Below are 144179 nucleotides of genomic sequence, written 5' to 3' on the forward strand. Positions count from 1 at the left end.
GATATGCAGCAATATGGGCATGGAGTCACTATATTTCTTCTGTTATCTTTACTCTACTCTTTGCAATAGACTTCTAACAAATCTTCCTTGCCAGCTTTCTCCTTTCTCGTTCATTTTTACACGGGTGACAAAGAGGTATTCTTAAAGCATAGGTCTGGTCATATCACTTGCTTATTCAAGATACTTCAGTGGATCTTTATAATACTTAAATTATAATATAGACTCTGGGTTAGCATATAAGGTCCTTAATAACTTGGTTAGAGAGATTTAGACTTATTAAACATGCCTGCCCTCCCACATTCTATGATTTGATATGTTCTCATGACATACTGTATTTTTTAATAAAAGAAATATTGTATCTATTTTGAATTTTACATTTTTGCCCTAATCTTCCTTCCCTCCCCACCACGCCCTGCAGAAGACAGTCTGTTAGTCTTTATATTGTTGCCATGGAATACATCTAAGTTGAATGTGATGAGAAAGAAATTATAAACTTAAGGAAGAAAAAGTATAAAAGAGAGCAAAATTACATAAGATAGCATATTTTTCTAAATTAGTCTTTGTTCAAATGCAAATACCCCAAAATTTTGGCAGATTGTTGCACTGATGGAATGAGCAATTACATTAAGTTTGATCATCACCCCCACGTTGTTAGGGTGTACAATGTTTTTCCAGTTCTGCTGATCTTGCTCAGCATCAGTTCATAGTTCATGCAAATCCATCCAAGCTTCTCTGAATTCCTTTCTCTCCTGATTTCTTATAAGTGCTCCATACATTTTATATATACATATATACATATACATACACACACACACACACACACACACACACACACACACACACATATATATATATATATATATATATATATATATATATTATGTCACAGTTTGTTAAGCCATTCCCCAACATTGCCCAATTGAAGAATATTTATTTGTTTTCCAAATCTTTGCCAAAACAAATAGGGCTACTATGAATATTTTTGTACAAGTGATATTATCCTTTTGATTGATATCTTCAGGGAAAAGCCTGGATCAAGGGGTATGCACATTTTTTTTGCCCTTTGGCCATAGATCCAAGGGGCTCTGCAGAAAGGATAGATGAGTTCACAGCTCTACCAACAATGTATTAGTGTCCCAGATTTCCCATGTTCCTTCCAAAACTGATCATTTTTCTTTTTTGTCCTATTGGCTAGTCTGAGATGTGTGAGATGTTGCCTCAGTGATGCTTTAATTTGAATTTATCTAACATGTAGTGATTTAGTGCAATTTTTCATATGACTGGATCACTTTGATTTCTTCATCTGTAAATTGCCTTCACATATACTTTGACAATTTGTCAATTGGGGAATTGCTTGCTTTTATTTTATAGTCAAATTTCTTTATTAGCTGTATTCCTCCCCCCCAAAAAAGAAAACAATTTCAGAATATGTTTTTTCCTGCACTGAATTCATCAATTTTTAGACTGGAAGTGAATTGCACATTTTATTATGAATCCTTTGAAATTGTGATCATTTTCTTGATTAGCACCCCAAGTATTTCAAAGTTGATTATTTTTTACATGGGTATTACTGCATAAACTGTTGTTTTGACTTTACACACCTCATCCTGCATTAGTTTGTATATGTCTTTAAAAGTTTTTCTAGTAACATCTCCTTCATCATTTCTTACTGTTATTAATAACAGTAAATTTTACCTTTCAGCAGAGATGTTGGTTGGGAGAATAAGAGAATATATAAAACTAAGAGATGATGCTTTTTTTAAGCTGACTTGATCAGTTATAAACTATTTACAAGCCAGCTGGATATAAGCAATATGATCCCAATGATTAATGCTTGAAATTACTATTCATAGTTGACTGCATTTTTATAGTTGTTGTAATCCTTGTATTGGAACACAGAGGCTTGGTAGTTGTGAAGGAATCTCATGATGTGTGTTGTCACAATTTAAATTATCTTAATTTAACTAGATTCAAGATGATTAGCAGGGCTGAATCACCTAAATAATTGTAGGAAAGTGCCACTTCTGAACATGCTAGTACTATTTGTCATGACTCATAGGATTCCAGTTATCTAGCCTGCATACCATAATCTTTCTTTCCCCCCCGCTACAATGCTGCAGTTTTCACTTCTAATAAAATGAAATAGAAGTTATTCCTCTTTAAGTGAATACTGTATATATTAAAATAGCTCACTTTGAGCCTCACAGGATCACTACTACTGAAGTAAAATTGTAATCTGTCATTATTAAGTTCTAGTAGGGTATTTTTTAAGGTTTTAAATTTATTTTTATTAAAGATATTATTTGAGTTTTACAATTTTCCCCCAATCTTGCTTCGCTCCCCCCACCCCCCCACAGAAAGCACTCTGTCAGTCTTTTTTTTTTTTCTTTGTTCCAACACCAATAACTCTGTCATGGGTGGATCTCATTCTTTATGATAAGTCCACCACAAAATTTATTTCCATATTTTTCCACCATTGCCATTGCTGATCACAACTCCCTCCTTTCTTATTTCTCCACTACCATGTACTCTATTTTTTCTCTCCTTTCACTCTGACTCTGCTGTAGGGTAGCTGCATGCTGCAGCAGACAGATCCCTGGTCCCGGGGCCAAGAAGCCCTGAGCCCCCATACCAACCCTTAGGCCCAGAATCCACCTGGCCCTGTGGTCCTGGGCAAGCCTTCCATTCCCAGACCCTTGCAAGAAGTAAGAAAGAAAATGTGTTATATCTGGCCATTCTCCCCCCATGGTCCATCCTCTCCTTCTTTATTCACATCGGCACCCCTTCCCTCTGCTCCCCCCTCCTTCTAACTCCAGATGTCTATACCCCATTGAGTATATTTGCTGTTTCCTCTCCTAGCCATCTCTGATGAGAGCAAAGTTTCCCTCATTCCCCCTTGCCTCCCCCCTTCCATATCATTGCAATAGCTCATTGTAATAAAAAAATCTTATGTGAAATATCTTGGACTATTCCCCCCCTCTCCTTTTTCTTTCTCCCATTCCATTTCCCTTTTTTTCTATTGACTCCATTTTTACACCATATTTTATCTTCGAATTCAGCTTTCTCCTGTGCTTCAACTATAAAAGCTCTCTCTACCTGCTCTATTAACTGAGAAGGTTCTCAGTGTGTGCAGCTCTGTCCTCCCTCCTGGTCTGTGAATGACCATAAGCGCTCCCCCTCTGCCAAGGGGCTGAGGTGGGGGGGGGCTGCTGTTCTATTGGGGGGGGGGCTAGACTGCAATCAGGATCTGAATGTGGTCAGAGCCCCGGAGTCCTGTTCCAGGGGCAGAGGACAGAGCTCTGCAGTCTCTCTCTCTGTTCACTCCCCTCCCTCAGCTCAATGGGCTCATGCCCTGGGGGCTCCTGCTTACTGGCTCCCCCTGCTTCTGTTTCCTTGATCTGGGCTGGGGAAAGAGGATGCTGCTTGCTGTATTCCCTGAGGGCTGGGCTCCATGTGCTCGCTCTGGCAGAGGTCCCCAGCTGTTCCCCCACTTTGTGCCTGGTGCTCCTCGAGGTGCAGCTCTGGAGACTCCCCCGCTGCTGTGAGCTGAGGCTCCCAGTGCCCTGGGGCTGTCTCCTGGAGGCTGAAGTTCTTTCACTCTGGTGGGACACCCATCTGGTGGGCCACCCCTCCGACCCGGGTAGCAGAGCCCTTATGCTCTTTTCCAGGTTACCTTGAGTAGGAGAACTGCCTCACTGGGTCCCTTTGTGGGTTTTGTTTCTCAAAAGTTTAGTTAGAGTCCTTAGCTGATGAATTTTATCAGAGAGCTCCTAAGACTTGATCCCTTCTTGTTGGCATCTTGGCTCCACCCCGCTTGCTTTTTGTTAATGAGTCAATTCTCTGTATATTTTAGAAATGAGTTCTTTGTAAGAAATACTGTAAAAATTATTTCCCAATTTACTACATTTCTTTTGATCTTGGTTACAGTGATTTTGTCTGTGCAAAAGCTTTTTAATTTAAAATAATCAGAATTCTCTACTTTGTTTTTAATGATGTTCTCCATCTCTTCCTTGGTCATAAACTGGTTTCCGTTGAATGGATCTAACAGGTAATAAATTCATTGATCTCCTACTTTGCTTAATAATATTGCTTTTTATGTCTAAATCATGTATGAATTTTGATCTTATCTTGGAATAGGGTGTTAGGTGTTGGTCTAATCCAAGTTTCTGCCATACTAACTTCCCATTTTCCCAACAATTTTTATTGAAGAAAGAGTTTTTAGCCCAATAGCTGCACTCTTTGGTTTGATCAAACAGCAGGTTATTATTATTATTATCATTTCCTGCTATCATACCTAGTCTGTTCCACTGATCCACAACTCTGTTTCTTAGCCAATACCAGGCAGTTTTGATGACTGATGCTTTAATAATATAATTTTAGATCTAGTTAGGCTAAGCCATCTTCTTCTGTACTTTTTTCCCCTTAAATCCCTGGAAATCCTAGACTCTTTATTTCTCCATATGAATTTAGTTACAATTTTTTCTAATTCATTAAAGCAATTTATTGCTATTTTGATTGATAGGGCACTAAACAAGTAGTTTAATTTGGTAGTATTATATTAGCTCAGCCTCTCAATGGGCAGTTGGTGTTTACCCAGTTATTTAAATCTGATTTTATTTGTAAGAAGTGTTTTGTAATTTTTTTCAAATAGTTTCTGAGTCTAGCAGTAGGACTCCCATTTATTTTTTATTGCCTGAAGTTACTCTGAATGGGATTTCTCTTTCTAGCTCTTTCTGCTACATCTTTCTAGTCATATATAGAAATGTAGAAGATTTATGAGGATTTATTTTATATTCTGCATACTTTGCTATAGTTGCTAATTATTTCTACTAGTTTTTTAGATGACTTTTTGGGATTCTTAGGTATACCATCATGTCATCTTCAAAGACAGAGAGTTGTGTGTCCTCCCAATTCTAATTCTTTCAATTTCTTTTTTCTACTCTTATTGCTGAAGCTAACATTTCTAATACAATATTGAATAGTAGTGTTGATAATGGGCATCCTTGTTTCACCCTGATCTTATTGTGAATGCCTCTAGCCTATCCATGTTGAATATAATGTTTGTTAATAGTTTCAGATAGATACTGCTTATTATTCTAAGGAACAATCCAATTATTCCTATACTCTCTATTGTTTTTAATAGGAATGGGTGCTGTATTTTGTCAAAAGCTTTTTCAGCATCTAGTGATATAATCATATGATTTATGATACGTTTGATAGTGGTAATTTCCTTTAATCACTTCACTAAAATTTTATTTAAGATTTTTGCATCTATATTCATTAGTGAGATGTGTCAATAATTTTCTTTCTCTGTTTGGACTGTTCCTTGTTTAGGTCTCAGCATCGTATTGGTGCAATAGAAATAGTTAGGCATAGTTCTGTCTTCACCTATTGTTCCAAAGAGTTTATATAGAATTTGGAACAATTTTTGCTTACATGTTTAATGGAATTAATGTGTGAATCCATCTAACCCTGGAGATTTTTTTTCTTAGGGAGTTCAATAATGTCTTTTTGAATTTCTTTTTCTGAGATAGGGTTATTCAAGTAATTAAATTCCTCTTAATTTAGCCCAGACAACTTATATTTTTGTAAATATTCATCAATTTCACTTAGATTATCAAATCTATTGGCATAGGGTTGTGCAAAATAATTCCAAATTATTTATTTCCTTCCTCATTGGGGGTGAGTTCAGCTTTTTCATTTATGATAGTAGCAATTTGATTTTCTTCTTTCTTTTTTTAAATTAAATTGACCAGATGTTTATTAATCTTACTGTTTTTTAATAAAACCAAACTCTTGCTTTTATTAGTTTAATGGTTTTCTTGATTTCAATTTTATTAATCTCCTTTAATTGATAGAATTTCTAATTTGGTATTTAATTGGAGGGGTTAATTTGTTCTTTCTCTACTTTTTCTAAGTTACATATTAAGTTCTTTGATTTCTTCTTTCTCTAATTTATTCATTTAAGCATTTAAAGATATGTTATAACTCCTGACAGCTGACTTGATTGTATCACATAGATTTTGTTACATTGTTTCATTATTGTAGTCATCTTGAATGAAATAATTAATTCTTTCTGCAGGTTGTTGTTTGATCCACTCATCCTTTCTTTCTGAATACTACCACCTTCAGTGTGTTTGTTTTCCTATATCCAAACCCCTCCCATTTCTTTTTCCTTTATCTTTGGGTCTTCTTCTTTCCCTTGCTTCAGTTAGTTCCCCTTTTCCTTACCCCATATTTTCTATCACTTTGGTACAGATACCTGGGTTGGCAACTTTGGAGGTAGAGGGCCAAAAAACTTTTAGAATAATTACGTAAGCACGCATTTACATGTATAGTACTCTAATGTCTTTCTCCACTCTGAATTTAATTTTTTTAAAAAATCAACTTGGTCAATAAGATTAGTAAGAAATTGATTTTCAAGTTACTTTAATTTAAATTTGTTTGAGTATTAGTGATTTTGAATATATTTTCATCTGGTTCTTAACCTGGATTTTTCTATTGAAAACTGCTTGCTATTTTTTTATTCTTTGATCATTTAACAATTGGGAAATACTACTTCTTATTATAAATTTGAATCAGTTTAAAACTTTAGTTGGATATGAGATTTTTATCACTGAAAATTACTACAAAATATTTTTTGTCCAGTGTCTTATTTTTCTTCTCATTTAAGTTGTTTTGGTCTTTTGGGTAAATTCTTTCATCATGTAAAGTAATTCAAAATTATTGATATTGATGTTTTGTAAGATGTTTTTTCCTCCTTCTTCCATCAAGAAATCATCATTTATTTATAGATCTGAAAAGTTATTTCTTTCATGTTTCAATAATTTGACTATGTTTTAACCCTTTATAACCCAGTCATTTGAATCTTGATTTGGTGTGCATTGCAAAATATTGTTCAATTGCTAATTTTGTCCAAAATGCTTTGCAATTTTCACAACAAAATTTAGGGACTATTTTGGGAGCTATTTTGGACAAATAATAAGTTATTACCTAGTGACATTAGGCCATTGCTTTTAGCAAATAATGTGACCTATTACCTCTGAGTGCTGTATATCTAATTTGTTTTGCTGATTGATATTTTCATTGCATGATAATTCCCAAAATTGTTGAATGACTTTTTATATACTATAATTTGAGACCCGATAGGAATTAAGCATCTTAGTTCTCTCTCTCTCTCTCTCTCTCTCTCTCTCTCTCTCTCTCTCTCTCTCTCATTTTTTGACAAGATCTACTTTTCAATCAAGCACTCCTCTGAATTTCCGTGGTTTTTTTTTTAGGTTTTTGCAACGCAAATGGGATTAAGTGGCTTGCCCAAGGCCATTCAGCTAGGTAATTATCAAGTGTCTGAGACCAGATTTGAACCCAGGTACTACTGACTCCAGGGCCGGTGCTTTATCCACTACACCACCTAGCCACCCAATTTCCGTTTTCTTTTAAAAAAAATTATTTATTTTCACCCATATGCACATTTAAATTTCCAAATTACAAAATTTCCCTCCACCCTCCCTTCCCATCCCCCTCCCCTCATCAGGGAGAAGCCAGGTTAGAATTCTACATACAAATTTTAATAAACATGTTTACAAATTTGCAAATTTTAGCATGAAAAATTAGGAATAAGGGAAAGAGTTACTTGAGAGTTAATATTTATAAACTGTTCATCAGATTCAGAAGGGGTTTTTTTCTGTGTATTTTGGTTTGTTTTATTTTTCTTCCTAGCTCTCTGGACTGCTGAAAGAAGCTGCAGCCATTAAGGTTTTTCATCTCATAAAGCTGTTGATGTGTACATTGTTTTCTTGGTTTTACTCACTTTGCTCAACATCAGATCACATATCTCTAGAATCTGACCCTTTATAGTTTCTTATATAACAATAGTATTCCATAGTATTCACGTACCATATCTTGCTTAACCATTCCCCAATGGATGGACATTCCATCAGTTTCCAGTTATATGCCACTACAAAAAGAGATGCTAAGAATATTTTTTGAACATGTAGGACTTCTCCCATTTTTTATAATTTCTTTTGGCTATAGAACTAGAATTGGAATTACTGGGTCAAAGGCTATGAACAGTTTTATGGCTCCCTCGGTGTAGTTCCATATTGTTCTCCAGGAAGTTTGGGTCTGTTTACAACTCCACCAGCAATACATCAATGTCCCAATCTTCTCATAATGTCTCCAACACTGATCATCTTGCCTTTTTCTCATCTAGACTTATGTAATATCTGTGAAATGATTTCTCATTCAGATGATTATATATAGCTTCAGTTTCTTCATTTGAAAACTATTCATATCCTTTGACCATTTATCAATTGAGGAAATACTTGTGATCTTATAAATTTAATGCAATTTTGTATATATTTTAGAAATGAGTCCTTTATCAGAACTCCTAGTTGAGAATATCATTTTCTGTCTTTCTGCTTTCCTTCTAATTTTGGCAGCATTGACTTTATGAGTGTAAAACCTTTTTTACTTAATGTAGTCAAAATCATTCATTTGCAGTTTATAATGTGTTCTAATTCTTTTTTAGTCTTCAATTTATCCCTTTTCCATAGGTCAGATAGATATAGTTTTTTTTGTTCTATTAATTTGTCTATGGTATTGTTCTTTATGTATAGATACTGTACCCATTTAGACATTACTTTGGTATAGGGTGTGAGATGTGGATCTATGCCTACTTTTTTGCCATAATACTTTCCAATTTTCCCAGCAATTTTGGCAGATAATGAGTTCTTATCTCAAAAACTGATGTCTTTTGGTTTGTCAAATATTAGATTGCTGTAGTCTTTTACTGCAGTTGCTTTTGAACCTATAGTAATCTACTGACCCACTTCTCTGTTTCTTAACCAGTACCAGGGAGTATTGATGAATGCCGCTTTATAATATAGTTTTAGATCTGGTAGGGCTAGGCCACCTTCCTGAACATTTTTTGCATCAGTTTCCTTACTATTCTTGCCCTTTTGTTACTCCAGATGAATTTTGTTACTATTTTTTCTAGCTCAGTAAATTTGTTATTTGATAGTTTTATTGGTTTGTCATGGAATAAGTAATTTAAATTTGGGTATAATTATCATTTTTATTATATTATCTAAACCTCATTCTTCTGGATTACTAATACATTAGGCAACTATCTGCCTCAGGATGAGAATTCTCTTTTAATTTCTTTTATTTTCCTGATTGTCAATCTGAGCTTTCTTCAAGCATACTTCTGATTTTCCTCAAAAAAAATACTGAAAATATCCTAATGGATAGGATTCCTCAACCTTCTACTAGCTTTTAATTTGTGTTGATTTACTTCAGAATGGGCTTTATTTTCAAATTAAATTCATCTGTGGAGATATCAGAAGAATTCATAAAAGAATTAGAAGATATTTCTTACTTTTTATAAGATAGCATGGATGTTGACTTAACATGTTATGTTTATACTGAATAGCAAGGAAGTTTAAGGGTATTTTAAAATATCATTTCATGAAAACAACTGACTTGGAAAACATATCTGGAAAGACAACTTAAAAATTATTGGTCTACCTGCAAGTCATGACTAGGAAATGAGCCTAGATTTTATTTTTTAAAGGAAAAAATTCAGCAAAATTTCCCTGAGACTCTATAAGCAGAGGGTAAAATGGAAATTGAGGGAATTCACCAATACTCCCAAAATACTTCCAGGAATATCACAGCCCAATTCCAAAAGTCCCACATCAAAGAGAAAATGCTAACAACCACCAGAAACAAAACATCAAAGAGAAAATGCTAAAAATCACCAGAAACAAACAAGACCAGCATCTGACAGTATCTACATTAAGGTCCCATTGGGCTTGGAATATGATATTCTGGAAGGCAAAAGATTTTGATTTACAACTGAGAATCAAATACCCAGCAAAACTGAACATCTTCTTCTAGGGAAAAATGAACTTTCAAGGAAACAGAGGACTTTCAAACTTTCCTATTGAAACAACCAGAGTTGAACAAATAGTTTGATCTCCAAGTACAGGATTCAGGTGAACTATAGAGGGAGTGAACAAGAAGGACTAATTGTGAGGAACTTAATGATGTTGAACTGCTTGTATTCATTCATGGGAAGAAGATATTGATAACTCAAATGAACTTTCTCATTTATAAAAACAGTTAGAAGGAGAATATATAGACAAGGCACAAGAAGGGGCTGAATATAATGATATAAGATAGTCAAAATATGGAGCCAATGGGTGATAAAGGAATGTACTGGGAGGAAGAGAAAGGAGAGGAATAAAGGGTTAAGTTATTTCACTTTGGAGTCAAGAAAAGCTTTTTCAAAGGAGTGGAATGGGGGGAGATGAGGAGGAATGACTGAGACTTCATTGTCATCAGAAATAGCTCAAAGAGGAAATAACATACACACTTCAAAGGATATAGAAATATATCTTACCCTAGAGAAAAATGGGAATAAAGGGCTGGGATAAGGGGGGATGGGGGGGGGGGAGTGGGGAGTAGGTGATATAAGAGAGGGATGATCATGGGAGAGGGTACTCATATATAACACATTTTTGAACAGGGACAGCATTATAGGAGAAAGAGAATAGAATAAATGAGAATGGGAAGGAAAAGAGTGGAGGGAAAGACAGCTAGTAATAGCGACTGTGGGAAAATATTTCAAAGCAACTTCTTTGGTGGACTTATGATAAAGAAGGTAATTCATCCCAGAATCAAAGCCATTCGAATCTGAACACATTCTGAAGTACATTTTTTCTCTCTCTCTCACTATTCTTGAGGCTTCCCATCTTCTTGGGGAGAAGGGGGATTGTGTTTACACTCATAACAAGATTAGTGCAATAATATAAAATAAATAAACTAAAAAAAGAAGAAAAATATCATTTCATGGTGGAGATTAATTGAAGATGTGGGGTGGGGACTTTCAGAACAAAGGACAGATCCAGGGTGATGGTAGATAGAAGCTAAATATTGGCGGGAAGAGAAAGGGTAAAAGGAGAGAGAGAGTTTAAACAGGAGGAAGAATAAAGTGTAAATAAATATAGAGGTAGTAATCATACTTGTAAATGTGAATGGGATGAACTCTCTCATAAAATGTAGAGTGCAAGAGGAGTGGCAATAAGGAAATAAAACCACTACTCTTTACAGATTATATGATGGTATATCTAGACTACCTTATAAAATCGACTAAAAATTATTTGAAATGATAAACAACTTTAGCAAAGTTGCAGGACATAAGACAAAACCATATAAATCATCAGTGTTTCTATATACAATCAACAAATAATAGTAGCAAGTGATAGAAAGAGAAATAAATCACTTTTAAAATGCAAATTAAAGCTTCTCTGAGGTACCACCTCACACCTCTCAGATTGGCCAGTATGACCAGGAAGGATAATGATCATTGTTGGAAGGGATGTGGGAAATTTGGGACACTATTACACTGTTGGTGGAGCTGTGAATTCATCCAACCCTTCTGGAGAGCTATCTGGAACTATGCCCAAAGGGTAACAAAAATGTGTATACCCTTTGACCCAGCAATACCACTACTGGGTCTATACCCTGAAGAGATGAGGAAAAAGGGTAAAAACATTACTTGTACAAAAATATTTATAGCAGTCCTGTTTGTGGTGGCAAAGAATTGGAAATCCAGTGAATGTCCTTCAATTGGGGAATGGCTTTGCAAACTGTGGTATATGTATGTCATGGAACACTATTGTTCTATTAGAAACCAGGAGGGATGGGATTTCAGGGAAACCTGGAGGGATTTGCATGAACTGACGCTGAGTGAGATGAGCAGAACCAGAAAAACAGTGTACACCCTAACAGCCACATGGCAGTGATGTTCAACCTTGAAGGACTTGCTCATTCCATCAGTGCAACAGTTTTGGGCTGTCTGCAAAGGAGAGTCCCATCTGTATCCAGGTAAGGAGCTGTGGAGTATGAACAAAGTATAAGGACTATTCCCTTTAAGTTAGAAAAAAAAAACAGACATCTTATTGTCTGATCTTGTTACCTCTTAGACGTCTCTTCTCATTAAGGATATGATTTCTCTCTCATCACACCCAATTTGGATCAAGGTACAACATGGAAACAAAGTAAAGACTGACAGAGTGCTTTCTGTTGCGAGGGGGTGGGGAGAGGGAAGCAAGATTGGGGGAAGATTGTAAAACTCAAATAATATCTTTAATAAAAATAAATTAAAAAAAGAAAAAATCACTTTTAAAATAATTGTAGGGGGGTAGAGAAAAGGTGATGGGGTAACGGCAAGGGTTCTTGAGAGCTTTTCCCCAAGCCACTCCAAATAACTTAAAATAATTAGTCAAATTAAATTCTAGCTTGACAGAACACACTTAGAATCTGAATGAAAGAATTTTTCAGTCAATGAAAACTTGGAAAATTGGGCAGGAAGGGTGTGCAGAGGTGAGAGAAGAATGCAGAGCAGCACAGGACACTGCAGGAATGAACTGTGCCTAGGCATTCAGAAAAAGTCAGACAGATGCTAGGATCTGTTGCAGAGGTGACAGTTTCCAGACCTTCCAGTCCTGAGATTGTCAAGAACAACTTGCAAGGTCTGGAGAAAATATCTGTTCTACTGGACTATGAGTGGAAATCTCTCCATTGCATGTGTCAGCAGTGCAGACTCGAACCTTAGAAAACCACGAGGAGTACCCAGGGAGCCACTGAATCAGCAGTAGTAACTGTTTCCAGGGTTTTCAGGCCCCATATGGGTAAACAGGTTGGAAGGAGATTACAGGGGTCTGCTTGCTATCACTGAGGCAGGACTCTGTTGCTTTGTTCATACTCAGATCTGGGTCATAGTCTGGGGTCCCTGTCCCAGGAAGAATAACAGTATTTACTATCACAGCACAGCATGGACCCTCTTCAGAATTCCAGGGCAGAAAGAAGTATTTGTGTTCAACCTAAGATCAAAACAAAGGCCATGATAGTAGTCAAAAACCTAGAAGATATCTTGGAAAACCATATCAAAAACCTGAAAGAGTTTGGCTTCAATTGTCCTCTACTTTGAAAGCAGATCCCCTCCTTAATAAACAGTTAAAATCTAGTCACAGGCTGGGTAATTGAGTAAATAAGAGAAAAAAAATATGACTATTGACAGTTACTATGATCATGAGAAATGGCAAAATATACACTGAGGGTAATATTACAAATTCCAAGTTTCTGCATGAACCTTTTCCACTCCATTGAAAAAGCTTTTTCTTGACTCTTATGTGAAATTTCTTAGCTACTTCATTTCCTTTCCCTTCCTCCCTTTATCACCCACTGATTCCATCTTTTTACTATATTATACCATTATATTCCTCTCCTTCCTATGTCCTGTCTATATATGCTCCTTCTAACAATTCTCAAAAATGAGAACGTTCATATGAGTTATCAAAATCTTCTTCCCATGAGGGAATATAAACAGTTCAATATCATTAAGTTTCTCATAGTTAGTCCTTTTCTTCCACCCCCTCTGTGGTTAACCAGAGTTCTGTTCTAGGAGATCAATTTTCTGTTCAGCTCTAGTTGTTTCAAAAGGATACTTGCTGGTGGTTAACCAATGTTGTTATCCAGAAATTTGGTATCTTGGCGATCAAGTCTGACCTCTTCTGGAAGAAGGGTTGGCGGAGTTTGTTATATTTCTGTTCCACTTTCAAAATTTCCTCACTGGCTTGTTCATTCAGTCTCTCCATTTCATTCTGTACTTCATCAATATAATATGTTCAATTGCTTCCTGTTGCTCTTTTTCTGAGGTCTCATTGGCTCCATAGTGGTTGGAGTTGAAATCCTTTTTACTGACTTTGGCCGCTGGCAACGACATGGTGGTGCTCTCTCCAAGCTCATGCGCTCCGGGGAGGAGAGAAGGAAGATGGGCGGGCGTCTGCCTTTCACCTCACACACCACATGGGGCAGGCGGCTTCTCTGGGTCCACACTTGGGGGGCCTCGGCCACTTTCTCCTGGGGCTTTGGGCGCTCTCTCCTCGGGGTCTGGTGGGGAGGGGAAGGGGGCAAAGCCTAAGGTGGGGAAGGGGAGCCGTGGCAGTGTCTTCTCTGGCCTGAAGTTCCTGCTCCTGTCTCAGAGGCCTGAAGACTGCGCTCCTTCACTCATGTGCTCTCCCTCTCTTCCCAGAGCCACCTCCTCCACTGCACCACTACCAGCACCTCCCTTAATTGCTTTTCAAAGTTTTTTTTGAGATCATTCATAGACTGAGCCCATTTTCTATTTCTCTTTGAGGTTTTGGCTATGGAAGTTTCGATTTTATCATCATCTGAGTATGTGTTTTGATCTTCCATGGGACTAAAGCAATTCTCCATTGTCAGCTTCTTCTTTTTCTGTTGTTGACTCATTTCCTCAGCCCAAGTCAACACTTCCAAGGCTTTGGTGTCTTTTTTTGGGGGGGGCACCCCACTGGGACATTTATTCCTCCAAGGACTTATGCTCTCTTGGCTGTGTTTTGATATGTAGATGACCACCTCACTTCCCTGAGCCCTAGAGCTGTAAGGAATATTCTGCTTGGCTACTTTGTATGGAAGCCCAAGCTGCAACCTGGATCTGAGTGTAGGCAAACAGCAATGCCCTATCCCAAGGGAGAGCAGAGAAATTTCTGCAATCTTCCCTGACCCCATTACTGTCTCTGGGGGTGCATACAGATTTCCTCAGATTCTGCATCTGTTGTTCCTCATTCCACACTCATTCTAGCCTAGCAGAGTTCTCTCACAGCCCCTTGTAAAATTATATTTTTTAAAGCATCAATCATAAAAACTGACAGCTATTGCCTAAGAAATGGAGGATCAGTTAGGTGGTATAATGTATAGAGCTCTGTCCCTGGCTTCAGAAAAGCTTGAGTTCAAATCCAGCTTTAAATAGCAATTACCTGCTGTGTTACCTTGGGCAAGTCACTTTACCTCAAAGTCTTAGAAAAAGTCTAATATAATGGTAGATCATTGGAATAGATTCGGGACAAAAGAAAAAAAGTAGGAAATGCCAAAAAGTAATCTATTTTCTTGATATCTTAATGTCTTGATATGTCCAAATATTCCAAGTTCTGTGTTTAAAAATTCACTCTTGCATAAAAACTTCTGGGACAACTGGAACAAAGTATGACAGAAACTAGGAATAGACCAATATATCACACTCTATACCAAGATAAAACCAAAATGGGTGCAGGATTTAGTTATAAAAGATAATATTATAATACAATTAGGAAAACAAAGAATAGTTTACCTCTGCTGCAGAAAGGGAAGCAGTTCATGACCAAAGAAGTGTTAAGGAACATTATAAAAAATAAACTAGATAATTTTGATTAGATTACATAAAAAAGTCTTTGTACAAACAAAACCTCTGTTACCAAGACTAAAAACAATGTAGTATATCCGGAAATCAAAAAATTTGCAACTAGCATTTCTGACAAAGCACTCATTTCTAAAATATATAAAGAAGTGAATCCATCGTATTAAAACAATTAGTCATCCTCCAACTGATAAATGGTCAAAGAATAAGAAAAGAGAATTCTCAGAATTATCATATGAAAAATTTCTCTAAATCATTATTGCATAGAGAAGTGCAAATTAAAACATCTCTGAGGTATCCACCCCACACCTATTACAATAATCACTATGACTAGAAAGTATAATGATCAATGTTGGTGGGGATGTGGGAAATCTGAGACACTAATATATTGCTGGCAGAGTTGAACTGATCCATGCTTTCTGGAGAGCAACTTAGAATCATGACGAATGGATAATAAAAATGTGCATACTTTTTGATCTAGAAATTCCAATACTGGGTCTGTAACCTGAAGAGATCATGAAAAAATATTAAAAGTTCCACATGTACAAAAACAGTCATCACAGTAGTTTTTGAAGTTACAAAGAAATGGAAATTGAGGGAAATGTCCTATCAATAGGAGAATGGCTAGAAATGTGTGGTATATGTATGTAATGGAACACTATATTTCTTTTTGGTTTATTTGTTTTTGCAAGGCAGTGGTGTTAAATGACTTGCCCAAGGTCACACAGGTAATTATTAAGTGTCTGGATCCTCTATCCACTGAGCCACCTAGCTGCCATAACGCTATTGCTCTAAAAGAAATCATGAACGATGGGTTTTCAGAAAAGCTTTGGAAGTCTTGCATGAATTGATGTTCAATGAAATTTGCAGAACCAGAAGAACACTCTGTATACTGACAGCAACATAGGGAAATGATCAACCATGATGAACTTGGTCATTCCATCCATGCAATAATCAGGGACAATTTTAGGGGACTTGTGATATAGAATAATATCCATATCCAGAGAAGGAACCATGGAGTTTAAATGAACAACAAAGTTTATTATCTTTATTTAAAATTGTCTCATATTTTATGTAATTTTGTTATCTCTAACATTTTCTTTCTTACTTTTGGATTTGATTCTTCCCTCACAAAAATGTTCAATTTCAATCCACGTATAGCATGGTTACAAATATATTAGACTACTTTCTTTCAAGGTGGGGGCAGAGAGTGAAGTGATGGAGGAAGGAAAACTGGAAAGCTTAAAACCTTGCCAAAAAAGGTTGGTAGAAACTTCCATTTCATGTAGTTTTAAAAACAAATAAAATATTTATATAATTAAAATAGTGAAACCATAAGCAAAATATACAACCAGTGAAGCTTTTACCTGTCAGATCAATGAAGAAGGAGAAAATTTAGAATCAAACAGAAGAAAGAAACAATTATAAAATGCAAATGATGTTGATTACAGTCATTTAAAAAAATTTGCACTAACAAAACAAATGCAACCAAGATTAGAAGGCAAACAGAAAGTTCGGAAACAATTTTTATAGCTAAGGTTTTTAATTTTAAAATATATAGAGAACTGAGTCCAATTTATAAGAACACAATTCATTCCCCAGTTGATAAATGGTCAAAAGATTATGTACAGGTGGTTTTAAGATGAAGAAATTAATAGGTCCTATATATAGTGAAGTGATTTCAATATTAAACATGCATGCACCAAGTGGTATAGCATCTAAATTATTAGAGGAGAGGCTAAAAGAGTTACAGGAAGAATGAGACAGCAAAACTCTACTGGTGGGAAAATTTAACCTCCCTCTTTTAGAATTAGATAAAGCTAACCATAAAACAAACAAGAAGGAAACAAAGGAGTTGAATAGAAGGTTTGACATGATATGATAGACTTCTGGAGAAAACTGAAAGGGGATAGAAAAGAAAATACATTGCATTTTTTCCTGTGACATATGGAACCTATACAACAATTGGCCATGTATTGGTGCTAAAAACTTCATAACGAAATGCAGAAAGATTAAATGCATCCTTTTTCACATAATGAAAACCACCATCAATAAAGAGAAATGGAGAGGTAGATCTAATTTTAAAGAATGACGTCAAGCAAAAAATACTAGAAATATTTAATAATTTCATCCAAGACAATGTTAATAAGGAGAAAGCATACCAAAATGTATTGGCTACAGCCAAGGCAATTATTGGGGTTAAATTTCATATCTCTTAATACTTAGATGATTTAAATACAAAAGAGGACATCAATGAATTGGACATAATACCCTCCAAAAAAAAAAAAAAACTAGAGGAAAAACAAATGAAAATCCCTGATAGAATACCAAATTAGAAATTCTGAAACCAAAGGATAAATTAATAAAATTAAAAGCAATAAAATTATTGGAACAATAAAAAAATAAGTGTGAGTTTTATGGAAAAGGGATATAAATTAAATAAATATTTTTGTTAATTTGATTAAAAATAGAAGACAATCAAATTAATAGTATCAAAAATAAAAAGGTTAATTCACTACCAATGAAGAAGAAATTAAAGAAATAATTCAGAGCTATTTTCCTAATTGTATGTTAATAAATTTGACATTCTAATTGAAATGGGTGAATCTTTACAAAAATATGGATTTCCCAGATTAAAAGCAAAGGAAATTGAAATACAATGATTAATACTTTAAAAAAACTACATCTCAGGAAAAGAAATTGAACAAGTCAACAATGAATTCCCTGAGAAACAATCTCCAGGCCCAGAAGGATTCAGAAATGAATTTACCAAGCATTCAAGGAGCAATGATTTCCAATTATATGCAAACTAGATTTGAAAATAGAGAGAAGAAAGAGCTTTGCCAAAATCCTTCTATATCAACAATATGGTGCTGATAAATAAACCAGAAAGATTCATTACAGAGGAATGAACTGATATTCCAAATTCCATAATGAATATGGATGCAAACATTTTAAATAAAATATTAGAAAACTGATTAAAGCCACCTATTACTAGGATAATGCACTATGATGTAGTAGAATTTTTACCAGCAATGCTAGGTTGGTTCAATAATATGAAATCTATCTGCATAATTGCCCATATCAATAACAAACAACAGAAATAATGTTATTATTTCAATAGATATCAAAAAAGCTTTTGACAACATACAGCACCCATTCCTATTAAAAATACTAGAGAGTGTAGGAATAAATGGTGTGTTCCTTAAAATGATAAACAGTATATATATATATCTAAAACTATCAACAACAGTACATGTAATGAGGAAATTCTAGAGGAATTCCCATTAAGATCAGGAGAGAAACAAAGATACTCATTATAACCACTATTATACAAAATCGTATTAGAAGAGTTTGCTATAACAATAAGAAGGTTAAGAAATGGAAGGGAGTAGAATAAGCAATGAAGAAACAAATCTCTCACTCTTTCCAGATGATTTTGATGGTATACTTAGACCTAGAAAATCTTCTTTAAAAACTATCCAAAACAATTAGTAACTTTAGAAAATGATATTAAGCAGTAGCAGGATATGAAATAAACTCACATAAATCAACAGCATTTATATATATATATATATATATATATATATATATATATATATATATATTACCAACAGACACAGCGATAAGAGAGAAAAAGAGAAATTCCATTCAAAATAACTCCCTACAACAAAAAATTCTTGTGAGTCTATCTTCCAAAGCAAATTCAGAAACTTTACAGAAACATCTATAAAACTCTTTTCACACAAATAAAATAAGATTTAAATAACTAGTCAAATGTCAATTGCTCATGGATAGACCTAGTAAATACAATAAAAATGATAATCCTAAGTGAATTAAATCACTTATTTAATGCAATACCAATCATACTTTCAAAAAGCTTTAGTGAGTTAGGAAAATATAATAAATGAAGTCATATAGAGGAAGAAAAAGTTAAGAATATCAAGGGATTATATGAAAAATTGCAAAGGAAGGACACTTAGCCATACCAGATCTAAAATTGTATTATAAAGCATCAGCCTTTAGAACTGTTTTGTACTGGCTAATGCAGAATAGTAGAATGGATTAAGTGTAAAAGAACAGCAATAAATGAGTATAGAAATCAGATGTTTGGGGCAGCTAGGTGGCACAGTGGATAGAGCACAGGCCCTGGGGTCTGGAGTACCTGGGTTCAAATCTGGCCTCAGACACTTAATAATTATCTAGCTGTGTAGCCTTGGGCAAGCCCCTTATCCCCATTGTCTTGCAAAAACCTAAAAAAATAAAGAAATCTGATGTTTGATAAACCCAGATTCCAGTTTTTAGGATAAGAACTCACTTTTTGTTAAAACATCCTGGGAAAACTTGATCACAATATGACAGAAACTAGGCATTGACCAACATCTCACATACTTTATAATGATAAGGTTGAAATGGGTACAGGACTTGTAAAATGTGATAAGACAAGTAAATTAGTATCAAAGATTAATTTACTTGCTTGATCAATGGAAAAGGGAGCAGTTTATGACCAAAGAAGAAATAGAAAACATTATAAAATGCAAAATGAATAATTTTGTTTACATTAAATTTGTAAAGTTTTGCACAAATAATACCAATGCAGCCAAGATTAAAAGGAAGGCAGTAAGATTTATAACTAGTACTTCTAGCAAATGACTCATTTCTAAAATATATAGAGAACTGAATCAAATTTATAATTATTTAAATCATTCCTGAATTGATAAATTGTCAAAATATATGAAAGGCCACTCTCAGATAAAGAAATTATAGTTATTTATAGACATGAAGAAATGCTCTAAATCATATCGATTTGAGAAATGCAAATTAAAACAACTCAGCAACTGGCCTCTCAGACTCATCAATATAGTTTGAAAGGAAAATGATAAATGTTGGAGGGAATGTGGGACACTAATGCATTTTTGGTGGAATTGTGAACTGATCAAACCTTTCTGATGAGGAAGTTGGAATAATGCCCAAAGAGCAATAAACTCAGCATGTCCTTTGATCGACCATTACCACTGCTAAGTCTGTATCCTAATGAGATCACAAGAAAGAATAAAAAATAATACAAGTACAATATTTATAAAAAACATTTCATAAAGGTAAAGAATTGGAAATTGAGGGGATGCCCATCAATTGGGGAATGAATGAATAAACAGATTGTGGTAAATGAATGTGATGGAACACCATTGTTTTGTAAGAAAGCATGAGGGAGACGACATCAAAAGACTTACGTGAACTGATGATGAGTGAAGTACCAGAACCTGAAGAAAATTGTACACACCAATGGCAAGATTGAGTGATGATCAATTATGATCAACTATGTTCATTTCAACAGTACACTAATCAAAAACAATTTTAAAAGACTTGTGATAGAAAACATTATGCAAATTCAAAGAAGGAACTGTGGAGTTTAGATGCAGAATGTTACTATCTTCAATTATTAAAAAACTGTTCATTGTATAGACTTTTAAAATTTATAATGATTTTCTCCAGTTTGATTCTCCTTTCACAATATAATTAATATGGATCTTTATCATGATTATACCTATACATGTGTAACCTATATGAGATTGCTTTCTGTCAGGAGGAGGAAGACAGGAAGAGAGGGAAGCAGAGAGGGATGGAAGGAGAAAAAATTTGATTAAGGGATTAAGTAATATGAATCCATATTAGAAGTAAAATATCATGAACTTAAGTGAATGAGTCATTAAATTTAGTAAGTATTTACTGAGTTCCAACTAATGTGCAAAGTAACACACTGTGGAAGTGCTTGGTACTCATTATATAGTATTGTTGGATGTTAAGGAGACAAAGACAAAATTAAAAATGTTTGATGAAAGCAACATATACAAAGGCAAATAAATACAAAGTATTTCCAGAATAAGAAGATGACATTACAAACTAACCACTTTACAAATATCTCCTTTGATTCTCATAATATATATTTTTCTAGTTGATGAAACTACAAGCAAAAACAGTTTTAGAAGATTCAACTATAGCCAAAGAGCCAAAGCAGACTCTAGACCCACTGCTCTATCTCGTGTCCCATTTAGTTGTCACAATTGAAGGATCAAGAAAGATCCCAAGTAGAAGCTCTTAACAGAAAAGTGGAAAAACCAAAACAAATAGGCAAAAATGGGAATGGTGAATTTTCAAGTCACCAATTAGAGCACAATGTACAAATGAAAGGGCTTCATTAGGAAAATGGTGAGAAAGAAAATTGGGCAAAATTTGCGACTGGCCATTTCAATTTTCTTTTGGGGGGAAAGAATACTTGATATTAAAATCATTATCATTATTCTTATCTTTATCTTCCTCTGTATTATAGTTTGCTTGTATAGAATTCTTCCTTATCTGATTCACATCCCATGTCCATTGTGATTGCTTTTATTATATTTCCAGTTTTAACAAAATAGGCAGAGTCAAATTAATTTACAGCATCTCTATGGGTTCAAACTCTGTGTTTTATTTCCTTTCTCAGTACTGTTTCTTTCTGATGCAGACCTTTACTGCATTTTTGATGGTTGACCTGTGAATAACTAAGGCCGTCAGTTGAATTTTTGTTTTTCAAAATGCTTGCCTGCAATAGATATTTTCTAATGTTCTTGCCAGAGCACAGGCAGATGGATGAATCTATTCTTCTGGCAATGTGTTTTATAATGGATATAGCAGCATTACTAGACAGAGAAGAGAACAGCAATAGTAACAGTCCTTGCTCTACTGAGAGTAATTGCATAAGTCCAAGTTAGAGATGCTCCTCTCCTTCCAGGGCCAAGTATGCATATATATTTTTTTCTTGTTCAGAATCCAGGTTTTTTTGTCTTATCAGGAGGACTCTGGATTCATTGGAGGAGGATTTCCTAAGCACACACAAATGACAATTTACTTCTAACCCTATCCACATCTACTCAGCAAGAATAGCAAAAGTCTTTTTCCTCAGTTAAATCAAGTACACTTCTTTCTGGTAGGACTGAATGAGTGAGTGAAAAATGAAGATCAGAAAGAATGTGTGTGTGTGTGTGTGTGTGTGTGTGTGTGTGTGTGTGTGTGTGTGTGTGTGTACTTATTTTTCAGTCTGTAACTTAACTTCTTAAATCCTTTTATGTTTCCTTGATGGAAGTACCAGACATTTAATTGTTGACATTTAATTAATAGATTTAGGTATTTATACCTTTCATCCTTAATTTTTCATCATACTACTGACTTCCAGTGCTGCACACTAATGTTTAAAAAGGAAATATACTTATACACAGATCTAAAGATTATCTCAAGGAAATCAGAAGTTCTAACAATGAACTTAACTCTCTGATTGTTACTGTGATTAATGACTCTTATTCAGTATTTCCTCCCATACTCCCCTCCTCAGATAATTAGGTGCTGTATCTATCCTCTTTATATCAGGTTTACTGACTCAGAACAATGTTGATATCAATATTGATTACATTGGTATTTTGACCCCACTTTTATCTTTCTAAAATTTCATCTATTATTTCTTTTCACCTTAGTTGATAGCAGTACACCCTTCCCACAACTTACTTCTCATTGATTTCTTGTCTGTAAAATCCCAAATGCACATCAGCACTCCACTCAATAGATGTTTTACTATTTGTTAACACAAGGGAGTACTTATTTTGGGGAACTGGATTAGATTGTAATGACATTAGAGGAACCTAGATGACACAGTAAAAAAGGGCTAAACTTGGAGTCAGGAAGATTTAACTTTATTTCAAATATTAACCAGCTATGAGACTCTATACCAATCACTTAATCTGTTTTTTTGATTTAGAGTCTTCATCTATAAAATGAGGAAAATAATATAAATATATTGTGATGTAATAATAATAACACCATTCTCCCAAGTTGGTGGTGGGGATAACAATGGGACTATGTATGTAAAGTATTGTGAAAATCTTAAATCACTATCTAATGGTTAAGATAAAAAAATATAATGTCTAAAAAGATAACACAATATCTATGATATTTTAAATGTACAGAAAATAACTAAAAAGAATGTAATTCTCTTACTCTCTTTTCAAATTTATAAACAAATATGTATACACATATAAATAATTGATATGCATTGTGTATCATTCCTTGAGTGTGTGAAATTGTATATCATTTACCAGTCTTTTCTATTCATGGTTGCTATTAGATAACTGCTTTCTTAACTAAAATAAGTCAATATAGTTTGATGCTACTACCTCTTCAACATTTCTTCCATCTTTCCCCTTCCTTCCACATATGCAATCACTTCCCTAGTCAAGATCCTTATGACTCCTCACTTAGTTTTAACAGGCCCTTAACTGGATCTATGTCTAGCATCTTCTCCCATCAGTCTCTCTATTTTCACATTCTCTTGACCTACTCAAGGTTTGAAGGAAAGACAATACTTAATAAATGTTGATAAATTTGTTATTTCCATGCTTCACAACTTGTTTTTGTTATTTTATGCTTTTTTAATTTTAATACATTTTCTCCTTAGTTTGTATCCTAATTAGAAAGATGTGTTGCTAGTTTTATCCATATACTCATAATGAGACCCAGTAAATTAATATAATATTATTTATGTTCCCTAAAGAAAAGCAGTAGGGATTGGATTACTAAAGCAATTCTATAATGTGCAAAATTCAGTATATTCTGACTGCAGCTTTTCTTGAAAAATTTGTTTCCTGGAGGCAAGAAGTTACTTTTATCTATTACTAGAAAAGTTGTTTATGCTAGTTAGTAATTTGCATTACATAGTCTTCAGAAAGACATTAAGAAAAGAAAATCAACAATATTATTTTATAATCTCACATGAAATACATTTTCCAGTGCACATGAAAGGAAATGTCATTGCTACAACAGGAAAAATATTCATAATATTCTGTGACTTTTTTTGTTAAAATTACATTGTATCTGCCTTGTTTATTATCTCTACCCTCAAAGTCAACAATATCTATTGAACTAGCTACCAATCCTCCTATAACACAGTTTGGCAATGTAGGTAGACATAAAATAAATCAGTTCAGTCAATCAAGAATTAATTGTTGCCTTCTTGTGTTTATAGCTTACCCACCCCTTGTTAAATAAAAGAGTTTATTCCTGCTCTGATAGTAAAACTGTTCAGTACTCATTTATGTAGAAACTATTTTTTTTTAGATTTTTTACATTGCAATGGGGTTAAGTGGCTTGCCCATGCCCAAAACCACAGAACTTAAATACAAGATTATGGGAGACAAGTTGTTTCCTCCATTAACTGAGACCACATCATTTGCAGTGATGCTGAGTCAATCTTACCCCAAGAACTTTGGAAACAATGACTCTGGATCCCATTGGGAATTCACATGCTATTGAGTAAATTGGTATGGTCAACCAAGCTAAGAACCAGAGGTTGGGAAGTTTGAAGAAGCCCAGTTTGAGAAATCTCAGTATTTTGAGCCAACATTAGTAGAGGTATTGAATAATGGAGAACTTTACCTAAGTAAGATTGATATTGGGAATCTTGAATCTGAGCCCAAGCATATGTAACAGTCAAATGCATCAATTTGAACTTTAATTTTGCTTCACTAATTTTGGCTCCGTTTTACTCAATCACCAGTATTAAGGCCCACTCTGAGGAAGCTTGAAAATTCTTATGTCCGTAACTTTTTTTCATTCAAACTTCTTTCTTTATTTAAAAAAAATCTTTTTTTTTTTTTTGCATAGATTTTTGAAATGCAATGGGGTTAAGTGGTTTGCTCAAGGCCACACAGCTAGGTAATTATTAAGTGTCCGAGGCCACATTTGAAATCAGGTACTCCTGGGGCAGCTAGGTGGCACAGTGGATAAAGCACTAACCCTGGAGTCAGGAGTACCTGAGTTCAAATCTGGTCTCTGACACTTAATAATTACCTAACTGTGTGGCCTGTGGCAATCTACTTAACCCCATTTGCCTTGCAAAAACCTAAAAAAAAAAAAAAAAGAAAGAAATCAGGTACTCCTGACTCCAGGGCTGTTGCTCTATCCACTGCGCCACCTAGCTGCCCCTACCTTGTATCATACCCTCAAGATATTTCTTCTAGATTTTTGAAAGTGTATCATAAATGAACATCCTTACTCAAATATGGGTACCCAAGTGGAACTCTAAATATAGTGTTGGCTTCATGTCAGAAAGAACCATCTTCCAGAATTCAAATCTGGCCTCAGAGACTTACTGCTCTGTGGTCATGGGCTAGTCACTTAATCCTGTTAGTCTTGTTTTATCATAAATTGAAGTGGAGAAGGAAATGGAAAGCTACTACATTATCTTTACCAAGAAAACCTCAACTGGGGTCAAAAGGAGTCAGACACTACTAAGAAAACAAAAACAAAACTTTTCAAGTATCCTGTCTTCAATTCATCTTCCCTTCAGCTCCCAATGTAATTTTCTTAAGGACAAGCATTATCTGTCTCCTGTGCACAATAAATGTCAAATATTCTCTATTGTCTTTAGTATAAAATATAAACATCTCTGTTATGAATGTAAAGTTTGTAAATAACTCAACCTATCATTCTCACCTTTTTATACATAATTTTTCTGGCCACACTCTTCAGTCTTTCTTCATCTTTCTCATCCACAACACTCTATATATTATGTCCATAGTTTTGCACTGATTGCCTCTCCTTCCTTGCCTAAAATGTACTCTTCCTCCTTTCAACCATTTAAAATTTCATTTTCCTTCAATATTCATCTCAAAATACCATTCTATAAAAATTGTTTTCATCATGGTACATTTTATCTCTGCTCTGAAATTTGACCACCTTCAGTTGAATCTGGTTACTGCTATTACATATGTTATGTCAGGCAAGTCACTTTATCTCACTAATAAACATGAGATGTGTAAAATGACTTCTGCGTTCCAATGATTCCCCTGCTAGTTTCTTCAGTTTCCCATTAGTTATTTTTTATATGTAAATATGAAAATATTATCTACAATTCTAAAAATCTATACTCATTGAGGATAGGAGATATTTTTTATGTGCTCCTTTTTTTGATATATGGCATTCCTTACCAAGAACACAAAAGATCCATGTAAATAAACACAACTTCCAGATATTTCTTGCCATCTCATTTTTCATTTCATATTTGTCTTACATCTTCACTATGTCAATAACTTCTATCTTCCCCCATAGTGATGTAAGTGATAGAAGAAAATCTCTAAAAGATAATAAATGTCGATGGTGGAGTAGGCATTAGAGAACAGACATAAAAAATTTAAAAAAATTTGGATCTATAGACAATACAGTACCAGAAGGGACAAATAAAATGAATCTATGTATGTGTAGTAGGGTTTGTGTGTGTATGTGTGTATGTGTGCGTGTGTGTCTGTGTGTGTGTGTGTATGTAAAGAAGGCAAGTAGTAGATTAAGCATAATTGAATCCCATACCATCTAACTTCAAATCCAAAGTTTTTTTCTATCATGTACCTTTAATTATCAGCAACAGAGACCTATATAATCTTATAGATGAGCATTATGTTTCTGTGGGTCCAGCATGGTTTAACTATTCTTTCCCATTTTGAATTACCCCATGATACAGTCTTCTTGCAATTTGCAATCTTTTGTATTTATTATATCTGAATACAGATAATGGAGGAAATAACTAAACAGCAAATTGCTATGGATTAATTTTTGATTTGTATGGACTTATCCAGCAGTGGTCATCAGATTCTTTGCATTCACCAGTTACATTTCCAGCATTTGGTGGTTTCACTGACAATTTTAACTTTGATATAGGAGAAATATTTTACAAAAATGTAGAAGTCCAACTCATTTAATTTCTACACTTCCTTTTAGAAGACAATTTTGCTGATCAACCTGATCTGTTTCTGCCCCCTTGAGAGTAATGTATGGTGGCAGTCCATTTTTCACTTTGATTTGTATTTCTGGAAAGATCAGCAGAAATTGGTGAGTTAGGGAGGAGAGTCTTTTGTTCAAAAGCCTATGAACATACAGTAAAAGGAGAATTGCCAAGGCTAAAGCAGCCATGTGGATTCAGGTTGGTATACGTGTTAAAGAATGCAATTTTGAGATGCTTCCAACATCAATGCCTTACATTTGTAATAAAGAAAGCCTGCACAGCCCCTAGCCTTTGTCCTTTGTCCATTAACCTTTCTAAATATAATAACAGTAATCATTTGTAAAAATAAATACCCCAAAGTAGTTATATTAGTACAATTATATGTAAAATAATAATAGCATAAAAATAGAAATCCGATGAAAGAATTTTCATTTTTCAATTTCTGACATTCCCCCTGACCCTTTGATAGCATATTGAAGTAAATGGATGCAATTCTGAATTATAAATGGAATTAGAAAAGAAAAATAAAACCCCAACAATCTTTTAAGTAATCACATGATTATACATTTAGATCTAGGGAAGTACTTGTAAGATGTGAAACAGAGGACTCAAATATTACACAGATAGTCATAGAATTAGAAATCTAGAGGAAGAAGGCCAGTTAAAGTATAACTTGCTCACACGGTGTGAATAGAGTTTAAATTAATTTTACCTATATCAGATTATCCAACTGTCATGGGAATAAGGACAGGAATGGAGGAAAGCCAAAAAAATGTAGAATTCAAAAGGTTACCAAAAAAGAAGAATGTTAAAATCTATTTTTTTCCAATTAAAAAATACCATTAAAAAACAAAAAAGATGTCTATTTTGACTGCTATGTGACATTGGGTAATTAACTAGACCTTTCTGAGTCTCAGTTTCTTTATCTATGAAATTACTGTAATAATAGCACAAATCTTAAAATTTTATTGTGACTATTAAGGTAGAAAATATGTAAAAATTAAAGTACTGAAGAAATACCATCTTGCTTTATAAACATTAATTGTAATATAGAAATTGGCTAATCAAAGTTTCATGGATATAGACCTGAAAGTTTCCTCAGAGATCACCTAATCTAAATCCTTTATTTGATGATCAAAAAACATAATCATTAGAAGCAGATTTGGAGCTCAAATCATCTAAATCCAGAGCATGTGATAGATAATCTTTCCCTTGTACCATTCTTATTCAGCTTTGTTAGAATCACCTATTTCTGACTCATTGATTTGTAATCTAAGCCCTGGAAAATTAGTCAAGTAAGCTTATGGAGGAAAATGTCCATGATTTGAACATATTTAATAGAACTCAATATAAAAAATAAAGGACTCAAGATGACAGTGTGAACCTAGAAAGCGCCTAGAGCTTTACCAGCAATAACTTTAAATGAAGGCTCTACACAGACCTTAAGAACTATAGATCACAAAAACAACAACAACAAAAAATATTGAAGCAAGGAAAAGTCTTTCTCTTCTGGTTAAAAGAGAAGGATTTTCCAACATAACCAGAAGAGTGCAAGAGCTAAAATGACAATGGGAGGTTCTTAGCCACTATGTAGCTTACTTAGGTCAAGGCTCAGCAAGTCAGTGTGGCAGCAGATAAGCAGTAAGGATCCTAACCCCCACTTGGAAGATAAAGCAGTAGCTAGATTATCTCCATTAGTCCTATTTCCTAAAAATCCAGTTCTGGGATGTTTCTGGTTTAGGCAAGTGAGAAGGATGTCTTACACAGCATACCCCTCACTAAAATAAACACAATTGTGTAGTTCATGCCTCCAATCATTTGACTGATTGGTATTGTCTTCATTGTTTGTTGAAGGAATAGTAAAACGGCTCAGAAAATGCAGTGTCTATAAAGAGTTTCGTAAACTTTAGAATTATCTATGAATATTTGGTTTTGATATTATGTTGCTTGGAAAATATTTAAGATGTTATAGGTAATAACAGTGAATAAAGTGTGGTGGAACACATGGGATATGATTGGATCAGGAGCAGGCTGTGTGTTCATCACGTCAGTACAAAGGCAGAGATTTTGCTGTAGGGCAAAACGAAATCACAGACCCAATCTACTGTACCAATAGACCCCAAACAGGGAACAGTGACAGGAAGAGATGTCAACTGACTCTTATCACCAATATTTAGTTCTTCATAACAGATCCTGTATAAACTGAGAAAGGAAATAACTCCCTGGCTGGTGTTCCCTCCCTGCCTGTGAGGACACAGAGATGCCTGGGTAGTGAATTAAAGAGAAATTCAGAATCAAGCACCAGTATTGTGTTTCAGACCACAGTGTCAATGTAAGGTCTTAGTTACAGCATCAAACTCAGCTGACAGATGAATAATTAGGATCAATAATTAGCAAAACAAAGAAGTCTACAATTCCAACCCTTTTAATAAGCAGAGCATTTGGCTGATAGGTTCTGAGTTCAATATTGCCTACTATTTCTATGTCAGAAATACAGGTAAGGAACTTAAAGTTTTTAGACCAGGGACAAGATATTAGACTTTACTTTGGATCATAACACTTTGTAAAATTTGCAGCCATCTAAACTGATGCCTGAGAAATTGAAATCATATGGCACTCAATACACCAAAGACAGCATCATTGGATACAGATCTAATCTTCAGAAGTGGGACATAACACAGTCCTAAGGTCAAGTTCAAAGTCAGAAAGTAGATTAATATAATTAATAAACAAAGAAACAAAAAAATCACCACAAGGAGTTAATAGTAATAGAAAATCTCAAGGCAAAACTGGGTATAGATCATTGTAGATTCAGCGTGGAGAAGTAGGTTGGCCAAACCATTATATGAAGCCTAGTTCACTTGCTGTTCAGGGAAGAAAGGGGATGGTGTGGGGCAGGAAGAGGGTGTAAAAAAAGTGGCCTACCTGCACATAACTAGGGTTTAGGCATCCACTTTGTTAGCCTAAGAGTGAGACAGTTGGAGGAGGGGCAGGGAGAAGGAGATTGTTTCCTACATTTGAGAAGAGGGTTAAATGAACAATGGGGAGGGTGTCAGAGCCCACAGAAAATTCCAAACAAGCACAGGTAATAGTTCCTTAATATTAAAGGAAAGGCCAGACAAATGTTTATCTACTATTTCTCTTTTAACATTGTCCAATCAGACAATTTGGCTCCAAATCCCTTTGGGAATTAGAATACAGTTCTCTTCTTCTGAAACTGGTTCATGATGACAGGCAAAAACAAAACTATCTGGTGAAAAATAATTTTTATGCACTTAGAATTCTATCTCCAACACTGATATAGTTTTTATATGGATATACTGAATAAAAATGTTGTCCCATTTGAACTTGCCACCATAGAACACTGATTATTTCTTCTTTCACTTTACTTGCCTATCATAGACAAATGGCAAATAAGTTACAACAATTAAGTGTATTAAAGAGAATGCCCCAAAGTTTATATTCATATCTATATCCATATCTATTATCTATTCAATGCTCTCAACTATCATCTAGTGCTCTCTCTCTCTCCTCAAGAATTCTTCCTTAATTCAAATATTCCTATATCAAACAGATTAGATAATTGATTTGCTTTGATTTCTTTTTTTTTCCTTATAAATGGTGATTCCTTTCCAGCATACCTTAACCTCAATCAAGAGATTTGTGCCACACTTTATTTTTGGTATATGTGTCTCTTTTTCTTTATATTTTATTTTTTCTTGAATTCCATCAACACTGATTCACATATAAGCAACTTCTTACCTCCTGAATTTCTCCACTTTCCATTTCTCAACATTGTTTCCCTAAAATTTGTAACAAGATTTACTCCTAACACAGTAATAGGAATTTATTTTATTACCTAACTTAGAGTAGGAATTTTTTTAAAATTCAATTTAAATAACACTATTTTATGACTTCCTTTTTTTAAAAAATAGAGTATTATTGAGTAATTTGCTTGTAAATATTTTAATGGCACAGATCACTTCAAGGTTTGATTATGTGAAAGTGAAAACAATTTATAAAATGTGACTGATCGCATGATGGACAGAGTTCTGGACCTGGTTTCAGAAAGATCTGGATTTAAATATGATTTCAGATACTTACTACCTATATGACCAAGGGTGACTTAACTCAAGCAGTCTAATTTAGGTTTCTCAAATGTGAAATGAAGATAGCAATAACACCTTTCTTGCAGGATTGGTGTGAGGAATAAATGTGATGATGTTTATAAAAATCTCCTAACATAGTGTTAGCACATAGTTCTCACCATTAAATATTTGTTCCATTCTTTCTTCTAACAACTTTCCTTGTTTATGGTCAATACTTAATAATACTATAGTGGATATAATAATACAAAGTGGAAGGTTATAGAATCCTGGGTGCTGCAGTGTTATGAGGAAAGAATGTTTGTTACCTTACTGAAGTTTTAAATTCCCTCTACTTTGTGACATTCTGAAGTGGAGAGGTTGCTAAGGATAGGAAATGGACTCAATTTTTTTCTCTAGTGAGGAACTTCCTACACCAATGCAAGCTGGGTCATTCTCTGCAATTTACAATCTCAGAGATTCAGTCCATATCCTTCAGAATTTGAATGACTTGCCTAGATTATATCCACATAGTATTTTAATCATAGGAATGAAGTCAAAATCTGAACTTCAGAGAAATCTAACATCATAAGTGAAAAAAAATTGTAGATGCTTCTGGTATAGTCAAAAATAGGTACTGAATAACTAAAATAATATAATGTGATGATCCTTTTTTTGTTTGTTTCCTTTTGCAAGGCAGTGATGTAAAGTGACTTGCCCAAGGTCAATCAGCTAGATTATTATTAAGTGTTTATGGCCAGATTTGGATTCATGTCCTCCTGACTCCAAGGTTAGTGCTCTATTCACTGCACGACCTAGCTGCCCTGTGTGATTATGTTAATGAAAGCTTCATCTAGCTAGTAGTTCACACAAGGCTGTGAGTGTCACTATGTTTTCTTTGAAAATTTAAAATAACCTTGTCCCTCTAAGAAATACCTTTATGTGTTCAGTTCATTATTCTTAATACATTTTAGAAATTTCAGAATTATACCATTATTGTGATCGTGGAAAAATTGTGAATGACCAAAGTCCATGGAGAAAAGGTAAAATCTACATATTAGAAGCAAGATAACAATAGATTAGAACAAAGGATAAAAAAAGAGGAAAGTGGTGATGGCAGTCAGAGACAATTAATTTTGATTATGTGATAGATGATGGTGATGATGATAATGATATACATAAGAAAAATAAATAGATGCAAATAAGTGTGCAGCCAGCTATGATATATAATAGTAACATTTAGAAATTAAAATGGAGCAACTATAAATTCCCTTTTCCTCTATGACTTGTCTCTCCAAATCTATTTCTTTATTACACCATGCATGTCTCCAACCATTGACTCATGTGCCTTTCTCCCATTCTTGTTTTAAAGGAATTCCACTGCTGAAAGATAAGAAAGGGGGATTAGTCTTTGTTAATTTGCCCCCATTATGAACTTTTGTGACCCTCATTAGACTGGTCCTTCACCTTGAAAATTAGTACTATATTCATGCTCACAGAGAAAGAAAGCATACTGCTTGTGCCAGAAAATTTCTAATTTTTTCATTCATTTTTGTTCCATAGTTATTTGAATCTGAGTGGAAATTAGACTTATTCACCATTTATGTATTCATTCATGAATGCACATTAACTTATATATCAAGAGGAATGGACTAATGCAGGTGGTAACTCAAAACCAGAATAAAGTCAAATGTGGGCAAGTTTGTTCTTTTTAAATTTTGAATATAGTTTTCTGATGATATTAAGTGATGCTACTACTTTTTTCCCCCACAAATGAGCTCCCTCATGGTTTAGACTTAATAGTCTATTTTTAAAGGTAGAAATAATACTTAGAATAAAAAAAGAGGTGAGATAAACTTTACAATTCAGTGCCCAGTGTTCTCCCAGTAACCCCTTCTATAATTTTTAGGAGTAAAATTTGGGACAATATAAAATACAGCATCCATAAAAATTAGAATTTTAATCTTATTTCTTATTATATTGTAATAATTTAATTGTATAATTAGAAATTAGAAGCCTTTAAAGAATAATTTTTGATATTAAGTTGTTCTCAGAATTGAGAAAATAAGCAAAAAATTATGAAGAGATTATTTGATAATAATAATTTATATTTTTCACAACTATTTTTCCCCTAGAAAACTGAAAAAAGTAAGAAAATAACTACAAGGAATTCAAAGTAAATTTAGCATATGACTTTTAATTCACTTTTATTCCAAATGAAATCATATCTAACTTTATTAAAGTTTAGTTTACAAATAAGATAAATTTTGTTACCTGTACTTTCTGAGGTCATAGAGAATCATACATAAGCTTAGGAGAGTATAGTTAAGGAGTTATAGCCGATGTGAAATGAGGACATTGTTTTATAATAGGCTGCCTATTCAGAAAGTATATATGGAGGATGAGATTCAAAACTAAATTAAAAATTTGGTATTGAGGCATGGCATAATAGTTATTTAGGATGCCAACTATGCTATAATTTACTGGAGTTACTTTTTCAATTATGAAGAGAATTGAGGATATATTAGGTGGTGACAGTTTATGGGAACTTTTCTTCTTAATTTGCTTCTAATTAATGATGAATAAATAAACCATACACCATTCCCTTTCCTTCTTTTCTTTTTTTAAATTAAAAATTTTATTTATTTTGAGTTTTATGATTTTTCCCCTAATCTTACTTCCCTCCCCATACTGCCTCCAACAGAAAGCAGTTGGTCAGTCTTTACACTGTTTCCATGTTGTAAATTGATCCAAATTGAATGTGATGAGATGCAAATTTTTTCTAAATTAAAGGGCATAGTACTTGAAATTTGTTCAAACTTCATGGTTCTTTCTCTGGATCCAGAGAGTATTCTCCATTGCAGACAGCCCCAAATTGTCCTGATTGTTGCACTGATGAAACAAGCGTGTCCATCAAGATTAATCATCACCCCCAACTTGCTGTTAGGGTATACAGTGTTTTTCCAGTCCTGTTCATGTCACACAGAATCAGTTCATGCAAATCCCTCTAGACTTCCATGAATTTTAATCCCTCCTGGTTTCTAATAGAATAAAAGTGATCCATGACATACATATACCACAGTTTGCTAAGCCATTCCCCAAATGAAGGACATTTAATTGATTTCCAATTCTTTACCACCACAAAGAGGGAGGCAATGAATATTTTTGTTTAAGTGATGTTTTTTCCCTCTTTCATCATCTTTTCAGGGTATAGACCCAGTAGTGGTATTGCTGGATCAAAGGCTATGCATATTTTTGATGCCCTTTGAGCGTAGTTCCAAATTTCTCTCCAGAAAGGTTGGATGAGTTCATAGCTTCACCAACAATGTAATAGTGTCCTACATTTCCCACAACCCTTCCAACAGTGATAGATATCCTTTCTGGTCATATTGGCCAGTCTGAGAGATATGAAGTGGTACCTCAGAGAAGATTTAATTTGCATTTATCTAATAAGTAATCATTTAGAGCAATTTTCATATGACTATGGATTGCTTTGATCTCCTCATCTGTAAATTGCCTTTGCATATCCTTTGACCATTTGTCAACTGGGGAATGGCTTTTTTTTTAAGAAAATATGATTCAATTCTCTGTATGTTTTAGAAATGAGTCCTTTGTCAGAAACATTAGTTGAAAGATTGTTTCCAAGTTTACTACATTTCTTTTGATCTTGGTTGCAGTGGTTTTATCTGTGCAAAAGCTTTTTAATTTAATGTAATTGAAATCATCTAGTTTGTTTTTAGTGATGTTCTTCATCTCTTCCTTAGTCATAAATTGCTTCCCTTTCCAAAGATCTGACAGGTAAACTAGTCCTTGATCTTCTAATGTGCTTATAGTATGGTTTTTTATTGTCTAAATCCTGTATCCATTTTGATCTTATCTTGGAATAGTGTGTGAGATGTTGGTCTAATCTAAGTTTCTTCCATAATAACTTCCAATTTTCCCTTCCAGCTTTTATCAAAGAGAAAGTTTTTATCCCAATAGCTCGACTCTTTGGGTTTCTCATACAGGAGACTGCTATCATTGTTTCCTGCTATTGCACCTAGTCCATTCCACTGGTCCACCACTCTATTTCTTAGTCAACACCAGGCAGTTTTGATGACAAATGCTTTACAATATAAATGTAGATCGGGTAGGGCTAAGCCCCCTTCTTTTGCTCATTTTTCTTAAAATCCCTGGAAATTCGTGACTTTTTATTGCTCCATATAAATTCACTTACAACTTTTTCTTACTCATTAGAGTATTTTTTTGGGATTTTGATTGGTAGGGCACTAAACAGGTTGTTTAGTTTTGGTAGACTTACCATTTTTATTATATTAGTTTGACCTTTCCATGAGCAGTTGATGTTTGCCAACTTATTTAAATCTGATTTTATTTGTTTGAGAAGTGTTTTATAATTGTTTTTAAAAAGTTTCTTAGTCTGCCTTGGCAAATAGACTCCCAGGTATTTTATATTGTCTGAGGTTACTTTGAATGGAATTTCTCTTTTTAGCTCTTCCTGCTGTATCTTGCTAGACATATATACAAAAGTTGAGGTTCTGTGAGGGTTTATTTTATATCCTGCAACTTTGCAAAATTGCTAATTGTTTCCAGTAGTTTTTTGGTATGATTAGTTGGGATTTTCATGTCATCTGAAAAGAGTGAGAGTTTTGTCTCTCCCTTCCCAATTCTAATTCCTTCAATTTCTTTTTCTTCTCTAATTGCTGAAGCTAACATTTCTATTAGGATATTGAATAGTAGTGGTGATAATGGGCATCCTTGTTTCACCCCTGATCTTATTGGGAATGCCTCTAGCCTCTCCCAACTGACTATAATGCTTGTTGATTGTTTCAGATAGATACTGCTAATTATGCTAAAGAACAGTGTATTTATTCCTACACTCTCTCTAGTGTTTTGGGGTAGGAATGGATGCTGTATTTTATTAAAAGCTTTTTCAGTATCTATTGTTAGGATCATATAATTTCTGATAGGTTTGTTGTTGATATAATGCATTATACTAACAGTTTTCCTACTATTGAACCAACCCTGCATTCCTAAGATAAATCTCACTTCATTGTAATGCATTATCCCAGGGATAACTTGTTGTAATCATTTTGCTAAGATTTTATTTAAGATTTTTGCATCTATATTAATCAGGGAGATAGGTCTAAAATTTTCTTTCTCTGTTTTAACTTTGACTGGTTTAGGTATCAGCACAATATTAATTTCATAGAAAGAGTTGGGCAGAAATCCATCTTCCCCTATTTTTCCAAAGAGTTTATATAGAATTGGAACCAATTGTTCCTTAAATGTTTGGTAGAATTCACTGTGAATCTTAGGGAGTTCAATGATGGCTTGTTCAATTTCTTTTTCTGAGATAGGGTTGTTTTTTGTTTTGTTCTGTTTAGTTTAGATTTTTGCAAGGCAAATGGGGTTAAGTGGCTTGCCCAAGGCCACACAGCTAGGTAATTATTAAGTGTCTGAGAATAGATTTGAACCCAGGTACTCCTGACTCCAGTGCCAGTGCTTTATCAACTGTGCCACCTAGCTGCCCCTGAGATAGGGTTGTTTAGTTATTTAATCTCCTCTTCAGTTAACCTGGGTAATTTATATTTTAGTAAATATTCATCCATTTCACTTAGATTGTCAAACTTATTGGCATAGAGTTGGGAAAAATAATTTTGAATTACTACTTTAATTTCCTCCTCATTGGTGGTGAGTTCACTTTTTCATTTATGATACTAGCAATTTAGTTTTCTTCTTTCTCTTTCTTAATCAAATTATCCAGAGGTTTATCAATTTTATTGGTTTTTTTCAAAAAACCAAATTTAGGTTTAATTTATTAATTCAATAGTTTTTTTGTTTTCAGTTTTAATAATTTTTCTTTTAATAATTAGAATTTCTAATTTGGTATTTTATTGGGGATATTTAATTTGTTCTTTTTCTAACTTGTTTAGTTGCATATTTAATTCATTAATTTCCTCTTTCTATAATTTATTCATGTAAGCATTTAAAGATTTAATGTATTCCCTGACAGCCACTTTGAGTGAATCCCATGGGTTTTGGTGTGTTGTTACATTATTGTCATTCTCTAGAATAAAATGATTAATTTTTTCTATAATTTGGTTTTTGAGCCACTCATTCTTTAAAATGAGGTCATTCAATTTCCAATCATTTCTGGGTCTATAGATCCCTGGCCCAATATTGCATAAGACTTTTGTTACATTGTGATCTCAGAAAGATATATTCACTATTGCTTCATTTCTGTAATTGATCATTAGGTTTTTATGTCATAGTACATGGTCAATTTTTGTTTAAATGCCATGTACTGCAAAGAAAAAGGTATATTCCTTTCTATCCCCATTCAATTTCCTCGATAAGTCTACCATATCTAATTTTTCTAACAATCTATTTACTTCCTTAACTTCTTTCTTGTTTATTTTATGATTTGTTTTATCTAGAACTGAGAGTAGGAGGTTGAGGTTTCCCACTAGTAGAGTTTTGCTGTCTATGTCTTTCTATAGTTCTTTCAGATTCTCCTCTAAGAATTTGGATGCTATCCTTTTGGGTGCATATATATTCAGTATTGAAATCACTTTATTGTCTATGGTACCTTTCAGGAGTATATAGTTTCCTTCCTTATCTCTTTTATTGCTGTCTATTTTACATCTGCTTTGTCTGAGATAAGGATTGCTACCCCTGATTTTTTTCACTTCAGCTGAAGCAAAATGTATTTTGCTCCATCCTTTTACCTTTACTCTATATGTATCTCTCTGCTTCAAATGAGTTTTTTGTAAGCAGCGTATTTTAGGATTCCAGTTTTTAATCAACTCTGCTATTCACTTATGTTTTAAGGGAGAGTTCATCCCACTCCTATTCAAAGTTGTAATTATGAACTCTTTATTGCCCTTCTTGCTATCTTCCCTCTGTTTGCATTTCCCCCCTTTTCCCTTTATCTGTATTCCCCAGTATTTTGTTTCTGAATACCTCCCCTTTCAGTGTGTTTGACATCCTATATTCACCCCTCGCCTCTCTTTCCCCTTTTCCTTTTTTCCCTGTTCCTGTCCCTTCCTTTTGTTGGTTCCCATTTTATTCCCCCCCTCCCCTTTTCCCCCTTTAATCCTTGAAAGCTTGGATTTTTTTAAGTTAACTGAGCATGTATGTAAGTTGACTTTAAGCCAACTCTGATAGAAAGAATATTCAGGTGTTTGTCATCTTCTCCCTTCTTCCCCTCTATTATCGTAGGTATTTTGTACCTCCGAGATTTACCCCATTCAATCCCCTCCCTCCTCCCATCTCCTTCCTGTCCCCCTTTTTAAGGAGGTAGTGTTTTTAAAATCATTCTATATGAGTCATAGAAAACTCTAAGTATCCACCACTTCTAGCTAAGTACATTCTATCTAATAGAATTACAGTTCTTGAGAGTTATAGAATCTTTCTCCCCAGTGGGGTTAAATCCAATTATATCTCATTGGATATCAGTCTAATGAATAATAAGTTGAAACTGGCTATATCCCAGTATGGGGCAAAAGATTCTCATACCTCTTGAGAATTCTAACTCTAACAGTAAGAATATACCTAATCTGAAGTGATGGACACTCATAACTTAGCTATGAGACTTCTTTTCTCTTCTCTTTAAAAGATTGATAGCTACTTTGGACATCAATATAGTGATTATCAAGGATTCATCATAAGTTATTTAGGCTGTAGTTTTCTTTTTCATTTCTATACATCTTATTCCCTTATGATATTCCTATTAGTACCATTCCTCTGATATCATTATTCTACTCTTTTTTATACTCCCATTTTGCATTCTATAATTTTTATTATTAATAAAATATTGTTCATATTTGATGTCTACAATATCTAGAATATACATTATACAAATATTTTATTTACTTATATATTTAAATGTTGCTTTCCCCAAGTAGGAAATATGATTCTTGTGAACTCTAAGGGTTTAATTTTTGGATTCTTATCCCAAGTACATAGTATAGTGCCTATAAATACTTATATGATTAATTAAATCTTTTGAATGGAATTATTGATGTATATTCAATCAGTAAACATTTATGAATGACTGAGTTAAGTGTTTATGAAATAAAAAGAGACAAATAAAAGTCACAGCCCTCAAGGAGTTTAAAATCTAATGAAGAACTCAATATGCAAATAAACAGAAATATCTCCCTCTCTCTCCCTCTCTCTTGCTCACTCTCACTCTCACTTTTTCACTCTCTTTTCATATAAGTACACATACATGAACATATACACACCTATTTTAAGTGAGTGTTCATGAGAGTGTGTATATAGGGAATGTATATATGTGTGATATATCTTTAGTTAGATATGGAAATAATCAACACAGGGATGTTGTTTATTATGAAATTAATAGAGGTTGGTTGGTGGCTAGGTTGCACAATGGATAGCGCCCTGGCCCTGGACTCAGGAGTACCTGAGTTCAAATATGGCCTCAGATACTTACTAATTACCTAGCTGTGTGGCCTTGGACAATCCACTTAACCCCATTGCCTTGCAAAAAACCTTAAAAAAAGAGAGGTTGGGAAAAACTTTATGAAAGTCCTGTGATCTTTGGTCTTAGTTGAGACTTGAATGAAGCCAAGCAAGTTATTTTGCAGAGACATGGAGGGGGAAGCATTTAAAGATGGGGAATAGCCAGAGAAAATATCTGGAGTTAAGATACCAATGGAGTGTTTTGTTTATTGAACAAACAATGTCACTGGACAATATGTCCAGTATATGTGCGAGGAGTAAGGTATAAGATGAATGCAAAGGAAGAAGGGGTTGTTTTACACAGAATTTTACTGACATTAGAACATTTGTATTTTATTTTAGAGACAGTATGAGATACTAAAATTTATCTAATTGGTTTGACATTATTGGACTTGAACTTTAGAAAAATAATTGTCATGGTTGAGTGAAGAGCTGGGAGAGATTTGATGTAGGTAGGCCTACCATTCAATAGCTTAGTAGTGAGTTGGTATGGGCCTGTATTACAATACTGACAGTGGCAGTGGACAGAAAAATAAGTATTCAGAAGCTTTTGAGAAGGTCAAGTTAAGAGGTTTTGACAAAAAATTAATTATGGGAGGTAAAAAGTAGTGATGATTCAAGAACATCTCCCATGTTTGAGCCTGAGGCAAAGATAGGATAATGTTGCCCACTGTAGTAAAAGGGGAAGTTAGATGGGAGAGGTTTTAAGGTAAAGATAATGAATTATGCTTTTGACATGTTTACTTTAAGATATCCAATGGACATCTAGTTTTGGGTGTCTGAAAGTCAGAGATATGAGATTGAAGGCAAATTAACATGTTTTGAGAATCATCACCTTAAGGACTGTAATTAAAATCATGGGAGCTGATTAAATTACTAAGCATTTTGTGGGAGAAGAGCAGAGGACCTAGGACAGAATCCTCTAACTTCTGATTTAGAAGTATAATCTGAATGGGAATCTGGAAAATGATATTGAAAAAGAAAAATCTGATGGGTAGGAAGAGAGCTAGGAAAAAGTAGTTTCCAAAAATTTAAAGAATAAAGAAGAAAAATACAGAGAATGTGAACAATAGAATGAAAGACTACAGTAAGGAAAAGGAGAATAAGAATTGATAAAAGGTCATGGCAGGTGGAAACAAAGATATCACTGATAACTACACAGAAAGAAATTTCAGTTAATCAAGATCAAAAGTCAGAGCAGATTAAGATTAGTATGAGAAGGGAGAAAATCGATCCACTAATTATATAGAAGGCTACAGAAAACTACAGAAAGCAAGTAACATAGAGGATCAAAGTGGGCATAAGAGAATCACATGCAATTTTTCTCAAAACAAGGGAAATATTAGACATGTCTTTAGGTAGTAATAAATGAGCCAGTAGACAAGGGAAATTGAAAAGTGTAGTAGATTTAGCATGGTAAAAGGAGAAATATTTTGCAGAATATGTGATGAAATGTGATTGCTTGAATAGTTTGAGGGGGTTACACTTTGCAAAGACAAAAGATATTTCATTTTTTAAGTTAGGACAGAAGAAGAAAATAAAGACAGATGTCATCTGAGTATTGGAAAATGAGGAAGAAAGAAGAGGAAGCTCATGTGAAATGGCCCTTTTTGTAAAACATGAGGTAAAGATCTCAACTGGGAGCATTAGGTGTGGAGAATATATGGCACATTTGAATACAGTTGAGGTCTTAAAAGAGACCCTTTGTAGAATGTCATGGATAATTTAAAAATAGAACTATATTAGGATTGCCTAGTAATGGTGAAGACTCACTTGAGGTTGGGTAGCATAAAATTTTAGTTTACCTAGTTAGAACAGATTTTCTCCAATTGGTGATAAGATTAAGCAGACCAGACCAAGGATTCAAAAAAGGAGGTGATTTGTTCACACAGGAGCTAAGAATAGGAGAAAGTGTCTATTTCAGGGGACATTGCCAGGGAAAGATCTGAGGTTGATGTGGGAGGATGTGTCAGGAAGATGGAGTCAGTTTTCAATATTAACAGGTAGAAAGGAGTTGGAAAAGGAAAGATTTTTAAGAAGAAGAGAAGTTTGTTAACTATGGAATAGGCATTTTAGAAGGAACAGGTTAAAGACTGGATGGTGTTTGACCAAAATTTGTGTTGGGACATTTGAGGGGAGATGGAAAGAAGAAATTATGTCATTCAAAATGAGATATGACCTGATTTGAAAAGGTTCATCAGTGAGGGAAGGCTACTACGTTTTCTAATGTAATGGGGATATCAAACTGTAGGCAAATTCAGTATGAAATGTGAGGGAAATGGTCAAAAGGTGAGATGGAAGGCCCAAGTCATACTACGCCTCTTTCACCTAATGAATGGAGATTAAGTAGGAGTCAGGTTTAGCAAGAGAGGCAGATTGAATCTGTACAGCAGGAAAAAGAAGCCTCCTTCCCTACCACTTTCCTTTTGCTTATTCTTTAAAGGACAGGCACAGCAGGAAATGGAAGACCTAAAATCAAGTGATGAGTTCTTTCACTTTGAACTTGTGACTTTCCAGTTAAAATGGGGCTGGTCATTAAAAGGAGAAATAATCTTATGCTGGCACAGGTGAAATTAATTGCTTTGGGGCCAGGGGAAGTATTGGGGTACTTGATAAACTTGGTAATGCCTTTTCTTTTTTATTAAAGATATTATTAGAGTTTTACAATTTGCCCCCCAATCTTACTTCCAACTCCCCACCCCCACCCCCCACCCCCACGGAAATCAATCTGTCTGTCTTTACCTTGTTTCCATGTTGTACATTGATCCAAATTTAGTGTGATGAGAGAGAAATCATATCCTTAAGGAAGAGACAAGAAGTCTAAAAGGTAACAAGATCAGACAATAAAATATCTGATTTATTCTAAATTAAAGGAAATAGTCCTTGAACTTTGTTCAAACTCCACAGATCTTTATCTAGATACAGATGGCATTCTCCTTTGCAGACAGCCCAAAATTGTTCCCGATTGTTGCAATGATGGAATGAGCGAGTCCTTCAAGGTTGAACATCACCCCCATGTTGCTGTTAGGGTATACAGTGTTTTTCTGGTTCTGCTCATCTCACTCCACATGAGTTCAAGCAAATCCCTCCAGGCTTCCTTGAAATCCCATACCTCCTGGATTCTAATAGAACAAAAGTGTTCCATGACATACATATACCACAGTTTGCTAAGCTATTCCCTAATTGAAGGACATTTACTTGATTTCCAGTACTTTGCTACCACAAAAAGGGCTGCTATGAATATTTTTGTACAAGTAATGTTTTTACCCTTTGTCATCATCTCTTCAGGGTATAGATCCAGTAGTGGTATTGCTGGGTCAAAGGGTATGTTCATTTTTCTTGCCCTTTGGGCATAGTTCCAAATTTCTCTCCAGAAAGGTTAGATGAGTTCAAAGCTCCACAACCAGTGTAATATTGTCCCAGATTTCCCACAACCCTTCCAACAATGATCATCATCCTTTCTGGTCATATCAACCAATCTGAGAGGTATGAGGTGGTACCTCAGAGAAGCTTTAATTTTCATTTCTCTAATAAGTAATTATTTGTAGCAGTTTTTTGTATAACTAAAGATTGCTTTGATCTCCTCATCTGGAAATTGCCTTTGCATATCCTTTGACCATTTGTCAATTGGGAAATGGCTTTTTATTTTAAAAACATGGCTCAGTTCTCAGTATATTTTCGAAATGAGTCCTTTGTCAGAATCATTAGTTGTAAAGATTGTTTCCCAATTTACTATATTTCTTTTGAGTTTGATTACAGTGGTTTAAATTTAATGTAATAGAAATTATCTAGTTGGTTTTTGGTGATGTTCTCCAACTCTTCCTTAGTTGTAATCTGCTCCCCTTTCCATAGATCTGACAGGTGAACTAATCCTTGATCTTTTAATTTGCTTATAATATTTTTTTTATGTCTAAGTCCTCTAACCATTTGGATTTTCTCTTGTTAGAGGGTGTAAGGTGTTGGTCTATTCCAAGTTTCTTCCATAACAACTTCCAATTTTCTCAGCAGTTTTATCCAAGAGGGAGGTTTTATCCCAATAACTGGACTCTTTGCATTTATCAAACAGCAGATTACTATAATCATCTCCTGCTTTTGCACATAGTCTATTCCACTGGTCAACCACTCTATTTCTTAGCCAATACCAAATAGTTATGATGACTGATGCTTTATAATATAATTTTAGATCACGTAGGGTTAAGCCCCCTTCTATTGCACTTTTTTTCATTATGACCTTGGAAATTCTTGATTTCGTATTTCTCCATATGAATTTACTTACAATTTTTTCTAACTCATGAAAGTAAAGTTGTTGGAATTTTGATTGGTAGGGCACTAAACAGGTAGTTTAGTTTTGGTAGATTTGTCATTTTTATTATATTAGCTCTACCTATCCATGAGCACTTGATATTTGCCCAGTTATTTAAATCTGATTCAATTTGTGTGAGAAGTGTTTTATGATTGTTTTTAAAAAGTTTCTTAATCTGTCTTGGCAAATAGACTCCCAAGTATTTTATATTGTCTCAGGTTACTTTGAATGGGCTTCCTCTTTCTTGATCTTTCTGCTGTATCTTGCTACACATATATAGAAAAACTGAGGATTTATGAGGGTTTATTTTGGAACCTGCAACTTTGCTAAAATTGCTACTTGTTTCCAGTAGTTTTTTGGATGATTTCTTGGGATCCTTTAGGTATACCATCATGTCATCTGCAAAGAGTGAGAATTTTGTCTCTTCCAAATTCTAATTCCTCCAATTTCTTTTTCTTCTCCAATTACTGAAGCTAACATTTCTAATAGGATATTGAATATTAGTGATGATAATGGGCATCCTTGTTTCACCCCTGATCTTATTGGGAATGCCTCTAGCCTCTCCCCATTGAATATAATGCTTGTGGATGGTTTCAGATAGATACTGCTAATTATTCTTAGAAAGAGTCCATTTATTCCTATACTTTCTAGTGTTTTTAGTAGGAATGGATGCTGTATTTTGTCAAAAGGTTTTTCAGCATGCATTGATATGATTATATAATTTCTGATAGGATTGTTGTTGATATTATTGAGTATATTAACAGTTTTCCTAATATTGAATCAACCCTGAATTCCTGAGATAAATCCTACTTGATCATAATGTATTATCTTAGTGGTAATTTGATTTAATCATTTTGCTAAGATTTTATTTAAGATTTTTGCATCTATAATTTTCTTTCTCTGTTTTAACTCTTCCTGGTTTAGGTAACAGTATCATATTGGTTTCATAAAAAGAGTTAGGCAGAGTTCCATCTTTCCCTATTTTTCCAAAGCATTTATATAGACTTGCAACCCATTTTTCCTTAAATGTTTGATAGAATTCACTTGTGAATCCATCAGGCCCTGGAGATTTTGTCTTAGGGAGTTCAATGACAGTTTTTTGAATTTCTTTTTCTGCGATAGGGTTGTTTAGGTATTTGATCTCCTCTTCCTTTAAATTGGACAGTTTATATTTTTGTAAATATTCATCCATTTCAATTAGATTATCAAATTTATTGGTGTAGAGGTTCACAAGATAACTTTAATTTCCTCCTCATTAGTGGTGAGTTCACTTTTTTCATTTATGATTCTAGCAATTTGATTTTCTTCTTTCTTTTTTCAATGAAATTGACCAGAGCTTTGTCAATTTTATTGGTTTTTTTATAACACCAACTTTTGGTTTTAATTATTAATTTAATATTTTTTTCTTTTGCTTTTATTAATTTCTCCTTTAATTTTTAGAATTTCTAATTTGGTTTTTAATTGTGCATTTTTAATTTGTCCTTTCTCTAATTTTTAGTTGCATGTTTAGTTCATTGATTTCCTCTTTCTCCAATATATTCATGTAAGCATTTAAAGCTATAATATATCCCCTGAGAACTGCTTTGAATGAATCCCATAGGCTTTGGTATGTTGTTTCATTATTATCATTATCTACGATAAAATGTTCAATTCTTTCTATGATTTCATTTTTGGTCCAATCATTCTTTAAAATGAGGTTATTCAGCTTCCAATTCACTCTGGTTCTATTTCTCCTTGGCCCAATATTGCATATGACTGAGAAAGTTGTATTCACTATTTCTGCCTTTCTGCAGTTAATCATTAGGATTTTATGCCCTAGTACATGGCCAATTTTTGTATAAGTTCCATGTACTGCAGAGAAAAAGGTATATTCCTTTCTGTTCCCATTGAGATTCCTCCATAAGTCTACCATATCTAGTTTTTCTATCAATCTATTTACCTCCTTAACTTCTTTCTTGTTTATTTTATGATTTGATTTATCTAGATCTGAGAGTGGGACGTTGAGGTCCCCCACTAGTAGAGTTTTGTTGTCTATGTGTTCCTGTGGTTCTTTCACCTTCTCCTCTTGGAATTTGGATGCTGTCCCATTGGGTGCATATATATTCAGTATTGAAATAACTTTATTGTCTAAGGTACCTTTTAGGATGACAAAGTTTCCTTCCTTATTTCTTTTAATGCTATCTATTTTTGCTCTCTGCATTGTCTGAGATAAGGATTGCTACCCCTGCTTTGTTTACTTCAGCTGAAGCAAAATATGTTTTGCTCCAACCTTTTACCTTTATTCTATATGTATCTCTCTGCTTCAAGTGAGTTTCTTGTAAGCAGCATATTGTTGGATTCTGGTTTTTAATCCCCTCCACTATTCACTTACATTTTAAGGAAAAGTTCATCCCATTCACATTCAAAGTTATGATTACTAATTCTTTATTGCCCTCCATACTTTCTTCCCTCTCTTTGTATTTTTCCCCCCTTTCCTCCGCTTTTTCAATATTCCCCAGTATTTTGATTCTCAATACCACCCCCTTCAGTGTGTTTGCCTTCCTATATCACTCCTCCCCTTTCTTTCCCCTTTCCCTTTTCCCTTCCCTTCCTTTTGTTAGTTCCCCTTTTCCCTTTTAATACTTAAAAGGTTAGATGTTTTTTAAATTAACTTATTATGTGTAAGTTGTCTTTCAGCCAAATCTGATGAGAAGATTCAGGTGTTTGTCATCTCCTCCCTTCTTCCCCTCTATTACCATAGGTATTTTGCACCTCTTTGTGTAATGAGATATACCCCATTCTATCCTTTCTCTCCTCCCTTCTCCTTCCTGTCCCCCTTTTTAAAGGCGGTAGTGGTTTTTAGATAATTCTGAGTCATAGAAAATTCTGAGGATCTGTCTCTTCTAGCTACCTACATTCTATCTAATAGAGTTAAAATTCTCGAGAGTTATTAGAGTCTTTCTTCCAAGTGGGGTTAAAGCCAGTTACATATCATTGGATAGCAGTCTCATGGATAGGTCATGAATGTAGATCACTTCTGGCTAAGTGTATTCTCTCTGTTAGAGTTACAATTCTCAAGATTTATGAGTATCTTTTCCCCCTTGCTGGAATATAGCCAGTTTGAACTTATTGGATAGCAGTTTTTTCTTTCTTTTATAGCAGTTTTTTTTTCTTTCATCACCCCCCCTTTTTTTTTACCTTTTCCTGTGTCTCTTGAACCTCCTGTTTGGTGTCCAAAATTTCTATTTAGCTCTAGTCTTTTCATCAGGAATTTTTAGAATTCTTCCATTTCATTAAATGTCCATCTTTTTCCCTGGAAGAGAATGCTCAGCTTTGGGGGATAGTGGATTCTTGAATGCATTCCAAGCTCCCTTGCTCTTTGAAATATCTCATTCCAGACCCTTCAATCCCTTAATGTTGATGCAGCCAGGTCCTGTGTAATCCTACTGTGGCTCCTTGATATTTGAATTGTTTCTTTCTGGCTGCTTGCAGGATTTTCTCTTTTATATGATAGTTCTGGAATTTGGCCAAAACATTCCTTGGTGTTTTCATTTTAGGACCTTTTTCTGGAGGGGTTCAATGTATTCTTTCAATAACTCCTTTTCCCACTGGTTCTATGATATCAGGATAGTTTTCCATCATTAGATCCTGTAATATTAAGTCCAGGCTTTTTTTTTCTCTTCAATGATTTTAGGAAGTACAATAATTTTCAGGTTACTGCTCCTCGACCTATTCTCAAGGTCAGTGGTTTTGCTGATGAGGTATTTTACATTTTCTTCTATTTTTTTCTATTTTTTGATTTTGTTTAACTGGCTCTTGCTGTCTCATGGAGTTTTTAATTTCTGCAGACTCCATTCTTTTTTTTTAGAGAGGAGTTTTCTTCATTAACCTTTTACAACTCTTTTTTCCAATTGGTCAATTCTACTTTTGAAATAGCTTTCCATTTAACCAGTTGAAATTTTGAGAGAAGTATTTTCTTTTTGTATTTGTCCAGTTGATGATATGAGAGATCTATTCTCATTTTGTATTTGTCCAATTGTATTTTCTAAGGATTTGTTTTCTAGTTGGAAGGTATTAATTGTCTCTCCCAAATTTGCCAGTTTATGTTTAAACTCCTTCCTTATTTCTTCAAGGAAGTCTTTCTGTGCTGAAGACCAGATCATATTCTCCTCAGATGTTCTAGGTCTCTTTGAGTTGGATTCTTTCCCTTCCAAGAATTTTTCTATGGACCCACCTTTCCATGGACCCTTCTTCATTTTGCTAAGACCTTGAGTTGGGGAGGCGTTGGTGCACAGTGGCTTGGGATCACTAGAGACTTTACTCACTGAGTGCAATTTCTCTGGCTGGCCAGTAGGAGGTGCTGGTTGCTTTTTCTGGAGTATCTATGACCTTGATTAGGCCTTCTCCCTTAGCTTGAAGTGAGGGGTTGGTGCTAATGAATCCTTTTGTCTTCAATAAATGGTGGGCTTTACCCTGGGGCTCCAATTCAGTCACCAGTCTTGCTGATTGGGGCTGATCTGCCCTCTGTGCCCAGACTCACCTGCCTGATTTTGTCCAGTGCCCCTGAGGGAGACAAATCCTGAGGTAGATGTTTTTTCTCCTTTCTTTTCTTTCTGGGTTTTGTGGGTCAAATTTCTGTTAAGAAGTTTGTTTCATATGATAGATGGGGCAAGATCAGGAGACTTTAACAACTGTGCCTGTCTTCTCTCTGCCATCTTGGATGGAAGTCTGGGATTGTCTTTTCTTAGAGAATTTACAGCATGAAGCAGGAAATAGAAGGTACAAGGGGCCCAGTCAGAGGAACACCAATCCCCAATTTTACAGGGAACTTACAAAATAACAAGTTCTTTTATAGCTTACAGTGTTTTTGATTGTGTTTATTATTTTTCTTTCCAAATTTCTCTGCCTCTCCAACCTTCCCAAAAAACTGTTAATTTAAATGGATATAGCATGCACCTAAAACTCATTTCTCTATTATAAGATGAGAATTATGTTTTATTTTGGTACCTTGTGATATCTAATATTAATTCTGATAACTTTTAGGAACCACAACAGTTTTTAATGGGCATGCATAGAATTTAGAAGCAAAGACATGTATCTGTGTAGATTGTTTAAAATGATGTGCTATTTCTATGATAAGGATGCCAGAAATAAGAAAATAGAAATTATCTTTTCAGCTCCAGGAAAGAGGAATATTTTTTTTATGGTCTCAGAGGGAAACAAAATTTATTGATCAAATTGTATAATGGTTGATTTTGGTTTGATATCAGGAAGCAATTCCTAAGAATTAGAAGTATGCAAAATGAAATGGGTCTACATGAGAGATATTTAGAATTTTAAATAAAAGAACATCTCAATTCATTGTGTATTATTTTCATAATATATATAAAATATGCTATTTTCTGGGGACATAAAAACTGAATATTCACAGAGCTTCATCTCAAAGAACATTCATTATATTGGAAGAGTTCAACTATACTCAGATATACATTTTCTTTTTTAATTATTTTTTACATTTTAAATGTAAATACAAAATGAAAAAATAAAAAAAATTGTCACATACACAGCAGAACTTGTTAAACAATTTTGAAAAGACAAGAATACAAATGTAACATAATTCCCATTTGAAATTTAGATATTTTGTTTAGGGAAAGAATTCAAAAACATAGTTTTATGAGTCCATGAGAAAAAAGGAGAAAAATGTTTATTAAAGGTAAATATGGTCAGTTTATCTTTTTCTTCCATCTCTATTTTCTATGTAATTCTTAGGAAGGCTTTGAGACTGGCAGCCATGATATTCAGAATTTTCTATTTATTTTCTATTTATTGTTGGTCTCATATATATGCAAATTTTAATTTCTCATGTTAATATAGAAGTGAATCATTTCACCTAGAAAACCCTATTCTGAGGCAGGATTCACTCAAAAACTAAAGCAGTAGCAGAAAAGACTAAAGAAACTGCGAGAGACTTTGGTAGGTTTTTGGGGAGAGTTAACATCAGTTAAACCTATTTAAGTACATAGAAAAGTAGTCAGGGACAAGAAGAGAGCTGCGTGCCTATGTGGCTTCCTTTTCAATTGACTGCAAGAAGAAAAAATTCTCATCTGCTCCCTATAATTTATATTTGAATAAAAAAAATTTGCTCCTTGGAATTGGTTGAAGGGAGAAGAATCCTATTCTTAATCTGGGTGATGAGGGAAGGTGATATTCTAACCTACAGATATTACAGGGTGCTCTCTGATCATGAATGTGTTGGCATACCAAAAATTTTAAGTCATGATTCTGCCAGTCTATTTTAGCAACACTATAAATTTAAAATTTTTTTCTTTCCTTCATTTGAACAATTATTTATAATTTTGTGAAAAAAAATTTTAATTAAAAATTTGCATCTCAGTCACCACATCATGGTGGCATTAATTTAAACTGATTTTCCTTTGTGAATTTCTGAGATCTTAAAGCTTATGAATAATTTTGAAATTTTTATTAAAGATTTTAAAGATTCAGTTTGGAGGTTTCATAATCAGTTATAAGTTAAAAACAACTTTACTGATACATTATTTCCCAAAACTCTGTGTGCAGATTTTACTCAGGTGATTAAAGTTGGGTTATATCTATGACTCACTAATTGGATCATTTGAAGGTCTGTGGCAAAGTAATAGAATGACTTCTTTATGAACCAATATAATAAGGTTGTTAAAGTGACCAAAAGAGCCAAATCACAAAGGTTCAATTGGGTTAATTAAATAACAATTTTACTCATACAAAGTGAAATTGGTGAATACCATAGTCTTGGATTACATCTTCTTTTCTAACTAAAATATACATCATTTAAAACAAAAAGTTTACATTCTGGGTCTAAAATGATTCCAAAGAATTAATTTGATTGATTATCCATTACAAAAATAAATTAACTGTGTGGTGTGCCAAACTCAAAGACAGCAATAAATTTATGGACAAAAGTTTAGTTTCTATAGTAAATATAGACACATGAAAATGTTAGATGATAGACAACAGATATAAGAAGAGTAAAGTCTGTTCTCTAATGTTCAGTTCCAGAAAAGAATGAATTTCTTTTTTTGCAATAATATTAATTGTTCTCCAGAAATTCACAGACTTGTTTGTTTGTTTCTTCAGAAGAGATTTATATTAGTTCTCATATATTCAGCTCACTTTCGAGGAATTTTAATCAGTTTTTTTCACCCAATAAATCTTACTAAGTTTTTTAGGACCATTTTCCTTTCTGTTATAGGTTTGGTAGGAAGATACATTCCAAGGTCAACAGAATCATTATTCTCTCCTATTTACCACCAATATTTATTTTTAATTTGAAACTGGCAAATAAAGCTTTAATGAGATTTTAATGGCATGTTGGACACACTTCAGTGTCCAGAGATGTGGCATCATATTCAGGAATGTCATTATCTGGATTAATTCTCAAAAGCAAGAGAATATCATTAAAGCTATGTGAAAATGAGAGATTGTAAATGAAATTTTCTGGAAAGAGAGTCTGTAGAAAAACATCTGAGTAGCAGCTGTTTATTTAAAAACCTTGCCAAATTACATTTCCTTGTGATCTCTTATACATAAAAAGTAAACTATTTTACATACTATTTGTCCAAGTCAGCATATTCTTCTTCTAGGGATATAAAATTTGTACAGGTGTAGAATGTCCATAAACCTTAATGATAGGCATGGCCTGGTACAAGAGGACAGACCTAAATGTTCTTTTCAGCAAACAATTATTTCCCCGAAAGTGTTAGATATTTTGGAAAATGTGTTACTTCTGTATCCTGTGGTAAGGCATAGTGAAATGCTAGAGTTTTTCATAACCAGCTCTTTTCCCTATAAGAAAATCAACAAAATATTCTTAGGTATTTTACTTCTAAACTACAAAGTATAACCGTTAAACTCTTCAATACTCTTAAGTAATTTCCATAATCAAATAGATTGACCATTTGAAAATTTTTATTAATAGAGATACTGACCTTAATATGGTCATAAATGTAAATATTTTGGAACTATAAATGAATGCTAGGGGAAATGTCATAAGTAAGCACTAAATATATGACTAGTACAGTCCTTGATACTTAAATTAAAAAAATAGTCTCTACTCTTAAGGAACTCTCACCATAATTGAATGAGATAACATAGAAAATACAAGTCAGTTATAATATGGGTGTGAAGTTGTAATTCAAAGTTGTTTTAATTTGAATTTATCTAATCAGGAATGATTTGGAATATTTTTTCATATGATTGTATATAGATTTAAATTCTCTGAAAACTACCTTTTCAGACACTTTGACCATTTATCAGTTGGGGTATGATTTGTAACCACATAAATTTGATTTAGTTCACTAAGTTTTAGAAATGAGATCTTTATCAGAACCTCTAGCTCTGAAAATTGTTTCCCAGTTTTCTGTTCTACTTTTAATCTTGGCAGCATTTGTTTTAAGAACACAAAAATGTTTTAATTTACTGTAGTCAAAATCATCCATTTTTGAATTTATTTTCAACTCTATTTCTTCTTTGTTAAAAATTTCTCCCCTTTCCATTGATCTGACACATAGAGTATTTCTTCATTTCATAACTGGTCTATGGAAATGCCCTTTATGTCTAAATCATGAACTCCTTTTGACCCTGTTTAGATATAAAGTATGAGATAGGGGTCTATGCCTAGTTTTGTCGCACTATTTTTCAGTTTTTATCAGTGAATTTTTATCCCAGAAATTAATGTCTTTGTTAGAAGACTATACTCATTTGCTACTGTTTCTTTTGTATTTATTCTAATCCACTGGTCCATTATTATGTTTCTTTTTTAAGATTTTATTTATTTTGAGTTTTACAATTTCCCCCACTCTTCCTTCCCTCCCACCCCCACAGAAGGCAGTTCATTAGTCTTTACAAAGTTTCTGTGGTATTCATTGATCTAAGTTGAATGTGATGAGTGAAAAATCATATCTCTAAGGAAGAAAAATATAGTAAAAGAGATAGCAGAATTACAAAATAGGAAAATGTATTTTTCCCCTAAATTAAAGGTAATAGTTTATGGTCTTTGTTCAAACTCCATGATTCTCTCAGGATAAAAATGGTATTCTCTATTGCAGATAGCCCAAAATTGTACCTTACTGTTGCACTGATGGAATGAGCAAGTCCATCAAGGTTGGTCATCATTCCCATGTTGCTCTTATTGTGTATAATGGCTTTTTGGTTCCATTCATCTTGCTCAGCATCAGTTCATGTAAATCCTTCCAGGCTTCCCTGAATTCCCATTCCTCTTGATTTCGAATAGAACAATAGTTTTCCATGACATATATATGTATGTATATCACAGTTTTATTAGCCATTCCCCTATTGAAGGACATTTAATCAATTTCCAATTCTTTGCCACCACAAAAAGGGTCACAATGAATATTTTTGTACAAGTGATGCTTTCACCCTTTTTCATCATCTCTTCAGCATATAGACCCAGTAGTGGTATTGCAGGATCAAAGGGTATGCACATTTTTGTTGCCCTTTGGACCTAATTCCAAATTTCTCTCCAGAAAGGTTGGATAAATTCACAGCTCCACCAACAATATATTAGTGGCTCAGATTTCCCACATCCCTTTCAAAACTGATCATTGTCCTTTCTGATCATATTGGTCAGTCTTGAGAGGTGTGAGGTGGTATCTTAGAGATGGTTTAATTTGCATTTCTCTAATAAGTAATGATTTAGATAAATTTTTCATATGACTATAGATCATTTTTGATTTCCTCATCTATAAATTGCCTTTGCATATCCTTTGACCATTTGTCAATTGAGGAATGAATTTTTTTGACAATTTGCCTTAGTTCTCTGTATATTTTAGAAATGAGTACTTTGTCAGAAATCTTAGTTGTGTAAAAATTGTTTCCTGATTTACTACATTTATTTTTATCTTGGTTACAGTGGTTTTTATCTGTGCAAAAGTTTTTTAATTTAATATAATCAAAATTATCTAGATTGTTTTTAATGAAGTTCCCCATTTCTTCCTTGGTCATATACTGCTTCCCTTTCCATAGATCTGACAGGTAAACTGCTCCTTGATCTTCAGGCATGCTTAGAATATTGGTTTTTATGTCTAAATCTTGGATCCATTTGGATCTTAACTTGGAATAGTGTGTGAAGTGTTGGTCTAATCTAAGTTTCTTCCATACTTCCTTCCAATTTTCCCAACAGATTTTATACAAGAGAGATTTTTTTCCCTAATAGCTGGACTCTTTGGGTTTATCAAACTGCAGATTACTATAATCATTTCCTGCTACTGCACCTAATCTATTCCACTGATTCACCACTCTATATCTTAGCTAATATCAGAAAGATTTAATGACTGATGCTTTATAATTAAATTTTAGATCTGGTAACTTCTCTTGCACTTTTTTCCATTGAATCTCTGGTAATTCTTGACTTTTTATTTCTCCATATGGATTTACTTATATTTTTTTCTAACTCATTAAAGTAATTATTTTGAATTTTGATTGGTAAGGCCTTAAACAGATAATTTAGTTTTTGTAGAATTGCCATTTTTATTATATTGGCTCGGCCTATCAATGAGCAATTGATGTTTGCTCAATTATTTAAATTTGATTTTATTTGTGTGAGAAGTGTTTTGTAATTATTATCAAAAAATTTTTGAGTCTGCCTTGGCAGATTGGCACCGAGGTATTTTATATTGTCTGAGATTACTTTGAATGAGATTTCTCTTTCTATTTCTTTCTGCTGAATCTTGCTAGGTTTATATAGAAATATTGATGGTTTATGTGGGTTTATTTTATATCCTGTTATTTGTTTGAATTTATTAATTGTTTCAAGTAATTTGTTACATGATTTTCTCGGGTTCTCTAAGTGTACCATTTTATCATCTGTATAAGAATGAAAGATTTGCTTCTTCAATGACAATTCTAATTTCTTCAATTTCTTTTACTTTTCTTATACCTAAAGGTCACATTTTTAATAATATTTTGAATGGTAATGGTGATAATAGGTATCTATATTTCTTCCCTGTTCTTGCTGGAAATGCTCCTAGTGTATCCCCATGACATATAATATTTGTTGTTATATATATATATATATATATATATATATATATATATATTCATTATTTTTTAGAGTTTTTGCATACTACTTATTCTTTTAAGAAAAACTCTACATTTTTCTATACTTTCAAGTGTTTGTAAAAGGAATGGATGTATTTTATCATAGAATTTTTAGCATCTATTGAAATGATCATATGAAAAAATCATATTGCTTTCCTATTGAAATGTTCAATTAGTCTGAATGTTTTCCTAATATTGAACCATCTGTACCTCTCTGAAATAAATCCTATTTGATCATGGTGTATTATCCTAGTAATAACTTGCTGTAATCTCTTTGCCAAATGTTGGTTTTAAGATTTTTGCATCAATGTCCAATAGGGAGATTGGTCTATATTATTTTTTTTTGTTTTGGTTCTTCTTGGTATACGTGGCACCACCATACTTGTGTCCTAAAAGGAATTTGGTAAAACTTTTTCATCTATTTTCATATAGTTTATGTAGAATTGAAATTAATTGTTCCTAAAATGTATGTTAGATTTCACTTGTAAATCCATCTGGATCTGGAGATATTATCTTAGGGGGTTTATTGATAGCATCTTTCTTTTTCTGAAATGGGGATCTTTGAGTATTTTGTTTGATTTCTGTTAATCTGGGCAGTTCATATTTTTGTAAATATTTTACCATTTGGGTTATCAAATTTATAGGGATATAGTCTGATACAATAAGTCTGGATTATCTCTTTAATTTCTTTTTCATAGGGGTGAGTTTACCCTTTTCCTTTTTTATGCTGGTATATTGTTTTTCTTGTTTTCTTTAATCATGTTAAATAAAGGTTCATCTATTTTATTGAATTTTTCATAAAAAAAGAAATTATTAAAAATCAGAAAATTCCTACGTGGTCCAAAATATTTGTAGCAGCTCTTCTTGTAGTATCAAAGATTTGAAAATTGAGAGCATGCCCATCAATTGGGGAATGGCTAAACAAGTTGTGATACATGAATACTTTGGAATACTATTGTTCTATAAGAAAGCATAAATGGTCAGACTTTCGAGAAGCATGGAATGACTTGTGGGATCTGATACTAATTGAAGGGAACAGAACAAAGAGAACAATGTACACATTAACAACAATATTGTTGGAATGATCAATCTTAATGGAAGAAGCTCTTCTCAGCAGTTCAGAGAGTTAGGACAAGTTATCCTCATCCAGATGAATAAAAACAAAACAAAACAAAGCAAAAGAAAGAACAAAACAACCTTTCTGAATCTGATGAATGAACACTTTATAAAGAAGTTCTCTTATGTATCTCATGTTCTTAATCCTAATTCCTTATGCTGAAAATCACTAACATGTATACACGTTTATCAAAAATATCTATGTACAATGCTAACCTGACTGTTCACCAATGAGGGGAGTGGGGTGGGAAGGGAGGGTAGAAGGAAATTTGGTAACTTAAAAATATGCATGTGCATATGGCTAAAAAAATAAATAATTAATTTTTTTTTTTTAAAAAAGGAAAACATCACTCTTAATTCTCATGGATTCCTCCTGGCTGAAACAAATTTCTCTTTTTAAAATTCTTATTTTCTTACTTTATTATTATATTTTTATCAGGATAAGGGACATAAGTCTTGTTCTCAATTGTTACTTTGAAGATCATCATGTAAAAAAGGGGATAATCTAGATTGTGGGCACTGACATGGAATTTTTTAACTTTCTCTTTTTATGTATTATTTTTACTAAATAGCTGTTATGGTGAGTTGTTTCTTTACTTCTCAAAAACTGCACATAGTATTAGTGACTTTAAAAGCTTCAGCACCTTAGATAAAGCCCCAATCAACTTCACCATGATCAAGTTTAATAATATGAAAGAGTTAACATTAAAGAAGAATTAGATTGACTCATTATAAATGAGTGTTTTCCTGGTATTTTGACTTCAAACAAAGGAATAAGCTAAATCTCTGAATAAAAACTCAATCATTATGTTGTCTAATATTCTGACTGCTCTACTAAGCCTCTAGGACCAAAATACAATCAAATGTGTAGCTTAAATTTGGAAAATAGGCATGAAATGAGTCCTTATGTCTCGTCTCATATTCAGCTCTCCATAAAACTAATCCAGAAGAAGGCCTATTGTTTTCATAACATAATTGTATATATGTACATATATACATATATTTATATAAAAGTACACTTTTAAAAGGAAATTTCCTTGGGGTCTGCTTGCAAATTCTACTTTTATAATAATTTCTAATATATGTCAAAATATTTATCTCTGAAGAAATTAAGTAAAATATATCTTTATATATCAACCAATATAATTCTTCTCATTCAATTGGCATATTTTAGTGTGTACATGTAATAGATCTTAAGCATCATTTTCTTCAGAGTTCTTACTTTTTTATTACAGAAATAGAATATTTTAGATATAGTTATAGATAGATATAGATATGTGTGTATGCACATACATATATACACACAGATGCAGGTGCATATATATACATCACATATGCACATTTAAATGTATATTTGCATATTATATTTCTCTGATAAAAAGTAACCACTTTGAAGAAAAACTTTAATTCCTTCAGAGAAAAACATTCTGGCATATATTAGAAATCAATTTAAAAGTAGAATTTACAGCCAGACCCACAAAAATTTCCTTTTAAACTTATACCTTATACAATGCTAACTTGACTACTTACTGTTTGCTGCTGAGGGGAGGGGGGTAGCAAGGGAGGGGGGAGGGTGGAAGGAAATTTTGCAGCTTGAAAATATACATGTGCACAAGGATGAAAATAAAAATATAAACTTACATCTTTATATACATATACATATACATCTTCCTTCAAGACATGGCACAAAATAGACCTTGAAGAAAGTTTCAAATCTAAGAGGGGGAGGGGAGTTGAGGAGTGCATTGCATGCAGAGGTGCTAACCTGGGAGAAGAACAGAAGCAGTGGATAGATGAATTTCCTTGAACCCCAGCAAATCAACTGGTCTCCTTGAACTGTAGAGTACATGAGGATAATAATATTGAAAAAGGTATGTTGGTCCCATATTATGAAGCACTTTCAAAGTTAAACTAAAGAGTCCATAATGCATCCTAAAAACATTAGGGCAAAAGTGCTCTCTCTCTCTCTCTCTCTCTCTCTCTCTCTCTCTCTTCCTCTGTATACACACAGACACACACACAGACACACACACAATACATATTCATATATGCATTCATGTACATATATAGAAGCATTTGTGTGCCATATTGTCATATATATGCACATGTGCATAATGAATAAGCACATGCACATGTACATTATGTGTACATGATGTACATACATGGACACATAAGCATGTGTTAGTTAACAGATACATACATGTATAAATGAATTTTCTTAAATTTATACCTGCATTATTTGAATATAGTGATTTGATGTTTATAAAACATTTAAATATACGGTCTCATCTCATACTTATGAAAACTCTGAAGCTATTGCTATTATTATCAGTTCCATTTAATAGATGAAGAAGTCCAAGAAAAAGGATGGCAAGAGCAGCTAGGTTTCACACCAGATAGAGTCCCTGCCTTTAGAATCAGGAGGACCTGAGTTGAAATTTGATCTCAGTCACTTAAGAATTACATAGCTGTGTGTCCTTAGACAAGTTATTTAATCCTGCTTCCTTGAAAAAAAATAATTAAAAGTAAAAACTTGAAAAAGAATGTATTTCTTCAAAAAATAAAATTGACATTGGAAAAAGAAAACACAAAAAATAACAAAGAAAAAGTTGGCAGATAACTCTCTCTAATACACAAAAATGTATGTGTAAGTATCTGCATATCTATCTATGTATCTATGTATCTATCCATCTATCTATCCATCCATCCTTCCATCCATTCATCCATCTATCTATCTATCTATCTATCTATCTATCTTTCTATCTATCTATCTGTAATCAAATTCCTTATATATTATCTGACTGATTTATTTGTTTTTTTTTTTATAATAGATTTGGAAAGATGCACAACAAGCACACAAAATCATATAGAAAAAAAGATCAGATATTTTAATGCTGGTTTTTTTGGGAGGAGGATTGTTCAATTTAAAATTTTTTAGAAGCAAGCATTATTTGTTGCAAGTAAATAAGCAATCTAATGTTTTCATACAATTAAAGCATTATTAGAGAACTCATTCCTCAAGGGGACTTGAGGAAATTCAACATTATATAACAAATTCTTTTTCTAATTTTAAAAATGCATTTTCCAACATGTAACCAAATACAGAATATATAGTTAACATATATTTTATACAATTCAAACATTTATCAGAGTCAAACTTTGGAGTCCAAGAAAAGTTTTTCCTATCAATAATGTAATTTCTAAAGGGTGGCAAGGTGGCACAGTGGATAAAGCACTGGCCCTGGAGTCAGAAGTACCTGGGTTCAAATCCAGTCTCAGACACTTAATAATTACCCAGCTGTGTGGCCTTGGACAAGCCACTTAACCCCATTTGCCTTGCAAAAAAAAAAAAAGACCAAAAAAAAATAATGTAATTTCTACTATGTAAGAAATATGAGGAATTGCCCCTGAAAATTAAATCCATGAAAATTCAAGACTGCAGATCATTGAATTCTATGTCAAGAAAATTAAAGTTGTGTCCAAATAGCAAAATATTATAATTGTTAGGAATCCTCAGAACACATCAGTCAGCAATGTCACCAACCTTTAACAAGATAGTCTATATAAGAAAGTTACTAGTTACCCAAGTTTAAGGAGCCAGCCTCCTCCAGAGAGTTAAGACATCTACCTGGGATTATGCAAAAATTGCCTATCTTATTCAATTTGGTTTCTTTTCATATTTAATAGTCTTTAAATTGCTACAGGGCCATTTGGAGCTTCTATTCTGAGTTTCCAGTACTAAATCCATCTCAAAATAAATCTTTATTGGTCAAATGTATGTTGAATGATAACTATTAAGAAATCAAGATCCTAGTCACAACTTTCCAAAACTATGTGATTGAGGCTTTTACTAGAATTAGTTTTATTATTTTTTTTAATCTGTGCCCTCTAACTCATTGAGACTATAGTTCACTAAAACACCACCTTTTTTTTTCCTAGAGAAAATTCTCTCACCTTGTCTCCCTATATTCTGTGTTTCAGCTGTTTTCTGATGCCATGTCAGTTTTTCTACTATTCTCCATAATGAATCACATTTTATCAGATTGAATTTAATCATTTAAATTGGAAAATCTCTTTGGAAAGATTCTATCATTTAGCTACCTATTCATCAAATTTGTTGCTTCCGTAAATTTGGTCAACATGCTTTCTGTGATTTTACCCACGGAATTTTTTAAAGTGAAACAGTGTGTGGTCATGCACATTTCTCTCATTCATTATACCGAAGAATGTCTTCTGCTTGGAAACTAAATAATTAATGTCTACTTTGGATATTTAGTCAATTTGAAATAAAATAAATTTGATTTTCAGTCAGGTCTGACTCTTCAAGAACCCATTCGGGTGTTCTTGGCAAAGATATTCTAGTTACTTGCCATTTTCTTCTCTAGTTCATTTTACAAATGAGAAACTGAAGGAAAGATGGTTAAGTAACTTAATCCATGTTAAGTGAAGTGACTTAATTTGAAAACCCATGGTTACTTAACTACTAAGTGTCTAAGGGAGGATTTGAATCCAGTTTTTCCTCACTGTAGACCTGGTGCTCCATTTCTGTGACATCTAGTTGCTCTCAATTGAGCAACATCATCAATTTTTTTAAATTATTTCACAAGAACAGCAGGAGACAACTTTATCAAATGCTTTAGAAATAAATAGCTATGTGATTTTTAAAGTCCTCCATGACTCTAAAAGATTTGAAAATTCTAATCATTAATGTTCTAGATACTATGTAACTTGGAAACAAGGAAACATTTATTGAGTATTGTGTAAGGGATATCTAAAAGATAGAGGTCTCTCTTCCTGGAAATTTATGATGTAGTTGGGAAGATAAAACATAAAAACACACATGAAAAAATTTAACCTTTTTTTTTCATTAAACAGAATTGGTGGGATTCAAGAAACCTCCCTTCACTGCCACTCCATCTTCTTTCTATTACAGATACATTTTCTAAATATTTCATTTATGTTTTTTATAAAGAAAAATCACAACAATATTTATCCTTAGAGGGAAGAGTCAAGATGGTGGAGTGGAGGCAGTAGCTCCCATGAATTCTCACAAGACCACTCAAATATCTTTAAATAATGACTCTAGCCAAATCCTAGAGTGACAGTGCCTCAGTGCAGATCTGGCCCCAGGCTACCAGGAGCTGTCACCCAGTAGGGAGACATCTGCAAGCTTCCTCTAGAGCACTCAGTCCATGAATGGTAAGTGGCATCAGGGAGATTACAGAGGTCTATCTCTGAGGCAGAACTCTATGGCTTTGCCCATACACAAGTCCAAGGTGAAATCTAGGACCCCAGTCTCAGGGAAAAAGAACATTATTGCCATAACATAGCTGGGACTTTCTTCATGGTACCAGAGCAGAGGGGAGTGCTTGAGAGCATCCCTCGACCAGAGCAGAGGCCAGGAGATTGGTCAGAGTCTCTCATCAGACCTTGAAGAAATTGAGGTTCCTGGGGGTTGTCCCTCAGAGGCTTAGGACAGTGCATCCTCCATCCTGGAACCAGAGTCCCACCTTAACAAATGAGCAAATGAGCAAATAAGTCAATAAGCTAATGTGCTAACAATAGAAGAAAAAAATTCTAAACATAGACTAATACTTTGCTCCTATGGAGGATGAAAATACTCAGAATATAACAAAGTCAAAGCTTCTGCATCCAATGCCTCCAAGAAAAAATAAGAATCAGCCTCAGGCTATGAAAGAGTTCAAGAAAGGTTTTGAAAATCAGGGAGATAGAGGAAAAATTGAGAAGAGAAATTAAAGCTTTGCAGGAAAATCATAAAAACTAAGTCAGCAGCATGGTGAAGGAATTACAAAAATAACTGACGAAAATAAGATCTTGAAAAACAGTTTAGGTCAAATGGGAAAAAACAGTCCAAAAAGTCAATAATGACTTTAAAAGCAGTATTGGACAGATGGAAAAAGAGATTAAAAACTTTCTGAAGAAAATTATTTCTTCAAATGTAAAATGGAGCCAAGGGAAACTGATAAGTTTGTGAGAAATCAAGCAATCATAAAATAAAATCAAAGATTGAAAAAGTAGAAGAAAATATAAAATAGTTCTTTGAAAACAAACTGACCTAAAAATAGATCCAGGAGAGATAATTTCAAAATTCTTGAACTATCTTAAAATCATGAGAAGGAAAAAAAGTCTACACTTCATTTTTTCAAGAAAGCTGCCCTGATATCTTAGAAACAGAGGACAAGATAGAAATTGAGGGAAGGAATCTATTACTTCATGACAGAGATAACAAAATAAAATCCCCCAGGAATATTATAGTCAAATTTCAGAAATGCCAAGTCAATGAAAAATAGACAAGCAACAAGAAAGAAAAATATTCAAATATCATGAAGCTAGAGTCAGGATAACAGAGGATTTAGCAACATCTACATTAAGGGCTCATATGGCATAGTACATGATATTCTGGATGGCAAAGGAGCTTGGATTAAAACTGAAAATCAACTACACAGAAAAACTAAACATACTTTGTCAGGGAGAAATATGGGTATTCAATGAAATAAAGGACTTTCAAACTTCTCTGATGAAATGCCCAGAGTTGAACAGAAATTTTATCTTCAAGTATATGATGCAGGTGAAGCATAAATATGGTTTATTGATTTTTTTTAGTTTTTTTTTGTAAGGCAATGGGGTTAAGTGGCTTGCCCAAGGCCACACAGCTAGGTAACTATTAAGTGTCTGAGGCCAGATTTGAACTCAGGTACTCTTGATTCCAGGTTTGGTGCTCTACCCACTGTGCAACCTAGCTGCCCCAGAAGCATAGAGATGGTGAATGGGAAAGGTAAATTATGAGGCATTTAATGATGCTGAAGTGCTTTCATTCCTGCATGGGAAGATAACACTTTTAACTCATATTAACTTCTCATTCATTAGGGAAGTTAGAAGGAAAATATATAGAAACAGTACAGGAGTGAGTTGAATTTGAAAGGATAACATATTTCAAAGATGGACTTAATAGCTGTGAAAGGAATGTACAAGGAGAAATGGAAAGGAGAGGTAGAATGGAATATTATTTTACATAAAAGAGATGAGAAAAAAGTTTTTTGCAGTTGAGTGGAAGGGGGGAGAGTGAGGGGGAATAAGTGGGCCTTCACTCACATCAGATGTGACTCAGAGAGGAAATAACATACACATTTAGGTATAGAAAACTATCTTTCTCTAGAGGAAAACAGGAGAGGAAAGGAATGGCAGAAAAGGGACAATGTGAGGAAAGAGGAGCATAGATGATAGAGGAGAGTAGATTGTGGGAAAGGGTAGTCAGATACAACACCCCTTTTGGGGAGGAATGGGGTGAAAGGAGAGAGAGAGAATAATTGGGGGTGGGGGAGAATGGGAAGAAGGGAAATACAGTTAACAATAACAACCGTGGAAAAAAGTGTTGAAGCAATTTCTCTGACAGACTCCTGTTGAAGAATGCTATCCATCCCAAACATAGTGCTGATTGTGTCTGAAGGTTGACTGAAGCACAGTTTCCCCCCTCTCACTTAGGTGTTCTTGAGGTGTCTCTTTCTTTGTGGTGGTGGCATGTGTGTGTGGGGGGGGCTTATGTTTTCTATTACAGAATGACTATTGTAGTAATATGTTTCATGGCAACTCATTTTTAGCCTTCAACAAGTAACTTACTTTCTCAATGAGGGGCAAGATGAAGAAAGAATTCAGAACTTAAGGTTTTGGAAGTAAACAATGAAAATGCTTTTGCATGTTGCTTGGGCTAAAAATAATAAAAATACAAAAACAACCCTTAACCCCCTCATATTCATCCATTCCCTTGGATTTAATCATCTTTTAATTGCTGATAATTCTTAGGTCTATATTTCCAATTCCAATTTCTCTGTTGACTTCTAGTCTTACACTATCAGTTTTCTTTTAGTAATTTCATACTAGTCTTGAATAAAACTCATTAATCTCACCCACTTTTCAAATATCCCTATTTCTACTTCTATTGAGAGTGCATACTCCCCCTCATTCCACACATACTATCTTGATATTCTATCTCTATAGTCTTTGTCATCTAATTATTTTCCATTCACAATGGCCATCTCCATAATTTACTCCCTTCTTTTCTTTTTTACTAGAAGATTCCAATATACCCCTGATTTGTCTTCCTATTTTAAGTATCTCTAGCATACTGCCAATGTAATATTCCCAATTCAGAAATCTAACCATTTCACTCGTTTAAAAAAGTCCAGAGTTTCCGATTTAACTATAGAATAAAATATAATCTCTCTTCTGTACTTAATGTCTTTTAATCCTTGCTTTAACTTCTGATATATTGTTATTCCTTATATATGTTGTGTTTTAGACATACTGGACTTCAAAATATTTTTCATTCAGACTATGTCATATCCTGTCCCATGACTGAATAAATTTTAGAATGAACTTCTACTTCTTAAGACTCCTGTATCTTTTCTTTTTTTAATTTATTTGAAAATGTATTTTATTTGGAATTAAGTAAATAAATATTCCATTAATATAGTAGAATAGAAAAAGAATTTAGCAGATGAGATTTCAAATCTGTTATATACAAATTTCTATTCCCTTTAAATATGCATATGCAAATGTTAATAAACTAATAAATTCTCTTTTACTTCTTTTAGTTTTTCTCCCAAGGATGGCTATCATTTCACATAAATATGTATGTATGTGCATATGTATATTTCAATGAATGAGTGTATGTATATATATTTATACATGTATATGTTAATATATGCATATAAATATGGTCATTCTATATATCACTTTATAAGTTATTTCTCTGGGTGCAGTTAATGTCATCCTTCTTTGATCCTTTGAAGTTCATTTAAATTATGTCAAAATGATATAGTTGATGAAAGTTCTTCTTAAAACTATATTCCTTTATATTATTGCATACAGCATTCTGTTGGTTCTGCTAATTTGTTACTTCATTATTTCATGTAAGTCTTTCCATATTTTTCTAAGGTCATCAAGCTCATCAAAGCTTATACTTTTTTAGCATGCTCATATACCACAACAAAATTTTCTGTATTTCTTCAAAACTCAATCTAAGAAGTATATGAAAATTCAGTCTTTTCCTGATTTCCCTAACCCTGGGTGATGAGGCTCCCAATGCCTCTTGAAATAGTTTGTATTTACTCTGTGTGTCCATATATATATGTATATTGCTTTTAATTCACTGAGAATAGTCCTTGAAAATTCAAAACTTTTGTCCTTGTTTTCCCATGAAGATGTGACACAATATAGAGGATAAATCAGAAATACACATTTTCTTTTTTTATACACTGTCTAGGTGATGCTTGAAATTGTTTAGTTATCCAGGTATGTCTGGTTGTTCTAGATCACTGTACCACACAGTATCCATGGATTTTCCTTTACAAAAGACATCAGTTTCTCATATTCATCTCCAGTAGATTAAGACAAATATAAGTTAAGTGATTTTTCCAGTGTCACACAGTAAGTATCTATGGCAAGATTCAAACTCAGATCTTCCTGACTCCAGGTCCAAGTACCCTTATGCAATGATCAATCTACATGCCTCTTTGGTGATGCTAGAATAGTCATTTACCTTTTCAGTTTCCAAAGCAACTCTCTGAGACTTTGAAATAGAGAGCAAGGATGTAAAATGAATTTGAATATTGAGCAACATCATTAAAATTTCTTTATATAATGAAATCATAAGTGTTTAATTTCAAAAACCCTTAGAATTTTGTTCTTGGTAGCCTCATCACAAATGATTTTTGACTGATAGAGTTACTTTTAGGAAGCTTTTTTTTTATAGTTTTCTTGTCACTAGGAATTTTTAAATGAAAATTTGTCTTCAGTAAATAGTGAAACTTTTATCTCATTTCTGCCATTGTTTTAGCCTTTAATTTCTCTCTTTTTGTTGCTATTACTGTTTCTTTCTTTTAAAAATATATCCTGGGGCTGCTAGGTGGCACAGTGAATAGAGCACCGGCCCTGGAGTCAGGAGTACTTGAATTCAAATCCAGCCTCACACACTTAATAATTACCTAGCTGTGTGGCCTTGGGAAAGCCACTTAACTCTGTTTGCCTTGAAAAATCCTAAAAAAACAATTTGTCCTTCACATTAAAGCAACAACTACGTCACTCTTTTATTCTAATTATGAGAAAATTCTTTTGAGTTAGAAGTATAATCATCCCATGTATGAATATAAACAATTTAAGACCCTTATAATTTCCCTTTCCTGTTTACCTTTTTCGTGCTTTACATGAGTCTTATATTTGAAAGTCAAATTTTCTATTCAATTCTGGTCTTTTCATCAAGAATACTTAAAAGTTTTCTATTTTATTGAATGCCAACTTTTTGTCTTGAAGCATTATAATCAGTTTTACTGGGTAGATAATTCTTGATTGTTGTCCAAGCCTTTCTGCCTTAAAGAATATTATATTCCAAGCCCTCTCATCCTCTAATGTAGGAACAGCTAAATCTTGTATTATTTTGACTATCTCCATACTTGAATTGTTTCTTTCCAGCTACTTGAAATATTATCTCCTTATCCTGGAAGCTGTGATTTGTATATAATATTCCTTGGAGTTCCCTTTCTAGGATTTCTTTCAGGAGGTGATGAGTGGATTCTTTCAATTTCTGTTTCATTCCCTGGTTCCAGAATAGCAGGGAAGTTTCCCTTGATAATTTCTTGAAAAATATTGTCTACATTCCTTTTTTTTTTAAATAACGTCTTTCGGTTAGTCTAATACTTTATAGATGCTCTCTTCTGCATCTATTTTCCAGGTCAGTTGTTTTTCCAATGAGGTATCTTTATGTTGTCATCTTTTTATTTTCTTCTTTTCATTTTGTTTTATTGTTTATTTCCCATAAACTCATTATCTTTCATTTGCTCAATTATAATTTTTAAGGAATTTGATTTTCAATCAGCTTGCTATGCTGCTAACTTCTACTTTTTCAGTGAATTCTCTTCTTTTCATATCTCTTTTACCATTTGCCCTAGTTTAATTTTTAAAATGTCTCCATTATCAAGCTATTGACACTTTTTTTCATAATTTTCTTGTATCACTCTCATTTCTTTTCCCAATTGGGTCTCTATTTTTTTTCCTGACTATCAATGAGTTCTTCTATGACTTGAGAACATTTATATTTTTCTTGGAGGCTGTGGATGTATGAACTTTGACTTTCTTATGTTCTTAGTATTTTTGTTTTCTTCATCAAAATAATAACTTTATGATCAGATTTTTCTGAATTTTTTCATTTACCTAACCTATTACTTGATTTTAACTTTTTTTTGTTTGTTTGTTTAAGTAAGCCTGTTCTTCCGCAGTGAAGAATACATTGTTCTAAGATTCAAGGGGTTTTGTGTAACTGCTTTCATAGTTGCTTATAAGTACCTGTAAAGTTTCCAGTTCTTCAGAGGTGGTATAATCTAATTAGATGTGTGTTTACTTCTCTGCAGTATTTCTTTGGTCTATTAGTGACCACAAAAACTGTTTTCTGCCTTACATTTGTGATGATGGTCACTTTTCCTTTCTGAGCACAAGCTGGGGTGGCTAGTACTCCTCCTCACATTTTATTTGCCACCTAGTCTGTTACCTGAATCTGAGTATGGACAATTGACAAGAGTACTGCTTCTGGGCTAGCAAAGAAATGCCCAGTAATTACTTGTTATTCAATCCCCTTATTTTCTGTGGAGTGAGAATTCCAGAAGTTGTTCCTGATGCTGCTGATACAGTGGCTACTGAAACCTGATGCTGGTTTGTTGGGCCCAGTCTGGACTGCAACAGCTTGCACTCGTCTATGCTGCTAACTCAGTCTAGTGCAACAAGCCATTCATGCTGACCTAAGTTCTCTTGGAAAATTGTTTCAGTCTGTCTTTTTGTTCTTTATGTCACCCTAGAATTTGTGAGAATTTAAAGGTATTTGGAAAAAAATGGAGACTATTGCTCATGTTTACAGTAAGATTGTCTGAATATTTTGAATATTTGAAATGTTTGAATATTTGAAAAAAGGGACAAATTCTTGCTTCCCCCCCTGCAATTATGGTCAAATATCCTAGGGTAGTAAAATACTTTTTTTTACATTTAGGTATGTACATTTGACATATAAACAGAAATTTTTTGTCTTTCTTTTTATTATTTTATAACATGGTGCATACATTCAGTCATTTGTTGAAATAATCATATGGTTTTAGTTATTTTGTCTTTCACATGATTGTGTTCATATTTCATATTGTTTTAACAATCTGGCATAAAATAATTTAATTTTGACATTATGAAAATTGTATACAGTACAATAGTTAATTTATGAAGATATTAATTAAAATTATACCTAAATATTAGTTTGAAACTCTTCATTTTTTACTGGTTCAGGTCTTGGGCCTATATATACCCATAAAATAAATTTTGTAGAACAATTTCTTCCTAATTCATTAAAATATCATTTTTAGAAGAGTTGCCAATGATTATTTAAATATTTTATGATAATCATTTGTAGTTATGGCCAGACCTATACTTCATTTATTGGTAGTTGCCACAATGGCTTTTTTTAATCTCTCAGGGCTTTAGACTCTCCATTTGCAAACTTAGAGAATTGGACTAGATGATTATTGAGGTTCCTTTCACCTCTAGATCTATGATCTGTCATCTATGCTCAGAGCACTGACAAACACATAGTAGTAAAATACATAAAAGGAGGGAAAGAAACTAATAGATTCCACTAAAAGTCACTGCTGCCTTTGCATATATGTTTCATGTTGCTCTGGAAATATACTATAAGTGATTTAGCCAAGGATGAAGGCAAAGTTAAAGGAAAGAATTTATGAAATAGACTAGAAACTTGGAATTATCAGGAATGAGAGATAGATCTAGGAAAGGAAAGGAGAAAAAATATATTCCATAGATTCATCCACCTAATTTATTTACTACAGCCTAGTATTAGATTGAGATACATGCTGCAATAGTTATGTGATTCATTTTCTCTTTGTGAAGGGAATGATACATTATAAGCAAAACTTCCAGGAATATAAATTTGTACTGCTTGAATTAGATATTACTTTCAACTAAAATAATTTATTGAATATAGAAACATAAAATGTAAAAATAGAGTGTGGACAAAATTGGATACTACTAGGTTCTATGATCTAACATTGTTTTTATAATTGACTTTACTCTTCCTCCTATAGTTAAAGAATTAGTTTTATTTTATTCTAAGTATTAATATGTATGTATGTATTTAAAACTTATATGGAGTACAATAGAGAATTACTTTAATTGCATATTATTTGAATTTAGAGGAAAATTGGGATTTTTTTACTCAAATGCATACATATGCATATCCATACACATACCCACAAATGAACATTTTCAAATATTTCCATTAATACTATATAAAATTAAAATTATCAAGGAAAGGTAATTTATATTTAATATCAAATATTTAATTTTGAATTCATTTTATCACCTTTGTCTTTTTCTTTTAACAACTGAGACTAAGGAGCATTGATGCCTAGAGTTGATGTAGGTAGGGATTTGTGAAGGCATGAGATGAAGAATTGAAAGGTAGGGAAGGATATAGTGAGAGACAGAAATAAGACAAACTTCTGAAGGTAATTGATTAATTCTTCTTTTGGTCAAGAATCAGTCTTAATTCTGAAAGAAGTAAAAGCTTTAAGGCTAAATATATGTTACTCAAAACTATTTTAGTTTAAAGCATGCTTCTTCCCTATGGGGGTGAGGGGAGGCAATTTTGTTTGGAAATTCATCTCTGAAGAATTCTCACTAGGGACAACAAATCATATAGTCTATAAAGCATAAAATGAGATCACACTGCTAATAGTAAAAGTCAATATTCATTTTCTTTCAGTCTGAGAAGAATTTTTTCAAAATTATTTTTGCCTTCGCATATTACAAAGAATAGGAAAAAAAAAACATGTTTTCTCTGTCCATCTAAAATCCCAAGAAACAGTCAGTGACCTTGGAGGCCCTCAGAGTGGATATGCCACATTTCAGAAATCTCTTTTCAAATATGAGAATATTCATCATAGACACAAACTGGCAGACAGACTTGAAAAGTGTGATGGAGAAAATGAAGGCAGCAAATTAAAGAAAAAAGAAATAGAAGAAATAATGAAAGGAAATAAATTAAAAGAATTAAAAGTCTACATAACATGTTGAAAAAATTACTGAGATTCTGTTGCACAGGGATTATGACCATGTGATTATCAGTCTATCTTAAGTCTTCATATCATAGTAAAGATATGGTCTAGATGTATCTTTTGAAATTAGCTCTAGGCTCAATGTTTTCAATTTCAGTCAATGTTTGAAAAATAGTAGGCAAGATATAAAGATAATGAGGATGATGATTATCAATGTCAGGTGACACTACTTGATCCTGATCCACAATTATTAATCTTCTATCTCTTAACTCAAGGATCTGTACACTTAAATTTGGATGAAAGAACAGCTTGAATATCAGTGATAGAATAGACATCCAACTCCCTAATGAATTTCATATATAGTGAGAGGAAAAATATTGGATTTTGTGTTAGAGGACCTAAATATGATTTTATTCTTAGCTACTTACAATCTGGGTGACTCTGGGAAAGCAATTCAACCTTTTAGTGCTTTAGGTATCATGGGTGTAAGATGAAATGGTTGGACAAAGTGATCTCTAAGCTTTTTTTTGTTATGAATTGTAATGTTAAGATGCAACGTTCCTCTTACTGAAAGTTACAGATGTAGAAATTTTAATCCATTTTCCCTTTTATATGCTAGAGAAACACAAAGTTAAAAGGGACCAATGTAGTCAAGTCCAGTTTTTATTTGCTGAAGGATTTCCTCTATTCAAAATACTCAGCTTCATTTGAGTTTTTGATTTACTTTTAATAATTTTGTATTATTTTTGATGAAATTAGACCCCTTGAAACTTCTATTTATCTTTTGGGGACTTCTGGAATTAAGTCTCATGTTTGGATTCTAGATCATTTGCAACAGGAGTGACCTTTGAAGTTTCTGGGTTTCCTTGTCCCTACACCCTTTGAGAGACATCTAAGCTCAGTGGAAAGGATGTTTGACTGAAAGTTAGTGAACTATGAATGAACTTTGACTTAATACAACCACTTATAAGTCAAAGAGATCAGAGAAAAATAAATGACCGATGTGAACAAAAATATTTATAGGAATTATTTTTGTGTATTCATATAAGTATCTATATGTATTTATAGTGGCAAAAAGTTATAAAATATTGTATCACCCAACAATTGGGGATGAGTAAACAAATGACAGGGTATGAATATAACATAATATATTGTGCTTTAACAAAAATCTAAAAGTAATGATTTCAGAAAAATCTGCAGGTATTTACTTGAACTGATGAAGAATGCAGGAAGAAGAAGCAGGAGAGTAATTTATATAATAGCATTATTATCATTAAAAGACATAAGCTATCTGAGCAACAAAAGCAAAATTGAAGCTCCAGAAGAGTGATGAAAAATGTTACTCATTTCCTGAAAGAGAATGACTTAATATGGAATACTGCCTCATAGAAAAGTGAATGACTCAGAGAGGAATTCAATGTTGTACAAGAGAATTACAACATTGAAAGTGACCATGTCACCATTACTATTCAATATAGTACTAGAAATTCTAAGAAAAAGAAATTGAAGGAATCAGAATTTTCAATGAGAAAGCAAAACTTAAACTCTTTCCAAATGATATCATGGTATACCTAGAGAACCTGAGAAAATCATCTTAAAAATTCCTAGAAACAATTAACAAATTCATCAAAGTAGCAGGATATAAAATAAACCCACAGAAATAATCAACATTTCTATATATGAACAGCTAAGCCCAAGAACAAAATATAGAAAGAGAAAGTCCATTTAAAATAATTGTAGACAATATTAAATACTTGGAAATCTACCTCCTGAGACAAAGCCAGAAACTGTAGGAGCACAATTATAAAGTACTTTTCACCCAAATAAAGTCAGATCTAAATAACTACAAAAATGTCAAATGATCATGGTTAGGTTGAGCTAATATAATAAAATGACAATTCTATCCAAAATGAATTATTTATTCAGTGCCATACCAATCAAACCACCAAAAAACTATTTTACCAAACTAGAAAATATTGTAATAAAATTCATCTGGAGCAATAAAAGGGCAAGAATAACAAGGAACTGATGAAAAATGTAAAGGAAGATGGCCTAGCTCTAGCAGAATTAAAACTATACTATAAAACAGCAGTCATCAAAACTGCCTGGTACTGGTTAAGAAATAGAGTAATGGATCAGTGGATTAAGACAAGTTCAAAAGAAAGCACAGTAAATGACTACAGCAATCTAGTATTTGATAAATTCAATGACATCAATTTCTGGGATAATAACTCATTATTTGATGAAAATTGCTGGGAAAATTGGAAAAGATTTTGGCCAAAAATTAGGCATAGACATCTCACACACTATAGCCAAAGGTCAAAATAGGTATAGTATCTAGAAATAAAGACTGATACTGTAGAAAACAGACCAAAATAAAATAGTCATCTATCTGATCTATGGAAAAGGGATGACCAAAGAAGAATTAGAGCATATTATAAACTGAATAATGAATGATTTTGACTATATTAAATTCAAAAAACTTTTTTACACTTATAAAATCAATGCTGCCAAACTTAGACTGAAAGTAGAAAGTTGACTTCTGGCCAAGATGGCAGCGAGAAGACATGCACAGTTCTAAAGTCTCCTAATCTTTCCCCATCTTTGATATGAAACAAAGACCTTAACAGAAATCTAACTCACAAAAGCCAGAAAGAAGAGCCAGGACAAAGAACATCTACCTCAGGATTTGTCTTCCACAGCCATGGGTGAATCTGGGCACAAAGGGTGGATCAGCCATGGATCAGCCTGATTAGCAGCTTAAATGGAGCCCAGGAGCCTGAGGGGCCCAAGAGCCAGACCTGCTTGATCAGCAGCAGGGCTAGACCTCAGGGACTTGGGTCAACAATAGAGCAGAGACACTGGTGTTGACTCATACCCTATGGAGCTTGCCAATGGGGCTGGGGGTGGGGGGGAGTTCTGCTGCAGGAGAACTGTGGAAAGCATCCCCAGGCTCTTCCAGTCTGAGTAACTCTGAGTCCATGACACCATTACAGATGAGGCCTCTTCCCAGAACAAACACAATTACAGATTACTTCTGCCTCAGGCATAGAGCAAAAGAAGCAACTCAGTTGACAATAGGGAAAGGGATGACCTCACTCCAGGGTAAAACCCACCATTGATTGAAGGCAAAAGTATTCAACAGCTTCAAACGCTTCCTTCAGGCTAAGAGAGTAGGTCTCCATCAAGGTCACAGACACTCCAGAGAAAGAAACCAGCACCTCCTACTGGCCAGCCAGAGCAACTGAACTCAAGAAGTAAAGCCTCTAGTGATCCCAATACCAAACCTCTGTGAACCAGCCCCTCCCCAACTCAAGGTCTTAGCAAAATGAAGAAAGGTGAGTGAAAAGGTGGATCCAGAGAAAAATTCTTGGAAGGAAAAGGCAATAACTCAGAGAGACTTAGAACCTCTGAGCAGAATATGATCTGGCCACCAGCACATAAAGACTTCCCTAAATAAATAAGGAAGGAGTTTAAAAATCAATTGCAAAATTTGGGAGAGACAATTGATACCTTGCAAGAAGAAAACAAATCATTAGAAAATACAATTGGTCAAATACAAAATGAGAACAAATCTTTCAGATCCTCAATTGGGCGAATACAAAATGAGAATAAATGTCTCAGATCATCAATTAGGCAAATTCAAAAAGAAAATATTTCTCTCAAAATCTCAATTGGTCAAATGGAAAACTCTTTTAAAGAAGAATTGAAAATTAGAAAAGGAGTTGCAAAAGATAAATGAAGAAAACTAGCTAAAAAAAATAGAATGGAGTCTCTGGAAACTGGCCTGTTAAACAAAATCAAAAAAACAGAAAAAATAGAAGAAAATGTAGAATACCTCATCAGCAAAACCACTTACCTTGAGAATAGGTTGAGGAGGGTCAACCTGAGAATTATTGGACTTTTTTGAAAGCATTGAAGAGAAAAAAAAAGCATGGACTTCATATTACAGGATCTAGTGATGGAAAATTGTCCTGATATCATGGAACCAGATGGCAAAGTAGTTATTGAAAGAATACATGGATCCCCTCCAGAAAGAGATCCTAAAATGAAAACACCAAGGAATGTTGTGGCCAAATTCCAGAATTATCAGATAAAAGAGAAAATCCTGCAAGCAGCCAGAAAGAAACAATTTAATTATCAAGGAACCACAGTAAGGATTATACAGGACCTGGCTGAATCAACATTAAGGGATCAAAGGGTCCAGAAAGAGATATTTTGAAGATTATGGGAGCTTGTAATGCAGCCAAGAATCCACTGTCCCACAAAGCTGATCCTTCTATTTCAGGGCAAAAGATGGACATTTAACAAAATGGAAGAATTCAAAAAATTCCTGATGAAACGACCAGAGCTAAACAGAAAATTTGAACATTGAACAGGAGGTTCAGGAGACATAAGAAAAGGTAAAAAAGGGGTAAAGAAAGAAACTGCTATCCAATAAGATGAAACTGGCTATATCCCCACATGGGGAAAAAAAGATTCTCATAACTCTTGAGAAGTGTAAATCTAACATAGAGACTATAACCAGAAGTGATGGACACTCACGATTTATCCATGAGAGTGCTATTCAATGGAATGAAACTGGCTATAACCCTACTTGGGAGAAAGATTCTAATAACTCTCAAGAATTGTAACTCTATTAGATAAAATTCACTTAGCTAGAAGTGACAGATACTGAGAATTTTCTATGATTCAGATAGAATGATTTTAAAAACTCTACCTCCTTAAAAAAGGGAACAGGAAGGAGACAGGAGGAGGGAGGGGATTGAATGGGGTACATAATATCTATGGTAATATAGGGGGAAAAGGGAGGAGATGAGAAAAATGTGAATCTTCCTCTCATCAAACTTCGCTTAAAGTGAACTTACACACATACTAAGTTAACTTAAAAAACATCTAAACTTTCAAGGACTTAAAGGTGAAAAAGGGGAGGAGGAGGGGGAAAGGGAGAGGAGGGGGAAAAGGGGAACTAGCAAAAGGAAGGAAAGGGTAATGGGAAAAATGTGAAAGAGGAAAGAAAGGGGAGGGGGAAGAAAAAGGAGGGCAAACATACTGAAGGGGTGGTATTCAGACACAAAATACTAGGGAATATGTATAAAGGGGGGAAAGGGAAAAATACAAAAAGAGGGAAGAGAGCATGGAGGGCAAAAAGAATAAGTAATCATAACTTTGAATATAAATGGGATGAAATCTCCCTCAAAATATAAGTGAATATCAGAGTGGATTAAAAACCAGAATCCTACAATATGCTGCTTACAAGAAACTCATTTGAAGCAGAGAGATACATAAAGAGTAAAGGTAGAAGGTTGGAGTAAAATATATTTTGCTTCAGCTGAAGTGTAAAAAAGCAGGGTTGGCAATCATCTCAAACAAAGCACTTGCAAAAATAGATAGCATTAAAAGAGATAAGGGAACTATATTCTCCTAAAAGGCACCATAGACAATAAAATGATTTCAATACTGAATATATATGCACCCAATGGGATAGTTTCCAAATTCTTAGAGGAGCAGCTGAAAGAACTGCAGGAAGATATAGACAGCAAAACTATACTAGTGGGAGACATCAATCTCCTGCTCTCAGATATTGATAAATCCAATCATAAAATAAAAAAGAAAGAAGATAAGGAGGTAAATAGATTGTTAGAAAAACTAGATATGGAAGACTTATGCAGGAAATTGAATGGGGATAGAAAGGAACATAACTTTTTCTCTGCAGTACATGGCACTTATACAAAAATTGACCATGTACTTGGACATAAAAACCTAATGATCAAATGCAGAAAGGAAGAAGTAGTGAATATATCTTTCTCAGATTACAATGCAAGAAAAGTCATATGCAATATTGTGCCAGGGTGATATAGACCCAGAGCCAATTGGAAATTGAATAACCTCATTTAAAAAAATGAGTGGATCACAAAACAAATTATAGAAAAAATTAATAATTTTATCCTAGATACTGACAATAATGAAACAACATAACAAAACATATGGGATTCATTCAAAGCAGTTCTCAGGGGATATATTATGGCTTTAAATGTATACATGAATAAATTAGAGAAAGAGGAAATCAATGAACTACATATGCAACTAAAAAAATTAGAGAAAGTACAAATTAAAAATCCCCAATTAAATTAAAGGAGAAATTAATAAAAATGAAAGCAAAAACCCTACTGAATTAATAAATAACAACAAAAGTTGGTTGTCTGACAAAAGCAATAAAATTGATAAACATCTGGTTAATTTGATTTTAAAAATTCAAAATTGTTTTGCCCAACTCTATGCCAATGAATTTGATAATCTAAATGAAATGGATGAATATTTACAAAAATATAAGTTGCCCAGGTTAACTGAAGAGGAGATTAAATACCTAAACAACCCTATCTCAGAAAAAAGAAATTCAAAAACCCTTCATTGAACTCCCTAAAAAAAAAAGTCTCCAGGTCCTGATGGAATCACAAGTGAACTCTAACAAATATTTAAGGAATAATTGGTTCCAATTCTATATAAAATCTTTGGAAAAATAGGGGAAGATGGAACTCTGCCTAATTCTTTCTGGGAAACCACTATGGTGCTGAGACCTAAACCAGGAAGAGTTAAAAAAAGAGAAAGAAAATTATAGACCTATCTCCCTGATGAATATAGATGTAAAAATCTTAAATAAAATCTTAGCAAATGTATGACAACAAATTATCACTGAGATAACACATTATGTTCAAGTGGGATTCATCCCAGGAATGCAGGTTTGGATCAATTTTAGGAAAACTGTTAATATAGTCAATCATATCAACAACAAACCTATCAGATATTATATGATCCTACCAATAGATGCTGGAAAAGCTTTTAATAAAATACAGCACATATTCCTGCCCAAAAACAATAGAGAGAGTGTGTACAAATAAATAGACTGTTATTTAGAATAATTAGCATTATCTATATGAAACCATTAACAAGCAATATATTCAGTGGGGAGAGGCTAGAGGCATTCCCAATAAGATCAGGGGTTAAACAAGGATGCCAATTATCACCAATACTATTCAATATCCTATTAGAAATGTTAGCTTCAGCAATTAGAGAAGAAAAAGAAATTGAAGGAATTAAAATTGGGAAGGAAGAGACAAAACTCTTATTCTTTGCAGATAACATGATGGTATATGTAGGGAAACACAAGAAATCATCCAAAACACTACTGGAAACAAGTAGCAATTTTAGCAAAGTTGCAGGATATAAAATAAACCCTCATAAATTCTCAAATTTTCTATATATGTCTAGCAAGATATAGCAGAAATAGCTAGAAAGAGAAATCCCATTCAAAGTAACCTCAGACAATATAAAATATCTGGGAGTCTATTTGCCAAAGCTGACTCAGAAACTTTTTGAAAATAATTATAAAACACTTCCCACACAAATTAAATCAGGTTTAAATAACTGGGAAAACATCAACTGCTCATGGATAGGTAGAGCTAATATAATAAAAATGACAATTCTACGAAAACTAAACTGCCTGTTTAGTGTCATACCAATCAAAATTCCAAAAAAATACTCTAATGAATTAGAAAAAGAGGTAAGTGAATTCATATGGAGTAATAAAAAGTCAAGAATTTCCAGGGATTTTAAGAAAAGAGTACAACAGAAGGGGACTTAACCCTACTCGAATTTAAATTATATTATAAAACATCAGTCATCAAAACTGTCTGGTATTGCTAAGAAAAAGAATGGAGGACCAGTGGAATAGACTAGGTGCAATAGCAGGAAACAATTACAGTAATCTCCTGTTTAATAAACCAAAACAGTCCAGCTACTAGGATAAAAACTCTCTTTTTGATAAAAACTGCTGGGAAAATTGGAAGTTAGTATGGAAGAACCCTAGATTTGACCAACACCTCACACCCTATTCCAAGATAAGATCCAAATGGATACAGGATTTAGACATAAAAAAATACCATAAGCATATTAGAAGATGAAGGACTAGTTTACCTGTCAGATCTATGGAAAGGATAGTAGTTTATGACTAAGGAAGAGATGGAGAAGATCACTAAAAGCAAACTAGATGATTTCAATTACATTAAGTTAAAAAGCTTTTGCACAGACAAAACCCCTGCAACCAAGATCAAAAGAAGTGTAGTAAAGTGGGAAACAATGTTTGCAACCAATCTTTCTGACAAAGGACTCCTTTCTAAAATATACAGAGAACTATGTCATATTTTTTTTAAAAAATTCATTCCTCAGTTGACAAATGGTCAAAGGATATGCAAAGGCAATTTATAGATGAGGAGATCAAAGCACTCCATCGTCATATGAAAATTTTCTCTAAATCATTACTTATTAGAGTAAGACAAATCAAAGCTTCTTTGATGTACCACCTCACAACTCTCAGATTGGCCAGTATGACCAGAAAGAATAAGGATCATTGTTGGAAGGGCTATGGGAAATCTGGGACACTATTACATTGCTGGTGGAGCTGTGAACTCGTCTAACCTTTCTCAAGAGGAATTTGGAACTATACCCAAAGGGCAACAAAAATTTGCATACCCTTTGATCCAACAATACTTCTACTGGGTCTATACTCTGAAGAAACAATGAAAAATGGTTAAGACATCACTTATACAAAAATATCAAAGCAGCCCTGTTTGTGGTGACAAAGAATTAGAAATCTAGTAAATGTCCTTCATTTGGGGAATTCCTTAGCAAACTGTGGTATATGTATGGCATGGAACACTATTTTTCTATTAGAAACCAGGTGGGATGGGAATTCAGGGAAGCCTGGAGGGATTTGCATGAACTGATGCTGAGTGAGATGAGTAGAACCAGGAAAACACTGTACACCCTAACAGTAACATGGGGGTGATGATTAAACTTGATGGACATGCTTATTTCATCAATCCAATAATCAGGGACAATTTGGGGCTGTCTGCACTGGAGAATACCATCTGTATCCAGATAAAGAACCGTGGAGTTTCAACAAATTTCAAGGACTATTCCCTTTAATTCAGAAAAAAAACTGCTATCTTATTGTCTCATCTTGTTATCTCTTATACTTTATGTTTCTTCTTTAAGGATATCATTTATCACTCATCACACTCAATTTGGATCGATGTACAACATGGAAACAATGTAAAAAGTCTGACAAATTGCTTTCTGTGGAGGGGGTGGTGGGAGGGAAGTGAGATGGGGGGAATTGTAAAACTCAAAATAAATAAAATCTTTAAAGACAAAGAAAAAAGAAAATAGAAAGCTGGGAAATAATCTTTATAAGCAGGATTTCTGATAAAGTTCTCATTTCTGAAATATATAGAAAATTATATCAAATTTGTAAGATCACAAGTCATTACTTGATAAGTGGTCAAAGGGTATGAATAGATGATTTTCAAATAAAGAAGTTAAAGTTATATTAATCATATGGAAAAAAATACTCCAAATCACTATTGATTAGAGAACTGCAAATCAAAACAACAATGAGGTATCATCACACACTTCTTAGATTAACCCATATGAGAAAAAGGGAAGATGATCAGTTTTGGAGAGGTTGTGGGAGGATTGGGACATTGATGCACTGCTAGTGGAATTGTGAATGGATCCAACCTTTCTGGAGAGCAATATGTAACTATGCCCAAGGAGCAATTAAATTGTTCCTACCCTTTGACCCAGCAATTCCAATATTAGCTCTATATCCAGAAGAAACCATAAAAATGGGAAAAGTCCTACATGTTCCAAAAAATTTTAGCATCTTTTTTTGTAGTGGCACAGAATTTGAAACTGATGGGATGCCCATCAATTGGGGAATGGCTAAACAAGTTATGGTACATGAATACTATGAAATACTATTGATCTGTAATAGAACATAATGGGTCACACTCTAGAAAAGCATGGAATGACTTATGGGATCTCATCCTGAGTGAAGGGAGTAGAGCCAAAAAAACATTATACATATCAACATCAGTATAGGATAAACAACCATGATAGAAGCAGCTCCTCTTGACAGTCCAGAGAGCTAGGATAAATGTATTAGATTGGTTATGGCCTATGTTATCTCCATCAAGAGGAAGAGAAACAAAACCAAACCAAACACACAGAAAAAATAAACTCTTGGGAATCTGAACACCTTATAAAAATTATCTCTTATGTATCTATTTCACTCAATCCTAATTTCTCATGCCAAAAATTACTAATTTGTAAATGTATTTATCAAACTATGTATTTAAAATGCTAACCTGACTGTTTCTTGGTGAGGGGAAGGGGTGGAAAGGGAGGGTGGAGGGAAATATTGTAACTTGGAAATGTTTGTACAAATGTATGAAAATAATAGATTAATTTAAAAAAAGAAAGTGACATGTCAAATAATTTTTCATATCTAAAGTTGTATAAACTATGCTTAAATTCACCTTCAGAAGACCAAGTATTATTAATGTGTTCACGCTTTTTTAGACATGTGTCCCCCTAAATGGACAATTTATACATAATTTACATTTTAATGATTATTAATGTATGCAGTGCATTCCACACAATAACTATATATGACACCTAATAATTTCATTATTATCCTAAAAAAGAAACTGAGTTTCAGAGATGTTAAATGTGTTCCCTAATTTAGAAAAAGACAATTTAGTCAGGAATTCAGGTTTTCTGCTCCCTTGGGCCTGAGATTTTACATGTCTTTATAAAGATTCAAATTTTAATAAGATAATTGTAATAAATGAAGATAAATGCAAAAAGTAAACAAGAGGTATAAGTTTAATGATGTTTTGGTATATTTTTAACAACCAGGTCCCTGGAGGGAAAAACATATAAGAAATATGTTTAAGTTTAAATGGCATTATTAACATTTTGCCCAAAATTATCATGTCTAGCAAAACAAAAAAAATGAATTATCAAATTCTGAATTTTAGTATTTGTCAATCCATAAATATTATTTCTCACAATGAAATTTTAACATTTAACTCATAGCATTTTTAGCTGAGTATAACACTCTACTGAATAAATGACCAGTCTTATTTTAGAATTCAAAGAATCAATTCCAAAGGTGAGAAGTGTGGCAGACTTGGCAAGAAAGAAGTTCATTTGAAAAGGAATCCAGAATTTTCAAGTTCTGTGTAAACTTCCAACTATTTTAACAGACTAAGATGACAAATAAGATATCTATTATGATTTTAGGAAGCATTAACTTAATCACAGCCACCAAGAATAAGAATATGATAGTCCACCAGCCCATGCAATGATTAAATAATATAGAAGATATGATCGTTCCAAATAATCACATTTTACAAATGATATGATAAAACTGGATAGCATACAAAGAGAGTAAACAAAGAAAAGTGAAGGATCTCAATTTCATGATAGTTGAATGATCTGAGTCTTTTTATTTTGGAAAGGACATTTGGAGTAGGCATGTGTGATATGTGTTTTTAAATATCTCAAGGGATTCACAATAAAATTACAAATGCAATTATACAATTTCATATGGAGAGATAGCTAAATATAAGAATAAATATTTAACTATATTTATGTAGATAAACTGACAGACAGATAGATTAGTAGATAGATAGAGAGATAAAAAGATAGAGGCTCTGTTAACATCACAGACCAGAATTGGGGTCAATATCAGGGAGGTAAATTCTAGTCCCATGATAAAAAAAATATCCCATTAATTGGATTTATCCAAAAGACCGAAAGTGTTTCCCCTTCTTGTAGGTCTTTAACCAAATGTATAATCACTTTTTGGATGTACTAAAAAAAAAATTAGAATTAGGGAGAAAATGAAAACAAATAAAATCATGATCCTAACTTTGAAATTCTGAGATGTTTCGCATAATCTTCATTTATACATTTTAAAATATTCTCAGTGTTACCTTAATGCAGGACATAGAGCCTTTTTCATCAGATACATTCCTCTGATCTCCCAACAGATTACTTTGCCACTCATTTTTAGCACTTCACTTAACTGCAGTGGAAAAAGTGTGAAATTCCAGTTGTAAGATGCATCATGATCCTGAGTTGCTCTAGAAAAGAAAGCTATATGAACTAGAAGAGAAGATTGGCACCAATTATGAATAGATATAGTCTCTCCACTTTTCAAAATGACCCTGTTATTATTAACAGTATAAAGCTATTCAGTTCTCCTTTTGCATGTTGAAATAACTATTGAAGCAACAGAAAACCAATAATAGAGTAGTGTAACTTTTTCCTATTTTCTTTCATATTTCTGCTCTATGATCTATTGTTTCTTTATAATAAAAGTCATTTCTCCATTCCTTCTTATAGGCTCATCATTTTCCCTTTTCAGATCTCTCAGAGCCTCAAGTCAATCCAACCAGCTGGCCTAGTTTCTCTTAGGAACCACAAATATAGAATTTGGACAGAAATTCCCCAGAAATAAATTCCTTGGCTGAGAAATGGAAATCATAAAAATAGAGATTCAGAATTGCAAAAGTTCATGTGGTAGAATATTTTAATTTTGCAGATGAGTAACCAGGGCTCATTGAAGAAAAGTGCACTGCCACAGTCAGCTTTTATTCCTTTCTTTTTCCTGCTTTTCTTCATTTAAAAATGCATTAAACTTGTTATCTTCTCAATAGAAGATCACTCAAGCCCCAAATCTGATTTTCCTATGATCCACCTCCCCACTTATAACTATATATGAAATAGTCAAATGTGTCTCACCCATTTCTGATAGAGTCATTTCCTAATGAGATAAACAAAAGAAAAGAAAAAAAACCCAACAACAATAACGAAACCCCCCCCAAATAATGGGATAGTGGTGTGGGGTATGGGGACTAATAGATCAACAAAATTAATTAATACCTCAACTAAATATTGATTATTTATGTCTCTTACGTTGCTGTAGTCCAATGCATTTGCAAAGGGGAAGAAAGTGAAAATTATATCTTTATGTCTTCTTCTGTAGTAAGCTTAGTAATGATACACAGTGCAGCCATTTTTTCTTTCTGTTTTATATTGTTTCAGTAATTGTGCATATTATATTCCTTTGCTTTATTCATTTTGCAAGATGTTAATGCAAACTTTCTTTAGGTTCACTGAATTGTTTACCTTTATAATTTCTTATAAAGCAGTAACATTTCATTTCATTCATTCACATTTTACTTACTGATCCTGAGTAAAATCAGAATTGTGAATTGTGAATTGGATTTCCTGGTTTGCAGCAGTCACTAGGGAAGTCTTATACTAAGAAAGGTTTAAAACCTGACTCTTAAGGAAAAAAAAAAAAAAACAGCACACACACACACACACACACACACACACACATACACATACAAAAATGAATAAATATATCCCACTTTTACACTTATTCTTCACTATTATTATTGTTTTCTTAAGTCTTGGTAATCAGTGAAACAAGAATAAATCAAGTAATGATTCCTAACTATCACCAAATTCTTAGGTGAACAAATGAACAATCATTTATCCCTTAGCCCCTGAGTTAGACTGTTCTAGGTCATTTCTCCTCTCCATCATTATTATTTATTTATTTATTTATTTTTAGGGTTTTTTTTTTTTTGCAAGGCAATGGGGTTAAGTGGCTTGCCAAAGGCCACACTGCTAGGTAATTAGAGGCTGTATTTGAACTCAGGTACTCCTGACTCCAGGGCTGGTGCTCTATGCACTGCGCCACCTAGCCAACCCCATCTTCATTTTTTAATATGGTAATTTCATCTTCATAATTTCTTTTTTAAAATTTAATATTTATTTATTCTCATTTTGTACAAATAATGTTTTTATACATTAATAAAATATTCTTGTTTAAGAGTAAACAAAATGGGGGTGGCTAGGTGGTGCAGTGGATAGAGCACTGGCCTTGGAGTCAGGAGTACCTGGGTTCAAATCCAGTCTCAGATACTTAATAATTGCCTAGCTGTGTGGCCTTGGGCAAGCCACTTAACCCCATTTGCCGTGCAAAACCTAAAAGAAAAAGAGTAAACAAAATACCCCCTCCCTGAAAAAAATATAGACTCGCTTGAGTGATAAAGTAAAGGGGAGAGAAAAAAAATTAAAATTAAAATTAAAAAATAATAGTAATAATTGTAGGTATGGCCAGGTGTTGGCAGTGGATGGAGCACCAGCCTTGGAGCCAGGGGCACCTGAGCCCACATCCAGCCCCGTACACCCAACAATCACCCGCTGTGTGACATGCAAGCCACCCCAACCCCACTGCCCTGCAAAAACCAAAAAAAAAAAAAAAAGAAAGAAAAGAAAAAAGAAAAACAAAGACCCAAAATAAAATAAAATAGTAATAATAGTAGGGGCAGCTGAGTGGCAGACAGAGCACTGGCCCTTGAGCCAGGAGCACCCGGGTCCAAATCCGGCCTCAGACACCCAACAATCACCCTGCTATGCAGCCCCAGGCAGGCTACCCAGATCCATTTGCCCCGCACCCCCTCAAAATAATAATAATAAAAAATATGCTTCAGTCTGTGTTCCAACACCACCAACTCTGTCATGGGGTGGATCACATTCTTTATGATAAGTCCATCACAAAAGTTACTTCCATATTTTTCCACCATTGCCATTGCTGATCGCAACTCCCCCCTTTTGTATTTCTCCACTACCATGTACTATATTTTCTCTCTCTCCTTTCACTCTGACTCGGCTGTAGGGCAGCTGAGTGGAGCAGCAGACAGATCCCTGGCCCTGAGGCCAAGAGGCCCTGAGCCCCCATACCACCCCTTATGCCTAGCATCCACCTGGCCCTATGGTCCCAGACAGGCCATCCAATCTCAGCCCCTTGCAGGAAGTAAAAAAGAAAATGTGTTATATCTGACCACTCTCCCACTATGGTCCATCCTCTCCTCCTTCATTCATATCCCCGCCCCTTCCCGCTGTCCCCCACTCCTTCTTACTCCACATGTCTATACCCCAATGAGTATATACACTGTTTCCTCTCCTAGCCACCTCTGATGAGAGCAAAGATTCCCTCATTCACCCTTGCCTTCCCCCCTTCCATATCATTGCAACAACTCATTATAATAAATAAAAAAACTTATTATATGAAATATCTTGGCCTATTCCCCCTCTCCTTTTTCTTTCTCCCATTACATTTCCCTTTTATCTATTGACTCCAATTTTACACTATATTTTATATTCAAATTCAGCTTTCTCCTCTGCTTCATCTATAAAATCTCCTTCTACCTGCTCTGTTAATTGAGAAGGTTCATATGAGTATTATCAGTGTCATTTTTCTATACAGAAATACATGCAGTTCATCTTCATTAAGTCCCTCATATTTTCCCCTTCTCCTCCAATCACTACGCTTCACCTGAGTCCTGTATTTGAAGATCAAACCTTCTGTTCAGCTCTGGCCATTCCAAAAGGAACATTTGAAATTCCCTTGGTTTATTGAAAGTGCATCTTTTTCCCTGGAAGAGGACATTCAGTTTTGCTGGGTAGTTGATTCCTGGTTGCATTCTAAGCTCTTTGCATTCCGGTATATTAGATTCCAAGCCCTACAAGCTTTTAATGTAGTTGCTGCTAAATACTGTGAGATCCTGATTGCAGCTCCATGGTATTTGAATTGTGTCCTTCTGGCTGTTTGTAATAATTTCTCTTTGACTTGGAAGTTCTGGAACTTGGCTATAACATTCCTGGGGGTTGGTTTTGGGGATCTCTTTCTCAGGGGGACCAGTGGATTCTTTCGATTTCTATTTTGCCCTCTGCTTCTAGCATATTGGGGAAATTTTCCTGTAGCAATTCTTTGAAAATGATATCAAGTCTCTTTTCCTGATCATGACTTTCAGGTATTCCAATAATTTTTAAATTATCTTTCCTAAATCTGTTTTCCATATCAGTTGTTTTCTCAATGAGATGTTTCACATTTTCTTCTAATTTTTCATTCTTTTGGTGTTGAAGTATTGAGTCCTGATTTCTCATAAATTCAGTAATCTCCCTGAGTTCTATTCTTTGTCTGAAGGATTTATTTTTCTCAGAGAACTTTCTTATCTCTTTTTTCCATCTGGCCAATTCTGTGTTTTAAAGCATTCTTCTACTCAATAACTTTTTGAACTGTTTTATCCATTTGACCTAAGCTGGTTTTTAGCATGCTATTTTCTTCAGCATTTTTTTTGGATTTCCTTGAGTAATCTGCTGACTTTATTTTCATGTTTTTCCTGCATCTCTCTCATTTCTTTTCCCAGTTTTTCTTCTAACTCCTTCATTTGATTTCCAAAGTCTTTTTTGAGCTCTGTCATGTCCTGAGTCCAATTTCTGTTTTTCTTGGAGTTTTTAGATGCATGAACTTGTGCTTCCTCATCTTCAGACTGAGTATTTTGATCCTTCTTGGGCTCATAGGCAAAATATTTCTCAATGGTGTTCCTTTTTTTTTCTCTGCTTGCTCATTTTCCCAGTCCAAGCCTGGTTTTGGGGTGCTTCCTGAGCTTTTGGGACACTCCCACAAGGATCTCAATGTGTGAGGCTCTGTCTTCCCTGCTGTCTGATAATGACCATAGGCTCCCCCCTCTGCCATAGGGCTAAAGTGGGTGGGGCTGCTGTTCTATGGGGGCCTGGACTGCAATCAGGATCTGAATGTGGTCAGAACCCCAGCATTCTGTTCCAGGGGCAGAGGAAAGAGCTCTGCAGTCTCTCTCTATTCACTCCCCACCCTAGGATCAATGGGCTTATGCCCTGGAGGCTCCTGCTTACCAGCTCCACCTGCTTCTGCTTCCTGGATCTGGACTGCCTTGGCCATGCTGCTTGCTGTGTGTCCTGAGGGCTGGGCTTCACGTGTTCATTCTGGCACAAGTGTCCCCCTCCCCCCATCCCCCCAAGTTGTTCCCAGTGGTCCCCTGGGGTGTAGGTCAGGAAGCTCCCACTGTGGCTCCCAGCACCTTGGGACTGCCTCTGGGAGGCTGAAGTTCTGGCAGGCCACCCCTCCAAACCCAGGGAGCAGAGCCTTTCTGCTCTTTTCCAGGTTACCTTGAGTAGGAGAGCTGCCTCACTGGGTCCCTCTGTGGGTTCTGTCTCTTGAAAATTTAGTTAGAGTTCTTAGTTTATGAGTTTTATGAGAGAGCCCCTAAGACAGGATCCTCTCTTTCCGCCATCTTGGCTCCGTCCCTTGCCATCTTGGCTCTGCCCCCCAGATTCACAATTTCAAATAATCCTTTCTATGTGAATGACTTTCATAACTATTTATTCAGACCTAACTTCTTCCCCAACCTACAGCCGCACATCTCCAACTGATTTTAAACAGTTTGAATTGGATGTTTCATAGACATCTTAAATTCAATATATCCTAAAACTCAAACTGAACTCTTGATCTTCTTAATATGATCTGACTGTATCATTGTTCCTCCTAGTCAGTCACCTCCAATGAATTACTATTTCCTAGAACCAAAAATAGAAACTTTTGTTTGATTTTCAAAGTCCTGACTCCTTTTCTTTATAATCATCCTGCACTTTATTTCTCTCCATATATTGTTGTTTATCCTTTGTACTTGAAGAAGACCATGACATCAAAGAGTTGATGCCATGACATGTACTTGAATTGGATTTGAGTGAGGGTGCTACTTTGATGAGTCACCAGCCCCACTTTCTCCTCCAGAGTCATCTGAGTACAATGGTCAGATATGGATCAGGATGACTGGAGGTGGCCTTGGAGGCAATCTGGGTCTACTTCATCTACTATATTTGAACAATCACAAATTTTTGGAATTCTCTCCTTTTCTCTACTCCCTTACTCCCCTGAATTCTGACAACACTCAGGTAAATTCTCCCCTTCCATAATCTTTCAGAATCCTCCTTAATTTTAGTTCTTTCCTCCTGACTTTATTTCCAATTTGTCTTCCATGTATTTAGTTTCTACATATTCTTTTCTTGTCTCTCTCATTCGATTATAAACTCCTTGAGAACAGGGATGTCTTTGTGCCTTTCTTGGTAGCTCTAACTACCATGTTTATTAGAATAGAATATGTGTTTATTAAATGTTATTTGACTGACTGACTGCCACTACTTATATTAAGAAGTTGACTTTAATTTAAATGACTTAAAATTCTCTGGCATGTCTGTTTATATAGAGTGGAAGAATCAAGAAAAAGAAAGCTTCAATAGGACAAAAATGCACATGTTAATGACAAACAACTGTGTTCTATAATAATGCACATATAACTCTATAGCAAGTATGAAAACAGCAAAATTAGCTGAAAAATAAAGAAGGAATCCGAAATAAACATTTTAAAGTAAGGGCAGCAATTTCAATGTCAGTGAAAGACTCAAGAGAGGAGGAAAATTAGAATGCTTATTTTAAAATACAATTAAACTCAAAAATCAACACGAGTTTGAAACATGAGTTATAATTAATAGTTCCTGTAAGGAAGCTTAATAGGATACTAGTCTCAGTTAATATGAAGGGTACCAAAAGAATGCAGATCTTGGGTCAATGCATAGCTACCCAGTAATTTAAATATAGGAACCATGACATCAACTTGTCTCAGAAAGAGAAATCATAATGTTTAAGGACCAGGTATGTACTTCACAAGGTATGTGAAAGGGTGTAAAATATGATTTCTAAATTTTGACCATACAGAGATTAAACTTCAGACAGCTACAGGCTGCATAATGCATCTTCCTAGAGCTGTGGCAAAAAACATCATGAGTTTTTTGTTCTTGTATTATATCTATATAATTATATATAGGCAAATTATATATCATATCCATAAATAACACGCACATGTGAATGTACACATGTATATAACATATGCATAAGATATACACATTCATGCATATACACATAACACTTTGTGCATGTACATATATAATGTGTATATTCTGTATATATATATATATATATATATATATATATATATATATATATATATATGTATGTATATATCTTGTGTGCGGTGGATAGAATCAGAATGATTTTTCTTCTTGAGTTCAATCTAATGTCATATACTTACTAACAAATTTACCCCGGTCAAATCACTATCCTTTTTACCTCAGTTTCTTCATTTATAAAACGAATTGGAGAAAAAGATAATAAACTACTCTAATACCTTTCCCAAGAAAATCTAAGGTTGGTTCCTAGTGTTAGACACAAGTCAAAAATTACTGAACAACAATGTTTATCTACACACACTTATGTGTAACACATTCATACACATACACGCATGTATGTATATTTACACACATAGATTTAAAAGTAAAAAAATATTAGAAGTAATTTACTTTAGCTCTTTTCCTTTACACAGAAACATACCAAAGTGCTGAGCACTTTGCACCATCTTGGGTAAAAGTAATAGGAGTAAAAAAAAGTATTAATTTTGCTCTCATGGCCAAGATGACTGAGCAAAAGCAGGGACATGCCTGATTTCTATCTCAAATAGTTTTAAATAATGATTATTCCAAGTTCTAGAGAAGAAGAACCCACAAAAAGAGTGAGTGAAATAAGTTTCCTGCTAAGGAAAACTTAGAATGAAAGGTCTGTTACATGATGGTAAGAGAGGAGCACAGTGCAGCACAGGTAAGACCAGTGTAGGTCGGGAGTGCCTCCCCTGGCTTCAGGTTCCTGAGTTAGTCAGTCCAAAGAAAAGCTGAGTACTCAAAGGGAAAAAAAACATACTGTCTTGTTGATGTTCAGCCACTGGCTGCAGATTCACATTAACTAAGATAGATAAATTTAGGATAATAAAAAATTTCCTATATGCCTGCTTTTAGGCTCACCTAAACATCTTAAGGATAAACAACATACAATGGCAACTACTTTCGTGTCTAAAGACTGAATGTCTTTGTATAATCTCTACTAGGTAAATATCAAATATGGTCCTTATATTTGGCCATTTGTGACCCAGGAACACAGCTGATTTGTATCCAACTTCAGATACAGGCTGCCATTTCCCCTTGAATTACCTTAGGTCACCAGCAATTGGAAGGCCTTCCTCATTGTCAGGAATGAGCATTACATACAAAGACCATGACAAAAATCAAAAATACAACATGTAACATCTACAAACAACAAACAATTATATATGAAACAAAATAGATTAAGTAAAAGCACCTTACATCAAGGGTAAGTCCAGTCCACCACTCACTTCAAATGAGATATAGAATCTATATTGAATCTCTCAATATGGACTTATGAGAGAGCCAGTGACATTTTTTATGATTATCAGGAATATGCACAGAACAATCAATATGAATCAAAGCACAGATTGCCTCCTGGACCACAGTCATAATGTTCAAGGCCATGCAATTGTGAAAGATAGCCTTCTAGATCTGATACAGTTCCTCATTTAACATAGACAAAAACCCAGTGAATGCTGCTGAAGGCTAGAGTAGTTTGGGTAACTTAGTGCATCACAATTGTAGCTACCTGGAGACTAAAGAAGTTAAGGGGGTAATACCATCAGCTCATGTGCTTCATGTAATGAGCTGAAAAAGTATTCCAAAATGGCAACTGGAAGGCATTTCAACTAAATAGCAGGTAAATAAGTGGGTGCCCCCATGTACAATGCAGAGTCTAGTTATAAGGTAAGTATGGCTATCTGTGGGAGTCATAAATCCACTTCTATTATGAATTCACTTTTGCTATGAATTCACTTTTGCTACGAATTCACTTTTACTATGAATTCACATAGGTGCATAAGGGAGTGGGCCATCCCACCTGTATATTGTTCCAGATTTTTTCAAGACAGTGGTGGATTTTGTATTCACATAGCAACAGTCTACATGGTGAGCCAATTGGGTTTATCAAGATGGAATAATCAAGAAGAGGGCAGGAAGATTTCAAATGACCGTCAGTGGCCATCATGAGTTTCTGCCAATATGTCCCCAAAGAACCAATTTGCATGGCCCCAAGTCATCCACTCAGTCTTATTGTCCAGTGAGATGCGCCATGGTAAGCCCATCTTCATGCTGGTGGATAATTCTGTACATACCCAGCAAGAGGACTGATTCACCATGGGAGCATCCTTATGGGTCCAATCCACCAGAGTGTTAGTAAAGCACAATCTAAGGATGAAAAAAAATGCATTATAGAAACAATTAAAGGTAAATCCCACCCATTAGAAGGATACAGACAATCTGTCTCACATTTGACAAGACAACAACAGTCATAGGGGCTCTTCCTGAATGTGTATACTATACAGATTTTCCTGAGATATGAAATACAGCAGCCTATAGGTACAATGTTTTTAGGTAGATAGGTATTGTCCATAAAGTACAGTTTGGCCCTTCTTGATCTCTTCCTGATAGTTAGTCTAACATGTCAGATGGATGATAGTAATGTCATAATCCAGGGACTTACCAACCCTTGCTCTAACCCACTTCCCCCAAGGTGCTACAAAGGTAATCCAATGCTTGCCTGTTTGTCTTGGATCCCAGGGTCAGAACCAGTCACCATTCCCCAAGCTCTAAAGGGGAAGGAGTTGGCAGCAAAATATTGTTGATTTACGTATACTATGGGACAAGAGAGGGGTCTCCAGAAACAATATAATATGTAACTGGAACAAAATTTGATGCGTTATTACCTACACAGGGGAGAGATGACCATTTCATAGGAACTTGATGTGAGTCCATAAGACAGCCTACAGGTGGGTTGTCCACAACTTGAGGGTATTCTTGTTATTTTTCAAATCCTGTTTCAAGAGTCCACTGTATTGTTCTATAAGTCCAGCCATATTGTTTTCATTAAAACAATACTGAAAAACTGTCATATTTATCAGATTTTCTTAAGAAGTAGAAACAGGAGAATTCCAAATGTCTGTTGGAAGATGGGAAAATGAAACATTAATACACTGCTGGTAGAATTGTGAACTAATTTAGCCATTCTGGAAAACAATACTGAACCATACCCAAAGTGCTATAAAATCTTGCATTGCCTTGGACCTAGAAATACTACTACTGGGTCTGTATTCCAAAAGACATTAGAAAAGGAAAATGACTTAAATGTACAAAAATATATCAGCACTTTTCTGGAGGAAAAGAATTGGAAATTAAGTAGTTCATCATTTGGGGAATGGCTGAACAACTTTTGACATGCGATTAAAATTGAAAACTATTCTACTATAAGAAATGATGAACAGGATGGTCTCAGAAAAACCTGGAAATATTTACATGAGCTGATGCAAAGTGAAATGTACTGTGAAAAAGTAGCAATATTTTTAGATGTTCAGTTGTGAATGACAGCTATTATCAACACTAGAATTATCCAAAACAAGACTGAAAGATTCATGGTGAAAAATACTATGCATCATCAGAAAGAACTGATGTGTCTGAATACAATCTAAAGCATTTTTTTTAATTTCTTGATGGACTTTTTTGTCTGTTTTCTTTCAAGATATGAGTAATATGGCAATGTTTTGCCTGACTGACCAAATATAGGTTATATTGAATTATTTGCCTTCCAGTGAGGGTGGGGAGGAAGGAAAAGAATTTGGAACTGGGTGTTTTAAAAATGAATGGTAAAATTGTTTTCACATGTATTTGATAAAACTGCAATACTAAATAAAAATAAATAATAAAAAACAGAAAAATAATTAAACTGAGTTTTGAACTAATGTCATCTCATTCCAAAACCAATAATCTTTCTTTGAGGGGAATTAGGAGGAAATAGGTAAATGTTTCTTCTCGGGAATTAAGCCTCAAAACATATTCTAGTACTCTAATAGTGGTAATTTATGGTAGTATCAATGTTACCATTCCTTTCAAGGATAAAAACTGGAATGCATTCAAGCCTATACATCCAGTTTGACAATGGCCCATATTCTCTCACAAATTTGCCTCAGAGGCAATAAACATTTCTTAAAGAATTTTGATATTGCATTAATATCAACGAAGTTCTGAGTTTACCCTTCTACTATCATTCATTCTCTTTTCTAATTATATTATTTTATTCATTTTTATCTGATTGTTTGTTTACTATTTTATCCAATTACATAGAAAGCTATAGTTTGAAACTCCTGTCCTGAACATCTTATCCATGACTGCCAAAAATCTGATAAAGGTTGTACATGGACAATTGTGTTTAACCTTTTTTCATATTAGTTTGTGGAAGAAAAAATAGAACAAGGAGTGAAAATCCAAGAGAAAAAGTGAAAAAAATAAAAGTCTTTAAAAATGAACAAATAAGAAAGAGTAATGAACCAGTAACTTAGAGTGGTTACAATAGAAAAGAGTAGTAAATGATTGTAGTAATCTACTGTTAGATAAACCCAAAAGAAAAGAACTCACTATTTAACAAAAACTTCTGGAAAACTGAAAAATAGTATGGCAAAAACTAGGCATATACCCATATCTCTCACCCTATTTGACTAAAATAAGGTCAAAATGGGCACAGGATTGAGACATAAAGGTCGAAGAAATACTTTATCTTTAAGTTCTATGGAAAGGGGAAAAATAAATGACCAAACAAGAAATAGAGAACATTATAAATTGCAAAATGAATGTTTTTTACTTTATTAAATTAAAAAGGTTTTGCACAAAAAACTAATGCAGTCAACATTAGAAAGAAAACAGAAAGCTGGGAAACAATTTCACAGCTAGTGCTTCTGATAAAAGGTTCATTTCAAAAATATATAGATAATTGAAGCAAATTTATAACATACAAAACATTCCCTAAATGAAAAGTGGTCAAATGAACAGGCAGTTTTCAGATGAATAAATTAAAGCTAGATATAATCATATGAAAATATACTCCAATCATTATTGATTAGGGAAATGCAAATTAAAAATCTATGAGGTATAAGTCTCACACCTATCAGATGATCTAAGAGGACAAAAAAGGAAAGTGATCAATGTTTGAGACGGAAAATTGATGACATTAATGTACTATTGGTAGAGCTGTGAACTGATCTAGTCATTCTGGAAATCAATCTGGAACTATATCTAAGGAGCAATAAAAGTGATCATAGACTTTGACCCAGCAATACCAATAGTAGGCCTATATCCAAAAGCATTAATAAAGAAGGAAAATATGTATAACAAATCCAGTAGTTGTGAGAAAGAATTGGAAATTTATGGAATGTCAATCAATAGGGGAGTAGCTGAACAAGTTATGATATAGGAATATGGAATACTAATGTTCTATAAGAATTCATGAATAGTCAGACAAGAGAAGCATGGAAAGAATTATGTGAACTGATGCTGAGTGAAGGGAACAAAAGCAAGAGAACATTGAATACAATAGCAAAAACTTTGTGAGATGATCAATTATGATGGAAGCAGCTCCTCTCAGTAGTTCAGAGATCAAGTAGCACCCTGAGAAGCCTCCTATGGACAATGTCATCCACAGACAGGAAAAATAAAACATGGAATCTGAATACATACTTTTCTTTTTCTTTTTAAAAACTTCTCAACTTTTTCTTTCCCATCTCTTATTTTTCTTTCTTTCTCTTTAGTTCTAATTTCTTAAACACAAAATAACTATAAATATGTTAAACACAAATGTACATGTACAGCTTTTACCAAGCTGTTTGCTGTCATGGGCAGTGGGGAGGGAAGGGATGATGTGTAACTTATAAATTTACAAATGGATGAATGCTGAAAAACTACAATAGCCTATAATTGGAAAAATCAAATGAAATTTCAACAAGAAACATTGAACATATTATTCTTTGTTCTGCTTTCAGACTCCATATTTTTTTCTCTGTGTATGAATGACATTTTCCATAACAGGACTCTCATGATAGACCTTGATCACTAAACTGCAGAGAGTAGCTACATCCACCATAGGTATTTATCTCACAATATTGTCATTAATGTATATAGTGTTTTCCTGCTTCTGCTCAATTCATTTAGCATCAATTCATGCAAGCCTTTCCAGGTTTTTCTGAAATCTGGCAACTGATTTCTTTTTTTTACTTTTGTTGATTTTTTGAACCACAAATGCATTTTTCTTTTTAAAACAATATAAAGCATGATTTATAGACAGAGTTCTACACAGAAGGATGTATGCAACATAGAGAAAAAACACTGTCTCTTCAGAGCATCAGAAGGAAAGGGATTGGTCAGTGAGGGGTTTTCCTGGCTTGATTCTGGACCCAGCTCATGCTGCCCGAATGTGAATCATCTGAAAGGCTGCCAGGGGGAAGACCTGGCTGTTTTGGAAACCCCCAAAGTTTCAAGACAAGCTCTTTGGCAAAATCCTGTGGGGTTCCTGCAAGACCTCAAGAGTCCTTGAATTTTTCTACTTCTCTCCTCTTCACAATCTTTCAATTTTATTAATTTTTCCTTTTATATTCAGGATTTCTATTTTGGTATTTAATAGATGATTTTTTATTTATTACTTTTCTAGTTTTTAAGATGCATGTTTAATCCATTTAACTCCTCTATTTCTATTTTATTCATGTAAACAATTAGAGAAACAAAATTTCCCTCATGCACTGATTTGTCTGTGTCCTAGATGTTTGGTATGATATCTCAAAATTTACATTGGAAGAAATTGTCAATTATTTCTATGATTTGGATTTTTTATGTTGTATTTAAAATTTTTGACTCATCATTTTTCTGAATCATTTGAAACACAAAATGAATCCATATATGTCTATGCAAAACATGAATTTTTCTCAAACAATTGAAAGAAATATTTTATTCATGACTACTCACTGTCAAATTTCTTCTTTAATCCAAATTATTTTGGTCCATGAACAATTAGAGTTTCAAACCATGTAGGAAATCAGAAACTTTTCATTAATGAAAATTTATTTATGGAACTTATTATCTGCCTAATTGTTCACTAAGAGTTTTTTAAAATTTTATTTATTTCACATTACTACAATAATCTTATTTTAAAAATAAACACTCTCCTTCCACAAAGATAGAGAAATCTCAAGAATGGTAAAGTGAGAGAAAAAAAAAAGTGTAGTTCAATCTGGGTTCAGATACAATTAGTTCTGTCTCTGGGATGGGTTACTTCAATATTTTCTCTACAATTGAAAATACTATTTCCCTCCATTCTATTCCTCCCCACTCCCATTTACTCTATTTTCTCTCTCTCTCTCTCTCTCTCTCTCTCTCTCTCTCTCTCTCTCTCTCTCTCTCTCCCTTTTTCCTATTAAAAAGCATGTTGTGCCTGACTACCCTCTCCCATGATCTTCTCTCTCTTCTATCATCCACAACCACCCTCACCTTCCACTATCTCCTTTCTCTCATTACTTTCCTCTCTTTTACCCTCTAAGGAAAGATAGATTTCTATACCCTAGTGAGTGTGTATGCTATTTCCTCTCTGAGCCACTTCCAATGAGAATGAAGGTTTACTCATTCCCCCTCACCTTCCCCCTTCCATTTCATTGAAAAAGTTTTTCCTCGTCTCTTTTATATAAAATAACTTAGCCCATTCTACTTATACTTTCCTTTTCTCCCAGTACATTCCTTTTTCATGCATTTACCCCACCTTTAAAATATACCATATCTTTATATTCAGCTGCCTCCTGTGTCTTATCTAAATACACTCCTTTTAACAGGTCTAATAAATGAGAGGGTTCATATGAGTTATCAGTGTCTTCTCACATAATTCAATATCATTACATTCCTCATAATTTACCCTTCTTGTCTACCCTCTCTATTTCTTTCAATATCCATCTTTTCCCTGAAAGAGAATGTTCAGTTTTACTTGGCAATCAATCCTTGATTGTAATCCAAGCTATTTGCTTTCCTGGATATCATATTCCAAAGACTATGAGCACTTCATATAGAAGCTGCTAATCCTGTGTAATCCTGATTGTAGTACCACAGTAATTGAATTGTTTCTCTCTGGCTATTTGTAATATTTTGTCTTTGATTTCAGAAGCTTTGTAGCTATAATATTTCTGTATGTATGTAGCTATAAAATTTCTGGGAGTTTTTTTGGGGGGCAGGATCTCTTTCAGTAGCTGATTGATGTATTCCCTCGATTTTTATTTTACCCTTTGTTTCTCAAATGAGAAGGCAATTTTGCTGGATTATTTCTTCAAAAAATGAACTCTAGGTTATTTTACGAAGTCATGACTTCCAATATTATCTCTCTTGGATCTGTTTTCCAGGTCAGTTGTCTTTCCAATGAGGTATTTCAAATTTTCTTCCAGCTTTTCATTCTTTTGATTCTGTATTATTGTTTCTTCACAAAGTCATCAGTTTCTCCTAGCTCCATGAACCATTTGAAGGAGCTTTTTTCCTTGAGAGTGTCTTTTAATCCCCTTTTCCTTTTGGCTAATTCTGCTTTTTAATGTGTTCACCTCCTCATTGACATTTTGATCTACTTTTTCCATTTGACTTAAATTGGTTTTAAACATGTTATTTTCTTCAGTCTTTTATTTTGTTTCTCCTTCACCAAGTTGTCGACTTGGTTTTCTTGATTATTCTGCATTGCTCTCATTTCTCTTCCCAATTTTCCCTCTTTCTTCCTTACTTGCTTTTCAAAGCCTTTTTTTTTGAGTTCTTCCATAGTCTGGGATCAATTCCTAGTTTTGGAGGCTTTGTGTACAGTTTTCTTGTAATCTTCTGAGTATATATTTTGATGCTCTAAGGTACAAAATTAATTTTCTATGGTTAGATTCCTTTTCTTCTGTTTGCTCATTTCATCAGCCCATTACCTGATTTTAACATACTTCCAAAGCTTTACAGGGGTTTTAGGACAACCCCCCAGGAACCTTAATTCATTCAGGGTCTTATAAGTGGCTCTAACTACTTTCTTGGCCTGTACTGTGGTCTTTGAATGACCACAAACACTCAACTCTGCCCTGGAGCTATGGGGAGGGTCCCTGCTCTGCTATGGCAGTATGGGGACCCAGACTCCAACCTGGATTTGAGAATGGGCAAAGTAGCAGTCCTGCCTCCTGGATAGCAGAAAGACCTCTACAATCTCTCCTGACCCCCTTATTGTCTATCAACAATTCTTTGATATTTTCCTTTTTTTCCTTTTCTTTTTGGAGCTCCACATTGATTATGTGATGCAACCTAAATTAACTCAAAATGAATACTGTGATACCTTCTTTGTGATATTCATCTTTGTCTTTTTGGAGACAGTGGTATTCCATATAAGTATACAAGTAAAATGCTAGTATGCAAAGAGGATCTTTGCTTTCAACGGAAACCAAGTTCATAAAAAAGTTTTGACATTTACTGAAATTCATCCTTTTCCCTTTTAACCAACAAATGGTTCCACTGCTCTAGATGGCTCAGACATACATACAGGCAAAATTTATTATATTTTGATGAAACAAAAGATTAAAATGATAAAAATGTTACCAGAATGTGCAAGACGTAACATGTCAGACTGGGACTTGTCAGTGTTTTACTTCTATGTGAAGAGGGAAGTGATAAAAACTGGACTTGAAATCAGTTCATTCTTCCTCTAGGTCAAACAGTCTATCCACACTGACATTTAATTGCCTCCTATGTTTAGTTAGCTCTGAAAAAGGGAGTGAAATCCTTATAACTATAAGGCAAAATCAGAGATTGAGAATTAAGGCAGGAAGACTTATTATGAAATGGTTGCAATAGTTTAGGTCAAAGTCAGTGTAAGTGTATAATAGATTGGTAGCTGTATAGCCAAAAAAGATAGATGGATGAGAGCTATTACCGACACAGGGTCAATAATATTTATCTACATTGAATATTGAAGTAAAAAAATGATTTTTAAAAATTGGCTGCTTGCTGAAGCTTGTTAGAAGATTAAGGCTTTTCTGAGTTTTTTTAAATGATTCATGCAGTGGACAGATATATAACAAGATGACTGTTTTATTTTTTATTTTTAACTCCATTTAGACCTAACTTTCATGAATGCCTGCTAAATAATTATATGGTAAACATTATAGTGGACTTCTTTTATTTATTTTACTTAAATGAAATATGTTATGATTGCTTGGCAAGCAGCAAATGTCTCTGGGACAAACATTATTATAGGTAGGGAAATAGACTGGCAGCTTATTGCATAGAACTCCCGCTGGAGAACTAATTACAGGTAAATATAGCCTGTTATAAACCTAGGAGCCACTGGCTGGCAATTTGTAGGCACTGAAAGTAGATTAAGCAATTCTCTGGCCTCAGGAAATTAAGAATTTTGGAATGGATTTTGTAGAGAAATATTTAATTATTTTAAATATTGGCAAATTGGATCTATAGTCTAATGAAATAATGCTAGATTTTAGAATTTAGTTACTGAGGTAAATCCAACTTAGAAATTATTGATTTTTTTATTTCATGTTTGGGGTTCAAGGAATTGATCTATTCTTTTCTTGGAACTTGTAAGTCATTCCTGAAGTCTGAAGAAGTTTGTATACCAGATATTGTGGAAAGGAATAAGGACTAACAGGAAGCAGTGAAGGATATCAACCTTAGAGATGATTATGAACCTGAATGAAGAGGTATATCTCCAGCCAAGATGACAGGCACTGTGTCAAGTGTTCTTGTTTCCCCTCAAAAATAACATGAAAGAAACTTCTTAACAGAAATTTGATCGACAAAACACAGAAAGAGCTAGGAGAAGAACACCTACCAACAAGGTCTGTCTCAGTACCATGTATGAAATTGGAGTAGAGACCAGAGGGCCAGTGCAAGGGCAGCAGCTGGGGGAAGACAGAGGAAGAGCCTCAGTCACAGAGGCTTTGGTGAGTGGCGGTTTGAGAACCAACTTTACCTGGGGAAACTTTGGCCAAAGGGAGAGGAGTGATGGGAGGGTGAATTCCAGAGCTCCATACTTTCAGAGTAGCCCACTTCTCAGAACGAACAGTAAATACTCCCCCCACCCTTCAGACTCACATATGGGCAACAGAGTTCACTCAGCAAAAAAGGAGGTTAACTCTCTCTCTCTCCTAAGACCAAGCCCTTGTTCAAGATAACAGACCCAGCTGCTGAGGGTCTCAAATGCTCCAGAGAAAGCAACCAACCCCTCCTACAGGTCAGCTCTTGGAATTACTAAGCCAAGTGAACAAAGCCTCTAGAGTTTTCAAAAGCAAATCCTAGGAAGATGAAGAATGGCCAGAGAAAAGGGAGGCCCATGGATAAATACTTAGTAGAAGTAGACTCTAACCCAGAGAAATACATCAGTTCTGAGGAGAATATGAATTGATCACCAGCCCAGGAAGATTTGTTTGAAGAAATCAGGAAGGAGTTTAAAAAGCAATTAGGAAAATTGTGAAAAGAAACTCAAGAAAATTAGCATCTCATAGCAAGAAAACAAATCTTTGGAAAATACAAATGGACAAATACAAAATAAGAATAAATCTCTCAGATCCTCAGCTGGGCAAATGCAAAAAGAAAATGATTCTCTCAAAACTACACTTGAGCAAATGGAAAACTCCTTTAAAAAGTGAATTGACCAACTGAAAAAGGAGTTACAAAAGATAAAAGAAGAAAATTCTTCTCTAAAAAAAGAATAGAATTGGTGGAAACTAATAAACTCATGAAACAACAAAATTCTATTAATAAAACCAAAAGATCAAAAAATAGAAGAAAATGTAAAATAACTCATCAGCAAAACCATTGACCTTGAGAATAGATCAAGTAGGGACAACCTGAGAATTATAGGCCTTCATGAAAACATGGAAGAGAAAAAAAGCATGGATTTAATATTACAGGATTTAGTGGTGAAAATTGCCCATTTAACATGGAACCAGAGAGCAAAATATTTATTGAAAGAGTACATCAATCCCATCCTGAAAGAGATTCTAAAAGGAAAACAGAAAGGAACATTGTGGCCAAATTCCACAACTATCAGATAAAAGAGAAAATCCTGCAAGCAGTAAAAAAGGAAACAATTTATCAAGGAGCCACAGTAAGGATTATACAGGATCTGACTGTATCAACCTTAAGGGATTGAAAGGCCTGGAATGAGATGTTCCAAAGAGCAAGGGAGCTTAGGAAGCAGCCAAGAATCCATTATCCTGCAAAGCTGAGCCTTGTCTTCCAGGGGAAAAGATGGAGATTTAACAAGATGGGAGACTTTGAACATTTCATGATGAAAAGTCCAGAGCCAAATAGAACATTTGGATATCAAAAAGGAGGCTCGAGAGACACTTGAAAAGGTTAAAAGAAAGGTAAAGAAAAAAACTGATATCCAATAACATGAACCTGGCTATATCACCACCTGGGAGAAAGATTATCATTCTCTTGTGAACTGTACCCTATTAGAGAGAACATACTTAGCCACAACTGATAGGCACACATGATTTATGCATGAGATTGTTATCCAATTAGACGAAACTGGCTATAACCCTACCTGGGAGAAAGACTCTAATAATTCTTGACAATTGTAGCTTTATTAGAATATACTTAACCAAGAGTGATGGACACTCATGGATTTTCTGTGACTCAGATAGAATGATTTAAAAACAATACCTCGAAAAGGGGGGACACTGTGGAGATGGGAGGATGGAGTAGATTGATTGGAGTAAATCTCATTACATTAAAAGGTACAAAAGACCTTTAGTAATAGAGGGGAAAAAGGGACTAGGTGAGAAATACCTGAATCTTCATCTCATCAGAATTGGCTTGAAGGTAACTCGCACACATTCAATTGTTAAGAAATTTATCTTACCTTTCAAGTATTACCTTTCAAGTATTAAAAGGGCAAAGGGGAAAGGGGGGATGGGGAAGAGGAGAAAAAGGGAAAATAACAGTAGGAAGGGAAGGAAGGAGTGGAAAAGGGAAAGGGGAAAGAAAGGGGAGTTGATATAGGAGGGCAAATTCATTGAAGGTGGCAATATTCAGAAACAAAATACTGGGGAATATGGATAAGGGATAAAAGGAGAAAAATGCAGAGGGAGATAGCATGGAGGGCAATAAAGAATTAGTAATTATAACTTTTAATGTGAATGGAAAGAACTTTCCTTTAATACATAAGTGAAGAGCAGAGTGGAATAAAAACCAGAATCCTACAATATGTTGCTTACAAGAAACTCATCTGAAGCACAGAGATACATACAGAGTAAAGGTAAATGTTTGGAGCAAAATATATTTTGCTTCAACTGAAGTGAAAAAAGCAGGGGCAGCAACCCTTATCTTAGACAAAGCAGCTGCAAAAATAGATCACATTGCATAGAAATGGAAGGAAACTATATCCTCCTAAAAGGTACCATAGTCATTGAAGCAATTTCAGTATTAAATATGTATGCACCCAATGGTATAGCATCCAAATTCTTACAGTAGAAGTTGAAAGAGCTTTGGTAAGACATAGACAGCAAAACTCTACTAGTGGGAGACCTCAAACTCCCACATTCATATTTAGATAAATATAAACATAAACTAAAGAAGAAGGAAGTTAAGGAGGTAAATAGGTTGTTAGAAAACCTAGATATTATGGAGGAAACTGAATGGGGATAGAAAGGAATATATCTTTTTTTTCCTGCAATACATGCCACTTACACAAAAACTGACCATGTACTAGGGCATAAAAAACAAATAATCAATTGGATCAAAGCAGAAATAGTGAATACATCTTTCTCAGATCATAATGCAATAAAAATCATATGCAATTTTGCCCAGGGAGACATAAATCCAGAATTAATTGGAAAATGAATACCCTCATTTTAAAGAATTAGTGGATCAAATGACAAATTATAGGAATAAATAATTATTTCATCCTAGATAATGACAATAGTGAAACAATATACCAAAAGCTATAGGATCTACTCAAGGTGGCTTTCAGGGGATATATTTTTTTCTTTAAATGGTTACATGAATAAATTAGAGAAAGAGGAAATCAATGAACTAAAAGTGAAACTAAAAAGTTAGAAAAAACAAATTAAAAACCCCCAATTGAATGTCAAATTAGAAATTCTAAAAATTAAAGGAGAAATTAGTAAAAGCAAAAGCAAAAAATTGTATTGAACTAATAAAAAAAACAAGAGTTAATTTTATGAAAAAAACACAAAAAATGATAAAAACTCTGGTCAATTTTATTAAAAAAACAGAAGGAAGAAAACCAAATTGCTAGTATCATGAATGAAAAAGTTGAACACTCCAGCAATGAGAAGGAAATTAAAGTAATAATTTGAAATTTTTTTTCCCAACTCTATGCCAATTAATTTGACAATCTAAATGAAAGGAAATAAAAAACCTTTACAAAAACATAAATCACCCAGGTTAAATGAAGAGGACATTAAGTACCTAAACAACCCTATCTCAGATAAAGAAATTGAATAAGCCATGATTGTAATTCCTAAGAAAAAATCTTCAAGGACAGATGGATTGGCTAAGAAGGAGAGTGATGGGTCCGTGGAATAGACTAGGTTCAATAGCCGGAAATGATTATAGTCATTTTCTGCTTGATAAACACAAAGAGTCCAACTGTTGGGATAAAAACTCTCTCTTCAATAAAATGTGTAGGGAATATTGTAAGTTATTATGGAAGAAATTTGAATTAGACAAATACTTTACACCCTATACCAAGATAAGATCAAAATGGATACAGGATTTAGACATAAAAAACAATATTTTAAGTAAAATAGAAGATCAATTAGCAGTATAACTGTTGTATCTATGGAAAAGGAAACATTTTATGACCCATGAAGAGTTGGAGATCATCATTAAAAGAAAAACTAGATAATTTTGATTACATTTAATTAAAAAGCTTTTGCACAAGGAAAACTATTCTAACAAAGATCAAAAGAAATGTAACAAATTGGGAAACAATTTTCAACTAATATTTCTGACAAAGGACTTATTTCTAAAATATACAGACAACTGAGTCAAAAGATTTTTAAAGAAAGATTTTATTTATTTTGAGTTTTACAATTTCCCCCTTATCTTGCTTCCCCTCACCACCCCCACAGAAGGAAGTCTGTTTGTCTTTACATTGTTTCCATGGTATACATTGATCTAAGTTGAATGTGATGAGAAAGAAATCATACCCTTAATTAAGAAAAAGAAGGGATATAAAAATTACCTATAAATATAGCAGTTTTTTTTCCTAAGTTAGAGGTAATAGTCTTTGTTTAACCTCCACAATTCTTTTTCTAGATACAGATGGTATTCTCCATCCCAGATAACCCAAAATTGTCCCTGATTATTGCACTGATGGAATGAGTGCAAGTGAAGATCAAGGTTGATATTCACCCCCATGTTGCTATTAGGGTATACAATGTATTCTTTGTTCTGCTCATCTTGCTCAGCATCAGTTCATGCAAATCTTCCCAGGCTTCCCTGAATTTCCATCCCTCTTGGTTTCAAATAGAAGAATAATATTCCATGACATACATATACCACCCTTTATTGAACCATTCCCCAATTGAAGGACAACTGACTCAAATTTTCAAAAAAACGAGCCATTCTCCAATTGAGAAATGGTAAAAGGATATGAAAAGGCAACTTACAGATGAGGAAATCAAAGTGAACCATAGTCATATGAGAAATTGCTCTAAATCATTACTTATTAGAGACATGCAAATTAAAACATCGCTAAGGTACCACCTCACACCTCTCAGACTGGCTAATATGACAAGAAAGGACAACGATCAATGTGGAAAGGGATGCCAGAAATCTGGGACACTAATACATTGTTGGTGGAGCTGTGAGATCAATTTGAAATTAATCCCAAAGGGCAACAGCAATGTGCTTACCCTTTGATCCAGCAAAACCACTACTGGGTGTATACCCAGAAGAGATTAGGAAAAAGGTAAAAACATCACTTGTACAAAAAATATTCATAGTAGCCCTTTTTGTGTTGACAAAGAATTTAAAATTAAGTGAATGTCCTTCAATTAGGGAATGGCTTAACAAAATGTGGTATATGTATCCTGTGGAAAACTATTATTCTATTAGAAACCAGGAGGGATGGGAATTCAGGGAAACCTGGAAAATTTGCATGAACTGATAATGAGAGAGATGAGCAGAATCAGGAAAACATTTTATACCCTAACAACAACATGGGGGTGATGAGCAACCTTGATGGACTTGCTCTTTCCATCAGTGCAACGATCAGGAACAATTTTGGGCTATATGCCATGGAGAATACTATCTGTAAAGAATTGTGGTTTTTGAACAAAGACCAAAGACTGTTACTTTCAATTTAGAAAAAAACAGTCATCTTATTTTGTAATTTTGCTATCTCTTATACTTTACTTTTCTTCTTTAAGGATATGATTTCTCTCTCATCACATTCAACTTAGATAAATGTTTATCATGTAAACCATGCAAAGACTAATAGACTGCCTTCTGTGGAGAGATGGAGGCAGGGAAGCAAGAATAAGCAAAAAATTGTAAAACTGAAAGTAAATATAATATTTTTTAACAAGAAAAAGTAAGGAAGTTATTTCTATGGAGGTAAAAAAATATCTCTATAATGTATTTCTTGATTAATCTTTTCAGCCTAGCACTCTATCCATCAGGTCTTATAGCTACCACTGTATCCTAACTTGGGATGTTCAAACCATATTTCTAATCTCTTCAGTGGGAGGAGAAACATTCATGTGAAATTCGTGCCATTTCCAAGCTGTCATGAATCTTCACCCAATCTCTCCACAACTATTTAGCAAAGTGACATAACCTCTTAATTATGTGGTGTATAAAATAACATTAGACCTAGGCTCATTTATAAAAGAAAGTTACTAACTGTGTGATCTTTGAAAAGTTATCAAACCTGCTTGAATCAGTTTCTTTAATTGTATAATTGGGATAATAATAACATCTGGTTCCCGGGGTTATGCCGTTCAAATGATATAATGTCTGGGACGGACAATATACTTCCTGGCACACATTAGGAACAAAATAAATATTTACTGTTATTATTATTAGTAGAAGTATTATTATTATTAAATCCAATTTTGTAAAAAATTACATAATTAGTTTTTTAGATTGCTAAACTTAAAGACTTTTTTAGTTATTTGGCCTCCTTTTATAAAATAAAAATAAAGGGTAGAGAGGTTTTGTGGCTTACCTGAGGTAACTCAGTTAATTCATGGCAGAATAAGACACATATTTTGAGTTTCATTCCAGAGTAGTTTCCATTCCACTGCACTGTTTCTAGTCATCCTTCCCCACATGTAACTTTCATTTTAGATGTCTTTTCAGCAGTTTCATGAACAACAGACAATTCACATTATCTATAAATTGTCAAACTCTGTGACTATTTGATTACCAGGTCTCTTTATCCATAACAGCAGCATTTCACCTGATACTAGTAGTTACTTCATGTTTTTGGATAAAAACGTCAAAGTAATTTCTTCTCATCTCCACACCATTTGGTGTATTTATATGATTTTATTATTATTTATATATATATATGTATATATATATATATATATGTTATGTATATAGCCTTATTGATATAAATCATGTATATAGCCATATTGATATTCATCAGTTTTTATTCTAAAAAAATGCAAGACTGTAAACTTGACTTTTTCTTTTTTTAGAATTGCCCATTTTAGCAATATTTTCCATGTTTTATGTTAGTGATTTTATTGTATGAACTTAGTTTGCAAAGAGAAGCATGATTCTGTAAGACATGAACATTTTTCTACTCTCTGTCCACTGCCTCAATAGGTCATTAGATATAGTAAATTATGATGAGTAGCAAAGAGATTTAGAAGGATTATTTATTTATCTTCTTAATCATTTACTTTTATCAGTGAATATGGTGTTGATGAAGGGTAGAAATGGCAAGTCTGGGTAATACCACACTTGTTTTAAGATTTTGGAATGGCCTGTGAGTTTAAGAATAGATGACTAAGTGAACAAAAGTCATATTTTAACCTTTATGGAATCGATATGTGTGCAGTGTTCAAAAGAAAGGAATCAAGGAAGAAGGGAAAAAAGGAGGAGGAGGAAGAGGAGGAGGAGGAGGAGAAAAAGAGACCAACAGAGACACAGAAAGAGACAGAGAAACAGAGAGATAGAAGATAAGGAATTACAAGTTCATATAGAGAGGAGACAGTTTGCATCCTTAAGGAAAATAAATCCAAAAGAGTCCAGTTCTCTGTAAATTGCTTACTGTGTGCAGGGAGCCAGTCAGGTCCTAATAACCCTTACCTCTCCTCTATTGGCTTTGGTTTTAATGTGGGGGGAGAATGGTGATGCAAATATTGGAAGTTCCTGTATTTTCCCAAACAACTTTAAAATGAAACCTCTAAATAGATTTCAGGACAAGGTCTAGGATGAGCAAACCAACTGTGCAATAAGACCAGCAGTAACACCACTTCTAGTTCAGAAAAAAAATGTAACAGCCACCTGAAAGCTGGAGCAATAGGAGGGACTAGGATGCAGGGTACAAATTGCTAGCACCTGAAACTCCATGGGAAAGCAATAAGCCAGAATCAAACCTGAATCCCAGTAAAAAAAAAGCCTTGAGATCATATCCTTTGTGCTTCAGGAGCAGAGATCAACTATCAAAATGAACAAAAAAAAGAGAAAACCATAAAAAATTACTGTTTTGAAAGGGACAATAAAAAATGTTATTTCAAAAGAGGAAAGCAATAACAAAATGATGAAGCCTCAAAGGAGTTAAAATTGATCTCAAATTTAAAAAAAACTCTTGGAAAAACTTGATAACTGAAGAAAAACATTGAGAAAACAAATGAGAGTCATGTAGGAGAATTATGAAAAACTGACTGAATGAAAAAACAAAACCTCTAAAAACTACATTGACCTATTGGGAAAAAAAGAAATAAACTCTTTTAAATATAAAAATGGCCAACTGGAAGAGGAATGTGATTTATCAAAAAGTAATATTCACTGAAAAAGAAATATAACTCATCAAAAAGTAAAATCAGCCAAGTGGAAAAGTAATACACTTCTAAAAGTAAAATTAATACTCTGGAAAATGAAATGCAAATACTGAGTGAAGAAAATAAAACCCCAGACAATAGAACTGGACAAATGAAAAATAATGTCTCTATGAGACATCAAATTTCCATCAAACAAAACCAAAAGACTGAAATACAGAAATTAATATAAAATATCTCTTAAGAAAAATGACTAACCTAGAAAATAAATTCAGAAAAGATAATTTATACATCATTGGTCTACCTGAAAGTCAACATTAGAAGAGCCTGAAAAATAGTTTTCAGAAAATTATACTGGAAAACTTTCCTACTATACTAGAATAAGAAAATAAAATGATCCTTGAAAGAATCCATTTATCATCCCCAGAAAGAGATTCCCAAACTGCTATTAAAACTATTATTAAAGCCAAATTACAGAATTCTGAACTAGAAGAGAAAATACTGCAAGCAGTCCAAAAGAAGAAATTCAAATATCGGGTACCAATAATCAGGATTACACAGGACTTATCAGCTTCAACATTAAGAAATAGATAAAAATTGATGCAAATTCTGGAGAGCAAAAGAACTTGAATTATAAACAAGAATCAACTACCCTGCAAAATTCAGCATATTTTTTTCAGGGTAAAAGATGGATTTTCAACAATATAGAGGACTTCCAAATTTGCTTGATAGAAAGACCAGAACTGAACAGAAAATTTTATAATCAGATGTAAGATTCAAGAGATGTGTAATTAAGGAAAACAGAAAAGAAAAAAACCTTATTATTCACTAAATCTATACACCTTCACAGAAAGAACTTACTTATAACTCTTGAGAGTTGCATGTCTTCAAGAGCTATGAAAGGATTACAGTGAGATGATACATTAACTCATGGAGGTTTTATTTCTATAGGGGGAATATGATGTATTGAAGTTCATAAATTAATCAATCAATAAAAAAATAAAATGAGAGTCAAGGGAGATGTTTTTCAACCTCTTGGGAAATGGTTCAATTTCCTAGACTCTGTTCTCTACACTCTTCAAAAAGAAACTCATAGTTTCAAAAATACACTTTGCTATCACTGCTGAAATTTAGATGCATAATTTTAAGCACATTATGGCATTGGGTTTGAGCTTAGAGTTGGCAATTTGAATCTGTAATCTGGTATTTACTGATGGATCTAGTAAGTTTAGCTAAAATTACCCACTTCACTTAATGTTGCTTCCTTACCTGTGAAAGATGGAGCTTCTTAGAATACATGATCTCTAAGGTTTCGTCCAGCTCTAGGTCATATGAACTGCTGTCTGTTTTCCTGCCAAACTGCAATAAAGAAAAGAAAAAATGCTCCATCATTCATTTTGATACTGTTCCTCAAACCCATAATTAACAATGTGTGGGTGTGTGTATGTGATGTGTGTGTGTGTGTTTGTGGTGAGTGTGTGAGAGAGAGATCTTTTTCCTATGCATTGTTGTAATTGTATAACCTGAATAATGAACAGCTTTCTGTTAATCTTGGAAAAAATAGTTATCCACTCCATGAGTAATTGACACATGTAAATTTATAGTAGATATATCTTCATCATATTCATATATGTGTATGTTGATGTATGGATATATGGTTTGTCTACAAATAGATACCGGTATGCATTTAGATATAGATGGATGGACAGATATTGACAAATATGTATATGTACTAAAATGAAATTTCACTTCTGTACAGCAGGAAATATGCAATTTAATCTTTTAAAAATTTCATTTACAAACATTTGTCTTCAAAAGAAAAAAATAATAAAGAAACATTTTATCTGAAGTGTATAAGCAAGAAAAAAAATTACATATAGCTCTTTATAGAAATTGCATGCCTCATTCTGCATAATGAATCCATCACCTCTCTATCAAAAGGTATCACACTTTTTTCCTCATCAATCATTTGGAATTATGATTAGTCATTGCATATTAAGGCTATCAAAATTATTTTTATTGTTACGGGGGTAGAGTCAAAATGGTGAAATAAAGGCAAGGACTCCAATGAACTCTCCCCCAAAACTACTCCAAAAACCTTTAAATAATGATTACCCAAATTTTAGAGTGACTGAGTCCACAAAAAGACAGAGTGAAACAATTGGCTCAAGACAAATTGGAAGACCCAAGGGAAGGGTCTATTATACGAGGTTAGGACCCCAGCCCAGTGCAGGATGCATTGTAACAAACTGCCTCAAGTTATCCAGGAACAGACTGTGGGCATCTTAGTCCATAGCAGTGGGTACAATGTCCAGACTTCTCAGTCCAGGGATTGCCAAGGATAATTGGCAATGTTAGCAGGAAAACTCTGTCATACCAGAAGGGGAGGGCAGTCCAGATCAGCACAGGCTTCAACACAGATCCAACCCCAGCACCCAGGTGCAGGACTGGGGAGTCACTAGGCAGTTGTTTCCAGAGTGCACAGCCCACAGACAGTAAGGGGGTCAGGGAGGTCTCTTTTCTATTCCTGAGGCAAGACTCTGTTGATTCCCCACATATTCAGATCCTAGTCACAGTGTGGGGCCCCAGTCTCAGGAAAAGGAGAAGTACATACTGTCTAGGGTGTAGCAGGGACCCTCCTCATGGTTCCAGGACAGAAAGAAGTGCTTGCACAGAAGAAAGCGTAAGTCAGGAGAATACTCATAGCCTCTCATAAATCCTTGGAGGAATTAATAACTTGCAGGGGAGGTAGCAATCCTTGAAAGTTGTTGTAAAACCCTCAAAAACTTGAGAACATTGGGTTCCCCATCCTGGAAGCAGAGCCCCACCATAAGAAAGAGTTAAAATCAAGTGATGGATGGGGAAAATAAGCACAAAATAGAAGAAGATAACTCCAATTATAGATAATTACTTTGGTCATATAGAATATCAAAATACATGCTCAGAAGATGATAAAATCAAGAACAATATGAATTGGTCTCAGGCTATGGAAGAACTCAATAAAGATTTTGAAATTCAAGAAAATGAGGTAGAGAAAAAATTGGGAAGAGCAATGAGAGCAATGATGGCAAGTCATGAAAACCAATGGCAAATTCTAATAATTCATATACTTTTCATTTCTATTTCCTCTTCATCTCCCATGTCCCTGTTTGCTATTTCTGCAACTTCTCACAATGGTACCAATTCCACAAAATATATTGATTGACCTATATTGGAAGATAAATTCAATTATTCCTACTTTCCTTCTCTTATTTCTTTAAGGCTAACTTAGACTTATTTTTTGTTGCTTTGTTAAAACTATCTATTCTTTTAATTCAGTAGTCTATTTGATTTCATTAAATCAAAACAGACACTAAAAGGGAGAAGCTTGGTGAAGGAATTACAAAAAAAATTGTAGAAAATAATATCTTAAAAATAATTTTGGGTCAAATGAAAAAAAAAAACAGTCCAAATGGCCAATTAAGAGAATGCTTTATAAAGCAAAACTGCCCACATGGAAAAGGAAATGCAAAAGCTCTCATAAGAAAATAATTATAATTTATAGAAATATGATGACTTTGTAAGGAATTAAGAAACAACAAAACAAAACCAAAAGAATGAAAAACTAGAAGAAAATGTGAAATATCTCATTAATAAAACAACTGACCTAGAAAACAGGTCCATGAATGATAATTTAAAAATTATTGTATTAGGGCAGCTAGTTGGTGCAGTGGATAGAGCACTGGCCCTGAAGTCAGGAGTACCTGAGTTCAAATCCAGCCTCATACACTTAATAATTACCTAGCTTTGTGGCCTTGGGCAAACCACTTAACCCTATTTGCCTTTCAAAAAACCTAAAAAATAAAAAAAATAAAAATTATTAGACTATCTTAAAGTCATCATCAAAAAAAGAACCTAGATGACATTTTTCAAAAAATTCTCCAGGAAAACTAACATGATATCCTAGAAGCAGAGGATAGAATATAAATTGATCCCCTCCTGAAGGAAATCTCCCCAAAGAGTTGCCAGGAACATTATTAGCCAAATTTTAATACTCCCAAATAAAGGAGAAAATATTACAAGTAACCAGAAAGAAGCAATTCAAATATTATGGAGCTACTGTCAGGTTAAAACAAAATTTAACCATTTCTACATTAAGGGTTATAGGACTTGGAATATGTTCTGGAAGACAAAAGTGTTTGAATTATAGACAAGAATAAACATCCCAGCAAAACTGTACAAACTCTTTCATGGGTAAAGATAGACAATGAATGAAATAAGAGAATTTTCAAACTTTCCAGATGAAAAAAATCAGAGTTTAATAGAATGTCTGATCTTCAAGTACAGGACTCAGATGTAGCATAGAGAGAATCCAATGACAAATTATAAGAAATTTATTGATGTTGAACTGCTTGTATTCCTACATATTTAGATGATGCAGATAAATAATATGAATATTCTCATTTATTAGAACAACATATATATAGACAAGAGGGAGTTAAATTTGAAGGTATACTATATTAGAAAAGATGGAGGTAATTGGGGAAAAAGGAATACACTGGGAGAAAGAGAAAGGAGAAATAGAATGAGGTAAATTATTTAATGGAAAAGAGGTCAGAAAAAAGATTTTGAAGTGGAGTGGAAGAGAGGAAGGTGAGGGTGAGTGAGTGAGTCTTACTCTCATTGGAAGTGATTCAGAAAGGGAATAACATACTCAATTAGGGATGGAATAAAGGAGACAAGGGAAGGGGAGGGGATATAGGTGATAGAAGAGAAGGAAAATTGAGAGAGAGGTTAATCAGATGCAACACACTTTTGAGGAGGAACAGGTGAAAGGTGAGAGACAATACAATAAAAAAGTGTGGGGGAATAGGATGGATGGAAATACTGTTAACAGAAGCAACTGTGGGAAAAACTATTGAAGTAATCTCTATGATGAAGGTATGCTAAAGAATGCAATCCATCCCAAAGACAGAGCTGATGGTGTCTGAACAAATAGTGAAGAATCTTTGATTTTCCTCACTTAAGTTTTCTTGAGGTTTCTCTTTCTTTTGGGGACTGATTATGTTTACTTCTACAACATGACTTTTTTAATAATGATTTTCATGGCTACCATATTTTTAACTTACACCAAGTAGCTTGCTTTTTAAATGGGTAGAGTAGAGTGGAAGGAAAAGAGAGAATTTGGAACTCAAGGTTTTGTGACTTGTTTTTACATATAGTTGGGAGAAAAAAAATTTTAAAATAAAATAAATTTAAAAAAACCCTGTATGAAGTGATCTGGAGTGAATTAAGGAGGGTTAAGAAAACATATGGGGGTGGCTAGGTGGCGCAGTGGATAAAGCACCGGCCCTGGAGTCAGGAGTACCTGGGTTCAAATCCAGTCTCAGACACTTAATAATTACCTAGCTGTTTCACCTTGGGCAAGCCACTTAAACCCATTTGCCTTGCAAAAAAAAACCCAAAAAGAAAACATTATACTTGGTAATTATTACAATGTAAGCAACAATTACACATCAAAAAATTAAAAAGTAAATGTAAGGGGTGGCTAGGTGGTGTGGTAGATAGAACACCAGCCCTGGAGTCAGGAGGACCTGAGTTCAAATTCGACCTCTAATTACCTAGCTTTGTGAACTTGGGCAAGTCATTTAACTCCATTGCCTTGTAAAAAAAACACAAAAAATGTAAATGTAAAAAAATTATAAAGCTCAAGCTAGTCTCACATGAAGAAATGTGAGAGAATACCCCTAATGTGGAGGGGAGAGGTTTACTGGTGTTATACAATGCTCATGTTTTCACACATGTTCATTATATTGATTAGTTGTGTTAATGATTTTTCCTCTCAAAAAATATTGCTTGTTATTTGGGATGGCTTTATAGGAGAGGAAGGAGAAGAATACTTGAGTTATGGTGATGTAAGAAAAGGGAAAAAGTCAACAGAATTTTATTTTAAATGGTTTTTCTAAATAGAATTTTTTTGGTTTTATGTAATTAAAGTTATCTTTATTATCTCTGACAATTATCTCTATATATTGTTTCATCAAGAATATATTTACTCAAACCTGGAGAACATTGTAAACAGCAATAGCATCACTTTGTGATGATCAACTCTGATAGACTTAGCTCTTCTCAGCAATACAGTAATCAAAACAATTCTAAAGGATTAGTGATAGAAAATGCCATTCATATCCAAAGAAATAATTATGGAGCCTGAATGCAGATCAAAGCATGTCATATTCTCCCTTTTTGTGTCTATTTTGTTTTAATGAAATCAAATTGAATATGGAATTAAAAGAATAGATAGTTTTAACAAAGCAACAAAAGTAAGCCTAAGTGGGCCTTAAAGAAATAAGAGAAGGAAAGTAGGAAGAACTGAATTAATATCCCCCTATAGGTTAATCAATATATTTTGTGGAATTGATACATTTTGAGAAGTTGCAGAAATAGCAAACAGGGACACAAAAGAACAGGAAATACAGATGAGAGATATATTAATTATTAGATTCTGCCATATACAGTATTATAGCAACACAACCAAAAATTTGAGAAAATGAATGCTTACCTGCAAATATACCCAAATCAATATTAGATGAAAAGCCCATAACCAAATTTTCTGAAGATTAAATTGAACATTATAAAGTAACTACCAAGGTGCGTGTGTTGGGGATCAGGAGGGATGGGTGGGTGTTTCTGTGTCTGTGCATCTGTGTGTGTATATTGAAAGACTTTTTAGTAAAACAAGTCCAGAATTATTTAGAGATAAATTCAATCAAATAATTAAGGAAAAGTTCATTACCATGTCATACAAGCAATCAAACATGCATTATCAGATAATGGAAAGTAATTTATTTAGCTGTAAAAGAGAAAATAATGACTTATAAGAGAAGAGGGAAATATATATATATATATATATACATATATATGTATATATATATATATATTTACACATAAATAAAGAGAATTGGGATATGAGGGCTTACAAATCAGATCTCCATCATCCATGATGAAGAAATTTTAAAAAAAATTAACAAGAATTAACAATGAAATTATAGTAGAAAAGACAAAGAAAATGAGGGTTTGTTCAGAAAATCTATGGGAATCCTATCTAAAAATAAAGATGAAAAAAATTAACTCCAAGGACAAAATATTTATTTTCATTAAATAAAATAAGACAAAGAACTGAGGTAAAGTTTTGCGGAATAGTAATGCTAAATTAGATGATAGGGAGAAATAGAAAAGGAATTCAATGAAAGAACAGTATACCAAATAAATAAGGAAGAAGATTTGAGTTGGATTGACATTAATAAACAAGATAGAAAAATGTTCTATAATTTCTGTGGTTTTTTTAAAGAACCAACTCCCCAAAATGAAAAAAATACAAAATCTTAGTTATATCTAATCTTAATGTTTCAAAAATTTCCATAAGGAATGAGAATAGTACTTAAAATGAAAGAATTGCATTTCTGGGGAAAAACACTTTAGTCAATTCATTTTCAGATAATTTCCCCCAGTTATAGAGTATTTAACATGAATCACTTTTGAAAATAAAACTTCTGTTAATGTAATAACTCTATCATATGCATAATTCTACCTAGAATACACTTCCCTGTATCTCTCCATTTCATCAATCAATTTCCTGAGCTATTTAGGGCTGAAGAAAACATTTAGTTAAGTTTAAAATTCACTCAAGTATTATAATTTAGGTTTTCCAAATAAATTCCAAGGTCAATTTCATTTGACAAAAAAAAAGCATAACTTTCTGTTTTTGAGAAAATAGAGTTATAAAGTTTCTTCAAAATTAAATGAGTTTTTATTAAAAGACCAAGTAATACTCTATCTATCAAAGCTATGGAAAGGGGATAAATTTATGATCAAACAAGAACTGGAATACATTATAAACTGCAAAATGAATGGCTTTGACTGTATTGAATTTAAAATTTTTTTCACTATAAAATCAATGCTGTCAAAATTAGAAGGTAAGCAGAAAGCTGGGAGTACTGATAAAGGTCTCATTTCTAAAATATATAGAGAGTTGCACCAAATTTATATGATTACAAGTCTTTCCACAAGTGATAAATGGTCAAAAGATACAGAACAATTTTCAAATGAAGAAATTAAAGTTATATATAATCATATGAAAAAATGTTTCAAATCATTATTGATTAAATAAATGCAAATTAAAACAACAATGAGGTATCACCTCATACTTATCAGTTTCTCTGAGATGAAAAAAAGGAAAAATTATCAATGCTGAAAAAGCTGTGTGAGGATTAGGACTTTTATGCATTGCTGGTAGAGTTGTGAATGGATCCAACCATTCTGGAGAGTAATATGGAACTATGCCCAAAATCAATAAAAGAGTTCACACCCTTCTATTCAGCAATTCCAATTCTAATTCTACATCCAAAAGAAATTATAAAAATTGGAAAAGTCCTATATGTTCCAAACCATTCATAGCAGCTCTTATTGTAGTGGCAAAGAACTGGAAATAGAGGGGCTAGCCATCAATTGGGGAATGGCTAAACAAATTATGATATATTAATAGTATTGTTCAATAAGAAATAATAAATAGTCAGACACTAGAGAACCATTGAATGACTTACAGAATCTGATGCTGAGCAAAGGGGGTAAAACTAAGAGAACAATATATTCATTAACAACATTGCCAGATGATCAACCTTAATGGAAGCAGCTCCTTTCAGCAGTTCAGAGAGCTAGGACAAACATATTAGAACTGCTATACACAATGTTATCCCCATCCAAACAAAGAAAAACAACAAAAAAAGAAAAATCAACTCTTCAATATCTGATGAACACTTTAGAAAAATTATCTCTCATATATCTCTTTCCCTTAAATCAAATTTCTCATACCAAAAATGGCTAATATATAAACATCTTTCTCAAAAATATGTTTGCACAATTCTACCATAACTATTTGATGGGTGGAAGGAAATTCTGTAACTTAAAAATATACATATGCATATGGCTGAAATTAATTTTTAAAAAATTAAATGACTTTTAAAAGCAGCATTTTAATATTTGTAGTACAAATAAATGACAAATGAGATTAAATTTCCTTTTTAGTACATGAATTTATAAATTTAAAAAAATGCTGATGGAAATATATATATATATATATATATGTATGTATACTCATAAATATATTGGGTTTTGTAACATTAAAAGTATAATAAAAATTCTCTGAACCATTATGCATTCTAGACTCTACCAACTTTACCCATTTCCAAATACTGAATTGCATGTGAAAATAATCTTATTCTGCTATTCCTGAGCCTTATACAAAGTCCCAAGCAGAGAATCAAAGAATTATTTAGGGAAAAAAGATCAAAATGGTCAATCAATATAAATAATGAAGGTCATTAACTCTCTCTCTCTCCCTCTTTCTCTCTCTCTCTCTCTCTCTCTCTCTCTCTCTCTCTCTCTCTCTCTCTCTCTCTCTCTCATACATATGTTTCTTTCTTTCATTCATTATTTTAGTTCAGTCCCTTCACTAATATTTATCATTGATATTGCCTGAGACAATGTCCTAACCCTTCTGTTTCTCAGACAACTCCTAGTAATGATCAACTAAGCCACACAAAGCATATAATCTTGAATGCTAGAGGGAATTTGTATATGGACATCTACAAGTATATATATATATTCTCACATATTTGAAACAGACATCTTCTCTAATTCACTGATAGGTCTGACCTTGTCTGCTATCTTCAACCATCTGCCATGACAGTTTTACTGGAGCTTGGTTATTTAATATTCTATGGCTTCTTGGAATCATAGGTAAGATGCTAGGTAAATGATGGACACCTGAGAAATTGACATAATGTATTAATACATGCATGCATACACAAGACACACACACACACACACATATATATATATATATATATATATATATATATATATATATATATATATATATATGCAAACATGTCTGTACAGGACTGAAGCAAAGTGTGCAATTAATGGTCTGAGTCTGGTATTAGCCAGGATCCATGCTTGTGGTGCATGCTCTAAGATTGCTTCATTACAGATCTCCATTAACACTGAAGATTTTTGCAATGCTAAATAAGGAACCTGAGAATGGAGGGAGTATCCAACTTGGGAAGAAGATATGCCTGAAAGTACTATACACAGTTTTGCAGGTGCAGAGACCAGTACTGAGTTAAACAAAACAAATTATATACACAGGATGTGGGAAAAGAGTGCATAGATGTCTGTGACCAGATCAAAGGGTATATTTCTCACCAGCTTGCATTTTTGATTACATATCTTTTGCAGTTTTATCTTTAAAGATTCTGACACTCTGACAATAAACAGATTGCTCTCTTGCATTGTCTGCCTGCCTGTAGCTTTTCTCTATTCATCTTCTCACGGAGGCAGTGGGGTCACAGGTCCCCCCCTGCCACACACACACACACACACACATGTCTGCACATGATAGTTCAAAACTACACTTTCTTTTGGTAAAAAAAATAAAGTGAAATAAAAGAATTGACAACATTTGTTTATAGACCACATAACATCAAAATATTTTCATGTGTTTTTAAAAATTCAATTTACTTTTATTTCATTGACTTTTTTGTCCTTAAAGTGAAGTATAAAAAGAAAAAGAAAATGAGAATTTTGATTAGTTGAAATTTTATAATCAAGCATACACTTATATTATTGAACAGTTAGAGAACCCAGGCATGAGTTTTTTTTTACTTATTATCACATCAACATTGATATGTTATATCAAGTATTTTATTTCCTAATTAACTTTCTATTTTGTTTTTTAACCAAATTAGACAAAGAGGGCATTAACTATAGTATCAATAATGTAATGGCATATTGTCAAGGATATCCATCTAATACCAGCTGCATTATGATTTTCATCAATGAGTTATTTGCACCAATGTCACCTTTTCAAACTTATCCATGTGGAAGTTTTCTTTGGAGGTGATAAAGACAAGATTGCATTTAAGCTTCTGGAGCTAAAAAAAACTAATGGAAAATTGCAGTTTGTATGGTCATGCTTAATGGGACTTAAAGACAAAACAGTGATCAAGTGTGTATAATTAAATTATTTTCCACTTTTTAAAAATATAAACTTACAGTGTGGAAATGATATGGGAGTTATCTTTCCACCCTTTATTTTCATTTTGCTAAATTGAGCATAATTAGCACACACATATTTACAAATATATGTGAACACTCGTACTCACACAATTTTCAGCATATAAAAATAGGAATAACTATGTACTCATTTGGGTAACTATCTTTCCCTAGATAGAGAGAAATAAGATAGTTGACTATAAAAATAAAATCATAAAATCATATAGTTCACTTAGGCCAAAATTGAGGCTAGAATCCAAATTTCACCTTGAGTTAAATTATCTTTTGCATGAGATCAAATTTGAACTCAGGTCTTTTTTACTTCAGGTAGAATACTCTACACAATATTCTACCTAATTGCCTTAAATATATATTATTTATCAAGTGAACTCAGAGCTATCATTTATATCAGACCTCCTAAATCCAGGAGACTCACCTGGACCTCTAGCCTATTTGAAGATATATTTCTAGCCCTTTCAACAATTTAGAATGATAATTTGCATCATCGCTTGCTCATATATCTCCCTGGATTCATCTATTTATCAACACATAGTTAAGCTCCAGTCTTTTTTTTTCTATGCAATTAAAGACAGTTTCCTTTTCTTTTGCTTTTACTTAAATCACTTTAGGTTGATCCCTCTAGTTTCCTTTGTAAAGTAATAACAATTTATTGACATTCATAAAGCCTTTATACATTATACATATTTTCTTATTTGAGTTTCAAAAAGCTATAATGTAAATGCTATTAATATATCTCTTTTTCAAAGATTTGAAAACTGAGACTTAAATACATTAGGAAGCCCTGAACTTTACTCCACACTCAGCTAGTTAATATCTGAAGAAGTTAAGTTAGTGCTTCGGATTCCCTACCCAGTATTATATCTTCTACGAAGGGGAAGGGAATAAACATTTATTAACTGTCTACCATGTAACAGACATTGTGCTAAGCACTATCTTGATAGTATCACATTAGATTCTTTCAACAGTCATCCAAGGTAGATGCTATTATTAGTTCCATTTTATAGTTGAGAAAAGTTAGATATTAGTACTCTTCAAGTAAAAAGGAAGATAATAGAGGTTTAGGTACTTGTCCATCTCTCTCTCTCTCTCTCTCTCTCTCTCTCTCTCTCTCTCTCTCTCTCTCTCCTCATGATTTTCTGAGGCCTTATTTGAATTCAAGTCTTCCTGACTCAAGGGCCAATGCTCTATCCAATGCTCCCAATGACATGGTTCCTTCAACCAGATTCCCTATCAATGTTAACTTAATACGATGTTCCCTTTCTATAGAATAGAAAGTAAACCAGCATTTGATAACTTAAGCTGTTTAATAACACAAAAAAGAAATGCACTGATAAGATGAGTTGAAAAATCATTTCCAAAGAGATAGGAAGGAAGGAGAAACCATAATGAAAATTACAGAATCAGTGACAACTGAATAGAAAGAGATATAGAAACTAGTATCAAAATGGTAAAAAGCATGGATTCCAGTGTTTCGCTTGCCTTTATGCACCTGAGGTTCATCTATGAGAAGTTACTTTAACATGAAAGACTAAGTTATTCAAGATATTTGATTTAATTTCCCATGACTAACGATGCCCACTAGAAATCTGGGAAATGCCCTCCACTAGCCAATCTGGCACCGAAGCACTCAAATTTGTACTCGAAATAACAGAGATTATACCAAATTATCTTTATCCTCACTGATAATAATCCTCTACTATTTCTACTGACAATAAACCAGTCAGAACTATGATCTTACTGTCTTTTGAGAGACAGAAGAGATTGTTCCATATGTTCCTTTATGTAAGCCTTTATCCAGTATACGTGCAATAATCTTATTGGATATGATGAGGTGATCTTTCATACACTACCTTAGTCATTGCTCTGTTTAGGGATATTGTTCTGGTAATCCCTTGGATGAGTAATTTAACAGTGATATGCTAGCATGCATTTTATCAAAATAAACCCTATTATACACAGCACACAGGATCACATTATAATAAGTCTTCAAAGATTGATGAATTAGTTTTTCCTTCAGAAATTCCTCTGGTCTTGCTAGTGACTCAGTTTAGAAGAAAGTAAATAATTATCATCTTAAGCTCTGATAGAATCACATAAAGTCCATTTCAACCCTATTAACCTTGAAAACCTGTTGAAAAGAAGAGGAATTACTTTTCCATAAAGTAATGTGAGCCAGCAGTAATATTTTAAAGGTCATATACTTTATACCAAAAATTAATTACGGTACAGAAATATTTCCATGAGGAAAGAAGTAAATTCCTTAATCTAGTATTGTCATCTAGCTGAGCTTGTTCAGCTGACTTTTAATTTGGAATTTGAGGGAGAAATAAAAAATTGCATCTTGTCACATAGCTACAGATAAATGGCTATGAACCTGGTCCTCATTGCCCTGAGACGTTCTTCTCCTTTATTTCGATGACCTTCTGGGATAATTATGGTCACCATTTACAGACTTTATTGATTAAGTAATTAATAAATGATGATAAACCCAGGCAGTCTCAGGAGCATGCAGACCAGTACAGCAGGTGGTGAATACCAACCTTCCACCTGCTTAATAGCAGAGGAATAAGGGCAGCACAAGAATTTTAATGTTTCAAGTTGGGTTGAGGAAATTTTAAAAATAGGGAAAAATAAGCACTTTCATAGATTTCAGCCATTTCCTTTTTTTGTACCTTTGTTTCATAAAATTTTATCCCAAGGATCAGCACAGCAAATTCAATGTATAAATATATATATATATATATATATATATGTATATATATATATATATGTATATATTTACAAACAAATAAATGTACATACAAATAAAAAAGCTATGTTCATGTTCTCTCTCCTGACTTATCTTTCTGCCTATATATCATTCTCTCCCTCTCTGCCTCTTCCTCTGACTGTTTCTCTTTCTCTCTCTCTCTCTCTCTCATTCTGTTGTTGTCTCTGTTCTTCTGTCTTTGTTTCTCTGTTTCTGTCTCTCTTTGTTCTTATCTCTCAACCAAACGCAGACATATTATATCAAAATTAAATTCAATAGTATTTGTGAAATGATTGCTATTATTTCCAAGAAATGATGTTAGAATCTGGGAGTGCAAGGAATGAGTGAAATTTGTCCACACTTTAAGTGGTTTTTAATCTTCTGCTGTGGGGTTTTGTGGGGGATGAAAAACAAATGTCAGTAATGAAAAGATAAATACAAAGAATTTCCATAATACTTCCATAAGGGAGAGTATTGACTACTGGTGACACCATGGAAAACTTTGCTAAAAAATAGTCCATGAACACAATATTTAAAGCATCTAGGGATTCTTAGAAGCACAAATGTGTTGTAAATGCATCACAGACTTGGGGATTTTGGAAGTACTTTGAATTTTCCTTTATCTAGTCAATTTTAGATCTAGCTTATAGTCTATCTGCATCACTTTTTTGAAATGAAACTGTATGTTTGTCTGAGAGAGAGAGAGAGAGAGAGAGAGAGAGAGAGAGAGAGAGAGAGAGAGAGAGAGAAGGTGGAAAAATGTCTGGAAAGTTCAGACTCTGAAGGACTTAAAAAAGTACCAAACACAAGTGTACTATTTTCATCCTGAAAGGAATAGAAATCAAATGATGACTTTTGAATGGAGAGTGATGTGGTCACAGCTATGCTTATGGAGGAGAGGAGAGAGGCTAGAAATAGGACAACCCACAAAATCACAGGTAGGATGTTTAGTGTTCATTGATTAATACCACTAGATAGCATACTGAAAAGAGCACTGTCCATTCTCTGAACACTTACCATGTAGTACAAATACTACTTAAAGAAAGCTAGATGTTAGTAGAAAGCAGCAAAATGTCTCTCCTTCCTCCTTCCTGAACTTATTTGGAGATAGAATTTCCTGGTTTTTGACTCATAATAATTAGATTTTGGTGCATGATAAATCTATTGTTTTATCATTATACCTTGACTCCAATGAAGGCCATGACCTTTTATGACATTTTTTTACCTCTATGCTTCTTTCCTATAATTCTTCCAAAATGGATCCACACAATTTACTGGAAGTTTCATTTATTTTTATAATAGCTTAGTAATTTAAATATAGCACTTGAATTGTTCATGTATTGTCTCTTTTCCTACAAAGCAGTATGATACTTATTCCATGCAAGTGAACATAATATTATGCTGCATCCCATCTATTATTTGCCCCCTTTTTAACCATAGAACCCTACCATGCTGCATAATTCATAATATTTAAGAATTACAGAAGACTTTTTGAATTAAAGACATTAGCTTTGGCAGCAGAAGGAAGATTGCGAAGACTAGAAGTATATTGTATACTATCATGGATATTATCTGATACTTCTTTTTCTACTCAATCCTAGACCTAGGGGAGAGAGAGAGAGAGAGAGAGAGAGAGAGAGAGAGAGAGAGAGAGAGAGAGAGAGAGAATCATAGAGGGAGAGGAAAAGATGGATGGGTAGAGGAAATGAAGAAAAAGATATTCAGGTAGACATTGAAATATTATCAGATGAATCCATTTATTTTATATGTATAAATTATTTTTTCAAAATAATTTAAGGTTCAAGAAATTCTTAAGAATTATCTCATTGCGGGGGTGCTAGGTGGTGCAGTGGATACAGCACCCATCCTGGAGTCAGGAGTACCTGAGTTCAAATCTGGCCTCAGACACTTAATAATTACCTAGCTGTGTGGTCTTGGGCAAGCCACTTAACCCCATCTGCTTTGCAAAAACCTAAAAAAAAACCTCATTTTAGGATCAAAGAAATTGAATCAGACAGAGAGTGACTTGGCCCAAATATCAAAGTTGGTAACTGTTGAGCTCAGATTTGAACTCAGTTGTTCCTGACTGCAGGAAAAGTGCTCTATTCACTGTCCCTACTAGCTTAAGTTTAACCTATATTTTGGTTAATATTTCACATTACAGGAAAATGTTAACTGATTCTCTCTCCATACTTTAGGATTTAACATACTTAAAAGTCCAAAGCTAAATATTAAATAAAAACCCAGTCACTAACACATTATCCTTTATAGTATTTATAAATGACTTTTAAAAAGTCTAACTTAGTTATACAATTTAACTTTAAAATAATGTAAACAGATTGAAAATAATTAACATACTAATTTCTCTTTCCTTTTATAGATAGCAGACAATGATCTCTCATTAGTTATATGCTATATGCATATAACTATATACATCATGAAGCGTAATGCTAAAAATCCTTTTGTACAGCCTTGCTGGGTTGAAATCTCTTTTATTAGCTTAACAGTTTGTCAATTTAAGAGGACGTAAAGCATATGAAAGCATATTGAAAAAAGTAATTGACTTTAGAGATAGCATGAATATAATATATTAATTTAAAAGGCTCAAAAAATCATGTCTTTGCTATCTTAACATGATCTAACAGATCCAATAACAATCAGCTTGATTAATATTTTGTTAGGTTGAGACAAGAATTGTCCATATCAGTACAATATGTTATTTTTATACATTCTTACTCAACACACCACAAAATATAATTAGCAGGGTCATTCTATATCCAATTCACTTTAATACGAAATAGAAGAAATACATATTTAGATATAACATTCCTTGTCCTTTAGCATTTTATAATCTAAAAATATCTCCAGATCACTATACGTGAAATATTTTAGCTACCCCTTTTATTGTGTGTGCTTTCACAACATTATTTTCATTTGCAATATCTTACTTTATAAAATATAAAACATGAAAGATACATATCATTTAAGAAGCCAATCTATATTAATTAAATGTCTTCTTAAATTTTATCATATAGAATACACAAAAGAAAAAGATTACAGAAAGAAATATGCTGATCTGGAGTCAGAACTTACTAGCTCTCTGACCCTAGCCAAATCATTTACCCTAGTTGGCCTCAGTTGCTTCACCTGTAAAATGAGTTGGAGAAGAAAATGGCAAACCACTATAAAATCTCTGACAAAAAACAAATCTTAAATGTTGTTACAAAGATATCAACATGACTAAATATTTTGTTTTTAAAATTATTTTTTACCTTTTAACAGTGTATAGCTGCAGTTCTCCGTGACCTAATATTTTCTGCTTGCTGCCTAGATGAAGGATCTGTTTGTTTCTGTTAGCCAGGTCACTTGGGGGAGAAATCTTAAAATATTAGGAAAAGTTAATTGCAAAATGTATGAACTTTTGCTGAATTCCTATAGTTTTTATTTTCACTATCTTTCTTCCTCAAAGTGCGGGAATTAAAGATATTAAATTAATTATAATAAACTATGGCATTATTTGAAGATATATATTCTAGGTATTGGTAAATGACCATATATATTTCTTGTCTTTTTAGGTAGTTTGCAATTTAAAAGAGAAGAAATATAGACAAATAATAATTCTCAACAGTAAAAATGACCTTAAAAATGATAGCAATAACCTTCAACATGTAAAATAAACAGGAAGTGTATTTAGATATGATATTAATAGCTATTATTAGACCTGTTGATTAATTACAGTCTACAAAATAACTGATGTCAAATCTCTAGGAAATAGCTTGTAGAGGGATTAATATACATGTCCAATGTCACAAATGCAGTAAGAGACCAAAATGGGAATTTCATTTTTTTAATTTAATTTTGGTGCATAGTTTAACTGTAAAAAATCTTGAGAGGAAAATTAGGCAAAATATTTTTGCACAAAATATTCAATACCTTCTCTTGAACATAATAGATAATCAATGAATAATTAATTGCTTAGAAGAATGCTGTTGATTTTCTCTTGAGGACAGCATAAGTAGCAGCATTATTTTTGAAGACTCATTTATGGAATGGTACCCTTCAACTATAGGCACTATCTTTCTTTTAGTATCATTTACATTTATCCAAGACAAAAAGTTCTATTGGAGTGCTGGGAACTTAATTATTGTCATAATAAACTACCTGTTTTATCAAATATAATGGGTATGCTTGATTTTGCCAGTTACTTTGAAAGGCTTAAATACCAGTAATTATTCAAACAGATTTATAGAGGTTTAACAGCTATGTAATAATAATGTCGCTATGTTTTATATGCAATAGTTGTTACGCCTCATTAAACAAGTTGGTAAATGATCCATTGCTATTTAATTAACATGCAATGACTATGTTATTAAATCTTAAACTGTAAATTAAATTCTGATCAGAGACACTTAATTTTAAAGTATGATTGAAAACTTCTTTGGACATGAGCCTCCAGAGTCTCTTTTATTTTTCATGGCTCCCTCCTGCTCAACTCCTATTATTCAGATCACTTGATACCTGCATAGAACTGGAAAATGAACTGCTCTTGATTAGCCTGGATGCAGTTTTTTTTTCCTTTAAAGAGAAAGTCTTGTCTTTGTAGTCTGTTAGTAAATCACAGAGGAAGAATAATTTTTTTCTTTTAGATCCAGAATCCTACAGATGGAAAATTACTTTCTGTTTTCAGGAAAGAGTATATTCTAGTGCTTTATAGATATTCATTGGTTGAGTAGAATTTGGCAAATTTATTTGGGTTTATTTAGTTAACTTACATGCTCCCAATTTACTAACAGAAGAAACTTAACTCCTATTATGTCTTTTTCTGTCTTCTTAACATAAGTTACATGTAAAAACTAGCAATTTGTTGTAATTGGAAAGCAAATAAAATATTTATATAGTAGAAAAAAACTAGTATTTTGCTATTTTTCACATCTTTAAATGAATCCTAAAGTTTTTTTGATGTTTTAACTTTTTTTGTGCCAAGTACTAAAATGTTAATGGAATTGAGTGTTAGGATGCAAATACAATAGTCTGTGTTAGATAATATCACTACAAAAGAAGCAACCACGTTCTTTTAAGTGGGTCTTTTTTTTTCCTTTTTTCTAATTAAAGATATTATTTGAGGGGTGGCTAGGTGGTGCAGTGGATAAAGAACCAGCCCTGGAGTCAGGAGTACCTGGGTTCAAATCCAGTCTCAAGACACTTAATAATTACCTAGCTGTATGGCCTTGGGCAAGCCACTTAACCCCATTTGCCTTGCAAAAACCTAAAAAAATAAATAAAAAGATACTATTTGAGTTTTACAATTTTCCCCCCAATCTTACTTCCCTCCCCCAACCCCCCCCCCCACAGAAAGCATTCTGTCAATTTTTACTTTGTTTCCATGTTGAACATGGATCCAAATTGGGTGTGATGAGAACGAAATCATATCCTTAAGGAAGAGACAAAAAGTCTAGGAAATAACAAGATCAGACAATAAGATATCTGTTTTTTCTGAATTAAAGGGAATTTTGATCAAACTCCATGGCACTTTATTTGGATACAGATGGCACTCTCCTTTGCAGACAGCCCAAAATTGCTCTGGATTGTTGCACTGATGGAATGAGCAAGTCCTTCAAGGTTAAACATCACCCTCATGTTGCTGTTAAGGTATACAGTGTTTGTCTGGTTCTACTCATCTCACTCAGCTTCAGTTCATGCAAATCCCTCCAGGCTTCCCTGAAATCCCGTCCCTCCTGGTTTCTAATAGAACAATAGTGTTCCATGACATTAAGTGGTTCTTCTTGATGCATGTGAAAAGATATAGAAAGCAAAATCCTTAACACTTTTATTTCATGAATATTTGTAAATGTTTCTCTTTTAAGCTTTTAAAAGACACTATAATTTGCCAAATACAAAGTCTTACATACAGTAGCTATATAATAAATGTTTTTTCACATGTGAAAAAATACTTTATTTTAATAGGAAGAAAACTAAATGGAGTCATGGGATTTGAGGTAAAATACTGAATGTGCAACAACATTGTTATCTAGGGAGAATTATTTAAGCTTTATAGGCTCTCATTGTCTTATCTGTAATTTGCACAATTTGGGTCAGGTTTATTTTAAAATCCTTTCCAGATATAATGAAATGAAAGAATGAATGATTGAAGAAAAACAACAACATTAATTTGTGCAAAGCACTATGCTAAGTGTTAGGGATACAAATAGAGAAGTAAGATAGTCTCTGCTCTCACAGAGCTCACACTCCAATGAGTGATGAAATACATACCATGTGGAAACCTACATCTCCAAATCCTATGGAAAGGTTTGATGATCTTTACATTGCATTAGCAAAGGAGATGTTAATACTTCCTCATGTATGTCATTTCCATTAATAAAGTCATATTAATTTCTGATTTTTGAATTATTTGTCAGGGCCAATAACAATGACAACTTTTTTTCTGTATCTTCAAAAAATTTGAATATACCACTTGTAAGAGCAATTGATAGTACAGCATCTCTGTAGGGAGGTCCCAGGATAATAAGATGTAAGAAAGACTGGTGATCCACTGAGTGCTACCACATCCAGGATTCATGTCCTTTTCTGATAAACCAATTACCTTTCAAAATTTGTTTTCTTTAGTTGAAGCATTTGATATCAAATAAAATAGTTTTAAGTCTAAGAATGAAGTGTCAAAGGCTATTTATAGTCCAACAAAAGAAGAAATTTCATACTCTCATCTCATTTGAAGTTTTCAAGACATTTTGGTTTAATAAACCAACCCAAGTGTCTTCAGAAAAATATATCAAGTTTGAGCACAAAGTCACCACTACTTTCCAAAACACTGTGTCAGGTATTAAGAAGATTGAGGATAAGATCCTGCTTTTTATCAGTTATTCAAGCTATGTTAAACTAGCCTATTCCACAATAAAAAGTTTTGACTATAAATGAATTTTCTATTTCAAAATGGTAACTTTATTCACAAGGTAAAAGAGGAAAAGTATGTGAATTACATAGAATCCATTGCATGGATTCTGTCTATTTTTCCATTAGCCACATAGGGCACAAAGGAATTTTTTGTTCACCTTTTCCCACACTGATTGTCCTGATGTTTGTCTATTCACCTAAATAAAGTTTCTTCTATAAAGTAATAGGACTGAGGACCTTCTGTAAAAATTATAGGAGTTTTAAAATTTGAATCTGGGTAAGTTTATTGTACTAATTTCAATTTCTCACATTGAAGTCAATGTCTTCTTAAATGAATGATTTTATAGCAAATTTGTTTTTATAATAGACAAAAGGGGGAAGACATGTCTCACATGTTCAGATGTGAATTATGATAATATTCTCCCCCGTACTAAGATAAGGTTGAAATGGGTTCAGGACTTGGACATAAAAGGTAATATTATATGTCAATTTGTATAGTTTAACTGTCAGATCTATAGAAAGGGAAACAGTTTATGACCAAAGAAGAAGGAGAGACCATAATAAAAGCAAACTGATTACATTAAATTAAGAAACAAACAAAACAGTGCAACCAAGATTAAAAGGAAGGTAATAAGTTAGAAAGAAATTTTTACAACTAGTGTTTCTGACAAAGGATTTATTTTTAAAATAATGAGAACTGGGTCAACCTTATTAAAAAAGCAAACACAAAACAATCAAACAAATCATTCCCCAATTGATAAATGCCAAAGGATATGGAAAGATCATTACCATATGTAAATATTGATGCTATCTATAATCATGAAAAAATGCTCTAAATCATTATTGAATAGAGAAATGCAAACTGAAACATCTCTGAGATATCCACCTCACATCTATAAGAATAGGCAATATGACTAGAAAGGAAAAATGATCAATGGTGGAGGGTATGTGGGAAAACTTGGACACTGAGGCATTGTTGTTGGAATTGTGAACTAATCTAAACTTTCTGGAGATCAATTTGGAATTATGCCCAAAAGATAATAAACTCTGTATATACTTTGATCTAGCAATATTACTACTGGGTCTGGATCCTGAAGAGATCATGAAAAACGGTAAAAATTCCACATGTACAAAAATATTCAAAACTACTTTTTATAGTGGCAAGAAATTAGAAGTTAAAAGTCTGTCCATCAATTTGGGAATGGTTGAACAAATTTTGGTACATGTATGTGATAGAACACAATTGTTCTATAAGAAATCATGAGGGATGGGATTTCAGAAAAAACCTAGAAAGTCTCTTGTGATTTGATGTGGAGTGAAATGAGAAGAATCAGAGGAATACAATGACATGAGATGATCAACTATGAATGTGTTCATTTCAACTGTACAAAAGAAAAGATAATTTTTAAAAAATTATGAGGAAAATATCAATATCCAAAGAAGGAACTGTGGATTTTAAAAGAAGACTGGTTATCTTCAATTTTTAAAAGTTGTCTAATGCATTGTAATTTTATTATCTCTAATGTTTTCTTTTTCCTTTTGGTTTTGATACGTATGTCATAACATGATCAATTTGTATCTATGTTTAGCATGGTTATAAATGAACTCATATCAGATTGTTTACTGTCAGTAGGGGACTAGGAGGGAGGGGGGGAGAAAAATGTGAAACTCAAAACTGCGCAAAAAAATGATTGGTAAAAACTACTGTTATGTGTAATTGGAAAAGCAAATAAATAAAATTTTAAAAGAAAGAATATTAACTATAATCTTCCTAAATATGAGAAGAAGTTAAGGTCCTTAAAATCAACATGTAAGTCACAGGCAATATATTGGTGTGATGGCATCTCTGAACTGGCTTCCAATATTCCCTTTTTATAGAGGAAAATTTGCCTCTCTACCCCAAATCAGAGGTGCTCTCTCTATTTCAGCCATTCTTGAGGATGATTGATGGGTTACAACATAATTCACACACACACACACACACACACACACACACACACACACACAGACCATCACCACCAACAGCAACAGCAACAACAACAGATATTATCCTTTCTCTCCTGAGTACTTTTGAAAAATGTACTTTCACTTATTCTATTTATAATTATTCTTTTTACCTGTATCTACTACAGTTATTATAATGTCTGACAAATAGTATGCCCCTAATAAATGATTATTGATTGATTGATTTTTATCTTTGCTTCTAGACATAAGATCTGAGATCTTGGAGCATAGTAACTTATTGAGGAGCATGAGATTACAAGTCTATCATATTTACCAATATTCACAAATTTTACCAATAACAGGGATATGGAGGATCGTATGCATAATTCAAGGTGATATTGGTCTACTAGATCAGATGATGATTTATCCATGAAGTGATAATTAGAGAAAAAAGGAATGCTTTCTTTGATGGTTTCAGAGGGGTAAAAGGAAAACAAATCAGAAAGAAATTAAAATTACATGATATAAAGGATAGTACCCAATCCTAATTTGTCAGGAGGATGGACTCTCAAGGGAGAATCATAAAGTCTTTAGTATATAATTTTGACACCCATGAGATTCTTCAAGGAGATTCATACTTCAAAGAAGTGCTAACTCAGAGTTCAAAGAGATAGAGTAGATCTCCAATAAAATATTAGAAATAAAAAAGGTGGCCTAAGTTATCAATAAATCTATTTATTAAAGGATGTGTGTGTAAATATGTATATATGTATATCTATCTTGTAATATCATTTCATTAGCATTCTCTTATTTGCAGAACTTTAATACTTGTAGTTACAAAGATTCCACAAATAAACATCATTGTGCACATAATGGAAGTCATAGAAATTATACATCAGAAACCATTAAATGAATCATGGATCATCTTTGAGTATTCTCAGCATGTAGCTTGGTATCATCTCCTTATGTCTGACTTTCAGAATTCACATTGTTAGGTTCCCTGGAAATTATTCCACTAAGCTTAGGAACAGCCAGCCTAGAACTGAATCATTTTGATAAATAACTTAGCAAATTTACATAGTTGGACTCTAGATACAAAATATAGTAAAATTGCACCTATTCACCTTTCTTGTAATCTTGTCTGTCAATGGCCATACCATCATCACCATCCTCTTTTTTTTATTCTCTTCTAAATTTAGTTTTAGAAACAGCAATCAGAATTTTACTACCATAGTTTCTGGAAAGAATAGGTTGATTAATTAGTTCAATGGTCATTACCTTTCTCTGTAGTTTAGGAATTCTCTCTCTCTCTCTCTCTCTCTCTCTCTCTCTCTCTCTCTATGTATATACATACATATATATCTTCAGTATTTAATGCAATGTCAGAAAGATAGTAAGTGCTTAATAAATATTTTTTTAATTCCCTCATTAATTAGTCCAAAAATATTTTTTCCAAAAATTTGTTATTTCATCAATGTGAATGTTCTTTTTCACTGCCCAATATAAATAATATTGCCAAATCCACTTCTATTAGCACCACTGCTAATTATTTAACAACAATTCCACCACATATTCCTTAATAAGATTTGGGCACCACAAATTTGTAAAGGGGATAATTGTTCTTTGAATGTAGGCATGTTTTTTTACAATAGCCAACAAAGCAAGTCATATTTTGAAATATTAAATAAATACAAAATTCTGCATTAAAAGGAATGGTGACTATTTAGCACATAGTCTATTGGGGAAAATTCCTAGTCCTGGAACAACTATAAGTTTGAGATAATAACTATTTGTACCATAAAAAACACAATGAGTATTAAGTATCTTTTAGTTACAAAAGAAATAGAGTATATAGAGTGTAAGAATTAAAGTGTGGGGGGTGTCGACTAGGTGGCACTGTGGATAGAGCACCGACCCTGGAGTCGGGAGTAGCTGAGTTCAAATCCTACCTCAGACACTTAATAATTACCTAGCTGTGTGGCCTTGGGCAAGCCACTTAACCCCATTTGCCTTGCTTATAGAAGGAAAGCCATAACTCTACTTCCACCTAATGTACTTATGTATCACTTTCACATATAACTCCCTCATCCCAGCATTCTGTGATGTTTAAATTGGGACCTCAGAAGGTGATTACTCTAGTTTAAGGACCACTCTGTTAATATGCACTCTTGAAATCACAGATCTGCAACTTCACTGGTGAGTTTATAGTAAAAAAAAAATCTCACAGAGAAGAATAAACTAACACAAAGAAAATTTTATGAAGATATGATGATAAAAATAATACATACAGAGAACCTGACTCTACCATTACCTTAATTCTAACCTGCATAATTTCATAGAAAATACATATGACTAATATAACTCATACTTCTTTTTAAACATCATATTCTATAATTCTATTTAAATTTTAAATTATATTATTTCATTAAATATTTTCCAGTTACATTTAATATTTTAACATTCATCTTTAAAATGTTTTGAGTTCCAAATTATCTTTGTTTTTTCTGTCCCTTCCACATTATTGAGAAGGCAAGCAATATGATATAATTACTTATGCAAAGTTATGAAAAACGTGACTCCATATTAATTATGTTGCAAAAAAAGCAAAACAAATGAAGTGCAAAAAGTATGCGTCAATTTTCTCTCTCTGGAATTCAGAAATATTTTTCTTCAAGGGTCCTTTGAAATTGTGATGGATCATTGTCTTGATCAGTGTTGTTCATGTCTTTCACCTTAATGTTTCCTTGTGGTACTGCATGACTGATATGTCACTTATATAACTCAACTGCCAAAGCTAGTTGTCTTTCAGATCCACTAGTGGTTTTCCTCTCTGTTGCCAGAGGTCCTATTCCTTGAAGTTACTTACTAATACCTATATTTTTCTCTTTTTTTCTTCCTTGCTGGATGTGGTGTGTACAATTGTATGGACACATCAGGTACAAGATGACTAATGACTAGAGTGAAAGAATTAAAAATTAATTTCTGTTGCTTTCTGAGACAAAGTCAGGTATCATTTTTGCAGCAAATGACTCTAAATATCTTTCAGTTCTCTGGAGGGCTGGCAGACTTGATTTTTAAAAGTCTAGCATCTGTATGGCCAGTATTATGGGAACAAACTCCCTTTGCAGTTAAATTTGTGAGACTGATTCATACTCTATAAAAAGGTAACAAATTTTGTTCTGTTACTTTTGTTGAAGGAGCCTAAATATATTTTCATATTCGTATTAGCAGTAACATTTCTGTCTCCTCTGTTTTCTGACCTCTTACTTTCTGTAGTTATAGAACCTAGACTGAAAAAAATCTCTCATCTCTTTCTAACACTAGTGTGTATCTGAAGCTAGATTTTCTCATCTATTAAACAGAAAAATAGCATTGTTCTCCTAATAATGGTCAGAGGGTAAAATTAGATTATATGTATAGAGCACTTTGCAAATCTTAATATGCTAAATTATTGTGAAATGTAATTATTATTGGAAACATACATATTTTAACAAAACTAACAAAATGAAAATGATAGTCAAATCTTTGCAAACAATACTCATAAAAATTATCCTGAAAAGAAGATAGCAATAAAATTATAAATTTTGATGTGAACCTATTCAAATTTTAAATTGCAACAGAGAAAATAAAGGAAAAATAATGCTATTCCTCCTTATGCCTATGACAAAAGCAGTCATTTTTTTTCTCATCTAGCTACTGGATGATCTGACTCTAGTAATCTCCTCTGAGAAACCCTTTTCTTTCTGATTGACATAATTTTAGGGGACTTTAACATGCCTATACCTTCAAATATCTGAACCTCCTAGATTCTAAGCTCACTAATTTATCAATAATTACTCCTCTAGTTGATCTCAACTACAGAAAAAATGGCATATGCTTGATCTTCCTATCTGTTCTAGTTTCATGTTTGTAAACGCTGAAATTCCTAAGTCAAATCATAATTGATATTTCCCTCTACACTGCAACCCCAACTTCTGTTTTTCATCTTCACCATGACCTCCCTATTTACATCAGTTCCTTCCCTGGCTTAACTTACCAGAGAGAAGGTAAAGAATATGTTCCCAATATTCTCATTTTGCAAGAGATATAAGAAATAATATAATGATTACAGAAGGTGTTTTGTCTTAAAGTCATTCTCACATCCATAGTGGTTAGATCACATACTCCTTTCTGTTCATTTATGAAACTAATGAACCTTACCATTGTAGAGTTAGTCAAAATTGAGTATCTTTTTTATTGTTCTTTCTTCAATGACATTCAAATATACTTCAGATCTTTTCCTGACCAGTACTCTTATCATAACTATGTTCTCTCCTCCCACCCTTTGGTGACCACTTTGCTAAATATACCTCTATATTACCCTTTTTTCACAAGTACATTGTTCCTTCAGCATGTTATACTCTCACCCTACCAATCCTTAAACTTGTATTGCTTCTACTTTCATGACTTCATTGGATCTTACTTACATGCAGTAAATTGAACCTGGAAAAATATCAGGAAATGATAGAGTTTGGGTCTAGAAATTATAACAAATTTCTTTTAAACATCTTAATTGAATCTTCCAATGTAGCCAGCTAATATTTTATCTACTCCCCCCCACCAAAAACAAACAACTTTTCTCCACAGCAGTTTCTCCAGACATATTTAATCACTGCTCAAATAACTCATTGCTCTCTCTCTCTCTCTCTCTCTCTCTCTCTCTCTCTCTCTCTCTCTCTCCTCATCCTCTCATTGGGGGAATGATGCCTCATATCCCACTGAAAAAAAGATGAGGACATTCACCAAGAGTTCCTTCTTATTTGTTTTTCTTATATCACTTTCTGTAAATTGGTGCCCTTTTGGTTGCCAAATAAATTCCTTTATATGCAAAAAAATTCTATTTCATCAGCTCTTCTTCATTATATTGTTCTCTATACCATGCTTACTCTACCACTCTTCTTGTATCTCTGCCCATTCTTGTCTGTATTATCTATAAAACGATCATTGTGTCCAGAATTTCAAAAAGATTATTCTCTCTCCCCTCTGAAAACACCCTCATATAATCTATCTACTTATGTCAGCTGTATCCCCATATGTGTTCCCTTTTATGGCCAACCTTTTTGAGAATACTCCCCATTATTGGTGACTAATCTTTTCCCCTGTCTTTTTTCTTTATATTTTTCTAATTACATGCAAAGAGAGCTTTCAACACTCATCCTTCTGCAAACTCTAGAGCACGACATTTTTCTATCACCCTCTGTTCCTTTCTCCCCTTACCATGGTAAGGAACAATCTGAGCTAGCTTGAATATGTAGAGTTGTGTTTAACATCTTTCCATATCAAGCATTTTGTGACAGTAGAATTAGAAATAAGAGGGGGTGGGGAAGATCATAAGAGAGAAAGAAATAACATAAAAGATGCTTTTTTTTAAATGAATATAATAAACTTTGCTCAGAATTCACACTCCATCAGCATTCTCCCATTTACCCAAATGCACAATCTGTGTTTTGTTCTAGTCTTCATTCTCTTATCCTAAAAGATCCAATCTCCTGACAAATTCTGTCAATTTTTACCTTAGTAATATTTCTCATCCAACCTCTTATCTTTACTCCAATTTTGCTGACACTCAGATGCAGGTCCTCCTCACTTAACACATAGGTTACTGCTTGCTGGTTGGCTTAATAAAGTATCTCTCTACTCTAATTCACTCCAATAAACAGCAAGAATGATTTTCCTGAAGTTTATCATATATCTATCTATCTATCTATCTATCTATCTATCTATCTATATATACATATATATACATATATATATATATGGGTTTTATAAACCCTTTCAATAAATTCCAAATTCCAAAATACCCTCTACCTTCCCCATACCTTTTTATGCCTTACTTCCTACACCACCTCCAAATACTCTATAATCCAGTGATACTGGCCTCCTTTCTTTTTCTTTAAGTGGCACTTCATTTCTCAGGGACCATTTTTTTACTCCTTTGCATCTTTGGTACTTAGCACATTGACCAACACATAGATGCTTAGTAAGGGATTAGTATTTTTTTTATTCACAGGTAAAGTAAACTGTAACTTGCAAATGAATGAATGAATGAATAAATGAATGAAAGAATGAAGTTAAATGAAATGAATAAAAGTATGAAACAATTATTTTATACAATATAATGTGCTAGAAAAGTAAGAGAATCTGTATTCTTGAGGATCTTAAATCCTAATGGTGGAAATGATAAAGAAGGCTTCACCTGAAAATCAGATGGAAAAATCCTATGTTCCTTAAGGCAACAATAATAAATGTATATTTAATAACATTACCATTGATAAAATTATATTAGATTCTAATAATGAACCAATTAACAATAGCAAAGTTTTTGGCACTAAGAACTTTCTTTTATAGATCTTGAGCAGTCATGTTTGATGCATCTGTAAGGGCAATTTCCAGGCTGTACTTTAAGAGAAGTTCCTTCTAAGCAACCAGTTGAAGCAATAGAATTCCAAGGTCTCTTGGAATCAGCAATATTTGTTGTTTCCTCTTGTATCTAGTGGGAAGATGAGGAAAAAGGTAGTGGTGGTGGTGATTTGATTTGTCTGGCCCATGATGATGATCCTATGTTCCCCTAAGAATGCCAATCTCTGCTTGTAAGTAGCTTGGCAGTTTCATTAAAGTAAATTCACTATTATGCACAGATGATACAAAAGTCATATTATCTTTTTGAGAGAGCTTAATTGGTTAAAAGAGAAGGTGAATTTTCTTTGTGCTTATTTTTTAAATTTTGAATCTTCTTGATTTGAGGTTTTAAATTAGTTTGCTGCATTATGACAAATACATTCTACATCTATTACCTTTAATTTTTGAATGGCATACAAATAAGTATTTTATAAATGCTTTTTTGACTGAATTGCAACTAATTTTGTTACCCATATAATTTTGTTACCCATAATTGGGGAAACCATAGATAGGAAATACAGCTAAGTTTTTATTTGAATAATATTCTAGGGGAGAATGAATCAAAGCATATATATATAGAGAGAAAACTGGATCCGCCTCAAAGGGGTCTTGCACACTTCAGTATGAAGTTTGGTCTAGAGTGAATCCCATGTGGGGGGCCTCCCAATCTTCAGATCAGAAAACTATAGTAAAAGTAAGGAAATCTGACAGAAAAAGACAGGAGGTGACTGGAACCTGGGTCATGTCAGAAAATAGCTCTATTAGCACTAAATATATTATACTGTAATAAATTATGACCAGGATAACTCAGAACAATATGCATATATTGATGCAAAGATAAGTTTTCAAAAATAGAACAATTTTAAAAATTACAATCAGTATTTCAAAAAGAAAAAAAAAATTGAAAGTCTTTGGAATTCTGATTAATACAATGGAACCAATTCAGAAAATTCATCTCCAATTAGAGAAATGATGGACTCATAATTCAGATAGAAGCATATTTTCTTTGGATTAGGCTAGCATGAGGTTTGTTTTGTTATTCATAGTTGTAATGGATTTTCTTTCCTTTCACAATTGGTGGAGGAGAGGAAGATTTATTTATCTTTTTGATGTAGATCTGTGATTTCACTTTTTCATAGGTAAACTTTTGTTGAGGAAAATATCTCTACCAATGAAAATAAAATTTGATGTATGACATATAGTTTTGTAAATGCTCCAGTCACTAATAGGTACAAGCCTGGTTTAAATCCTTAGAAGGAATTTACTAAATTTATTGGAATTGAATTAAAGTATAGTCCTAAATAACTATTTCATTTGATTAGAAGAAATAGCTGTCATGAAGAGTTAAAACTCAATTATTAGGGGAAAAACAGGATACAATTTAAACCATATTAGCTTTAGTCTAGGAGAACAATGAAAACCTGCTGACCTAATTCTGCAAAGTAACAAACATTTACTTTTTAAGTTCAGGACTTCTTTTTTTTCTTCCATGGTTTGCCATCATTCCCGAAGTAATTTCATTTTATAAATAATTTGACAATATATTTAAGAGTCTTTTACTAAAGTTAATTTAATTGTAAAAATTTTCATCTGTCATTTTTCCCCCTGAATACATATAATTCAATTTAGAGTTCACAAAGAGATAAAAGATGTTGGGATTTGCGGACATTCCTAATGACATGTTTGTTGGTACATTTCTAAACAAAATTTATCCTTCTGATTTCTGAGTTACTTTAGGTAGTTAGCTAAAGGAAACAAAACAATTTTAATTCTACAGAACCTCAATACAAAAATTTAATTTGTTCTGAGATTCTGTTTGTCATGTGATTTCTTCATGTTGCAAAGCAAAGTTTCCCATGGGGAAATATTATAAATTTGAATGATAGGTAACACCCCCCAAATGTGCCTAAATTTATAATTTTAACTGTTTTGTCCCTAATTCTCCTGAAACACAATAACAAGGATTAGTACATGATATAAACCAAAAATAAAATAAATTAACCTACACTTTACCTTTTTAAAAATAAATTTATTTATTTATTTTTGAGTTTTATGCTTTTTCACCAAATCTAGCTTCCCTCCCCCCCAACCCCAAAGAAGGAAATCTGTTTGTCTTTACTTTGCTTCCATGCTATACATTGATCTGAATTGAATGTGTTGAGAAAAAAATCATATCCTTAGGAATAAATTGCACTTTATCTTTGAGAAAAATAATGACTAGGGTGAGGGAGATGAAAGGGAGGAGGAGGAGGAGAAAGGATTATTGCTTGGAAGAAGAATCTCCTTCCTTGAGAACGTGGAGGATTTCAATATCAAGTGTGTTCTTTCTTATTCTACTTTCACTAAAAGCAAAACTACAACTATTACCTTCACTTATTTTTTATTTTTTAGAGTCAGTTTCATGTTTTGACTTAGTGATTTATTTTCTTTACATAAACTTCTGAGTAAATTGGAGAGGGGAGATACTTCAAACAGGTAAACCAATTTGAAGGCTATACAACATTCCAAGTAATGAGGGCATGAGGAACGGAGATGATTGTGAAGAGTGAGAAGGTAAAATCAAAAGGAAAAAAAAACTAAACTAAACTAAACAAAACAAAACAAAACATAAAAAACACATTGCCTTGAACATCATCCCTTCATGAGTTATTCAAGTCCAAACATGATGATCATAGTGAGGATTTTTGTTTCTCCTGCAAGAATTTTTTGCAAAATTTTCCAAAACTGCTTTTTTTTCCTTGTCCAGTGAAGTATATGTAAACCAGTTTACTAGTAAACCAGGGTTCTTCTGTAATCCTTAGTTACTCTGAATATAATAAAGATTGCTCTTTTATTAAAGAAAATGTGTAAATAAATTATACATGGATTAAAAAAGTCAGGGATATTTCTATTTTCTTTTTTTAAAATTTTATTAGTTATCCAATTATATACATAAATAGTTTCCACCTATGAATTTTGTAAGGTTTTGAATTTTGTTATTTCCCCCTATCCCACCACAGAAGGAAGTCTGATAATCTTATCTTTACATTGTTTCTATGCTATACATTGATCAAACTGAATGTATTTAAAGAGAAATAATAACCTTGAGGAGAAAATAAAATATTAGAGATAGCAAAATTATGTTGTATATAGCATGCTTTTTTTAAAAAAAATTGAAAATAGACTTTGGTCTTTGTTTAAACTCAACAGATCTTTCTCTCAATGTAGGTGGTATTGCAGGTACTCTAAAATTGTGCCTTGTTAATGCATTGATGAAATGAGCAAGTCCATTAAGGTTGACTATCACTCCCATGTTGCTGTGAGGGTATAAAATATTATGATTTTGTTCATTTCACTCAACATCAGTTCATACAAGTCTTTCCAGGTTTCTCTGAAATCCCATCCCTCTTGTTTTCTAATAGAACAGTAGTCTTCAATAACATACCTATACCACCATTTGTTCAGCCATTCCCCAATTGATGGACATTCACTTAATTTCCAATTCTTTATAAACACAAGCAGGGCTTCTATGAATATTTTCTAACAAATGATATTTTTATCCTTTTTCTATACCCCTTCAGGTTATAGATCCCATAATGGTATTGCTGGATCAAAAGGTATGCACATTGTTTATTGCCCTTTGGGCATAATTTGAGATTGCTCTGCAGAAAGGTTGGATGATTTCACAGTTTCCCCAACAATGTATTAGTGCTACAAATTTTCTACATCCCTTCCAACATTGAACATTGTGCTTTCTCTGCATATTTTAGAAATGAATCCTGTCAAAAATATTAGTTTTAAAATTATTTCCCAATTCACTACATTTCTTTTGAACTTGATCATAATAGATTTGTTTATGCAAAAGCGTTTTAGTGTGATGTAATCAAAATTATCTAATTTGTTTTTAATGATTTCTCCATCTCTCCCTTGGTCATAAATTGCTTCCCTTTATATAGATCTTACATGTAATCTATTCCTTGATATCCTAGTTTACTTATAATAGTGTCTTTTAGGTCTAAATCCTGTACCCACTTTAAAATTATCTTGGTATAGGGTATGAGATTTTGGCCTAATCCAAATTTCTGCCATACTACCTTCCAATTTTCCCAAGAGTTTTTATCGAAGAGAGAGTTCTTATCCCAGAACCTGAAATCTTTGTATTTATCAAACAGCAGATTGCCATAATTATTTCCTGCTGTCTCTTTTGTACTTTATTTATTACATTGATCCATCAGTGCATTTCTTAGCCAATACTAGTAAAATGAAGAAAGGCCACAGGAAAGGGGAGGGGGTCCATTGAAAGGTACCTCAAAGACAAAGACCCTAACTAAAAAAGAGCTAGAAATTTTCAGGAGAATATGAATTGGTCTCCAGCCCAGAAAATCTTCTTAGAAGAGATCAGGAAGGAGTTGTAAAATCAATTGGAAAAACTGGGAAAAGAAACTGAGAGAAGTTTAAACTGAATTTAAAAAATTGGGAAAAGAAACCCAAGAGAAAATTAACATCTTGCAAGAGAAAATTAGCTCCTTGCAACAAGAAAAGAATCCTTGGAAAATACAATTGGAAAAATGCAAAAAGAAAATAATTCTCTCAAATTCACAATTGAGCAAATAGAAACTCCTTCAAAAATATAAATGACCAATTAGAAAAGGAGTTGCAAAAGATAAATTAAGAATATTCTTCTCTTAAAAAAAGAATGCAATCTGTGTGAACTAATGACTTTGGGATAATAAGAATCTGTTAAACAAACCAAAAAGTCACAAAAATAGAAGAAAACATGAAATACCTCATTGGCAGAACTACCGACCTAGAGAATAGATGCCGACCTAGAGAATAGATGCAGGAGAGAAAACTTAAGAATCATTGGGCTTCCTGAACACATTGTGGATTAAAAAATCTTGGCTTCAATATTTTAGGATAGTTTGAATGAAAACTGCCCTGATATCATGGAACTAGAGGGCAAAATATTATTGAAAGAATACATCAACCCCCTCCTGAAAGGGATCCTAAAATGAAAACACCAAGGAATATGGTGGCCAAATTCCAGAACTAACAGATAAAAGAGAAAATCATTTATTGAACCAAAAAGAAACAATTTAGCTACCAAGGAGTCACAATAAGGATTACACAGGACCTGACTGAATCAGTATTAAGGTATTGAAGGGCCTGTAATGTGATATTCCAAAAAGCAAGGGAGCTTGACATGCAGTCAAGAATTCATCATACTGCAAAACTGAGCCTTCTCTTCCAGGGGAAAAGAAGTACATTTAATGAAATAGGAAACTTCCAACTTTTCTTGATGAAAAGGCCAGAAGTAAATGGAAAATTTGGACTTCAAGCAGGAGACTCAAGAGACACATGAAAAGGTCAAAAAGAGAAAAGAAAAAAATGCAATCCAATAAGATGAAACTGGCTGAACCCCCACCTGGGAGAAAGATTCTAACAACTCTTGAGAACTGAAACTCAATTAGGCAGAATATACTTAGCCAGAAGTAATGGATGCTCATGACTTCTCTGTGACTCAGATAGAATGATTTAAATACAATTATCTCTTTAAAAGGGGAGTCAGTAAAGAGACAGTAGGTTGGAGGAGATTGAATGGGGTAAATAACATTACATGAAGATGTACAAAGAACCTATTGCAATATAGGGGAAGAAGGGAGGAGATGAGAACTGCCTTAATCTTATGCTCATCAGATTTGGCCCAAAGAAGTATTAACATACACACACTCAGTTAAGAGCCTTATCTTACCTTTCAAAAATTGAAGGGGGAAAGAGTGAGTGGGGAGGAAAAGAGGAACTAACACAAGGAAGGGAAGAAAGAAGTGTCAAAGGGCAAGGGGAAAGATGGGGAGGGGGTAGATATCAGGGGGCAAACACACTGAAAGAAGTGATATTCAGATGTAAAATACTGAGGAATGAAGATAAAGTAAAAAAGGGGGAAATACAAACAGAGAAAAGATAGCATGGAGGGCAATAAAGAGATATTTCTATTTTCTATATTTTATTCCATTTTACAAAAACTTTAAATTCATTAATGATCTCAATCCTTAAAATCCCCAAAATAACAAAGTTTTAACCTCTAGACAAGATCACAATCCCATAATCAATTCTGATTAACTATAAAAATTCTTGGGTTCTTATGTAATTTCTGGGTGGAATTTGCACAATATCAGTTATCCACTGGGAAATTTAAAATCAGTCATTTGTGATGAGAATGGTAATACTTAACAATTTTATCAAATTGATTTTATCCTAATTTCTAAGATGTTGCCTATCAATTAAAATGAATACTTCTTTATTCTTCAGGTTAAGTTCTTTTCTGGAAAGTTGAGAGAATATATTTGACTCAACCAATCTTTGTTCCTTGCCTCACTCCCCATATACTGTTTACAATTTGACTTATGACTCCTACTAATTAACAACCAGTATACAGACAACCAATTTCTTTTCTTTCTGATTTAGCTAAAACTCTTCTTCTCCATAAAATCATCAGTGATGACTCAAGTTCAAAGTCATATCTTTCTCCTTTGTATTTCATCCAAACTTTATTATAATATTCTATAAATTCTCAGGAATGCTTTTGGTGATAAATAATGCATAGCCCACAATCTTTTGACTCATCATGTATTTACTTGTTGAATTGAAGTACCATAGCGAACTTGAAGGACTTTTCAAGTCATTTAGTTAGCCATCCTTAATGCAGAGATGAGAAAGTGAGTCCCTAAAATAAAGTCAGTTGCTTAGGTCATATGGGGATGGATAGGATTAAAACTCTCTTTCCAACTTCAGTGCTCTTTCCAGTTCATTGCCTCCATTTGCTTTGGTTTTTAATCTTTTGTTATTAAGTTGTTAAAAAAATATTTCATCTTCCTCCCCACAGTCTTAAATTTTCTTGTAATTCCAAAAAAGCATTTTAACAATTTTCTTGATATAGTGATAGTCAGTACATTTATTAATTTAGTTTGATTAGAATTTCTATTTTCAAAATAATCGAAATCTTCAAGCTTTGTATTATTATTGAAGTGAAAAATTGTTTGCTGTTTATATGATATTAGAATTATAATTTCTTAAGAGAAATGAAATTTTCATTAATGGTATCAACTGAAGACAGGAGATTAGAGGAAAACTGGTGTCTAAATATATAAGGAAGTATAATATTAGCTTCATTTATATATGCATACATTCATACTTTGGTAATTTAAAA

The sequence above is a fragment of the Macrotis lagotis genome, chromosome 4, assembly GCF_037893015.1.
Source record: "Macrotis lagotis isolate mMagLag1 chromosome 4, bilby.v1.9.chrom.fasta, whole genome shotgun sequence".
NCBI lineage: Eukaryota > Metazoa > Chordata > Mammalia > Peramelemorphia > Peramelidae > Macrotis > Macrotis lagotis.